The sequence below is a fragment of the Schistocerca serialis genome, chromosome 3 (assembly GCF_023864345.2).
Source record: "Schistocerca serialis cubense isolate TAMUIC-IGC-003099 chromosome 3, iqSchSeri2.2, whole genome shotgun sequence".
Taxonomy (NCBI): Eukaryota; Metazoa; Arthropoda; class Insecta; order Orthoptera; family Acrididae; genus Schistocerca; species Schistocerca serialis.
The window spans coordinates 386,667,374-386,799,564 of NC_064640.1; the positions used below are offsets into that span (position 1 = coordinate 386,667,374).

The window sequence follows — 132,191 nt, forward strand, 5'->3', positions numbered from 1 at the left end:
AATATTTTCTGTTTTACATCTTATACTGACAATACCAGAATGACGGGAACCACGATTTGGTGCCAAGTGTGATCATAAACTTTACGAGGGTTTAGTAATCTAGGGTTAAGTATCTCTGCGCTCAGCAATGAGTTTTACAACTGCTTATTTTTGAGCACGTGCCAGCACGGCAATAGTTGCTGCGGAGCCTTTAGATGTGATCGGTCGCGAACACTCGGTCGGAGGAAGTATTCGAAAGAAAGCCAAGTAGTGTACTGAATTTTACTGTCACGAGTCGGAAGATTACTGAATAGTAATTTGCAAGTTGGGAATGTCGTCCAAGACTGATTTATTCCTGAAAGATAAAATTTTGTCCGAATCCCGTGACATGATTTCGGTACACTTACATGGAAAATAGATAGAAAAGGAAAAAAAACCTAAATTGGAGTGACATGTGATGTGACACATTTGCAGTTTCCTGTATAAAAGGGGACTGCGCCACTCAGTCCTTAAGGTTGAATTCCTAACATTTCCTTTATCATACAGAACACTTATACATTAATATATCACACTAATTTACGCAGTGATTCCATGGAAAGGGGATTCACACACGCAACATAATCTGCGTAGCCATTGTTCAAAAAAAGCGATTAATTAGTGTAATCAAATGTAATGTATGACAATATATAGAACTAAAACTAAAACTAAACTCCCTCAGCCCACAGGTGTCACTTGATGCGGATATGGAGGGTACGTCGTCAGCACACAGCTCTCCCGGCCGTATGTCAGATTGCGAGACCGGAGCCGCTACATCTCATTCAAGTAGCTCCTCAGTTTGCCTCACGAGGGCTGAGTGCACCCCGCTGGCCAACACCGCTCGGCAGACTGGATGTTCACGTATCCAAGTACTAGCCCAGCCCGACAGCGCTTGACCTCGGTGATCCGACGGGAACAGGTGTCACCACTGCGGTAAGGCGGTTGGCATCACAATATGTAGTGTAGAAAACAATACTCTTACTTATTTACGAAGTACTTATACTAGTTATCTGGATGGCAAATAATGATAATTCAATCATGAGGAATGGCAGCACGAATGGATAAAACTTAAAAGTACTGTACAACACGTCTCAGATAAGTGAAGCAACGATATAAAGTATACAAAAACTAACCTTGGTTGAACAGCCGTGTCAGCAAGTCGCTGCGAAGGCAAAGAGAGCTTCATTTCCAATTTAGGCGAAGTCAAAGACTGATAGGCAAACAGAAGCTGAATGACGCGAAAACGGATGTGAGTGGAGAGATGCGAGAAGCGTTCAATGTATTCCAAAGTAAAATTTTATCAAGTGATCTCACTAAAATTTTCAATGTGTTTTGGTCTCATGTAAAGTCAGTAAGTGGATCAAAATCGTCTGTTAGATCGCTCTGTAATCGTAGCGGCACCGAAATAAAAGACGACAGAGAGAACGCCGAAAAACTGAACTCGGTCTTCAAACATTGTTTCATCGTGGAAGTCCGTAATACGGTTCCTCCTTTGAATCATCGTACGAATGCTAATATGACAGGCATTGAGATAAGCGACCACGGAATAGAAAATCAAGTAGAACTGCTCAACATCGGAATGTAAACTGTATTGGATGAGATACCTGTAAGGTTCAATAGAAATCATGCCAAAGTATTTTCTCCCCTTGTAGCAGTAGTTTATCGTATATCACTAGAGCAACGATGAGTACCTAGCAATTGGAAAAAAACACAGGTGATTCCCGTCTTCAGGAAAGGTCGTCAGACAGACGCACATAACTATAGGGTCATATAACTGGAGTCAGTCTGTGTTATAATTGTAGAACATGTTCTATGCTCACACATTGTAACGTTCTTGGAGAACGAAAATCTCCTCTATAACTGTCAACATGGATTCTGCCAACAGAATGTTTGCGAAACTCAGTTCGCTTTGTTTGTCCATGAGACCCGGAACGCCGTAGGAAAAGGCGCTCGGTTTGATGCCATGTTCCTTGATGTCCGGAAGGCATATGACATCTTTCGGCATTGTCGTTTATTGAACAAAATATGAGCTTACCGAGTCAGAGCAGATTTGCGATTGGATACAGGCTTTCCTAGCAGCTACGCTGTCCAACCACATTAATGTGACGACCTGCCGGAAGCCTGAATAACCAACTTCTGCCGTGTGCCCCGTTACAAGACGTGCAGGATGAGAGTCAATGAGGTTCTGGAAGGAACCGAAAGGCATGTGGAGCCACGCCGACTCCAGTACCGTGGCCAGCTGCGCTAGTTTTTTCAGTTAAGAACCCACGGCGAGATAGCCCAACCGAAATGTTCCCACAGATTTTCGATTGGGTTTACATACGGGAAGTCTGGTGGCCAGGGGAGTACAGTACACTGATCCTGTTGCTCTTCAAACCACACACGTATATTGCAAGCTGTATGACACGTTCCATTGTCCTGCTGGTATATGCCATCATGCCAAGAAAAAAATAAACTACATATAGGGGTGGACGTGGTCCACAAGGCTAGATGCATTCTACCTTCCAGGATGACGAGATCACCCATGGAATGCCCTCCGTCCTGGATTCTTCTTCTTGTTGCAGGGTGTTTGTTTTCAGACCTTTCATGCTTTACACGTCAACGTCCATTTGTCCTATGGAGCCACTCAGTGGACGTTCAGCTGTGATATTAAAGTGCAAATTCCACCTTTCGTTACCAACTAGCGGCAATCAGCATGGGTTCATGAACCACGCGTCTACTGCGTAAGGGCCGAGCGGTTCTAGGCGCTTCAGTCTGGAACCGTGCCACCGCTACGGTCGCAGGTTAGAATCCTGCCTCGGGCATGGATGTGTGTCATGTCCTTAGGTTAGTTAGGTTTAAGTAGTTCTACGTTCTAGGGACTGATGACCTCAGAAGTTAAGTCCCATAGTCCCCAGAGCCATTTGAACCATTTTTACTGCGTAGGCCCATATGCGGCAACGTCCACTGAATGGTCGTTGAGGAGACTCTGTTGGTAATCTCCTGGTTCACCCGTCCGGTCAGCTACTCGACAGTTGTGCGTCAGTTCGCCCGTATATATCTCCGCAGCTGTCGTTCACCTCTGTCATCTATGGCTCGTGGCGCACCACAATTGTCTTGGCGCTGGTTTTGCATAGTGCCATTTTGCCGTGTACGATATACTTTAACCACGGCGGCATGCAAACAGATTACAAACTTAGCCATTTTGGAAATGCTTCCACTTTTGGCCCAAAAGCTCATGATCATGCCCTTTTAGACGGTAGATAAATCGCTTGTTGCCGGATTACGACAGCGATTGCACTATTTTCCACGTCCCCCGGACACCCTTTATATACACTATGTGATCAAAAGTATCCGGACATCTGGCTGAAAATGACTTACAAGGTCGCAGCGCCCTCCATCGGTAATGCTGGAAATCAGTATGGTGTTGACCGACCATTAGCCTTGATGACAGCGTCCACTCTCACAGACATACTTTGAATCAGGTGCTGGAAGTTTCTTGGGGAATGGCAGCTTATCTTCACGGAGTGCTGCACTGAGGAGGGGTATCAATGTTGGTCGGAGAGGCCTGGCACGAAGTCGGCGTTCCAAAACATCCCAAAGGTATTCTATAGGATTCAGCTCAGGACTCTGTGCAGGCCAGCCCATTACAGGGACGTTATTGTCGTGTAACCACTCCGACAAAGGCCGCGCATTATGAACAGGTGCTCGATCGTGTTGAAAGATGCACTCGCCATCCCCGAATTGCTCTTTAACAGTGGGAAGCAAGAAGGTGCTTAAAACGACAATGTAGGCCTGTGCTGTGATAGTGCCACGCAAAACAACAAGGGATCCAAGCCCCCTCCATGAAAAACAGGACCACACGGTAACACCACCGCCTCCGAATTTTACTGTTCGCACCACACACGCTGGCAAATGACATTCACCGGGCATTCACCATACCCACTGTTGTGGATTGGCAAGAGAGCCAACCCACTATGAGAGGAAGCCGAAAGGCACGAGTTTTAGCTCACGTAGGCTGGCGTGAGGTCTGGAACAGGTCAAGGAAATGAGACTAGCAAAAAAGGACGTAGCTGTGGAATACTTAACTTTAATCCGTATATGGTGAACATCGCTCTTGACGGTACATGTTTTACAGCATCAATAGTAACTGGTAATGGCGCCTTGCTAGGTCGTAGCAAATGACGTAGCTGAAGGCTATGCTAACTATCGTCTCGGCAAATGAGAGCGTATTTTGTCAGTGAACCATTGCTAGCAAAGTCGGTTGAACAACTGGGGCGAGTACTAGGAAGTCTCTCTAGACCTGCCGTGTGGCGGCGCTCGGTCTGCAATCACTGATAGTGGCGACACGCGGGTCCGACGTATACTAACGGACCGCGGCCGATTTAAAGGCTACCACCTAGCAAGTGTGGTGTCTGGCGGTGACACCACACCCACACCCTGCCATCGGATCGCCACATTGTGTACCGTGATTCGTCACTCCACACAACATTTTTCCACTGTTCAACCGTCCAATGTTTACGCTCCTTACACCAAGCGAGGCGTCGTTTGGCATTTACCGGCGAGATGTGTGGCTTACGAGCAGTCACTCGACCATGAAATCCAAGTTTTCTCAGCTCCCACCTAACTGTCATAGTACTTGCAGTGGATTCTGATACAGTTTTGAATTCCTGTGTGATGGTCTGGATAGATGTCTGCGTATTACACATTACGACCTTCAACTGTCGGCGGTCTCTGTCAGTCAACAGACGAGTTCAGCCTGTATGCTTTTCTGCTATACGTGTCCCTTCACGTTTCCACTTCACATCGGAAACAGTGGACCTAGGGATGTTTAGGAGTTTGGAAATTTCGCTTTCAGACTTATGACACGAGTGACACCCAATCATCTGACCACGCTCGAAGACCCTGAGTTCCGCGGAGCGCCCCATTCTGCTCTCTGACGATGTCTACTGAGGTCGCTCATATGGAGTACCTGGCAGTAGGTGGCACCTAATATGAAAAAGTATGTTTTTTGGGGTATTCGGAAACTTTTGATCAGATAGTGTACCTTCCGCTGCTAGTGCTATCACCTGCGTCTGTCAGTGATTATTGTACTTTGGCGGTGAGCGTAGGCGGTGACCACATTACTGTGACTGGTTCGTTTAGAAGCAACATGTCATTCGCAACAAAATATTTCGGGAGGACCGCAAGGGAGCGTTAAAGGGCCATTACTTTTTGAAATATACACACGTCAAAAAATGTTTTGCAGCACCCTGGTTCCCAGAACTCCTGAAGATAGACGTTGACTGTGGATATTATATCACAGACACAGTTCCCTTGACTGTTGGGAGATGTCACTAAACCCGCCCAAAGATGTAAAGAACCATGTATGAGCAGCGCCTATTATACGGAGAGGGTCCGACAGTCGATCAGTTCTAGTCATTCCACCAGGAAGGTGGTACACGGCTCGTGATGTCTGTAGTTCAACCATGCCTTGACGGTCAATGCCGTGGATCGATCGCGTCCGCATTGTTACTTTGTGCCCCGAAGGTCTTTCAACAAGAGAAGTGTCCAGGCGTCTCGGAGTGAACCAAAGCTATGTTGTTCGGACATGGAGGAGATACAGAAAGACATGAACTGTCTATGACATGCCTCGCTCAGGCCGCCCAAGAGCTACTACTGCAGTGGATGACCACTACCTACGGATTATGGCTAGGAGTAACCCTGACAGCAGCGCCACCATGTTGAATAATGCTTTTCGTGCAGCCACAGAGCGTCGTGTTATCACTCAAAGTGTGCGCAATAGGCTGCATGATGCTCAAATTCACTCCCAACGTCCATGGCAACCATACCATACCATGCAGCGCGTTACAGATGGGTCCAACAACATGCCGAATGGTCCGCTCAGGACTGGCATCACGTTCTCTTCACCGGTGAGTGTCGCATATGCCTTCTATCAGACAATCATCTGAGACGTGTTTGGAGGCAACCCGGTCAGGCTGAACGCCTTAGACACACTGTTCAGTGAGTGTAGCAAGGTGGAGGTTCCTTGCTGTTTTGGGTGGCATTATATGGGGCCGACGTACGCCACTGGTGGTCATGGAAGGCGCAGTAACGGCTGTACGATACGTGAATGCCATCCTCCGATCGATAGTGCAACCATATCGGCAGCATATTGGCGAGGCATTCGTCTTCATGGATGATAGTTCACGCCCCCATCATGCACATCTTGTGAATGACTTCCTTCAGGATAACGACATCGCTGGACTAGAGTGGCCAGACGAAGTGAGCCACCAACCACTCTGAGGGACCTACACCGAATCGCTGTTGAGGAGTGGGACAATTTGGACCAACAGTGCCTTGATGAACTTGTGGATAGTATGCCACAAAGAATACAGCCATACATCAGTGCAAGAGGACGTGCTACGGCGTATTAGAGGTACCGGTGTGTACAGCAGTCTGTACCACCACCTCTGAAGGTCTCACTGTATGGTGGTACAACAGGCAATGTGTGGTTTTCAGGAGCTATAAAAAGGGGGGATGTTTATGTTGATTTCTATTCTAATTTTCTGTACAGGGTCCAGCACTCTCGGAACCAAGGTGATGCAAGTTTTTTTTTTATGTGTGTATATTAGTGATCTAGTCGAATACGTTGGAGGCTCCGTGTGTTTATTGTCTATAGGAAAGTTGCAACGCTAGAAAATTATAACAGAATACGGTAACACATGCAGAGGCTCGATGATTGGTGCAGGGGCTGAATGTTTATTCTGAACGTAAATAAATGTTGCGTTTATTCGATTACACTATTAGAGACAAATCAGCTGAAACAGTAACTGCCGCAAAACACCCACGGGTAATCATCCAGAGCTACATAAATGGGAATCGCCGTGTAAAACAAGTAGTAGGAAAAGCAGATGCCAGATGTAGACTCATTGGAAGAATCTGAAGGAAATGTAATTCATCCAGGAAAGGAGTGGCGTCCAAAACACTTGAAGAGCCTATTTTTGAATACTGTTCGTAGCTCTGGGAACCGTACGATTAATAGACGAGACAGAGAAGATCCTACGACGAGCGGCACTTTTCGTCACGAGATCGTTTACTTGGTAGGAGAGCGTCCCGGACATGTTCAAAAAACTCCTGTGGCAGAGGCTACAAAAGAGGCGTTATCCATCACGGAGAGGCTTACTATTGAAATAGAAAGAGCTTACGTTCCAAGAAGAGTCAGGCAACATATTGCTTGCCTTCCTCCCCCCCCCCCCCCCCCCCAAATACTCGTAAGTCTCTCGAAAGATCAGGACGAGACAGAGCTTTACCGACAATCATTTCCGCCACGAGCCATTTATGAATGGAACAGGAAACAGGCGAAAAGATAGTGCTACCGAAAGTACCCTTCGCCACACACCGTAAGGAGGCTTGCGGAGTAAAGATTTATAGGGTGGTTATAACTAAACTTTCACTACTTGGGCAGGTGTAAACGGAAAATAATTCACCGTGTGGGTATACAGCTTTATAGGAAATGTGTTCAAACAATTTGTATCATTAGTAGTGTTAGTGGCATGACTTGCCGTTAGGCGCCGGTACTGGTACGGTGACTTGGGGTTGAAACACAAGCATCGATGTGCATTAGAGTTCCAGTCAGCATGGGTCTGGAGGAAGTGATCAGGGCTTTACTCGTAAAGCTGTTTTATCAAAACAACAGCAATATAGTGCTGCTGTTCTTCACGAGTATCGATGCATTAAAGGAATGCAGAGAGATCCTCGAAGTACATGATTGGGAAGCTCGAATTAACTGGCGATTTGGAAATTGCGCCTGGGAGAGGCCGACGACCAAATACGCCACAAGTTTTTGAAGAAGTTACTATTGCCATGGCTAAAAATGCTGGAAGCAATGTACTATATACAAGCAATGCCCGAGCTGTCTCACAACAGCTGAACATTCCATAGTTCACGATTAGGAATGTGCTGTGAACAGATGTGAAATTGTATCTCTAATTCGGTTCCAGGCTGTCGTGCATGAAGATGGCCGTCACATTGAGCAACGTTTGTAATTTTATAATATCTTCGAGTAAACAACTAGCTATCAACCTTGCATTTCTACAACTCTCAGATGGAAAAATACGTATTATGATACACATGTAATAGCAAAATATTGAACAGCTATAAAAAGTTGCTGAAAATAATATTACCACCAACAACTACAGATAGCAATAATAGTTTACTCAACGTTGACATATGTCCATCTAAAAAGGTAGAACATGTGCTGATGAATGCAGTAAAGCCGAAATAAGCTTATATACCAGCATAAAATATCAAGCAGCATACTGTTTTACAGTTCTCTGTATTTCTAACTTGGAAAAGAAACATGGTACGCAAATAACGAATGTTTTTCTCCCATGTGGAAATTAAAATGTGGTTTTTCCTTTCAATGACTTATTCGTTATTTCTGTTCCATATGTCCTTACAGATGTTTCCAAAAACTTTCATTGTCCTACGATCACTCGTTTTTCATGGAACCCTCTTAAGTAGCGGAAGTTTAATTACAGCCACACTGTCCGTAAACGTAGTTAATATTTTTGCTAAAAATGAGGTGATAGTCTTGTTGGAGTCATCTCTTAATTACGATTTAAGTGCAGGAATCAGGTTTCTAGTAGCTTGTCCAGGAGTAGTTTTCGTGTTTTTGGTGACTATTTGAGACTTAAAATAACGCCACAGTCCGACATTAGTCATTTTAGCTCGTCCCTCACTGCAACTTGCTATGAATATGACGTTCAACTAAGCCTTCCTTTTCATGATTAATTTATACAAACAGTATTAGACATATTACTTGCCTAAGGTTGTATCCCATCAACCTAATCCTTCTTTTAGTCAAGTTTTTCGTCAGTTCGATTCCGTACCTCAGCATTGGTTATTCTATCTCCAGCAGCATTCTTCTGTAGCATCATATTTCACCACATTTCAAAAGCTTCTATCTCATATCCAAACAGTTTATCATTGACTTCTGTACAAGGCTATACCTCAGGCAAATACCTTCTCAAAAGCCTTCCTAACACTTAAATTTGCATTCAGTGTTAACACAATTTTCTAAAAATGTTTTTCTGGCCATTATGTTGACTTCTTACTTGTCTTAGCTACAAGAATGCGTTCATTATACTTTTCATAGTGGCTTAACTACAATTCTATTTGCCGGCCGGAGTGGAGCCGCGCGACCGCTACGATCGCACGTTCGAATCCTGCCTCGGGCGTGGATGTTTGTACTGTCTTTAGGTTAGTTAGGTTTAGGTAGTTCTAAGTTCTAGGGGACTGATGACCTCAGAAGTTAAGTCCCATAGTGCTCAAAGGCATTTGAACAATTCTATTTTCTTATTCATCAGTAGACCTACTCCTGCATTACACCTGTTACACAGATGTTCTGTTCTTCCTGCCAAAATACTTCACTAACTTCCAATATATCTAACCCCTACCTATCCAGTTTCCTTTCTCAAATTCCCTAAACTATCTACCTGCTTAAGGGATCTAATATTCCACTCTCCGACTCCCCGATTTTGTTTTCCCCGACGACAATATCCTCCATGAGTAGTTGCCGCCTAGAGATTCGAATGAGCGACTGTTTGACCTCTGGAATATTTTACGCAAAATGGTGCTGTCATCATTAAGCCATACAGTAGAGTGCATGCTCTCGGGAAAAATAATGGCTTACTTTCAGCCTTTCACACCACCAACATACTGTAGCAATGTCATGGTGCTTAGTGTTACACGGTCACATCACTCAGTCGTGCACACTGTTGCCACAGAAACTACTGAAAAGACTGCTGCCCTTCTTTAGAAACCACATGTCAGTCGGGCCTCTCTATACAGAGTGGTCAGAAACAGCCTGAAAACTTTGTAAGGTTGTTGCAGGGTAGGTTGTGCTGAGAAATAGATGACAAGAATAAAAGTGGATACGTTGCGCCTTTTCCGAGTTTATTTGCATTGAACTTAGCCAATGAGGCCGTTGCGCGCGAAAATTCAAACGACCTGCCGGAGACTGCCGCTCAGCGTGAACTTCGTTTGGTTTCCTACAACCAAACAAGTGAGCAGTACAAAAATTGGAAGTGGGGCGGTAGTAAGGTTCGAACCCGAGCCAGAGGCTGAGCAGTCTCGAGCGCAATCCTCTATTCTATGAGAATAACTGACACTAATTGTACCTGGCAGGTCACTTGAATCTGCGCACAACGACCTGACTCGTAACTTCAACGCGAATTACCTCGGAAACGGCGTAACGTATCGATTTTTTCCTTAACAATTCCTCCTCAGCACAACAGCTGAGACAAGCTGAAATGGTATGTCGGGAACTGAGAAGCGCTCTAAAGGGCGTACAGGAAAATCGCTGGGTGCGATTCCTAGTTCGCCTGAATGGAAGATCCGTTTCAAGGGGTATTTCACGTCATGATAGATGGTGCTCTGAAGCTATGAATACAGATGTGGCTTAATTATTATATCCCATATCCTCTTTTCCAGCAAATCTAGTGATATTTAAAAAATATTTGGTGTTGCTGAGCAACAGTCAAACAATGCTTTTTAAATGAACACACTGCCATTTGACTGTCTTGTCGTTTATTTATTACGACGTCTGCGGCCCGTTAACGTGTTAACAGTTCTATTAGCGTGCTGTACATAATTTTTCAATTGATTGAGTTTATGTCATTAACATATACTGCAGAATATCAAGCTCAAAATTGGCCATAAATTGAGAAAAATATTCGTTCCCCACTAAACGCCAGATATAAAATCATTGTCTTTTAAAAAGATCAGTAATAGTGGGAGCACGTCATATTTAACAAAAACAGTTTTACTTTGGTATATAAAAGATGAGCACATGTCCTTGAGTCGTAATGATAGTTGATTTCACTATCATTGTTCAGACCTACGGAATGTGATGGCTAAAAACTGTGAGACTGCCGCACAGCGTGCTCAGATGTTACAGCGTTGCCGTGAGAAGCGAAAAATACGGCTTCGAGTGCAGTTACGCTACAGAATTTTAACCTGCCAATAATTTAATCCTGCGCCACCGACCCGCTTTCTTACTACCCAACAAAAACAGGACGAGGCAGGGCGGCAGAGCACCTTCATGTGGGAGTCGCTGGGATGCTCTTCGGGAGAAACACAAACACTGAACAAGAGTGAGATTGAAGGACGTCTGCAACCCGTTAATGTGTTAGCAGTTCTATTAGCGTGCTGTACATAATTTTCCGTTTAGTGTGTAAGCGGTACAGCCTAGTCGTCAGAAGGTAAGTTACCACAGATGGCAGGAGTCCGAAGATTTCTATCTTCATGTTTATCACATAAAAGAATATAAAAAAAAATGAGAGGACACTAAAGGTCAAACTTGATACGATCTTAGAGATTCGCCTGAACATCGCATTCTTTGCTAGGCAAGGTCTCGTCCTCTGAATTGTCAATTGACATTGAACGTTTTACATCCATGTACAATATGCAACAACGAAACGTACTACTATAACAAATAAAATTACAAGTAAGGGACACAAAAAGCTTCGTTTGTCCCTGAATATGTTGCGACTGCACGATGAATCCATCTTACCTCAAATAATGGGCTATGGTACCAGTATTTGCATACACCAGTTGTAACTGGACAAACCTGGTGCTGCAGTGAGAAATCTAGAGCGAAACATTCTCCTGCGGTGCTGTGGAGACATCCCGATAGGGTAGCAGGGCTGAATCTGATGTCAGGACTTTTTCGTTTAACCATGAACGGGATACTGTGGATGACTCTAATAAATTTCATCCTCATACTGAATCATTGCTGGAGCTTTCTGTAGAGTCGTCTGTACCTCTGCTCATTCCCTAGCGTTGTCATCAGCTTAGGGATGGAACTACTGTGCAGGACTGGGCTCTCCAGACACAGTGGCAAGTCCCTGTGCACATCATGCAAATGAGCAAGATATGCTAAGGTCTATCTCCAAGGCATATTCTTCATCAGATCCTCAGCCACATGCTGGAACTTTCTCTACAGTCTTACAATTTCCATTTTGGACAGCCATTGGAATCCTCCAGACGGTATAGAGTGTTAACAGCATGCCTGTACAGGTTGTTAACAGCCAGGTAAATGATGTAACATAAATCGTCAGGTGGCCTGTACTCCTCCTCACTCATTCACAGGTTATTATCCTTGGCATACGTGTGCACACACTGACTAAGTCCCCCACAGCTCCGGCGAGTGAAAAAGAGCAACTTGTCAACATCGGTCACCAGTTCGATATTGACATGTATTTTTTACCATTGCATCCCACGAAAGGCAAAGTGTAGTGTCATGGAAGTTCAAAAGAGGGGTGAAACTGGACTCGCCATTAACTAGCGCAAAAACATGCGAATGCACATGTAGGTGGTGTACACTAGTGTCCAAAATTAAGGCAACAAAAGGAAAATACAAGATTGCATTTGTTTTGCTACAAAACAGTATAAACAGGCGATAGTAAAGTGGAAACAATGTAAAGAATACAGAACCTAATCAATTGCAACATGCATAACGGTACACAAAAATTTTTTCCAACTTAACGGATTTGCACACGCATTCTGACAGCTGGTTAATGTGCTCAGTATGGAATGTGACCACCTCTGGCACCAATATAGGCCTGACAACAACGGTACAGGCTGTAAATGATGTTATCAATCTCATGTTGAGGCAATAACATGCATTCTTCCTGCAAAGCTGCTCACAAGTCTTGGAGAGTGATTATTGGATGCTGACGTGATGCAACCCATCTTTCTAGTGCACCCCAGATATGGTCTATGGGATTTAAATCAAGAGAGCGAGCAGGCCACGCCATGCGTGCAATATCTTCCATTTCCAAATAAAAAACCATATGTGCTCTATGAGTTCTAGCATTATCGTCCATCGACCCACAGCACCTCGCAACAACCACGCATAAGATCCCAAGATCTCCACACGGTACATGACAGCAGTTAAATCTTGTTGATTCACACGTACAGTTTCATGAAAAGGTGTTCGAGTGGTCAACATAATCCCTGCCCACACCCTTGGGGATCCTCCTCGATATCGGTCTCTTACCACAATCTTTGGGTCCCAAAATCGCGTTCCACGTGCCCTCCACATGCGAAACCGTCGAGAATCACTCTCCAGACCAAATCTGGACTCATTTATGAAAAGAAAACTAGCCCTCAGTTCGACCGTCCAGGAGGCATGTTGACAGCTCTACTCTACATGTTCCCTTCTGTGAAGACACGCCAGGAGTAAACAGACAGCAGGTCTCCAACAATAAGGGCTACTCTGCTGAAGCTTTCTGTACACCGTTTGCCTCTATATAACACGTCCAGGCGATGCTGCGAGGTCAGATGTCAGTTGCAGTAGAGTACTATGGCGGTACCGTCGTGCCCTTACAGCCAAATAACAGTCCACTCTTAATGTCACACGGCATCGGCCCTGTACTGGTCTGCAGCATCCAGTTTCGATTTCTATAAAGTGTCACCTCATACGAAAAAGAACAGAAAGATTCACATTAAGCCATCGGACCACATCAGTTAGCGACTCTCTTGCTCCCATTATTCCTATGGCCCCCCACAGCAGAGAGTCTGTAAGCGTCTTCTCTGTGCCATACTGCACCGTCTGTGAATGTGTACACAGCGAGTGTGGATGTGAGACTACGCTGCAAACACTACCCTGTTTGATAGGTGCCCTGACGTTATTGGTGGCGTGGTTGTCCGTTGATCGGAATGTCATCTTCTGAGCAGAACACGATCGTGACGACATCTGTTGACAGTTTGTATGATTATATCGTGAATTAGACACAGGATGGGGAAATAGCAGTTTGTTGCTTTAATTTTGGACCCCAGTGTACATGACTGAGTGCTCTGTCACTGCAGTTCAGAAAAGTGGCGTAGTATGACAATCTTGATAGAAGTTCTGAGCACCCTGCAATTAACTTATCCACGATATCACGCCATTTGTCTCCCCCCCCCCCCCCCCCAAATGTTCTTCTTGTATACATCACTGCCTTCTTTGGGTTGTGGAAGGGGTGCATGACATCGCAGTACAGAACTACTGCCTTGCACCTAATGGTGGGATACTGTTGGTCACTGACGAGTTCAGGGAGCTCCCTTTCCGGGACGACTTTACAGGGGTTGAGGAAAATAGCAGGATCTCGGTAGCCCACATTACAGCTGTTAATGTGAGGTTGCGTGATCCTGTCTCCAGAAACCACCAACCACAGAGAAGTGTAGCGCAGCTGGCCCGATTTACCTGGTGATCCATAGAGAGCGGGTCATAGGGCTACTGCTAGGTACAGACTGACACAACATAGGTGTGGTTTAGGACACAATGGACTGAGCATCATCGTAGACGGTCCCACTCATGGTGAATGCACCATTGTCGGTGGACCCACTCATGGTGAATGCATCATCGTCAACGGACTGGGCTGGAGTAGTAAACGCATCATAGCTGAGTCTGGCTGCAGTGTTGTTGTTGGCGCAAGCCCACCTACGGACGGTACCAGTGCTCCTGCAAAGTAAGTACTGAGACTGACAAGTACACTATGTTTGGCACACACAACAGATATATACATTCGTCAATAACTCCTGATACTTACATTAAGGTTCATCGACGTAGGTATGGCCAGTAGAGGATTTTAACCACTCATTGCCATTATTGTTTGGAATATTATTAATGTATTCTAATATTTTCCTTTTCAGTGCGCCTTTCACGTCCATCACTATATTGTCTTCAAGCATATCTAGAAAAAACGAGAACATACATCATAAGTATTGCATGCAAACATAAATCGTCTGTAGAAGAAGAAAAAGTAATTCTACTATGTATTGGCTCCTGCACAAGCAGGCCAAAACACCACAAACTTTGGGTTGAGAACTGCGATGGGTGAGATGGAATAAATTCATTTTACGTGTTGTTATCCTGTTCACACACAGAAATAATATTACATAGATCACCTAAAACAGGAAACCACCTTATAAGAATGTAAATTATTATTATTAATAGCAATTATTCTGAAAAACAATTATTCATAACACACACATACAGTTATAGGCATAAATATGTACACTTACATCCATCTTCCTGCGAATCAGTCATCATGAAAGAGACAGTTTTGTCAGCAGTGATGACAGTATGCTTGCAACATTGTGGTCACCACCTGACAAACGAGAGTGCTTACTCACTCCATTACGATTAGGACAGTCAGACTGATGGCGCATATTGGTGCAGTAGCCATCAGCGATGATCAGACTGAAGTTGACAGGACCTGTTCAAGCATGGCTTATTTATTTACCGAAAAAGTCGTCAGACAGCTGTATAGTTTTAGAAGTTATTTTTTTTAGACAACCAGTTTCAGCATATCACTTACGCAATCTTCAGGCCTCTATGCACTCCATGTATAAAGAAACAGATAGACCGACACATGCATAACTGGAGGCATCAATACCTGGATTCTGTATTGATAGCTCCATTTATGCATGTACCGATCCATCTGATTCTGTATACATGGAGTGCATAGGAGCCTGAAGACGGTATTAATGAGATGCTGAAACTGGTTGTCTAAATAAAATAATTTCTGGAAATATATTGCTGTTTGGTGACCTTTCTCTGGTAAATATATGACCAGCCGCCGCCCTGTATCCACACTGGATCAAGAGAGACAGGCTTATTAATAGTCAGTGGTGGGTAGATACCAGCATGCCTGTCCCAACTTACAGTTAGAATAATGCTGATGATGCAACCGACAGCTTTGTATATCATCAATGTGTGAGTGTGTGTGTGGGAGGGGGGAAGGGGTAGTGTGTGAGAGAGTGAGTGAAGACATATAATATTTCACCATTGCCACTTGTTTGTCCATGTGATCGGAAGTTGTTTAGGCTCTAGCATATAATAAGCACATACAATAGTACACAGAAATATTACGCATTTTTACACGGGACCAATAGTATGTTGACAGGATTTCCCAGGAAGCCACTAGTGTATGTTACATGCCGCTTCGAAACATGACACGCACTGCAGATGTATGGGTATTGCTTCAGATATCTTATGTCCACTGGAGTGGAAAATCAGTTCATATAATGTACATCTACAGACAAAAAAATTATTACAATTTCATAAAAATTGCATGGTTCATTCAAGAGAAAGAGCTTCACAAATTGAGCAAGTCAATCTACATCTACATCTACATGGATACTCTGCAATTCATATTTAAGTGTCTGGCAGAGGGTTCATCGAACCACCTTTATAATTCTCTATTATTCCAATCCCTTCGCGGAAAGAACGAACACCTATATCTTTCCGTATGAGCTCTGATTTCCCTTATTTTATTGCGGTGATTGTTTCTCCCTATGTAGGCTGGTGTTAACAAAATATTTTCGCATTCGGAGGAGAAAGTTGGTGATTGGAATTTCGTGAGAAGATTCCGTCGCAACGAAAAACGCCTTTCTGTTATTGATGTCCATCCCAAATCCTGTATCATTTCTGTGACACTCTCTCCCATATTTCGCGATAATACAAAACTTGCTACCCTGCTTAGAACTTTTTCGATGTACTCCGTCAGTCCTATCTGGTAAGGATCCCACCCCTCGCAGCAGTATTCTAAAAGAGGACGGACAAGCGTAGTGTAGGCAGCCTCCTTAGTAGGTCTGTTACATTTTCCAAGTGTCCTGCCAATAAAACTCAGTCTTTGGTTACCCTTCTCCACAACATTTTCTATGTGTACCTTCCAATTTAAGTTGTTCGTAATTGTAATACCTAGGTATTTAGTTGAATTTACGGCTTTTAGATTAGACTGAGTTATCGTGTAACTGAAGTTTAACGAATTCCTTTTAGCACTCATGTGGATGACCTCACACTTTTCGTTATTTAGGGTCAACTGCCACTTTTCGCGCCATTCAGATATCTTTTCAAAATCGTTTTGCAATTTGTTTTGAGCTTCCGATGACTTTATTAGTCGATAAACGACAGCGTCATCTGCAAACAACCGAAGACGGCTGCTCAGATTGTCTCCCAAATCGTTTATATAGATAAGGAACAGCAAAGGGCCTATAACACTACCTTGGGGAACACCTGAAACCACTTCTGTTTTACTCGATGACTTTCCGTCGAATACTATGAACTGTGACCTCTCTGACAGGAAATCACAAATCCAGTCACATAACTGAGACGATATTCCATAAGCACACAATTTCACTACAAGCCGCTTGTGTGGTACAGTGTCAAAAGCCTTCCGGAAATCCAGAAATGCGGAATCGATCTGAAATCGCTTGTCAATAGCACTCAGCACTTCATGTGAATAAAGAGCTAGTTGTGTTTCACAGGAACGATGTTTCCTAAACCCATGTTGACTGTGTGTCAATAGACAGTTTTCTTCGAGGTAATTCATAATGTTCAAACACAATATATGTTCTAAAATCCTGCTGCATATCAACGTTAACGATATGGGCCTGTAATTAAGTGGATTACTCCTACTACCTGTCTTGAATATTGGCGTGATCTGTGCTACTTTCCAGTCTTTGGCTACGGATCGTTCGTCGAGCGAACGGTTGTATATGATTGTTAAGTATGGAGCTAATGCATCAGCATTCTCCGAAAGGAATCTAATTGGTATACAGACTGGACCAGAAGATTTGCTTTTATTAAGTTATTTAAGTTGCTTCACTACTCCGAGAATATTTACTTCTACGTTACTCATGTTGGCAGTTGTTCTCGATTCAAATGGTTCGAATGGCTCTGAGCACTATGGGACTTAACTTCTGAGGTCATCAGTGCCCTAGAACGTAGAACTACTTAAACCTAACTAACCTAAGGACATCACATACATCCATGCCCGAGGCAGGACTCGAGCCTGCGACCGTAGCGGTCGCACGGTTCCAGACTGTAGCGCCTAGACCCGCTCGGCCACCCCGGCCGGCGTTCTCGATTGGAATTCTGGAACATTTACTTCGTCTTCTTTTGTAAAGGCATTTCGAAAGGCTGTGTTTAGTAACTCTGCTTTTGCAGCACTGTCTTCGATAGTATCTCCATTGCTATCGCGGAGAGAAAGCAATTATTGTTTCTTGCCGCTAACATACTTCACATATAACCTGAATCTCTTTGGATTTTCTGCCAGGTTTCAAGACAAAGTTTGGTTATGGAAACTGCTATAAGCATCTCGCATTGAAGTCCGCGCTAAATTTCGAGCTTCTCTAAAAGATCACCAATCTTGGGGATTTTGCGTCTGTTTAAATTTGGCATGTTTTTTTCGTTGTTTCTGCAACAGTGCTCTAATCCGTGTTCTGAACCAAGGAGGATCAGCTCCGTCGTTTGTTAATTTATTTGGTATAAATCTCTCAACTGTGTCGGTACTATTTCTTTGAATTCAAGCCACATCTGGTCTACACTTATATTGTTAATTCGGAATGAATGGAGATTGTCTCTCAGGAAGGCATCAAGTGAATTTTTATCTACTTTTTTGAATAGGTATATTTTTCGTTTATTTTTGGAGGATTTGGGGATTACTATATTCAGCGTCTCTACGACAACCCTGTGTTCACTAATCCCTGTATCAGTTTTGTTGCTCGTTATTAACTCTGGATTATTTTTTGCTAAGAGGTCAAGTTTGTTTTCACAAACGTTTACTATTCGCGTGGGCTCATGAACTAAATGCTCGAATAATTTTCAGAGAATGCGTTTAGCACATTTTCGGATGATATTTTATGCGTACCTCCAGCATTAAAGATGTATTTTCGCCAACATATCGAGGGTAAATTGAAGTCACCACCAACTATAATCGTATGAGTCGGGTACGTGTTTGAAATCAAACTCAAGTTTTCTTTGAACCTTTCAGCAACTGTATCATCTGAATTGGGAGGTCGGTAAAAGGATCCAATTATTATTTTATTCAGGTGGCCAACAATGACCTCTGCCCATACTAAATACCATATTGGTCCACCTCTGACCCTTATGTAAGCAGTTATTCGGCTTGGCATTCATTGGTAGAGTTGTTGGATGTTATCTTGAGGGATATCGTGCCAAATTCTATCCAAAGGGCGCGTTAGATCGTCAAAATCCCGAACCACTTTAAGGCCATTCCCATAATGCTCAAAACTTTCTCAGTCGGGGAGAGATTCGGCGACCCTGCTGGCCAAGGTACGGTTTGGCAAGGATGAAGATAAGCAGTAGAAACTCTCGCTATGTGCGAGACACCCCAGAGAGTGGTGGCCACCATACTGGCTGACAGCTGGGAGTGACGGTCTGGAGTGTCATTTCTTTTCATAGTAGTATCCTTTGGTTGTTATCTGTGGCACCATCAGCACAGTGGTACGTCGACGGTCCTGCTATAAAATGAAATGGTCGCCCAAGGCCATCATTCTTCGTGGTCGGGCTTGGTGGTCGGGCTTGGTGGTCGGGGTGTATGTCAAGCAACAGTCAGGTCGGTATCATACTGCTGACACTGGACATCTCCAAACATGTCTCCGCTGGTCATCGGAGCTTAGTTCGAAGCAGGAGTCTAAAGACAGTTCTTCTGCAATCAATAATATTCTAGTATGAAGACGTATTTGGAGACGCCTTGTATAGTGGTGGGATATCTACCAAGCTGACTGTCGCCCGCCATACGACCCAACAACCAGGAGAGATCCAGTAATACAATACCAATAGCCGTTATTTAGGTTTTATTATTAGGCTACCAGTTTCGACTTTACATTATGTCATCTTCAGGCCTATACATTGAAGGTTATAACTGAGCAAGTCTAAAAAAATCAAGTGTTACATACTAATTTACATAATTAAAAGAAAAAAGTCTTAATTAGAATGTAAATGATACAACGTAATATGTACTATCATAAATTAATTAGTTATTCACGCATATTGTAAAACAATCAGCAACCTAATGAAAGTATTCATGCACCATAAGTATCAAAGTAATGCAACCATCAGTCCAGTATATTCATTGTTGCATACTTCACTGTGTAGGCCTGAAGATGACTTAATGTAAAGCCGAAACTGGAAGCCTAAAAATAAAACCTAAATAACGGCTGTTCGTATTGTATTACTGGAAATTGACCAGCCGAAGTCCCACACACCAGACAGAGGATGGGGTAACATTCACCAGGATTGATGGTCTCGGGTGGCATTTCATTTCAAAGAAGGGCCTCTTTGGTTGTCATCCGCCGCACCCTACAGCACAGCGGTATGTCTACGATATTCTACGCCCAGTTCTGTTGCCCTTCATTGCAAATCATTCTGAGTTTACTTTTCAGCAAGATAATGCCCACCTGCACACGGCGAGAGTTTCTACCGCTTTTCTTCGTGCTTGCCACATCTTACCTTAACGAGCAAGGTCACTGGATGTTTCCCCAATTGAGAAAACCTGAAGCATTATGGTCACGGCCCTCCAATCAGCTTGGGATTTTGACGATCTAACACGCCAATTGGACAGAACTTGGCAACCACGAAACTGGCCCCAACAATTCGCCCAGTTCGAATTCACTCAGTTCCTACATACTGCTCTGACCACTGTTCAAACCACGACTGGCATTTGGAATGTACTGAGGACATTGCACAAGTGCCGGTTGTGGTAAAACACAACAGCACAACCTGCAGGCTTGGCCAGAATCAGCATTTGTGTTCAAGCGTGCATTTCTCAGGGTGTTTCCATATTTTTATCCAGCCCCTGTGTTTTACGAATAACTGCCTATAAAGAATAAGATTTATCAGGACACTTAAACAATAGTCCAATACAGTCTTATTAGGACATCCCACACATCGTTCGCTAATTTACGTAAATATTTATTGGGACATAAAAATTTTGAAGAGATAAACGTGGGGATAAGAACCGAGAGTTTTGGATGCGATTTACTAGACTATCTTCTCAAGTCTCCAAGTCAGCAGAGACGTTGCGAAATGACTTTCTAGTATGTAAAAGTGAGAGTGATGAATTTTATTTCAGCGATGAAATCAACAGCAAAAAATCAATGGTCATTTGCATAATGAAAGTATGGGTATCTCACACTGTCTACATGACTTATATTAGCAGCTTACACTACTGCTCAACATTTGCCTAATTTTATGTCATTTATCACAAATTTAACCTTTTCCTTCTCTGAAAATACAAATGACCGTTGTTCATTATACACTGATCAGCCAGAATATTATGACCACTACTTACTGTCTATATAAACCCATCCAGGCGATAGCAGCGGCACCTGGCGAGGAATGACTGCTAGTCAGACACCAGCATGGTGCGTTTAGTATCAGTGAACAAGCATACTGTCCATGCATCCAATGTGGAAGGTGTGCGATCTATCTGAGATTGACTAAGGACAGATTGTGATGGCCTGGAGGCTTCGCATGAGCATTTCAGGAACTGCATGACTTTTTGGGTGTTCGAGGAGTGCTGTGGTGAGTGTCTTCAACACGTGGTGAAATACATGGTGAAACGACATCCAGATATCGTGGGGTTGGGCGACCACCCCTCACTAAAGATGTCGGACATCGTAGGCTTGGCAGACTGGTAAAACAGGACAGGCGGCGAACTGTGGCGTAACTAACATCAGACTTTAATGCTGGGTAGAGTACAAGTTTGTCTGAAAACACAGTGCACCAAACACACCTAACAATGGGCCTCCACACCCAAAATGCCATGTATGTGCCAATGTTACCGCCACAATACCGGGAACCACGACTTAAATGGGCACGAGACCATCGGCACTGGATGTTGGCGCAGTGGCAGAGCGTTGTATGGTCTGATGAATCCCGAGACCTTCTTCATCATGCCGATGGGTGGGGTAGGGTGGTGTAGGGGCGAATCATCTTCCAGGGGAACAGCTCTTTGACACCTGTACTACGAGACAGAGACAAGTTGGCAACGACTCCATTATGTTCTGGAGAACATACACATGGGCATCCATGGGTCCAGTGGAGCTCACGCTAGGCACCATGACGGCGTAGGAGTATAGTACATGGGTTGCAGACTACGTACACTCCATGTCGATCATGTTTCCCGGTGGCAGTGGCGTTTTCAACAAGATTAAGTGTCATGCCAGAAAGCCAAGAGTGTGATAGAGTGGTTCGAAGAACACAGTGTCGAGATCCAATTGCTGTGCTGGCCCCCCAGCTCGCCAGATGTGAACCCAATGAAACACATCTGCGATGTGGTTTAACGTGGCGTCAGAGCTCATCGCCCCCTTCCCCGGAATTGACGGGAATTGGATGACTTGTGTGTACAGATGTGGTGCCAACTCCCTCCAACGACCCTACCAAGGCCTCATTGTTTCCATGCCACGATGTGTCGCCGCTGTTATCCATGGCAAACGTGGACATACCAGCTATTAGGTAGATGGCCATAATTTTCTGGCGAATCAGTGTAAATTGACTTATTTTGGAGAAGATTGATTGCACATTGGGGAGACGGTAAATATGTGGTCAGCGTGAATACCACCCATATCACATCGACGCTGTTTGGAAGATGACCGCTGCCACCGCTGAATAGATAAGCCTACCCAATAATGCTATCGTCATACGATTTAACATTATTACAGCGTTGCATTATTTAAAAGCCGCGCGGTCAGGGGCGCCTTGCCACAATTAACGCAGCTCCCCCCGTCAGAGGTTCGAGTGCTCCCTCGGGCATGGGTGTGTGTGTTGTCCTTACCGTAAGTTAGTTTAAGTTAGATTAAGTAGTGTGTAGGCCCAGGGACCGATGACCTCGGCAGTTTGGTCCCGTAGGAACTTACCACCACCATTATTTAAACGAAACAAATACGCTATTAATAAAATGGACCTGGCTGACGTTAAGCATTTGTTTTAGTACAGTGATGAATATCGATACTGGTTCAAATGGCTCTGAGCACTATGGGACTTAACATCTGTGGTCATCAGTCTCCTAGAACTTAGAACTACTTAAACCTAACTAACCTAAGGACATCACACACATCCATGCCCAAGGCAGGATTCGAACCTGCGACCGTAGCAGTCGCACGGTTCCAGACTGAAGCGCCTAGAACCGCTCGGCCACACCGGCCGGCCTCACCTTGCAGAGAGGATGTTGAATAACAGACAGGTACAACAAAAAGACTGCTAGACAAATAAACTTTCAGTCAAAAGGCCTTCTTCTGAATTAGACAACCTGCACACACACACATTCATCCAAATCCATGCACTCAACTACACTCCTGGAAATGGAAAAAAGAACACATTGACGCCGGTGTGTCAGACCCACCATACTTGCTCCGGACACTGCGAGAGGGCTGTACAAGCAATGATCACACGCACGGCACAGCGGACACACCAGGAACCGCGGTGTTGGCCGTCGAATGGCGCTAGCTGCGCAGCATTTGTGCACCGCCGCCGTCAGTGTCAGCCAGTTTGCCGTGGCATACGGAGCTCCATCGCAGTCTTTAACACTGGTAGCATGCCGCGACAGCGTGGACGTGAACCGTATGTGCAGTTGACGGACTTTGAGCGAGGGCGTATAGTGGGCATGCGGGAGGCCGGGTGGACGTACCGCCGAATTGCTCAACACGTGGGGCGTGAGGTCTCCACAGTACATCGATGTTGTCGCCAGTGGTCGGCGGAAGGTGCACGTGCCCGTCGACCTGGGACCGGACCGCAGCGACGCACGGATGCACGCCAAGACCGTAGGATCCTACGCAGTGCCGTAGGGGATCGCACCGCCACTTCCCAGCAAATTAGGGACACTGTTGCTCCTGGGGTATCGGCGAGGACCATTCGCAACCGTCTCCATGAAGCTGGGCTACGGTCCCGCACACCGTTAGGCCGTCTTCCGCTCACGCCCCAACATCGTGCAGCCCGCCTCCAGTGGTGTCGCGACAGGCGTGAATGGAGGGACGAATGGAGACGTGTCGTCTTCAGCGATGAGAGTCGCTTCTGCCTTGGTGCCAATGATGGTCGTATGTGTGTTTGGCGCCGTGCAGGTGAGCGCCACAATCAGGACTGCATACGACCGAGGCACACAGGGCCAACACCCGGCATCATGGTGTGGGGAGCGATCTCCTACACTGGCCGTACACCACTGGTGATCGTCGAGGGGACACTGAACAGTGCACGGTACATCCAAACCGTCATCGAACCCATCGTTCTACCATTCCTAGACCGGCAAGGGAACTTGCTGTTCCAACAGGACAATGCACGTCCGCATGTATCCCGTGCCACCCAACGTGCTCTAGAAGGTGTAAGTCAACTACCCTGGCCAGCAAGATCTCCGGATCTGTCCCCCATTGAGCATGTTTGGGACTGGATGAAGCGTCGTCTCACGCGGTCTGCACGTCCAGCACGAACGCTGGTCCAACTGAGGCGCCAGGTGGAAATTGCATGGCAAGCCGTTCCACAGGACTACATCCAGCATCTCTACGATCGTCTCCATGGGAGAATAGCAGCCTGCATTGCTGCGAAAGGTGGATATACACTGTACTAGTGCCGACATCGTGCATGCTCTGTTGCCTGTGTCTATGTGCCTGTGGTTCTGTCAGTGTGATCATGTGATGTATCTGACCCCAGGAATGTGTCAATAAAGTTTCCCCTTCCTGGGACAATGAATTCACGGTGTTCTTATTTCAATTTCCAGGAGTGTATTTCATACCAGTGCCGTCAACAGTACTGGTTAAAGTTACTGAAAAAATACAATGGTTGAGAAATCTCTTGCCAACGTGTGACATTCTCAGTGTAGGAGAAACGGGGTGTCCATCACTTCACCCTCTCCGTATAATAGTGGACTTCAGCAAATATCACCTGATGACGGTACAACTTAATGTTCTTACTGCAGAAATGGTGGACCGGTTCCTTGAAAGAATGTGTCTGGGGACATCTGGTACTTGATATGGATACCACTCTCCATGTCTGCTGCTCTTCAACACTTAACTGCAAACCTCCTGCATTGACTTCTATTGCTGTATGCTTCCCCCTGTGCATTGTCTATTTTGAGATATAAATGTAGTAACCGTCGAGGTGTTTGCAGCATGGTATTGTAACTAACATTCCACAGTGATAAATCTGCAGATATAAATTCATAGTACTAGTTATTGCTCTATTAAAATGAGTGTTATATCATGTGAACTTTTTTGACTGCACAGTGACAATGTCGTAAACTATCACACTGAGAGTTCTGTAGGTGTTGACTCACAGTATTAGTCACTACTCTATGACAATGGGTGCTACAGGATGCAAAAAAATGGTTCAAATGGCTCTGAGCACTATGGGACTTAACTGCTGTGGTCATCAGTCCCCTAGAACTTAGAACTACTTCAACCTAACTAACCTAAGGACATCACACACATCCATGCCCTAGGCAGGATTCGAACCTGCGACCGTAGTGGTCGTGCGGTTACAGATTGTAGCGCCTAGAACCACTCGGCCACTCCGGCCGGCCAGGATGCAAACATTTATCATTATGCAGTGACTGTTGTCACAGAATTGTTGCCCATTTATTACTTCTAGGGTGTGCAACGATGTAATAAACTATATTTTATGCTACAGTAATCCAACTTTTGTGTTTTTCATCGAACCTTAACCAACTTCACATATGGCGTATTTCTTTTTGGTTCAATACACTGAGGTGTACGTGCAGTCATGGGACAGTGGTTCCTTTATCTTTTTTGGAGCGTCACCTGCGACCAGCTTTGCGAAAGAAGCGGCGACTCTTTCTGCACAACCCACCCATCATTTTGCACAACAATGCGCGGGCGCATACAGCTCAAGATGCGGCTGCTCTGTTCGGTCGATGGCACTGGGAAGTAATGTACCATCCACCATACTCCCCGGAATTAAGTCCTTGTGACTTTGTTTTCATTCCGTAGATGTAGGAACCACTTCATGGCATTCGCTTCAGAACTGTTCCAGAGATTCGACAGGCAGTAGACCGCACCATTCGCACCATCAACAGAACAGGCTCTGCTATCGGTATACTACGCCTTCCACATCGCTGGCAACGGGTTCTACACAACGCTGGTGACTACTCTGAAGGACGGTAACAGGTGCAAACATGTAACTCTTTTGTGTCGGTTGTGAATAAATAGTTGCCACTATTTAAGTTCCAACCTACGTACATATGGTGGTAGTATCGCTTGCACGAGGTATGAAAGCGCAGTGCATTGGCGGAGCTGTCATTTGTTCTCAGGTGATTCATGTGAAAGGGTTTTCGACATGATTTTGGTCATACAACGAAAAGCAACAGACTTTGAATGCGGGATGGTAGTTGGAGCTAGACACATAGGACATTCCATTTCGGAAATCGTTAGGGAATTCAATATTTCGAAATCCATAGTGCCAAGAGTACCAGATTTCAGGCATTACCTCCCACCACAGACAACATTGTGGATGATGGTTTTCACTTAATGACTGAGAAAAGCACTGTATACTTAGAGTTGTCAGTGCTAACAGAAAAGCAACACTGCAATGGACCTTACCTCCGGGGGGGTTCTGGCAGAGGCTCTCTCCTTCTTTCGCTTAGGGTCAGACAAACGGGCGCCAATTCGCAAAACATTTCACCTCGGCCAGGTGGCAGTCTCAAAAATGGTTCAAATGGCTCTGAGCACTATTGGACCCAACATCTGAGGTCATCGGTCCCCTAGAACTTAGAACTATTTAAACCTAACTAACCTAAGGACATCACACACATCCATGCCCGAGGCAGGATTCGAACCTGCGACCGTAGCAGTCGCGCGGTTCCAGACTGAAGAGCTTAGAACCGCTCGGCCACACCGGCCGGCGGTGGCAGTTGTTGCGAAGGTGGCCAGATGCCTGAAAGTATGTGGAGGAAGCCATTTAAGAGAGACTGCTGTATGTTCAAATGTGTGTGAAATCTTATGGGACTTAACTGCTAAGGTCATCAGTCCCTAAGCTTACACACTACGTAACCTAAATTATCCTAAGGACAAACACACACACTCATGCCCGATGGAGGACTCGAACCTCCGCCGGGACCAGCCGCACAGGAGACTGCTGTAAACTGAGCTTTCGTGCAAACAGTGGGAAGCTCATAAAACTCTGTGCATTCTCATGTTAGAAACTGGGACAATACGGCCACAGCAGCTGGTGTACATGTTTAGTGGAGGCAGGACTGTAACCCCTCCCTATGACGCACGAAGTCGCCAGGATCTTTCAGTGGGCAGCAAAAACTTATTTCATGGACACGACTGTCTAGGAGGCTTAACAATCTTCATTCAGAAACTGGAAATGGTCAGCTTGGAAAGATTAGATCACTCCATAAATGAGAATCTGTGGGCCCATCTAGGTAGATGTTTTTTGCTAAAACATGGCCATGCGTACCATGTGAACGATGCCTGCGTAAACTGAAATCTTTTTTCAGACAAAAGAGATTTGGAGTAGCTGATTGGCTCCTCTCAGGATATGCAAAGTGGTCCCATCTAGGTAGATGGTTGTTGCTAAAACATGGCCATGCTTACCATGAGAACGACGCCTCCTTCGTCTGAAATCTTCTTTTTTCAGACAAAAGAGGTTTGGAGTCCCTGATTGGCTCCTCTCAGGATATACATAGTAGAGGCTTGGTTCTCCAGCGTGGGAACCCCAGTGCTGTGTCTGGATTAGCTACCAGGCCAACAGAACAGTGAAGATGGGAGATTCAATGAGTAGAGGATGGACCAATTGGTTTGTGCAATGTGGGGGCGGTTTGGTTTTTGCTAATTCGACTCCCATACCAAGGCTTGGTGGATGGTGGTTGTTCTTTGGCTTCTTCATCTTCTGGTCCTCTCCTGGTGGAGAACTTCAGGTCTTTCCCTAGTGGGTGAGACTTGTGGTCTGTATCTTGTGGTCGACTAAGAGCCAGACCGAGCGGGGTGGCGCAGTGGTTAGACACTGGACTCACATTCGGGAGGACGACGGTTCAATCCCGCGTCCGGCCATCCTGATTTAGGTTTTCCGTGATTTCCCTAAATCACTCCAGGAAAATGCCGGGATGGTTCCTCTGAAAGGGCACGGCCGACTTCCTTCCCAATCCTCCCCTAATCCGATGAGACCGATGACCACGCTGTCTGGTCTCCTTCCCCAAACCAACCAACCAACCAACTAAGAGCCAGTGGCAGTTTCCAACTGTACTGGCAGTAGAACTGCATATCACCTCAGACATATCATGTGTCTGAAGGATGAACTTGTTTGTCCTGAGTCGGCCATCTGACGTTTGACAATTCCAGCACGCACCATTGTGACAGTGAGTCAAACTGGTTTGGCCAGACCACCGAACAGGTACAACTCACACTGAAATCTGCATGGGATTTCAGGGCTCTGATAGGGAAGTTTCCCGTGTTCTGAGAATGAAAATGTCAGGCTGCGAAGTTTGCATATTTTCGTGGATGCATCAGAATACACAGCTGCTGCAGCACACTGTTCCTCGCACACAGCACGCCATTTTCTACTGCCGTCTGAATCAAGACGAAAGGATAAAGTTATGCTGTACCAGTGTAGGGCTCTTAAATGATATTCACAGCTCCCTGTTCTCAGGTGAACCATAGTTTGTGGCATATCTAAGCGTAGTTGATTCCATTTGAACTGAGTTAGACCTCACAGTGGATTCATGTAAACAAAGTCAGATTGAGTTGTAATAGGGATTAATTCAGGGGAAAATTAGTATAACTTTCACCCCAGCGTATGCTTTGCCTATGAAACACCATTCCTTAACTGATTTATATTTGTCATTTTTGCATAAGATTTGTCAGCTGGTTCTCCAGAAAGTTGTAGTTACTAAAGGTTTAATAAAACTTGTCATCATTTGTAAACTAAAATACGCCATTGTTCTCATTCATACTCCCTCTAGTATTCAGTGTTTCTACTTTATTGTGGTGGTACATGGGTACACAGCCATTTAAGGTTCAGGCTTATTAAATTAGTTAATTTGATTATTAATTTGAGTTCTGAAAGTGATTACAGGCATGAGTAAATACACTAACTCACGTATAAAAGTTAAAGGTGTAGCACACGATTGAACGTTATCACCAAGATGATATTTTTCTTCATGTGAAGATAATTACATTTAGTTTCACTCAGACATAAATTCATGATTAAAGCAAGTGACGTTTGCAACATCACCTACAGCGCCTCACCTTGGCTGGTAGTCATATCCGTTGGATCCTAGACGACTGGAAAACTGTGACCTGGTCAGATGACTCCCGATTTCAGTTAGTAAAAGCTAATGATAGGGTTCGAGTGTGGCGCAGATTCCAGGACTCAAGTGGTCAACAAGGCCCTGTGCGAGCTGGTGGTGGCTCCGCAATGGTGTGGGCTGTGTTTACGTGGACTGTACTGTGTCCTCTGTTCCAACTGGTTGACTGGAAATGATTATGTTTGGCTACTTGGAGACCATTTGCTGCCATTCATGGACTTCATGTTCCCAAAAAAGCAATTAATTAAATTTTTATGCATGGTAATGCGCCTTGTCACTGGGCCATTATTGTTCGTGATGGGTTTGAAGAACATTGTAGACAGTTGGACCGAATGGTTTGGCCACCGAGATCACCCAACATGAATCCCATCGAACATTTATGAGACATAATCGAAAGATCAGTTCGTGCACAAAATCCTCCACCGGCAATACTTCCGCAATTATGGACGGCTATAGAGGCAACATGGCTCAACCTTTTTTGCAGGAGACTTCCAACGACTTGTTGAGTCCATGCCATGACGAGTGATTTGTTGCACTATGCCGAACAAAAGGCCGTTAGGGGGTATCCCATGCCTTTTGTCACCTCAGTGCATTTTATCTACAAGATAGGTTTATAGATAGTTAGTTAGTTAGCTTTTTGTAATTCATGACAATAAAATAAGTCAGTAACATTTTGTGACTGGTTGTCTTTTATAATATACGTTCTTGTATTTGTTCCTTGAATTCAAAACCTGAAATATTTCAGCTGACCAGTTTGGTGTGTAACTTTTATCAAATACTGCTTTATACTTTCTGATTCTCACAAAATCACCCACCTTAAATTTATTTTTGGGGTTATCTACAGTCTGTATTTTATTATATACAGTCGATAATAGGCTATTATCACAAGGTCACATCTTAATAGTGAACTGCTTGACCGCGAACAAGTCCTTCCAAGACATCTACGTAGGTAGTGGTGCGGATCACGCTATTTTTTACGATAAGTAATTTACCTATCCTACCAGTTTGCTTATTTCACAGCGTGTCTACCAATTTCCTGCAAATCTGCCGATTCCCTACCAATTTTTACAGCCAGTCTGACAAGTTTGCCAGTTTTCTGGATTTGGCTCCACACAAGTAGCTACCACTTTACCAATTTTTGTGGTCAGTTGACTAGTTTTACCCAATTCCCGATTTGGTGTAATACAATTGGCTACCAATCTGTCAATTTCCTACCAATTTTAACAGCTAAAGTGTCAATTTTACCAATTTCGAGATTCGGCATCTCACGGTTGGCTACCAATTTGCCAATTCCCTATCAGCTTTACCGCAAATTCTCTGAATTTACCAATTTTCAAATTTGATGCTGATGATAAGTCAGTGTCAAAAGACAGCATGTGCCAAGATTTTGTCAGTGCAAGTGGTCCTCTAGGGTCCTTAGACTACCCAGGGATGATATGTTATTCACAATCCGTAAGGACTATAAAGATGCCTAGAAATTATAGTCCAGTTGGTATGGCGCTAGATTATAAATCAGAAATATAGGTTGGTTGGTTGATTTGGGTGTGGGGACCAAATAGAATAGCGAGGTCATCGGTCCCATCGGATTAGGGAAGATGGGGAAGGAAGTCGTCCGTGCGCTTTCGAGAGAACAATTCCGGCATTTGCCTTAAGCGATTTAGGGAAATCACGGAAAACCTATATCAGGATGCCCGGACGCGGATTCCCCTACACGTGGCTCATACTGCTTCAGCAATATGCATTTCGGAAAAAAAGTATCAGGTAACCGCTGGAAGCTGTTTAGAGGAAATATAAACACCCTATGGCTACATCATATAAAGCGGAGTTGACCAGCGTTAAAATCCATTTTCTAATCGATCAAGTATCTGGTCTATTGTATCAGATTTGTCGATATAATGCAAGAGTTGAATGAGATATTTTAACAAAATGGAACTGTGTGACCACTTAACATCAAACCATGACTTCTGTGTGCGAGAGGGAGTGTTAATGTTATTCATAATTCACATTATACCTATAAAACCGGATGAGATTGTTAACATGGGCGATACAAGTATTACACATAAGCTATGCTCTGTATTTTTTCAAAATACCTAGCAGTTTTTGCAATACATACACTGCTATAAGATTCTATTGTGCCGTAAACTAGTAGGCTCTAAGCACTGTGGAACTTAACATCTGAGGTCATTAGTCCCCTAGACTTCGAACTACTTACACCTAACTAACCTAAGGACATCACTCACATCCATGCCCGAGGCAGGATTCGAAACAGCGACCGTAGCAGCAATGCGGTTCCGGAATGAAGTGCCTAAAACCTCTCGGCCACAGAAACTAGTAGGCATCCAAAGTTTGCTGAAGTGCTAGATCTACACATACGATTATAGAAAGAAAAAAGTCGCTGAGATGTCTTAAGTCCTCTTACACCGAGTCGTTTTATTAATAATGTTAGATTAGTGGAGAGAGATTTGTAAAATACTCTTTATTTGGATTCTGAATGCTGTGATTTTCTCTTCCTCTCTCCCATTTATTAAGCTCCACAGATACTTGCTGGAATAGTAGTTGTGGAGCCATGCAAGAAAGTATATAGTCAAGAATAGTAACGGCATCTCCATGATATTCAGACGACGTGTGTGTGTGTGTGTGTGTGTGTGTGTGTGTGTGTGTGTGTGTGTGTGTGTGTGGTTGCTCTGCATGTTACTTGAGATGTCTGCTGATAGCTGTCCTTTTAAAAACCTAGTGCAAGCACGTGGTGTATGGAGAGGTGTGAAAATTTAAAACGCTGCTGTCTGGAGACTGCACTTCAAGAATATCATGCAAACTCATACTATCTTCAGAAAGCAAGTGACCACTTATTTTGCGCTCATGGTTAACTGACAAGATGGTACAAAGACTATACAGTTTACTGGATATCATCACTGAACTAAAATGCATTATTTGCACTTTCAAACACTACAGATCCATTTTGCGGTGTTGTTACTGCAGAATCTATTGACATGGAGAGTCGACAATACAATGAAGTCTAGTACAGTATCAAAAAATTCTCTTTCTTACACTGTAAGATAAAATTATTGAAACATACTTTTGTTTAATGCAACTCATACAGCATAAAGTGTCTTGTTAATAGCACTCATTACTTCACATGAATCAAAGTCATGAGAACGACATTTCTGAATCCGTTCTGAGTATGTGTCGTTTTCTTCGAGGTATTGGATTGTGCTGGAGACAGTATAACTTCCGAAATCTTACTGCAGATTAATGTCAGTGATATGGATGTCCTTTCTCGTGTACTGGTGTCGGCAGGACAACTCCCCAGTCTTTCGGTAGGCCTTTAGATCTTCCACTGAGCTAGCAGTTGTGTACTATGAAATGTATTCGTAAATTCCAAATACGGTACAACAACAGTTATACAATTTACTAGAAACAAATGAAAATTTGTGCCGGAATGGGACTCGAACGCGGATTTCCCGCTTTACACGAGCAGTCGCCTTAACCATTTCGGTTATCCAAGCACGCTTCAAGGACAGTCTCAGACTTCTATATATCACAGTGTCTGCTTTCCATAGAACTTGCACAGTTATGTGATTATGAGGAAGTTGTAGCTGATGTATCTTCGATTTTGGAAGGCAGTTCGGTCCTGATCCCCACCGGGGATACTTCAGTCCTAGAAAAACCGCATGTGTACGCCACATATACTCCGCTCTCCTAGTAGCCACTTTCTGCGTCCAATGCACAGCTGACATATTAAGGGGAACCATACAGTTCTCCACCCGACAGCGGAGGTCGCGAAATTCTCATCCGGCACACTCACAGAATCGTTTGAGCCTCTGGTTTAGACTTTCCACTCTGCTCCATACCAGAGAATTGCGATCGGCCCTGGATAAATGGCTGCTAATAATGAACTTAGCCTGTACCCCACATGCGATGCTAGTTGCCTTCATCAAATCAGCCATCCGCCAAACGGAACCGACGATGACCTCAGAACCCAAGCGGCGTCTGCGGCTATTTGCAGCCGGTTGCGCTGAGTGCCCTCCGTAACCACCACCTCCACGTCTCAGACAAGACCTCCTGCGAAACAAACAGAGTGTACAATTGTATTCTATCCTGCCCTTCTTGCTATTTCCCTGAAGGGTACCAGTATCTATCAAGCGTTGGGGCTCCCAGTCACTAGCATACCCGCCTACTGCAGTTTTCCAGGCTCGTCAGAAAAATCCGTCCCTGGCCCAACTGTAGTTGCGTCCTGAGCTCGTTACGAAGTATCTTCAACAATGGGTAGCACTTCTACCTGGTCTCTCTTTCTACTTCCACCCAGTGACACGCGAACCCACTACTGAATTAAAAATTTCTCAGATTTCCAGCCAGATCAGTTGATTAAAATTGCACGAGCACTCCTTGACCATTGTCAATTATTACGATCAGACGGCCGGCGTGCAATGGGTACCCCGTTAGCTCTAGCTGTTGCAAGCCTTTTCATGGAGAATATTCAGGACATTGCCTTAGACAAGGCGCTGTTAAACCCAAGTTGTTTCTTTCGAAACGTTGATGACACGTTCAACATTTGGCCCCACGTACGTGAGGAACTTGGCGAGCTCTTGGAACACGTCAACGGCATTAACAGTAACATCCAGTTTACCATGGAGATAGAAACAAACGATGTATTGCCCTTCCTCAACGTCCTCGTCCGCCGCAAACGAAACGACTGCCTTGGCAGCAGCGTCTATAGAAAACCCACCCACATCGATCTGTACTTCCACGCCATAAGCCATTACCACCCGGTACACAAATGCAATGTTTTACAAACAATGGTGCATTGTGCAAGAATGATACGATATGCTGATAAGCTGCCCCATAAGCTGAGCCACCAAGGCAAGGCGTTCCGGACCATTGGTTATAACGTCCATGAATTAACTGAAGTGATTTCCAGCAAGACTCATAATAACACCACCGACGGGTGAGACCAGTTAAAGACGCAGCAGGCCTCAGAATACCTGGGGTCTACAAGATACCTCGCGACTGCGGCCTGCCTTACGTCGGAGAAACAGTATGCACTGTGGAAAACACAGGAAGGAGCATAAGATATCTAATTTAACTAAGTATGCCTTAGAAAACGGACACTGGATAAAATTTGACGAAACATACGTCGTGTCTCGCACTAACGGCCTCTGGGATTGTGTAATTAAAGAAGCCATTGAAATAAAAATCACCAATAACACCCTAAATAGAGACGGTGGCCAGCAACTCAGCGCGGCTTGGGATCCACCGATGGCGCGGCTGAACTGGACACATCGAACGCCGAGTCCACATATGCCCATGCATGGCGATGTCGCAGATCCAGCGACGTCACGTATAAGGGACCCACGAGCAGCCCACTGACAGTGCGTGTAATTTTAATCACTTGATGCGGCTCGGAACCCGAGAATTTCTACTTAATAATACCGCCGCACTCGATGTGGTTGGAAACCCAGGAACTTTTTACTCAATGATACCGTCGCGAGACTCTGCATTCTTACAGAACTCACCACTGTCGGTCACTCACTCTTGAGTGAAGTCCGACTAGTCAGATGTAGTGTATAGGAAGCTACAGAGGCGGATACAGAAAAACCTCAAGGAGGGCGTGCTAAAGATATCTTGAGCTACCTCTACTTTTACCGTAATAAAAAATAACCAAGTCACACGCAAAGTTTAAGAAAGTTTCATTTAAACTGATTATACGCATATACAAGAAATTGCCACCTTATGATATAACGCATCGAGATCACTAGAATGGCCGCGACTTTTCTCGTAGGTATGTGTTACCTACCTATGTACCAGGCAGAAACATATAAAATACGATGACGCGGACGCTCGTGCTACATAGGAAAGTGCAACAACTCGAAACTCGACTCAGTCGAGTCGACCGACGAAAGAAACGAACGAACAGCGTGCCGGCTGACTGATGTGTGTGGGGGGGGGGGGGGGGGGGGGGGGCGTGTCGCAGGCTTCGTCGCTTGCGCCCAAATGTCGCCGCAGCGTTGAGTAGCAGCCAGAAGCCTGTCGACTGTGGACAACGCAGCTTCCATTTGTTTACGGACAGCCCTTTCTCCTTATGTCCACTCACAAACAGCGCAGCCCCTATCCATTTCTTATTGCGTAAAAAACTGAATACGATTTGAAAAAATATAAACAAGACAATCAGGTGTAAACGAGAAAGTACCAACAGACTCTTGCAAAAGAGAAAATTACCCAACTGTAGCGTTACTGAGGTTGGAATGTGCACAAAATATCGACAAGGAGAATAAACAAACACTAGACTCTGCTCTGCGGAGTTCTCACCATATCCTAACATCGCAAAATCCGCAAGCTCTTAAAACAGAAATAATTTTCTCTGTCAACAGTTACTTTTTACTTAAAACTCTGCTTACACAGCTAAAACTACAATACTCACCAAAAATATAAACGAGAAAACAAAAACTAGCTTTGGTGTCTTCTAGACAGCTCTGAAAGCGATACTAATAGACAAAGTCACAAAACGAAAAGCGCAAGCTGCTATATAAACTCAAGCTCACTGCTCAGATGTGGACGTCACACAGCACTCAAGCACACAGCTGGGCTGGCATTCTGTAATGTACGAGTATTTGTTCGTAATGCGGCACTGAGGAACTGAATCGAAAGCCTTCCAGCATGCAAGAAGAATGGCATCAACCTGGGTCCCGGTATCTAATGTATTCTACGGCTCATGGACGAACAGAATGGGCTGTGTTTCATATGTTTTCGGAAACCATGTTGATTCCTACGCAGGAGATGTTTGATCTCCAGAAATGTCACAATATGGGAACTTAAGATTTGCTCTGACATTCTGCAACAGACCGACGTTAGAGATACAGGCCTATAATTTTGTGCGCCTGTTCGACGATCCTTCTTGAAAACTGGAATCGCCTGCGCTTTTTTCCAATCACTAGAGACACTTCGCTCCACTAGTGGCCTGCGGTACACTGGTGCTGCAAGAGGGGAAAGTTCTTTCGCGTACTCTTCATAGAATCGTAATTCGGCCTTCTTTGTGTCATCCTCTGTTTGGATGCCATTATGGCCACAGAGTGTCCGGACAGGTGGCTTCGATCGGTTTACTAACCTAACTTCTTAGGATTTTCTGTCAGGTCGGTAAACACAAATTTCTTTTCGAATTCGTTGAACGCTTCACGCATGACTCTCCTAGCGCTAAATATGGTTTCGTTCAGTCTTTGGTTGACTGTAAAGCTTTGGCTACGTTTTAATTTGCAGAGAACCTCTCTTTGCTTTCGTAACAGCTTTCTAAAATGTCTGTCGAAGCGCGATGGGTCTTTTCCATCTCTCACAACTTTGCTCGGCACATACCTTTCTAAGGTGTACTGAACAAAAATCTTGAACATTTTCCTTTGGTACTCAACATTTTCGGTCCTGGAGATGAATTTTTCGGATTGACCACTCAGGTGATATGAAATCTGTCCTGTCGTTCCTGCTAAGCAGAAATATCTTCCCGCCTTTCTTTACATTCTTGTTTACAGCCATATTCAATGATGCTGTAACGACCTTGTGATCAATAATTCCCTTTATACGCTCAGTCGAAAAATTCGGGCATGTTGGTAACCATAAGATCTAAATGTTACATTCATGACTCGGTTCTCCGATTAACGGCTCAAGGTAACTTTCGGATAAGGCATTTAGAGCTATATCACATGATTCCTTGTCCTTACTACCCGCCTTAATCACTTGTGTTTCCCAGACTATAGCTGGTAAGCTGTAATCTTCACCTAATACAGTACTGCAAATGACCAGAAGATCTACTAGAAATTTCTCTAAATTTCCGCATGTCCAGCCACTACTGCTACTGAGGCAGACGTCTACAAAAGCATCATACGACCAAGTTCTATCCATATTTAACACTTCAGCCAGACTGTTTCGTATTTGAGATCTGAACTTATAACACTATCGTATATCACTCTTCCCTAACAATCGAACCTTTGGTCCTGTCACGGGAAAAGCCACATATAACACTCTAACGTGCCGTGAAACACACAAATGTTACCCTCTGCGAGGATTTAAAAGTTTGACCGTGCGTGTGTCTAATGGACAAGGGTATCGCACTATAATTTCGATTTTGGTGGAATAACAGAAAAACCAAACGGACTTTAATCTTTGGAGTCAACGAAAGTGGTAAAATCATAAATGAATGAGAAAAAATGAACGGTCGCCAGCCCTATTAGGCACATTAGTTTGGAAATATATATTTGAGAAAATTGGATATTGGTTATTGAAGTTGTTTTTGTTATGATTTCCCTTTGAACAGCAGACAGGATACAAACTGACACAGTGCACTCTGCACTGGGTGGAGCAGCAGTTACCAATAACACACACACCAGTAAATTACGCGGAGTAAATTTGCACCAAGCTCGTACTAATGACAGCCACACTCAAGAACATTACGTAATCAAATACTGAAATGTCACAGCATGAAGAACTAAATTTGGACATGAGGGGCTTCTATCTTGACTGACATGAAAAACGCGAATAAAGGTGAATAACATCATAAATACACTGTTTAAGCTCATCTACATATATCAGTTTTCCTTAGAAATAGTAATAGTTCACATTTTTCCTAATAGGTGGATAATATGATGGGGACCTATAAACTAGTATAGTTTCACTAGTCAACACTTTTTGATTATTACAAGAGTAAAGGCTAACTCTAAAAGCTAATCATTCACTTCACTTGGAGGAAAAGCTAATCATTCGCTTCACTTGGAGCAGTTCATAAATTATTCTGCAGCTGGTGGCCTCGCGGTCTAGTTCTCGCTTCCCGAGCACGGGGTCCTGGGTTCGATTCCCGGTGGGGTTGAGGATTTTCACCTGCCTTGAGGCGACTGGGTGTTGTCTTCATCCTTTCATCATCATTCATGAAAGAGGCGTGATTGGACTGAGCGAAAATTTGAAGTTCGTACGGGCGCTGATAACCGCGCAGTTGAGCGCTCCACAAACTAAACATCATCATCATCATTTGTTCATAAATTACTTTGCCAGACAATAAAATAAAACACTGGGTTTAATTAACATAAAAAAGGAACCTTTCATGATGGGTACCAAAAATACACCTTCATTAAAATTAAGAATACTATCGTAAATCTGTTCACTAAAGATTTACAAGAACTTGAACTTCAATTACCTGCGAAGCAGGTATTCTTTGCAATAATATTTACACAATCTTGCTTTGTAATCCTACAAAACGATATTTTATACTAAACTAAGGATTCATTAGCAAAACCCTACCCAACTTCACTTTTGTGGTTGTAGCATTAACTTTTACTACTCCTTTTAGTTTGGACAAAAAAATCACTTTTAAACACATGAATGCAACAATTATTCATTTAAATCAAGATACTCGGTTTTAGTAGCACTTACGTGAGGACGCTGCATTGGCCCGTGATCAGGATTGAAAATATGGTTCTGGACACGAATTTAGGTTTTATACGATTATTATTGAAACAACACACAAATTAAATGGTCCATGCACATATAGATTACTTAACTGAATGTATGAAGTTTGTAAAGGAGTGGCGAAGATTGGTGGCAGGGGACATGGCGGCTGCGAGCTAACATCTCAGAGGTGTTCGGGCTCACATGCGGTTCCCCTTCGTCGAAATGTCTTGGCTCAAACCCGTCTAGGGGTTGAACAGCACGTGTCGCGTTACACGCCCTAAATTAGACAATTGTAACCCTTTGGTTACGTTGTCTGGCTGATGGCAAGTTTGCGAAATACAAAGTTAATATAAAATATAATAACAGTAATAATAATATCGGGAACTAAATTAACGATCCATAAATGATGTAGGCCTCACAGTTACGATTTGGTTAGAAAAATGTTTATTCAGAAAGCAAATTAATAGCGAAAGTGGTTGTATTTAGAGTTACTGTTGCACTCGAGCGCATATTCATTTGACACAGTTCGATCATTCACAATCTCATCGCGAAATGCAAGTCCAATACTCCACCTCGATAGTTACACGAAAAGTTATAGTTCACACCAGGCGCACGCCTGCTCACCGCTCAGAGACTTAAATCCCACGATACCACACAACGCGAAATTTTCTAAGTCGTTACACTTCCTAGCTGCCTAAAGACCGACCTATCGCTTTCGCGTCTCAATCCGAACTCCACCTTTTTTGGTGTCTGCAGCTGAAATGTACGCTTTCGCCTTTGCACCAGCACTGTCCCCTTCGGTGTCTCGACCAGAACTGCCCTCTGCCCGTCCCCGTCCGCGTTTCCCGCGCCCCGAACACCTTCGCTCAACTGACTTGGGCAGTTCCCTTTCCTGAAGCCGCTCATCTGATTTGCTACAGATTATTCTACATTATTTTACATTTTAACATATTTAAATAATCAAAGCTTGACCACTTTCACCTTCTAAATAAAGTAACAATAATATCCATTATATAATAAAAGTTAAATTCTTTTACATAAAACCAATACAATTTCCTTCTTAGCTTTGAAAGCCACGGCCAGTAGCCTTGCACCAATGTGCTTTCTGATAAATAAATAAAGAACAAAAGCAACTATTATGAACTAAACTTTACAACAAATATTCTATTTTTGCTGATGATTCAATAAGATGTCATGCTGTCATCGTTTAATGTGTTTTTTGTGGAGGAAATGATGATCTGATACTTAATTGTAAGTACTGATAATTTAAATTCACTACATCTTTTAAACAAATAAAGTTACACAGTTGATATTTACAACATTTGTCATTTTAATGATGCGCTTCTATATGAAATGTCGATCGTTAAGATCGACTAAAGCGTTCAGATTTTAGCATTCAGTTCTTTGTTACAAAGCTTGTGAATTTCACTTTAACAGTAAATCCTGAACTATTATTAATATGATAAATATTCAAGTTTTATTGGGATCAACATGAAAATTTATGGAGGATGGCAGATTAAAATTACTGTGGCTTCATTGCCTGCATTACTACAGAATTAAATAATTTTCATAAATGTTTCCCTTTATGGCTGATCTTAGGTCCGCCATATTTAACACTGCTACGTCTCCTTGAGCACAGACGGCTTCTATTGGGTTTCCCTCTGACGTAGGTTCTCGTCTGTCTCACTCGCACACTACAGCGCTCAGGCTTCAACAGACAATAGACGCCTGTGAGTTTCCCCATCTCGTGGTGAATCTACATCCTTTGTGGCACGTGGTCCTGGGCGACAGGGTTCGTTTCACAATTCCTGTAGGCTGACTCTTTCGGCTATATACACTCCTGGAAATTGAAATAAGAACACCGTGAATTCATTGTCCCAGGAAGGGGAAACTTTATTGACACATTCCTGGGATCAGATACATCACATGATCACACTGACAGAACCACAGGCACATAGACACAGGCAACAGAGCATGCACAATGTCGGCACTAGTACAGTGTATATCCACCTTTCGCAGCAATGCAGGCTGCTATTCTCCCATGGAGACGATCGTAGAGATGCTGGATGTAGTCCTGTGGAACGGCTTGCCATGCCATTTCCACCTGGCGCCTCAGTTGGACCAGCGTTCGTGCTGGACGTGCAGACCGCGTGAGACGACGCTTCATCCAGTCCCAAACATGCTCAATGGGGGACAGATCCGGAGATCTTGCTGGCCAGGGTAGTTGACTTACACTTTCTAGAGCACGTTGGGTGGCACGGGATACATGCGGACGTGCATTGTCCTGCTGGAACAGCAAGTTCCCTTGCCGGTCTAGGAATGGTAGAACGATGGGTTCGATGACGGTTTGGATGTACCGTGCACTATTCAGTGTCCCCTCGACGATCACCAGTGGTGTACGGCCAGTGTAGGAGATCGCTCCCCACACCATGATGCCGGGTGTTGGCCCTGTGTGCCTCGGTCGTATGCAGTCCTGATTGTGGCGCTCACCTGCACGGCGCCAAACACGCATACGACCATCATTGGCACCAAGGCAGAAGCGATTCTCATCGCTGAAGACGACACGTCTCCATTCGTCCCTCCATTCACGCCTGTCGCGACACCACTGGAGGCGGGCTGCACGATGTTGGGGCGTGAGCGGAAGACGGCCTAACGGTGTTCGGGACCGTAGCCCAGCTTCATGGAGACGGTTGCGAATGGTCCTCGCTGATACCCCAGGAGCAACAGTGTCCCTAATTTGCTGGGAAGTGGCGGTGCGGTCCCCTACGGCACTGCGTAGGATCCTACGGTCTTGGCGTGCATCCGTGCGTCGCTGCGGTCAGGTCCCAGGTCGACGGGCACGTGCACCTTCCGCCGACCACTGGCGACAACATCGATGTACTGTGGAGACCTCACGCCCCACGTGTTGAGCAATTCGGCGGTACGTCCACCCGGCCTCCCGCATGCCCACTATACGCCCTCGCTCAAAGTCCGTCAACTGCACATACGGTTCACGTCCACGCTGTCGCGGCATGCTACCAGTGTTAAAGACTGCGATGGAGCTCCGTATGCCACGGCAAACTGGCTGACACTGACGGCGGCGGTGCACAAATGCTGCGCAGCTAGCGCCATTCGACGGCCAACACCGCGGTTCCTGGTGTGTCCGCTGTGCCGTGCGTGTGATCATTGCTTGTACAGCCCTCTCGCAGTGTCCGGAGCAAGTATGGTGGGTTGACACACCGGTGTCAATGTGTTCTTTTTTCCATTTCCAGGAGTGTATTTAAATGAGAGGGCAATGATCGTTAACTCACAAAGCTCAACCCCTGTTTTGCATTTTCTGGAATTTTATACCCTTTTTAAAATGTCTGTACAGTCTCCCATTACTCAAGAAGTGTTTGTGAGCTGTGCTGGAAATAGTCTATTAAATTTCTGGCCTGCAGCCGCGCAAATAAAATTTCTTCCATTGATATTTCGGCCACGTATCGTCCGGTCATCTTCAGAGTAAATCGCAAGACTCTGAAGATGGCCGAACGATACGCGGCCGAAATATCAGTGGAAGAAATTTCATCTGCGCGGCTGCATGCCCGAAATTTAATAGACTGTTCATTAGGCCGCAAAAAGTTGAAAATGTGCTATAAATACTTGTTAGCAATTATTCGCCCATCTCTATTACTTTTTTATTGTTATGTGTGTATGTAGTAATACTTAGAGCTTTGTTATTATTACAGTGCTGACAGAACTACTATTGTCTTAACCACAACAGCAGCCTTCAACCTCGAGATTATTTGGACTACCCAGCAGTCAGGAATAACATCATATGACAATGAGTGCTTATTACTATAATTCTCGGTTGTAAACATGTATGACCTATAAAAATTGTTTCATTTTAAACCCTATCGACCCTCATACATACCAAGTACACACACGCAGTGTCATGGTTTTGAATTTTTGAAGATAAATGGATAGAATACACACATAATCGTTGTTGCTGTAGCCGATGTACGTATATTAATCTATGAAACTAGAATCGATGTGATGTACCTCTCCAATGCAAGACAGCCTCCATGAGAATATTGAGAACGCTGAATGTTTGTGTGTAAAGATACTGGAGATGCTCTGATTAGTCTAGTTTTTGAGATGTGAGTGCTCCTACATCCACAGTGTCTAAACATGAATGGCTGACTTTTAACATTTAACTCCAGTGCAATATCATATCATCACAATGTCATACATACTCCATATATAAACCACAATTACGTGGCACATGAAACAATTATACCACAATTACGTCACACATACGCTGAAATTATGCCACAAAGCAAGCTGCATATACATCACAGTTACACAGTACATATATTGTACGTATGTCACAATTATGTGTGATATGTCGTTATCACACAGTACAAATGCCATACATATGCTGAACATAAATCACACTGCACACCATGTGGACACATTGCTCCCTACTTTGCCTTAAAGGACACAGAGTCTGTTGCTAGGTGTCTGGCAGCCACCCACTGAACCATACCTACAGTTCAAACTATTATGGTATTAAACGCGTCTGTGTAAGTATGAGGTTTGATCATTACTTACATGTGGCATATGAAAGTCCACGATTTAGTGATGCCAAAGTCACGTTATCCCTTGATGAATGGGTCCTTATTATCACTGCAAAGAGCACAATATCAATTTAAAACACACTGTAGTTGCCGGCATGTAACACGGACTATTTTTACTTCGAAAACAGGCCCTAAAACAGGGTGCATTTTATACACCGGTAGCAAGTTAACCCTCGTGCGGATACGCCTATGTATAAACTGCTCCATCCATAAATAAAATTGTCTTGCGTCTACGTGGTGGTTCAATGGAGAATTCTGCTTTGTTCCATGGTAACACAATCTCACCATTGGTGATACTGGATGCTCAAACAGTCATTGCAGGTGCATCCCATGAACAGTTAAAATGTTTAACGACAGAAAGTGCACACATCTACAGAAGCACACTTCCAAATCTCGCGTGCTCACTAGCTGCGCAACTGAGCATGATCTGGACTGTCAACTAAGCTAGCAACCATACTTCTATCACTTCTCTGAGTAACTGTGAAGTCATCCTGTAGAAGTGGCACGCAAAACTTATCGGTCATCAGAAGAAATTATTATTCAACTCTACAATTCACGCTGTATGTTAATATAAGCGGAAATAAGTGAAGCAACTGTGCCAGATATAGGCACAAAACTCCAGTTTTACTTAATTATTATCATACATCCTGCTATACATAAGAGTTTATAAATAAAAAGGTCCAAGAGCTATACACATGTTACTTATCCCGATATAAAACCTATACACTAACATGAATGAACAGTCATCACCATGACCAAGTGGATCAAACAACGTTGTCACAAGGGTCTTGGAAATTGGAAATTTCTGGTAAGTTCCTATGGGACCAAACTGCTAAGGTAATCGGTCCCTAGGCTTACACACTACAGGGGTATTACAAATGATTGAAGCGATTTCACAGCTCTACAATAACTTTATTATTTGAGATATTTTCACAATGCTTTGCACACACATACAAAAACTCAAAAAGTTTTTTTAGGCATTCACAAATGTTCGATATGTGCCCCTTTAGTGATTCGGCAGACATCAAGCCGAAAATCAAGTTCCTCCCACACTCGGCGCAGCATGTCCCCATCAATGAGTTCGAAAGCATCGTTCATGCAAGCTCGCAGTTCTGGCACATTTCTTGGTAGAGGAGGTTTAAACATTGAATCTTTCACATAACCCCACAGAAAGAAATCGCATGGGGTTAAGTCGGGAGAGCGTGGAGGCCATGACATGAATTGCTGATCATGATATCCACCACGACCGATCCATCGGTTTTCCAAGCTCCTGTTTAAGAAATGCCAAACATCATGATGGAAGTGCGGTGGAACACCATCCTGTTGAAAGATGAAGTCGGCGCTGTCTGTCTCCAGTTGTGGCATGAGCCAATTTTCCAGCATGTCGAGATACACGTGTCCGGTAAGGTTTTTTTCGCAGAAGAAAAAGGGGCCGTAAACTTTAAACCGTGAGATTGCACAAAACGTTAACTTTTGGTGAATTTCGAATTTACTGCACGAATGCGTGAGGATTCTCTACCGCCCAGATTCGCACATTGTGTCTGTTCACTTCACCATTAAGAAAAAATGTTGCTTCATCACTGAAAACAAGTTTCGCACTGAACGCATCCTCTTCCATGAGCTGTTGCAACCGCGCCGAAAATTCAAATCGTTTGACTTTGTCATCGGGTGTCAGGGCTTGTAGCAATTGTAAACGGTAAGGCTTCTGCTTTAGCCTTTTCCGTAAGATTTTCCAAACCGTCGGCTGTGGTACGTTTAGCTCCCCGCTTGCTTTATTCGTCGACTTCCGCGGGCTACGCGTGAAACTTGCCCGCACGCGTTCAACCGTTTCTTCGCTCACTGCAAGCCGACCCGTTGATTTCCCTTTACAGAGCCATCCAGAAGCTTTAAACTGCGCATACCATCGCCGAATGGAGTTAGCAGTTGGTGGATCTTTGTTGAACTTCGTCCTGAAGTGTCGTTGCACTGTTATGACTGACTGATGTGAGTGCATTTCAAGCACGACATACGCTTTCTCGGCTCCTGTCGCCATTTTGTCTCACTGCGCTCTCGAGCGCTCTGGCGGCAGAAACCTGAAGTGCTGCTTCAGCCGAACAAAACTTTATGAGTTTTTCTACGTATCTGTAGTGTGTCGTGACCATATGTCAATGAATGGAGCTACAGTGAATTTATGAAATCGCTTCAATCATTTGTAATAGCCCTGTACTTAATCTAACTTAAACTAACTTACACTAAGGACGACACACACACCCATGCCCGAGGGAGGACTCGAACCACCGAGGGGGGGGGGGGGGACGAGGGGAGGGCGGGAGCCGCGCGAACCGTGGGATGGCGCCTGAGACGGCACGGCTACCCCGCGCGGCTACAAGGGTCTTGTAGTAAGCGCATGGTCCTGCAATGATACTGGAAACTGGGAGAAGAGGAGGAATAGTACGCTACCTCAGGATAACATATCTACTTTGATTGTCAGGGCATCTGATTTTGGGAAATCTAATCTTATTCTGTTGCTGTTAACACATTCTCAGGGGATTCACTTCGATAATGCATATATATTTCCAAATCCTTTCTTCTGGCCAAATATCAACTATTACAGGAAATTTTGCATGGCGTTGATGGAGTAAACTATCACACATTCAGGGAAAACTGGGATATTCCACCACCCGATAAAGTAAAATCAAAAAGTGTGTTCATATTTGACAACATCGTAGTGGAAAACCATGATCCGATATGCAAATATTTTTGTTTCGGCAGTCATATGACAGCCAATGTCTTTTATTTGAACCAGACGAATTCCCAAGCAGATGGTAGGGGATAATGCAGTCCTTATTATCGCTGCGAAGAGGACAATATCAATTTAAACCATACTACAGTTGCCGGCATATAACACGGACTTTTCTTCCTTCGGAAACAGGCCCTAAAACAGTGTGCATTTTATACGCCGGTAGCGAGTTAACCCTCGTGCGGATACGCCTATGTATAAACTGCTCCATCCATAAATAAAATTGTTTTGCATCGTTCCACTATTGTTTCACAATTCCGAACCCATACCTATTCCTTTATTATTGCTTCATCTAACACAGTGACAAATTCTATTGCCGTATGTCCAAGTGAGCAACAGTTACTAGAAAATAAACAGTGAGCTAAGTAGGAAAAAAATTACGATCCGCGCAATAAAATGACCCAGATTTTGAGCTAATAGCACAGTCCCAATATGATGCAGTTGTCTACGAGATAGCAGTAATCGAATAAGTGACTGGCTAGGATCTGATGCAGCTGTGCTGTTTAATGCTTCCTCTATCTCTGTCCGAACAGGCCTCAGAAGACCCAACGATTCTGACCGACCGTCATGTCATCCACAGCTGATAGACGTCACTGGATGCAGATACAGAAGGGCATGTGACCGGAACGCTACTTCTCAATCAAGCAGCTCATCAACTGGTCCCACAAGGGGTGAGTGCACCCCACTTGCAAACAGTGCTCGGCAGACCCGAATGATTACCCATCCAAGTCCTAGCGCTTAACCTCGGTGATCTGATGGGAACCTGTGTTATTACCACGGCAAGGCCTTTGCCATTTAATGCTTCGAATGGGTCATTTATGTGGTGTAACACCTGTTCATGGCAAAAGAGTGATATAATGGAAGTTTATGTCATTATCGTTTAATTAAACAGTGTTTTAGCTCATATTATGTAAGTTTATTTTATCCTTATTTAATTAAACTAAGATTATGTGAGCTTAATCATACGCATATACCTTGGTAACATAAAGACAGTCTTTCTTTACATGTGTACGAAATCGCGCTTCTGCTCGTGTTATGAAAAACGGCGTACCTGCTCGAGGATTAAGGTAGATACCAATAAGCTCCATGTCTTCAGTATTTCTGTGTTTCTTCTTGAAGAAATTCACTGTTAAGTTCATTGCGAATTTTGAGCATTCCAGTTGTATATATTTCAGTGGAGACACATGTGCCATGATTAACGGTTTTTATACTGTTTGTTCCAGCTTCATTTATCGTTGCCTTTAGTGTGGAGATCCACTTGTGTTGCAACTATATTTTCAGTTTTATTTGCAAACTGTGGCAAGAAAATGACATTGCTATACTGCTGCATTTAAGCTGCAAGTGACTGCATATTCTAAAGAGCATGGAAAAAATGCTGCAGAAAGGCATTCTGGGCCTCTTCCGATTGAAGAAATGATAAGAACTTGGTGAAATCAGAAACATGTTTCAAAGAAAGAATCTTGCAGTAGACAACTGAAACTGTTAAATGACCAAAATTTGAAGCAGAGCTCAATACTTGTATTTTAGAGAACAGACAAGCGGGAATTTCAGTTTCCACGAAAATAATTATTCATGCAGCGACAGCAATATCCGCTAACAAAGAGATCGCCGGCTTTACTGGATCACCATTATGGTATGCAAGCTTTATGAAGAGGTATCAGCTTTTTATGTGAACCAAGACAAAAATATCACAGATGATGCCAGCCGAGTATGAAGAACATATTGTTGAATTTCATCGATTTGTCGTTGACACAGAGAAAAGAGAAAAGTTTGAACTTTTACAAACTGGGAACATGAACGACACTCTGCTAACCGTTGACGTGCCTTCTTATAGAATTGCGGATTTCAAAGGCACGAAAGGTTTATTGTAAAAACTTCAGGGCACGAATAGTCTCATTACGCAGTCGTTTTATCCTGCTATGTTGATGGGGAAAAATTGTCACCACTTTTGATCTTTTAAAGAAAAACACTTACTACGTAACAAATGCCGAAAGGAGTATTTTTCCATGTACACAATAAAAACTGGATGGAATAGGGAGGAATGAGGCTGTGAATAGATAAAATTTGGCGTAGGCGACCTGGAGGCTTACTGAAGAAGTCTCTCCTGTTAGTATAAGATCAGTTTCGTTCTCATAGACTGAATTCATTGAAGACTCTGTTAGTTGTAATTCCAGGAAGGATAACTAGTTTACTTCAACCGTTAGAAGCATATATCAATAGACGATTTAAGGCACTTATGAAGGAATAGAGGAACAGATGGATGCAATCTACAGATTTTGAAACTACAGCGTCAGGAAGGAGGAAGAGATCCCTAGCATTTCTCAAGTTTGTGAGTGGGTCAAAGCTTCATGGGACTCTATAAAAACTGAAACATTGTTTTGATCGTTTAAGAAGTGTGGAATCAGTAATACATTGGATGGTACAGAAGCTAATTTATTGTATGAGGATTCAGATCCTGGCATGGTGGCTTCAGGTATTTGTTCTTTCAGCTCTGAGGATGAATTTTGCGGATCTTAGGACGAAATTAACAGGTAAGCACTTTTTCTATTATAGTGCCTATAAATTTTATGTATGTGCACGTAAGTGCTGTGATTGTTTTGCAGTAGTGTATTAAGCGAGAAATTTTTCCCTAGGAAAAGCCTTAAAAAGTGGGGTGTGTCTTTTAAGCTGGTGCGTCTTATATGCCAGCAAATACTGTATTTACAAAGGACATGTAGGACCCCACATGACTTTCAATGAATTTATTAGCGTATGCGCTGATTGCTGGAATCACACGAAGTGAGCTTTCTGGTTATTGACAGAACAAGGAAAATTAATGATGGTCGATATAAACGAAACTTCCAGAAGTTTCTATTGAGAAGGTAGTGTATCAATACGCAACTGTATCAATGTACTATATGTAGACCCTGGACAAATTTACACGTGTGCCATACACTCATTCCGAGGTGCGCAGCACATACGTCTACATGTAGACAGAAAAATCGAAACAATTAGCGCAGAATTAATGGAACTGGAAACTCTTATTGAGGCAGTAACTGCAAAAAGTGAGATGTTGAATGACAGAGTTGAAGAAACCAACTCAGTACTAACGAATGTTCTCAGTTTTATCAGAACAAAAGAGTTTCAAAGTATACAGGGTGAGGCATCTAGAACAGGCAACCCCAAACATATCCACAATCAATAAATATATCGAGGTGTGGTTTTCGCGAAGTTATAGCAGACAATATGGCGAGTTTTCTGACGTTCACTAGTCATTTTTATCGTAGTTATAGTGGACAATATGGCGAATTTCCTGACCTTCACAAGTAATTTTTGTCGTTTATAGTTGCCGATTTCCGACACTGACTTCATTTTTTTTTTTTTTTTTGTGTAGCGGAACTATATACTTTTTTCTGTGGCATTTGAAAGAAGCTTCTACAAGAACTTTAACGACATGTATAAGACCTGACCAAATAGTGTAAAGATAACAGCGCCACAAACCGCTCTCCTACAGTCAGGAGAAGAATTTCCACAAACATCTGTCCCAATATGCCAAATCTAAACAAATACGTAACACAGGAATGGTCCTTGTGTTTACCTCGTGCTTGAAGCCCATCACACTTTGTTCTGATGTTGCAGCAGTCAGATAACTTACTCATAAGGCTACTGAGACATTCACAATGTATATGACTATAGAAAAAGTAAATTACATTTATGGCGAATGTACCCAAACTATTAGAACAGCTGTGCAGTTGTACGCTGAAGAGTATCCATGTCATGCCAAGCAAGCACAATCCGTCTTTGCAAACATTGCGAAGGAAAAACAGGATAAATTGATGAAAGAAATGAAACTGACTTTCTAGCTGTAGTAACACAAAATGCAAATGTCACAAAGAGGCATCTCGGAAATATGAGAAGGATCAACCAAACAAATGTTCTGCAAACACCACATTCCACCAATTTTCATCCTCTTCACATTTCGCTACATCTTCAGTTTCGCGGCAATGACTTTCAAAATTGGTTTCAATTCTCCGAATGTTGCCTAAGAAAAGTGAAAAGTGATGCGGCTTTCCATGCAAACATTTTATTCAGGCGAGAATCATCGGTTACAAAGCACGGACAAATCAATCTGCGCAACGTGCATCATTGGTCCCTGTTTAATTGATGGGAATCAAAGTACAGCCAAATATCTCTAGTTCGTAAGATATGGTGCTGCCGCAGTTATTGGAAGACGTCCCAGTGGACATAAGACAGCAAGTGTTGTACCAACATGATTGATAGCCTTCACATTCCACACATGTAATGACAGACGTTCTTAAGAGAATATTTGAAGAGCATTTGAACGGTCGATCAGAAAACGCAAAACAGTCTGCACACTCACCAAACTTAACACAAGAGGTCTATCAGGAAATACCAACGACTTCCGAAGGCATGAAATTCTTTATAACAGAGAAGATCCAATAAAGGGTAGTGCATTTCGTCACGAGGTTGTTTCACCGGCGCGAGAGCGTTACAGAACTGCTCAACGAACTCCAGTAGGACACGCTACTCTGTGCATCACGGAGAGGTTTACTATCGCAATTTCGAGAGTACTTTTCAGAAAGACTCGGACAGTATATTACTCCCTTCCACATGCATCTTACGAAATGACAACAACGAGAAAATTCGGGAAATTAGAGCCAATAGACGGGCTTACCAACAATAATTCTTCCCGCGCGCCATTCACAAGGGGAATGGGAAAGGAGGATCAGTTAGTCATGTCAGAAGTACCCTCCGCCACTCACCGTCAGGTGGCTTGCAGAGCTTTATGTAGAGAACTAGCTTTCGTTACTGCAGCAACACGTCAGAGAACACCGTTTTCGCCTGTGTGTTTGCAGTATTTCTCATAAGAGGCGACCTATTTTAAATTTGCTCTGTGCCTTTTACACTGAGGTGAAAAATGTCATGGGGTACCACCTAATATTGTGTCGGACCTCCATTTGCCCGGCGTAGTGCAAAAACTCAACTTCGCACGGACTCAACAAGTTGGAGAAAGTACTCTGCAGAAATATTGAGATATGCTGCCTCTATAGCAGTCCATAATTTCGAAAGTGTTGCCGGTGCAGGGTTTTGTGCACGAACTGATCTCTCGATTATGTCCCACAATTGTTCAATGAGATCCATGTCGGACGATCTGTGTAGCCAAATCATTCACTCGAATTGTCTATAATGTTCTTCAAACCAATCACGAACAACTATAGCACGGTGACATGGCGCATTGTCATCCACAAAAATTCCATCATTGTTTGGGAACATGAAGTCCATGAATGGCTGCAGAATGTCTCCACGTAGCTGAACATAACAATTTACAGTCAATGATCGGTTCAATTGAACCAGAGGACCCAGTTCATTCCACGTAAACACAGCCCAAACCATTATGGAGCCACCACCAGCTCACACAGTGCCTTGTTGACAATTTGGGTGAATGGTTTCCTGGGGTCTGCGCCACACTCGAACCCTACCATTAGCTCTTACCAACTGAAATAGGGACTCATCTGACCAGGCCACAGTTTTCCAGTCATCTAGGATCCAACCGATATGTTCACGAGCCCAGGAGAGGCGCTGCAGTCGGTGTCGAGCTATTGGCAAAGGCACTCGCGTCAGTCATCTGCTGCCACAGCCCATTAACGCCAAATTTTGACGCATTGTCCTAATTGATGTGTTCGTCGTACGTACCACATTGCTTTCTGCGGTTATATTACGCACTGTTGCTTGTCTATTAGGAGTGACAACTCTAGACAATCGCCGCTGCTCACGATCGTTAAGTGGAGGCCGTCGGCCACTGCGTTGTCCGAGGTGAGAGGTTATCTCTAAAATTTGGTATTCTCGACACACTCTTGACGTCGTGAATTTCGGGAAATTGCTTTCCCTAACGATTTTCGAAATGGAATGTCCCATTTGTCTGGTTCCAACTGCCATTTCGCATTAGAAGTCTGTTAATTCCCGTCGTGCGGCCGTAAACTCGTCGGAAACATTATCACATGACTTATCTGAGTACAAATGACAGCTGGGCCAGTGCACTGCCCTTTTATGCCTTTTAAACGCGATACTACTGCCATCTGTATATGTGCATATCGCTATCCCATGACTTTCGTCACCTCAGTGTAGTTTAAACTCGTTAATTTCGTGTATGTTTGTTTACTTATCAGGCACAGTTCTGCTTTTATTAACTGTCTGGAGTACATATTCGCCATCTTTAGTATAGATAGGAGCTGTGATTGCTGTGTTCAGATGCGACCTGAGTTGGTGACCCTTTACTTACAGTTCCAGGAGGTGTTGGCTTCGGGCACACAGCTTGAAGCTGCTGCCAACAGCCATCACTATGAGGGACCGGGCGTGCAGATCCCAAGTGTACCCTGCTCGTTCCACTCTGTGGTCGTCTCCCTTACTTCCTGCATTGAGGTTTATCCCTCACCTGTGGTCGAGTGAGAGGTCTATCCAAAGTGTGGCAGGCAGCGAAAGACTTTCTGAGGGGCCTATAGGAGGGCCTCCCCGGTTCGCCTGACGAACAGGTTTCGGACGTTATCTCTGGCCGACGAAGTCCATGTGTCAGATACAGTTCCTCGCCCTGTTCGAGAGGAAGCCTCCCGACTCACAAGGCCTTGGCATCCAAGAACGGTGGGTTTGCTGGCAGTTGGGAGCAACAACGTTAGGCGTGTAATGAGCCCTCTGAGGGATGTATCTACAAAGGAGGGGAAGGAATCCAGTGTGCACTCCGTGTCAATACTGGGAGGAGTCATTCCTGATGTCGAAATTGTGCTTCCAAATGCCATGCAGAGCACACCGTGCAGCCAACAGCAGGTGGTGGATCATGTCGGAACTACCGATGTGCGTCGCTTTGGATCGGAAGAGATTCTGTCTGGTTTCAGGCTACTAGCTAAAGTGGTAAATCCTGTCAGTCTGTCGACCGTTGTGACCGAGCGGTTCTAGGCGCTTCAGTCCAAAACCGCGCTGCTGCTACGGTTGCAGGTTCGAATCTTGCCTCGGGCATGGATGTGTGTGATGTCCTTAGGTTAGTTAGGTTTAAGTAGTTCTAGGCTCTAGGGGACTGATGACCTCAGATGTTAAGTCCCATAGTGCTCAGAGTCATTTGAACCATTTCAACCTGCCAGTCTTGCTTGCGAGACGAAGGAAGACTTCACCATCTGTAGCGTCGTCGACAGAACTGACAGCGGTCCTTTTATATAGAGCCGCGTGGAGGGTCTGAATCAGAGGCTCAGACGATTCTGTGACTGTGTAAGCTGCAGATTCCTCGACTTGCGCAGCCAGGTGGTGAGTTTCCGGGACCCGCTTAATAGATCAGGAGTCCATTAAGCACAGGAAGCGGCTACACAGGTAGCGGGGTGCGTGTGGAGGGGACTGGGCAGTTTTTTATGTAATATGGTCTCGGGAAACTATAGAAAGGGCGTCAGTCTAACATGGTACAGGAAAATATAGGAACGTGGAGTTAGCAATAATTGGTATTGTGGTTTAAATTGTCGTAGTTGTGTTAGGAAAGAACCAGAGCTCCAAACGTTAACAGAAAGCACTGAAGCTCAAATCGTTATAGGTACGGAAATCTGGCTAAAGCCGGAAAAAACTTCAGCCGAAATTTTTACAAAGGAAAATTAGAGTCTTATTTCAGTTGGTTGTGATCTCAATTTACCCTCGATATGTTGGTAAAAATACATGTTTAAAGCCAGTGGCAGGTATAAAACGACGTCTGAAATTGTACTTAATGCTTTCTCAGAAAATTATTTTGAAAAATTAGTTCAGGAGCCCATTCGAAGTGAAAATGGTTGCGAAAACATACTTTACCTCTTAGCAACAAATAATCCTGAGCAAATAGGGAGTATCGTGACGGATACAGGGATTAGTGACCACAAGGTTATTTTAGCGAGACTGAATACCGTAACATCCAAACCCACCAAAAATAAACGCAACATTTGCATTGAAAAGGCAGATAAACCTTAGTTTGATGCCTTTCTAAGAGACAGTCTCCACTTCTTCTGACCTGACTGTGTAAGAGTAGACCAAATGTGGTTTGAATTCAAAGAAGTATATTTGTGGCAGTTAAGAGATATTCACCAAATAAATTAATAAGCGGTGGTACTGATCCTCCGTGGTATACAAAACGTGTGCAGAAGCAACGATAAAAGCGTGACAGATTTAAAAGAACGCAAAATCCACAAGGGAAACTCGAAATTTAGCACGAACTTCAATGAGCAATGCTTTTAATAGTTTGCACAGCGAAACTCTTTGATTCTGGTCACCAGCGGCAAGACGCAATCAATATCTGCACTGCACGATAACAGCGGTGAAGTCACTGATAACGATGACACTAAAACATTGCTACTAAACCCGGTTTGCCGAAACTCCTTCACCAAAGATTCTGAATTAAATATTCCAGGACTCGAATCAAGAACGACTGCCACATGAAAGACTTAGAAGCAGGTTAGGTTAGGTACCGAAGCAGCTTAAATCACTTAATAAAGGCAATTAAGATATTGTACACCACTTAGATTGGTTCAAATGGCTCTGAGCACTATGGGACTTAACTTCTGAGGTCATCAGTCCCCTAGAATTTAGAACTACTTGAACCTAACTGACCTAAGGAATCACACACATCCATGCCCGAGGCAGGATACGAACCTGCGACCGTAGCGGTCGCGCGGTTCCAGACTGTAGCGCCTAGAACTGCCATTTAGATTCCTTTCAGAGTATGCTGATAGAATAGTTCCATACTCAACAGTCAAGTACAATCGCTCGTCGAAATATCCATACCTGAAGACAAATAGCCATCACGGATTCAGAAAGAAGCGTTATTGTGGAACACAACTAGCTCTTTATTCTCAAGAAGTAATGAGTGCTATTGACAAGAGATGTCATACTGATTAATTTTTTTTTAGATTTCCGAAAGGTTTTGACACCGTGACTTCTAATCAAATAGTGTGCCTATGGAGTATCGTCTCAGTTGTGCGACTGGAGTCGTGATTTCCTGTCGGAAAGGTCACAGTTCCTAGTAATTAACGACACGCCATCGAGTAAAACACAAGCAATATCTGGCGTTCCCCAAGGGAGTGTTGGAGGCCCTCTGCTGTCCCTGATCTACATAAGCGATTTAGGAAACAATCTGAGCGTTCCTCTTAGATTTTTTGCAGATGATGCAGTCATTTACCATCTAGTAGGGTCATCAGATACTCAAAACCCACTGCAAAATAATTTGGAGAAGATATCTATATGATGCAAAAAGTGGGAATTGACTCTAAATAATGAATAGTGTGCAGTCAGCCATATGACTACTAACAGAAATCCGCTGACTTTCAGTTACACGATAAATCACAGAAAGCTAAAGGCTGTGAATTCGACTAAATATTTATGGATTAAAATTGCGAACAACTTAAATTTGAGCGATGGCATAGATAATTTTGTGGAGAATGCGAACTAAAATCTGCTATTTATTGACAGAACACTTATGAAATGCAAGAGGTCTTCTAAACAGACTGCTTACACTACGCTTCTGAAGTACTGCTGCGCAGTGTGGGATCCGTATCAGATGGGATTGACGGAGGACATCGCAAAACTTCAAAGAAGAGCAGCTCATTTTCTATAATTGTGAAATAGGGTGGCAATCATTAAAACATAGGCGTTTTTCCATGCGGAAGGGTCTACCCATGAAATTTCAACCCCAGTTTTCTCATTTGAATGCCAAAATATTTTGTTGGTGTCCAGCTACATAGCGAAAAATGATCATAACAATAAAATAAGAGAAATGAGAACTCTCACGGAAACATTCAAGTGTTCGTTTTTCCTGTGCTCTTTTCAAGAGTGGAACGGTAGAGAAATAGCTTGAAGGTGGTTAAATGACCCCTCTGCCAGGCAGTTAATTTGTTAATTGCAGAGTAAGTATGTAGATGCAGAATGCTCTTGGCTAGAAGATTTGCAGAAAGGAACGGAACTAATTGTTAAAGCCATAAAACATATATGCTACAGGAAAAAAATTAGCTATGTCCTGGAATTCGGTAACACATCTTGTTTGTACTTGTCATTATTCTGGCTGGAGAAAGAATTAGAAGACTGAAATGTAGATCTTAACTTATACGTTAGAAATTATGCTGGATGTTATAAAATCTACACCAAACAAACGTAAAGAAACGGTTGTTTTATGTGTGTAAATGCACATGTAGAATTTAATAAAGGTTTTTTACAAGAATATTTGATTTCGTGTTCTCTACCCTGCCAAAACTTCTAATAATTTTCCTGTTTGCGTTGATTTACACAGGTGGGAAACGGGTAGTTTCGTGACTTTGAAAAGTAGCTGAAACTAGGTACCTGGAAGTACAGTAACCCCGTTTCTTTCCTATATGACGATGTTGACGCATCGTGACGCTGATGCGATGTCGCTGTGACGCCATCATAACGCCAGTGTTATGCTGGCACTACGATGGTGATACGCTGGTGTTACGCTACATATGCTGCACGTACGCTGGTGTGACACCATCGGATCATTTGGATACTTCAGTGCACAGGTCCTCTCACTGGATCTGATGCCACTCAGCTAACATTTTTCGGACTATGCTATGTTATCATTATTTTATACTGTCTGCTTCTCACTAATGGACTAATAAAAAAAAAGTTATAACAAATACCCGAGCACTTAGCTGGGGAGCATATTGCTCGAAAGCAATGGGAGCCCCTTCATCTTCGAAGTACAGACACCGAGCAAATGATGGGCGCTCACACAGTCGAACTGCAAGAACTACAATTTCTCTGATGGTGGGAAGCTGAACTTCTACATCACTGGCCAAAATGTCAATGCTTTGGGGCACGGACGCAATGTTCTGAGAGCATGATGACGTCAACGCACGTATGTGATACCACTGGCAATGGTGAGGGAGGAGGGAAAGGTGATGAGGACAGGTCTGGAATTCTGGGGATTCTGATACTGTCATCGAGTCAAAGAATGCCGTTGCTGATGTCAGCAACTCTTGGCCCTCATCCCGAATGGATCCTGTACTAACACTATCACATTTATCTAAGACAACGGTAACACAACAAAACATAGAAGGGAGCTATGAGTTTGAATTACCTCTTTATTTTGGATTAATATACTTTGAGAATATTTCTGGTTCAGTTTCAAGAAAACCTCGTACAAAAATTCGTTGAAATACATGGCAGTGATTGCAACTGTCTACGTTTACATCTACATAATCTACATACATATTCCACAAGCCACCGAATAGAGCAAGGCGGGGGTACGCTCTACCACTACTAGTCATTTCCAGTCCTGTTCCACTATTACATGCCTCCCTAGTATGAGCCCTCATTTCTCGTGTCTTATTTTCGTGGTCCTTGCGTAAAATATACAGTGGTTGTAGAATCGTTATGCAGTCAGGGGCCTAGAGAAAGTATTCAGAGTCAGCCTGGGAACATGCAAAAAGAATGCGTGTTATGGAACATACCTGAACCGCCTCTGTTTTGCTGATGAAACGGTCTCTGGAGCAGATAAGCTTTAACAACGAGCAGAAGGCAACCGCCAGGCAACAGTTGTCCCTATGACGCAAGCCAGACACCAAGGGAACACCAATGCCGGGTAAAAGCGGAAATGAGCTCCGGAAGCGAACAGAAATTCACTGGCAGCACTCGCAGCAGCGGCTTCATTGCGGTTTATCTTATCTCGCTTCCTGCGTGTACTCTTAGCCCCTTCTATTTGTAGCGGAGGGGCCTCACTGGGCGCAATAGGTCTCCAAGAGAACTCAAGCGTTCAGAGTGTATTTACTCTTTTTTACATCTACATTTACATTAATGCTCTGCAAACCACTACGACAGGGTACGGCCCATTAAACCCGTTATTAGCGCTTCTTCCCAATTCAATCACGTATTGAGTGCAGAGTGAATCATTGTTTAAATGTCTCTGTGTGTGCTGTAATTAATCTAGCCTTGTCCTCCCTATCCCTTTGTGAGTAATAAGTACGGGGCCGTAATGTGTTCCTAGAATAATGATTTAAAACCTGTCCTTGAAACTTTTTAAGTAGGCTTTCTCGGGATAGTTTACGCGTATCTTTAAGAGCCTGCCAGTTCAGTTTCTTCAGCATCTCTGTGAAACTCTCCCACGGGTCGTAGGAAACCCGTAATCATTCGCACTGCCCTTATCTGTATACCTTCAATATCTCCTGTTAGTCCTATTTGGTATGGGTCCCACAACTTACGCAATATTCTAGAATGGGTCGCACGAGTTATTTGTAAGCAATCTCCTTTGTAGACTTATTGCACTTCCGCAATATTGTACCAATAAACCGAAGTCTACCACCTGCTTTACCCACAACTGAGCATTTATGATCATTCCATTTAATGTCCTTACAACGTGTTACAGCCAGGTAATTGTATGAGTTGGCCGATTCTGACTGTGAGTCACTGATATTCTTCATAGGATGCTACGTTTTTTTCGTTTTGTGAAGTGCACAATTTTACGTTTCTGAACATTTAAAGCAAGTTGCCAATATTTGAACCACTTCGAAATCTTATCAAGATATGACCAAATATTTATACTACTTCTTTCAGACATTACTTCACTATAGATAACTGCGTCATCTGCAAAAAGCCAGAAGTTACTATTGATATTGTCCCCAAGATCATTAACGTACAACATGAACAGCAAGAGTCCCAACACATTTGCCTGGGGCACCCCCAAAGTTACTTCTGCATCTGACGATTACTCTCCATCCGAGATAACATGGTGCGTCTTCCCTACCAAAATGTCGTCAAGCCAATCACAAATGTAGTTTGATGTCTCATGTGATCGTTCTTCTGACGCTAAGTACGTTGCGGTTTTTTTTTTTTTTTTTTCAAGCGAAGGAATATCGTTAGGTTTTTATTTATTTAGTATCATTGGGATCTTAGAGAACCATAATCACTCTTTATAATGAAATGTTTCCTCTTTTGATGTAAATCAAATGACCAAAAGACAGAGGAAGGATTGTTCCATGCGAAGATGTGCCGTCTATGACCCCCGAATGTTGCGTCTGGGCCGGCCGGGGTGGCCGAGCGGTTCTAGGCGATACAGTCTGGAACCGCGCGACCGCTACGGTCGTAGGTTCGAATCCTGCCTCGGGCATGGATGTGTGTGATGTCCTTAGGTTAGTTAGGTTTAAGTAGTTCTAAGTTCTAGGGGACTGATGACCTCAGAAGTTAAGTCCCATAGTGCTCAGAGCCGTTTGAACCATTTTGTTGCGTCTGGATGCTGCGTATGGCGAGAGTAAAGACAAAATATATGAGCAGTCTGTTACAGACAGATGTGTAGTGAAAATGGCAGTACGTCGTGAGTTAACCGACTTTAAACATGGATGATAACTGGTACAAGACGAATGGGGTAATACATAGCATACCGGATATTGGTTTCCGATGTCGACAGTGTCTAGGGTAAATAATAAATACCGCAGAAACGATGCTTTATTGCAAGTAAACTGCCACATGGGAAGAACCACAAGTGTTTGATGAACGGATTTCACGTCAACTCGTCAGAGCCTAAGGGTGCGATCGACCATCTATTCAAAGAAGTCAAAGTTACACTATGTGATCAAAAGTATCCGGACACCTGGCTGAAAATGACTTAGAAGTTCGTGGCGCTTTCCATCAGCAATGCTGGAATTCTGTATGGTGTTGGCCCGCCCTTAGCCTTGATGACAGCGTCCATACTCGCAGGCATACGTTCAATCAGGTGCTGGAAGTTTCTTGCGGAATGGCAGCCCATTCTTCACGGAGTGCTGCACTGAGGAGGGGTATCGACGTCTGTCGGTGAGGACTGGCACGAAGTCGGCGTTCCAAAACATCCAAAAGGTGTTCTATAGGATTCAGGCCAGGACTCTGTGCAGGCCAGTCCATTACAGGGATGTTATTGTCTTGTAACCACTCCGCCACAATCCGTACATTATGAACAGGTGCTCGATCGTGTTGAAAGATGCAATCGCCATCCCCGAATTGCTCTTCAACAGTAGGAAGCAAGAAGTTGTGTAAAACATCAATGTAGACCTGTGCTGTGATAGTTTCACGCAAAACAACAAGGGGAGCAACTCCCTTCATGAAAAACAGGACCACACCATCACACCGCAGCCTCCGAATTTTACTGTTGGCACTACACACGCTGGCAGATGGCGTTCACCGGGCATTCGCCATACCAACACGGTCGGCAATGATTATATAAGACAAATGTGTGGAGCAGTTGTTAGTTCGGTCACTGCTGCTACAATTGGAGGTTACAAAGATTTGAGTGAGTCTGAACGTGGTGTTATAGTAGGCTCACGAGCGATGGGCACAGCATCTCCGAGATAGCGATGAAATGGGGATTTTCCCGTACGACCAAGTCACGAGTGTACCGTGAATATCAGGAATCCGGTAAAACATCAACTCTCCAACGCTGCGGCCGGAAAAAGATCCTACAAGTACTGGACCAATGACGACTGAAGAGAATAGTTCAGCGTGAAAGAAGTACAACCCTTCCACAAATCGCTGCAGATTTCAATACTGGGACATCAACAAGTGTCAGCGTGCGAACCATTCAACGAAACATCATCGAAATGGGCTTTCGGGGCCGAAGGCCCACTCATGTACCCTTGATGACTGCACGACACAAAGCCTTACGCCTCGCCTCGGCCCATCATCACCGACATTGGACTGTTGATGAGTGGAAACATGTAGCCTAGTCGGACTAGTCTCGTTTCAAATTGTATCGAGCGGATGGACGTTACGGGTATGGAGACAATCACGTGAATCCATGGATACAGCATGTCCGCAGAGGACTGTTCAAGATGGTGGAGGCTCTGTAATGGTGTGGGGCGTGTGCAGTTGGAGTGATATGGGATCCTTGATACACCTCTGACAGGTGACACGTCCGTAAGCACCCTGTCTAATCACCTGCACCCATTCATGCCCATTGTGCATTCCGACGGACTTGGGCAACTCCAGCTGGACAATGCGATACCCCACACGTCCAGAATTGCTACAGAGTGGCTCCAGGAACATTCTTTTGAGTTTAAACACTTCCGCTGGGCGCCAAACTCCCCTGATGTGAACATTATGGAGCATATCCGGGATGCCTTGCAACGTGCTGTTCAGAAGAGATCTCCACCCTCTCGTACATATTTAAGGACAGCCCTGCCGGATTCATGGTGTCAATTCCATTGAGCACTACTTAAGACATTAGTCGAGTCCATGCCACGTCGAGCTGCGGCCTACCTGCGTGCTCACGGGGGCCCTACACGATATCAAGCAGGTGAACCAGTTTCTTTAGCTCTCAAGTGTATTTTTACATATATTTTCTAAATTCATTCTAGTGTATGCTGTGTTATACATTAAGTACATTATGTGTAATTGATTTATTTTGTAAAATGGCAAAAATAATGTTACATATAGTTATGACTTGCTACAGTTTTCTAGCGAGCGGATAAATGTATTGCAGCAGAAAATAAATAAAAAAAATAAAATAAATATCAACCCTATCTGGTGCGGATCCCAGACCGCCGAGCAACATTGAAGGATTGGTCGAGAGAGAGTTTTATAAGCTACCTCCTTTGTCAATGGACTCCATTTCCTGAGGATTCTCCGAATGAATCTCAGTGTGTCGTCTGCCTTGCCCGCGATTAATTTTATGTGGTCGTTCCAATTTAAATCACTCCGTACGGATACTCCTAGATATTTTATGGAAATAAGTACTTACAATGATTGTTATGCAGTCGCGTAAGCGTACATTAATGGGTACGTCTGTATATGTATATGCAATATGTTCCTTTTTTATTATATTAAGGGAAAATTGCCACTCACTGCACCAACCGTCGACCCTCTTCTGGTCTTCTTGCGTTTCGCTGCAACTCTTAGAACAGTCATCTGGCTCCTGTACAAGTTCTACATAATCTTCTGCACCCTTTGCTTTATCCTTGACTACTTCAAAATTCCAGAGAGTGTATTCAAGTCACTATTGTCAAAAGCTTTTTCTAAATCTACAACTATTACCAATGTATGCTTGCCTTTCTTCAATCTATCTTGTAAGGTAAGTCATCCAAATTAATTTTCGCCTGGATCAGATTCTGCGAGTTGTTGCATGCTATTATTATTATTTTAAGCCGCGCGGGATAAGCCGAGCGGTCTGCGGCGCTGCAGTCATGACTGTGCGGCTGGTCCCAGCGGATGTTCGAGTCCTCCCTCGGGCATGAGTGTGTGTGTTTGTCCTCAGGATAATTTAGGTTAAGTAGTGTGTAAGCTTAGGGACTGATGACCTTAGCAGTTAAGTCCCATAAGATTTCACTCACATTTGAACATTTTTTATTATTTTAAAATGTCTTGTGTAAAGGTGTGAAATGGTAAAATCACAACACTAATAAGAACAATGAGACATATTTCTGATGTATGTTCGAAGTGACAATTACTAGAGTGAGAGCTATTAGTGTTTTGGAAAAGTTAGTTCAGAGAATGTTTCCTCAAAAATCCACTCTTTTTCCCTGTACTAAAACCAATCCATGAAGAAAGTCTACATCTACAGCTACATGATTACTCTGCAATTCACAATTAGGTACGTAGCAGAGAGTTCATCGAACCACCTTCAACCTGTTTCTCTTCCGTTCCACTCTTGAACTGTCTGCGAGAAAAACGAATACTTAAATTTTTCGTGTGAGCTCTCATTTCTCTTATTTTATTATGATGATCATTACGCACTATGTAGGTGGACGCGAAAAAAATATCTTCACACTCTGAGAAGAAAGTTTATGACTGAAATTTCATGAGAAGATCCTGCGGCATGAAAAAACGCCTTAGTTTTAATAATTGCTACCCCAATTCGCGTATCATATCCATGGCAGTCTCTCCCCTATTTCGTGACAATATGAAACGAGCTGCCTTCTTTGAACTTTCTCGATGTCTTCCGTCAAATCTATCTCATACAGATCCGATACCGCACGGCAGTACGCCAGAAGATGGCGGACAAGCGCAGTGTCAGCATTCTCTGTAGTAGAGCTGCTGCGTTTTCTAAGTGTTCTGCCAGTGCATCGCAGTCTTTGGTTTGCTTTTCTCACGACATTATCTATGTGATCGTTCCAATTTAAGTTATTCGCAATTGCAGTCGCGAAGCATTTAGCTGAATTTACTGCCTTCAGAAACGTTAAGTTTTAATTTTTTGAATAGGACATTATTAGTTCTTAGGAAAACTGTTGGTTCTTCATTAATGAAAAATATAATCGATGTGGTCACTGTATTGTAGGAGCCAGCTTCAGGTACAATTATAGTAATTCTCTTGGAACAAACTTCCTCTGCACAGACAGTCCAACACGCAAATAAAATGAGTAAAAATTAACCACACTTATTGGACACAAACTTGAGTTCCACAATTCCACAATGTATCACATTTTCTCTGATGTTTGTGGACACAAGATCATTGTTAATATTTCAAAGCTGCTCTTTTCAAGTGTATATCGGTATCTGTTAACACGTCAGACAAACAATGACGAGCCTGAACATAGTGACTAATGCCAGTCGTGACACTGAATGCCGCCTGCTGACGTTGTGGGCGTGTGACGAACTGGAAATCATTGTAGCAACGATACGGGTCGCAAATGGGGAAATCCAGTGACATAAGCAAAGTTCACATAGGGAAGATTGTTAAGGTATGACATATGGGAACGGCATCTCGGTAAGGGCGAAGGTGGTTGGCTGTTCGCTTGATAGTGTCATGAGCATCTGTGGAAATTGCTTAAAAGATGGTGAAATCACGAACAGTTGATAAAGTGAAACTTCCTGGCAGTTTAAAACTGTGTGCCGGACCGAGACTCGAACACGTTTCATCACAGAACGCACGCTCTTTTAAGCAGCATAGGCTGCCATCTGTGGCAGATCTGACAACAGTATAATGCTGTGTTACGGAGCACACTATTCAATGTGCGTTGTTGAACATGAGGTTAGACAGCAGACGACCTTTACGTGTTTCCACATTCACCTAACAACATTCGTGAATTATGATTGCAGTGGGAAAGAAATCATCCAGATTGGACCATGGATCAATGGAAACGTGTCAGTTGGTTGGATGAACAACGTTTCTTACTGCACCAGATCGATGGTCGTGTCCAGATACGCTATCATCCAGGTGATTATTTACTTAAAATTTACACCGTATCACGGACGCAGGACGGTTGGGAACAAAAAAATGGTTCAAATAGCTCTGAGCACTATGGAACTTCACTTCTGAGGTCATCAGTCCCCTATAACTTAAAACTACTTAAACCTAACTAACCTAAGGACATCACACAACCGCGCGACCGGTACGGTCGGTCGCGCGGTTCCAGACTGTAGCGCCTAGAACCGCTCGGTCACCCCGGCCGGAGGTTCGGAACAGTATTATGTAGTGGGGGACATCCACTTTGACACCCATGGTACCTGTGAGAGTTACTGAAGGCACCTTGGCACCTGTGGACCACGTTGACGTTATTGTGGTCCGTCTGCATCCATTCACGCTTGATGTCTTCCCCAACGGTGAAAGCGTCGTTCAGCAGATAACTATCCTTGTCACAAGGCTACGGTCGTTTGGGAGCATGATAGTAAAGTTTCGTGGATGTCTTGGCCACCAAATCCACCTCACCTGAATCCGACTGAACACATCTGGGACGCTATCGGGCGCCATCTCTGAGCCCGAAGATCACCGAGCCGTAATTTACGGGAATTGCGTGACCTATGCATTGTTATCTGGTGCCACAAATCTGCAGAAATCTACTAAGGACTTGTTTCATCCACGCTACGCATAATCACTGCTGTATTGCGTTCCAAAGTGCTCGAACATGCAATGAAGCATGTGCTCATAATGTTTTGGCTCATCAGTGTACAATTTAAAGTACAGCATTGCGTCAGCAAAGCTGCCTTGTCTTGAAAACGTGATGTGTCTGGCATCACTGCACACTGTCTATTCAGATCCCACCACCAGTTCCAGTAACGAATCACTACAAAAACTTCTGCACTCCTACATTCAGCAGTCATGTATATCTCCTGTGGTCAGTTCTCACATTTCATTTGAACAGGCTCCTCTTTTACGTCGGGCAGGAATCTCACTGCTAAATGCAGCCATTCATAGAGGAGACTGATACCTAACGGTACTACACCCACTGCATTGTGTAAAATTTGGAAATTTGTGGTAAGGACTTATAGGACCAAACTGATGAGGTCATCGGTCCCTAAGCTTACACACTATTTAATCTAAGTTAAACTAGCTTAGGCTAAAGAAGACACACACACTCATGCCCGAGGGAGGACTCGAACCTCCGACGGGGGAAGCCGCGCGGACCGTGACAAGATGCCCAGACCGCGCGGCTACCCCGCGCGGTCACTGAATTATGTATTGATGTATTTAACATTCTGCAACATGAAATATGATTACAATGTCTTACATAAAAATATATTCAGTGAACTTCCGTGAATAATGTTTTGTTGATCATCAATGGTTCAAGTGGCTCTGAGCACTATGCGACTTAACTTCTGAGGTCATCAGTCGCCTAGAACTTAGAACTAATTAAACCTAACTAACCTAAGGATATCACACACGTCCATGCCCGAGGCAGGATTCGAACCTGCGACCGTAGCGGTCAAGCGGTTCCAGACTGAAGCGCCTAGAATCGCACGCCCACACCGGCCGGCTGTTGATCATCAATTTACAGAACATGCTCACTCACGTGGTAGTTACATTTTGTTGTTGTTGACGTCATTGTTGTTTTTTCTTTCATACTATGCATCATTGTATTAGTTGATAAGTTATGTAATGCCTATGTGCTGAAAATTTAATTCTGTTCCATATCTAAATTAGAAACACCCGAAGAAATGATTGGATACACATCTCGAACTTCAAAATTCGTCAAGGGAAAACGTAAACACTTAATGGTGCAGGTTGGTTGAAGACTGGTGACAAGTTAAGAGCATTATATTTCGTAAAAGGAAGAGTCTGGCACGTAGTAGTACATGGTGCACTTCCTTAAACATCTTTTATTGCACATTATAATTAAGTTGATTAATTTGTCAAAACTGTGTTTCTTGAAGCTAGCTGTCCTCAGCAAAGCAGCCAGCCGCCTCTAGGAACCGACGGTAGTCTCTGAACCCAGGCGGCAAGTGTCGTTTCCTATCGACATGAGCCACGATTTACAGTCAGGTGCATATCGTTGACGACAAAGCTTCCTCCACATCTCAGACGTAACGCCCTCGCACCCCCCCCCCCCCCCTCCCTCCTCCCCTACTCAGCAGGCAAAGCGAACACTGACCTCCCTTCCGCCCTTTATTTCACTATGGGGCTGCATAAACTGACTATGGTTGGAGCTCTCAAAGACGAACAATCCCACACGCTGTGCGTGTCCGAGCCTGTTAGGATGATCGGCCTCAGTTCCAACAGAGGAGGTGTCCCATGCTGACTCAGATATACTTTCAGCAGTGAATAATACCTCAAACAGGTTTTTAAAGCGTAAGGGGACAGCAACCACTTAGAAATCTCGCCACCGTTCGCCATTCATCGTTAGGTGGGTATCGACCGTACAAGACGAGCGAATCGGACGGCGCTGCGACTTCGGGTATACCAGGCGATGCGCTTCCCAAGCATTCGTCTTAGGTTCTTTAACACCAACTAAATATTGTGTATATACATAAACTGCTGCTAATTCTGGTGCGTCCGCTCGGAGCCCAAAGCTGCAGCTGCGCTGGCAATTAAAATATCCTAGTGGCTCCTAGGCTACTGATTCAAATGTTTGCAGTTGAATCACCAGTCAGTTTTGGAAGGTTTCTCTGTCAATTATCGCTTCTTTCATCTCTTTAAATGATTGACTAATGTGAAAAATGTCAAATAGCACCGTGATTCAATGTCCGCCTCGAACTGTATGCGTTCGATAACTGGCTGGGTAACTCAATTAAAAGATTAGAGGAAGACAAGGGCGTGCTGCCTCGCGTAGTCTCGTAAAGCACTTCCGTCTTGAAACTAAGCTTCACATTTAGGACTACTTTATTTTACTAGTAGTAAAGTCACAGGTGGCAAGCTTAACTTCTCTAAAGTATCTGAACTATAACACTCACATGGAGCGTAACACTAAAGTAAGATTACAGCTTAATGTGTAATGAAAAAATAACTCAACGGTAAGGCGCGACGGAACGAAGACATTGGTTGTTGCCTCTTTGTCGTCGCCTCTGGTTAAGCTCTTTTTCGCAGTGGGCACTGACCAACTCATAGAGATCTAAAACGAACGATTTGCACAGCTTTGTGGAGTGCCGTCGCTGGATGGAAGATCCATAAAATGGTATACAAGATTATTTATTTGTCAAATAAATATAATGGTTTGCTGTCTTTTCGTTATAGATGTGCTTTGCTACTTAACTTTCCAGTACATCTAATATTTAGGCAATTCATGGTCTACCCTATGTTCAAAATGGTTCAAATGGCTCTGAGCACTATGGGACTTAACATCTATGGTCATCAGTCCCCTAGAACTTAGAACTACTTAAACCTAACTAACCTAAGGACATCACACACATCCATGCCCGAGGCAGGATTCGAACCTGCGACCGTAGCAGTCGCGCGGCTCCGTACTGAGCGCCTAGAACCGCTAGACCACCGCGGCCGGCCTATCTTATGTCAATGCTAATTTAGCACTACAATCACCTACGGATTAACCTCATCCTGCAACAGAACTGAGTATTAATCTTGGCTACGGAGGATATTGTGGCCAGTATAAAACCTCCAGATGTACTGTGCAGCAACAGTCCAGAGAAAGTAACCTGGCCGGCTGAGAAATGGTAGAGCTTCGCCCCGGCAGAGTACAGCATTCTTCTTTTGAATAACTCTGCCTCAGCTAGTCGGAAACCACGGTTCTCCTCTCAAAGTAATTTGCTTATACAGGCTGTTAAAAGTATTCCATACTCTGAGAAGTGGCAATCTGGAACAAATCAAGAAAAAATGTCGAGTCAACATGAGCTCTAAAATGCGTACCTTAAGAGCTATGAGAACTTTTTCGTCTTCGTTTTTGCTAAACACATCTCTTCCACTGCAAACTCTTAACTATTACGATAGATTCACTGAACACAGTAAACAAGTGAGTAAACAAATGAGAACACATTATTCTGTTACTGTGAAATAACAGAGGTACTAAAGTAATCTGCTGTCTATTACATACTATCTGCGCTTGTGAGCTATCGCTTAAGGAGGTGCTCAATATGATATCAATTCACAGTAAAGCACGCTTCTATCCGACGTCTTAGCGTATCACACACTCTCTGAAAAACTCCAGGTTCACATGGATGCGCTGGTAGCAACTGATGAAGCGTTCCTGTAGTGTTTGTACATCATTAACGGAGCTCGTATACACCAAAGATACCAAGTGTCCCCACAATGAAAAATACAAGGGATTAAGATTGGGACTAGCTGGCCAACGTAGGGCCTACTGAACCTCACCGATCTATCTATTGCCCATTACACGTCTGTGTGAGGTGTTCTCGGACATTTCGATGAAAATGCACTGGTCCTATAATATGCATGAACCACATCTCAAGCCTCGAGCAGGACAGGTAGGTCGTTTGATATGAACTGAAGACACCTTGCACTAGTCAGCTTATCTGATTGTATGTAACGCCTGTTAGTCTATCGCCAATAATTCCTGCCCATCCGATAAATGAACATCGGCGCTGATGCCTTGCTTCTTCAACTGTGTGTGGACTTTCATGAGCCCAAGATTGTTGTTCATGAAAACTGACAATACCCTCTCGCGTGTAACCTGCCTCGTCTGTGAACAGTAAGTTTGTTTTGAAAACTGGATCTTCACCACATTTTTGCCACAGTCACAGGCTGATCTTAAGGCCGAAAGGCTTGGACACGCAGTACATGATACAGCTGTAGCAATTGTTCATGTAGGATCGCCCGCCGCGCGGGATTAGCCGAGCGGTCTGAGGCGCTGCAGTCATGGACTGTGCGGCTGGTCCCGCCGGAGGTTCGAGTCCTCCCTCGGGCATGGGTGTGTGTGTTTGTCCTTAGGATAATTTAGTTTAAGTAGTGTGTAAGCTTAGGGACTGAAGACCTTAGCAGTTAAGTGCCATAAGATTTCACTCACATATAAACATCATCTACGATCGCCCAAACCAGAGGATGACTAACAGTGATGCACACTGAAATTTTACGTAGACTACTTCGACGATCTTCTGCCACTCCATGCAGTACTCGCTTCTCCACTTTCGGAGTACGAATGGTGCGAGGGCTGTTACGATCTGCTACTGTTGAAGCCAAAGTCTGCTAGTCGCTGGAAAAGACAGCTGAATAACTATGCAGACGGTACCCTGCGTTTTGGATATTTTTTAGCACACAGTACACGGGCTCGACGGCTGCTTCCATTTGCCAAACCGCAACAGACGATTATGCTTGCCATTTCCCGCGTGAAACAATAGGTTTCCATCATGCTGGTAAGTGTAAAGATAAAACTACACTGTAAAAACATTTCACAAAGTTCTCAAAACAGAAACTGGTTCGATTAAAACTAATGTATCGGCTACATTTACACAGAGCTATGAATATGGTTTACAGTAACAACACTAATAGATGTTTACTGAATTTTGTATCCATGGACAATAACAGAGGAATGTGTCCTCACTTGTTTACTGCATTATGTAGGTCATTCGTAACAGCAAATAGCTTGAAATAGAAGACAGTTGTTTAACAGTAGCGAAGATGAGCAAGTACACACAGCTCTTTAGATATGCATTTTTACTGGATTTTTTGTCTTGTTTTGGTCCATACTGCCGCCTCTCAAAATATGAAATACTTTATTTAACAACCCGTATTTCTTATTCGGTACTTTCTACAACTAATGCTTTGATAGCGTGTCCTACAGAGCGTCTGTGAAGAGGTTGAAGAAATTAATATAAACCATACTGTGGATTAGTCTATTAATTCGCATATACCAAATGCTTGGGTGGCTTTTATGTTTTTTTGGAAAGTGTTGTATTTCTTTATTGGGCTACCTTCCAGTTTGGTTCTGTTAAATGTAAAAATGAGCTGCGTTAAATTTGGGTACATTAGGATAAGAGGAAAGAGTGTCTTTGAGCCTTAAAATGCGGAAAACAAGAAAAAAGTACTTCACGGAGTACTACTTATACTTGGTGTAAGCAGGTTTTTTTACTTAAGTCTCATTAACATATAGCGTTCTCATTTCGCAGATTGCATAGTTTTCAGGATGTGATGAACCAGTTACCCCCATTCAGGCAGTGAAAGAGAATAAATGTGCCTGAAAAAGAGTAAAAGAATAATCACACTTTTATCCATTACGGATTTCTGGAAACGTTTAAAAGAATAGTCTGCTACTCATCCAATGTTGGTACATTTACACATATTTCGGTCGTTTAACTCGCTATCGTTCAGATTTTCTTATCGCTTTTTCACGGATCGGCAGGAAGAATTTGATTCAGAGTTACTTGATAAGGAGGAAATTCCAGGAACATCACCTGATAACTCTGTCTCAAAAGTTCCATCGTCACAAGCAAAACAGAGAAGTGGACGTCAAGCAATAATGACTCTTACGTGTGTTCTTATAATTTGCATAAATATAGGTTCAACGAAAGGGAAGCAGTTAACATCCTGATAGATACTATCAAAGAATTAGGTCAAAATATCAAAGATTTTACAGTTGACAGGAATTCTATTCACAATTCTCTAGAAAAACTAAAATAAAAATAATAATACACTTCAGGCTGCTATCGTGAATTACAGTGGCAAATTGCTCCCAGCATAAACATAGGCAGACGGTCTGTACATGACTGCTTCCAACTGTGCTCCTAAGGAACTTCTCTGAGTTCCAGCACTGAGCAGGGTAACAACTGACTATGAAACTCCCACTTAATCGGGTCATCAGTCCTGTGTTAGTTGTTAACACAACAACATCAATTCAGACAATTTCAGAGATGCGTGAAAACTTTTTGGAAAAAGATTTCTTACTTTTATCTCGCAGGCTTCACATACGGCGTGGTCAGAAACAGTCTGAAAAGCTTGTAAGGACGTTTCAGGGTAGATTGTGCTGAGAAATAACTGTTAAGAAAAAAGTTAGGTAGGTTGCGCCGTTTCTGAATTAATTAGCTTTGAAGTTAGTTAATCAGGGTGTCGCCAAACGTGCACTTCGTTTGGTTTCCTAAGTAAATTCATGGCCCTCGCTGAGGGAGTGATGATATTATTCGAGAAATTTAATAAACCCCCGTAGGTACACAAATCTCAAAATCTTAACCTCTAACGCTAATGGCGTAAAAACGGAAAAACAAGTGCTGGAAGAATTTCTAGACCGGCATGCAATCGATATTGTGTGTCTGACGCAAACTCATCTTCATCCCAAGGACAACTTTTCCATATGAAACTAAACGCTGCAATGAGTTGACCGTGTAGGTCGCGAAAGGGGCAGAGTAGCGATCCTCGCAAAAGGCAGAAGGTGTTTCCGCACAATAGACTTATCGCACACACACGGTATCGGGGTAGACGGTGTGAGACCAAAATTTTGCAAGTTGCTCAGGAGACGCTAGATGATGTCAACAACGAGCAACACAAAAATTGTACATGGGACGACAGTAAAGATCGAAACCCAGCTAAAGTCTGAGCAGTCACGCGCGCTATCGCCTACGCTATGAGAACAATTGGCAGTAATTGAGTCTGGCGAGCCGCTTGCGCGTGCAACGACCTGACTGGCTAACTTCAACGCTAATTAACTCGGAAACGGTGCAACGATTGGAATTTTTTCTTCATAATATTTCTCAGCACAACCTACTCTGCAACTCCTTTACTAGCTTTTCAGACTGTTTCTAACAACTCTGCATACGGAATCATTTTAAGAAGCGTTTTTGAGGAAAATATGGGTTGTAGAAGCACGTCTACATCTATACCAATCTAAAAATTCAGAACCTTGGTCTCGAATCAGTATTAATAACCACCAAACTTGAATTCAGAACGGAATTAATAAGATGTGCCTCTAAATCCTCGGTTTTGCTTAATATACGTTGAAAGAACAGCAAATTAAGAAGGTTTATAGAGTAGCTTTAGAATTAACTGCCATCTTTCTTAGCGAAGCACCACCTCACCTAAAATCTTACTGTGTTTCAGGGCTATCCGTCTTAAAAGGTGGATAGTGGAAGCCACTTATTACTTGAAAATGTGATGAATTTGAATTATAGCCACAAGAAGAGAAAGACATTTGTGATATCTCTAAGAGGTGTGTTTTAGAAGTAATGTTAAGTATAAAAATGGATCAGAGGGTTTGTTTTAAAATTTACTGTAGTAACAGAATAAAGTGCAACATTGTTTCAGAAGTGTTATATCTCGATTTCTGTGAGTCTGCAATGAGAAAAAAAATCATTTCGAAGAAGGCCGTGAACACACTGAAAGCGGTGAGCGCCCTGAGCGCCCGGGCACATCATCAAATGATGAAATAGTGGGAAAAGCGAAGGAAATTATCACAATCAGAGAATCGCTGATAACCTGGCATATCAGTTGGCTCATGCTATGGAAATTTTTGGGTGTTTTAGTTAGAAACGTGTGACAGTAAAATTTATTCCAAAATTGTTGAATTTCGAATATAAACGGCGACGAATGCAAGCTGCTCAGGAGACGCTAGATGATGTCAACAACGATGCAGCACTACTGAAACGTGACGTAACAGGTAATTAAATATGGGATTACCGAAAGTACATCGAAACAATTAATTAAAATGTAAATATCACGCAGATAATGTTGTGCGAGAGGCAAACCAAGGACTTCGTTTTATTGGCAGAACACGTAGAAGATGCAACAAGTCTACTTAAGAGACTGCCTACACTACGTTTGTCCGTCCTCTGCTGACCGGGAGAGGTGGCGCAGTGGTTAGCACACTGGACTCGCATTCTGGAGGACGACGGTTCAATCCCGCGTCCGGCCATCCTGATTTGGGTTTTTCGTGATTTCCCTAAATCACTCCAGGCAAATGCTGGGATGGTTCCATTGAAAGGGCACGGCCGACTTCCTTTCACATCCTTCCCTAATCCGATGAGACGGATGACCTCGTTGTTTGGTCTCTTCCCCCCAAAACAACCCAACCCAACGTCCTCTGCTAGAGTACTGTTGTGTGGTCTGATATCCTTCCCACATAGACTGACGGAGGATATCGAAAAAGTCCAAAGAAGGGCAGCTCGTTTTATATTAACACGAAAGAGGTGACAGAGTGTCACGGATATGATAAGCGATTTGGGGTAACAATCATTAAAACAAAGACTTTTCCGTTGCGGCGATATCTTTTCGCGAAATTTCAATCACCGACTTCCTCCTCCGAATATGAAAATATTTTACTGTTGTCAACATACATATGGAAAAATTATCATCGTAAAAAAATAAGGGAAATTAGAGCTCGTACAGAAAGATTTAAGTGATCATTTTTCCTAGGCGCTGTTAGAGAATGGATCGGCAGAGAAATAATCTGAAGGCGACTCGAAGAACCCTCTGTCAGGCATTTAGGTGTGAAATGCAGAGTGATCACGTTAACGCAGATGTAATCATCCCAGTGAAAGCATTCGTAATCGCCAAGACCAGAAAAAGGCCAACAAGTGCCGTCAAATGTGATGGTTATTGCACTGTGTTCTTTCATTTTAACGGTATAGTGAACTATGAGTTCTTGTTATAAGGTCGTGAGACCAATAAGAAGTACTGCTTTCCAAGTTCAACGCCGTTTGCGTGAAACAGTCTGAGAAAAAAAAATCCGCCGCGAAACAGTTCATGGCTTTTGCACCACAATAATGCACCTACTCACACTTCGTAGCTTGTTCGTGACTTTTTGGCCAAAAACAATACTGTAAAGTTGCACAAGTCCCCATAATCATCATAAATGGCCCCGTGTGCTTTTTCTGTTGCCCAAAATAAAGACAACTTTAAAGGACCGTTGTTTTAGAAGAATAAATGAGATTAAAAGCTCATCGTTGAGAGGGCTAAGAGCTGTCCCAAAGGACGAGTTCCAGAAGCGTTTCAGGGACTGAAAAAAACACTGTCATAAGTGTATACTATACAATGGGGATTAGTTTGTAGGGGATAACATTTTTGTAGACGAATAAAAAAAATTATTTCTAAAATTACAAGATTTCTTTTTTGAACACTTCTAGTATATTCCTCGTAGGTGAGTATGTCGAAACAATTTCTCATGCCCCTTCTACAGCTGAAGCACCATGTTTGGATGCCAACAGTCTTTCAAATCTTTGTAAATTTCAGGAGTGGCTGCATAAAAACGAAAAAAGCCTTTAAGGTACCTCTATTCCCCACAGTTATATTTAGGATCAAAGTTTTCATTTAGCTTTCAGGAAACGGAATCGACGGCGCTTCAGTCTGGAACCGCGCGACCGCTGTGGTCGCAGGTTCGAATCCTGCCTCGGGCATGGATGTGTGTGATGTCCTTAGTTTAGTTAGGTTTAAGTAGTTCTGAGTTCTAGGGGACTGATGACCTCAGCAGTTAAGTCCCATAGTGATCAGAGCCATTTGAACCATCTTCCTTGGCAGCAAGCAACACTTTCCGCAATAGTCCACCAATGAGAGCATTGCAGTCTGCTCATAAGAGTGATTAACTGAAAGGTCGCAACTTTTAAAACTTTTCCTGGGAGTTTTGAGGACCTCGCGAAATCGAGGAGTCAGTTAGCAGCCCTGGACGACTGGAAACGAGTGATTTGGAGTGATGGTTCACGCTGTACCCTGTGGCAACCCGATTGAATCTTTTAGTTTGTGGAATGCGTGGATGACGTTACCTACCATATGTTTAGTGCCAACAGAAGAGTGCTGCACAGAGGAAGCGATGTTACAGTTTGGGGGTATTTCTCGATACCAGTGTGTAGTTCCCTTGTGCTTAAGAAAACGCTAAATATGCAAGTATGTAAAGTCATTTTACAGCATTGTATGCTGAGAACAGTAGAGAAACAGTTCAAAGGCGATAACTGTTTGCATCAGAATGGCAATGCACCCTCTCATAAAGTAGCATCTGTCAAGCGATGGTTTGTGGACAGTAAAATTCCTGAAAAGGATTAGCTTGCTCAGAGTCCCAGCCTGGACCCAAATGGAACACCTTCGGAAAGAGTTAGAACGTCGACTTCGCTCAAGACCCCAGCATCCAATATCACTACCTTTTCTAGTTTCGGCTGCTGAGAAAAAATAGGATCCCATTCCTCCACAGATGTTGAAATATCTCACTGAAAGTGTTCCCAGCGGAGTTCAAGCTGTCACAAAGGTAAAAGGTGGACACACCCTATGCTAGTGTCCGCTAACAGTTCTCCAGATACTTTTGATCACATAGTGAAGCAAATTTCTTAAGTCGGCAGTTATTGATCCCATATCATCAAAAAAGTTATTTTTTCAACACAAAAATCTTACAAGACTTCGAAAGCGCTTTCCTCTGCGCGGGCGTCGACTTGATGTGTAGTCGTTTTCTGGTTTTCTAGACGAACTTAGTGAGTGCGCGCATGCTCAATAGGACCATTCCTCTTGTGTGTGTCTTTTGAATTATTGACCTTGAACGGTTATCCTGTTGTATCTTTGTGAAGAAGTTGCTAGGGAACAGCCGGAGGCAGTGTATTGACAGTTGTCGGAGTTAGTTTTCCAGAACGGTGGACGAATCTCAGAATCTTGCTGAATGCTGTTAGATAGCTACAGGGCATTAATAATTGGTTTTGGAGTTTCTTAGGAGTAACAATTTTAGCCGTGTCTCGCGGGTCAGAGCGAGACACGCAGCCTTCATTTAGACTGGTTCAAAAATTGTTCAAATGGCTCCAAACACTATGGGACTTAACATCTGAGGTCATCAGTCCCCTAGACTTAGAACTACTTAAACTTAACTAACCTAAGGATATCACACACATCCATGCCCGAGGCAGGATTCGAACCTGCGACCGTAGCAGCAGCGCGGTTCCGGACTGAAGCGCCTAGAACCGCTCGGCCACAGAGACCGGCATTTAGACGGGTTCCACTAGTGTGACAATATACAAAATTAATTTGCGCCTTCCAATAACGTTTTCCTAGTAAATCTTGGGATTAACACATCGTGTAATTTTCTCGCATGCCACACATTGCTGCTAACTTGGGTAGAAACCTGTGACAAACTTCCTAGAGTACGGCTCCTGGTTCTCTATGCTCACACGTTTATACGCACCTCAAGAAAGTGGCTTTTCGCCGTGGCCACGAGTGGGTGTTGGCGCGATGCCATGATCTCTCCCAGGACGATATGAAAGGAACATTTCAGATAATCCACAATGGACACATATGGTGATATGAGATTTGTATTAGTGAATTGCAGAAACGCGTAAATTGCAATAGCGTACAACTGAAATAAGACACTATAAGCGTAACAAGACGTTCTCTTTAACAAATTAAAAAACTTAACGGCAAACTTTTAAGAAAGCGCACCATCTGTACTCTTTCCGTAATAACCTGTCGGGTGAGCTGTCAGTGGTCTGAATCATTGTTCTGCTACAATAAGAAGAAAACAATCTAAATGGAAAATGACTTACTGAAGAGAAATTCCACCTTATTCAAGACACCGTTTGTAAATTTTTGCTTTATCCAAACAAGTTTCAGCACTTTCTGTGCTATCTTTAGCGTTTTTTTTGGTTTATTGTTCCGCTGTACATGAGGATAGCAGTTTTTTGTGCTGGTACCATACATTCAGCAGTTTTCCTTGTTTGGCTTACCGTTGTTTTATATGTTAAAATACATTCTTCGCTATTTATCAGTTACACGCACGTTGTATTTTTTTTTTTTTTTTGTCACAAAAACTCAAGGTACATGCCGTCAGCCCCCGTGTTATTGTAGCGATATACTAGTGAAACATTTCTAGGTAAAGCAAAAATAAACAAACTATGTCTTTTATAAGACGGAAAGTTCTCCCCAATTGTTATTTGTAATCATGGTAAGTAAAAAGAGTTAAAACATCCGAAGGAGAAAAATTACTTGCAGGTGCTGATCATTTATATGTAACTCATAAACTTCAGAGTTTTGGACGATTACGTTAATCAAAGAGCTCGTGGTTTCCTACATAACTGTTGCCTTTCCTCTTACTGTCAAGGAAGAAGGGGCTTCACCAATTTAGAAATGTCGTATTCATCTTCCATATCTTATTCATGGTTATGGGGAGTACCTACCTGATAGCATGTCGTTCCTGTTATTTGCTAAGCTTTATCGTTATCGGCTTTCATATTTTATCGGTCCCCAACACTACACTGGCCAGACGGAGCGACAAGACTTGCGCCAGACATACGAGGCACTGCTGTTTGAAAGTTATTCTGGCAACGGCTGAGAACCTGCAGCTCTCACTTTTTTTCGTTGTCGATATTGTCTAGTTTACAGAGTAGATAATTCATACATATAAAACTGTAACAAAATACGAAGTTACGCGCAATGACGTAAAGCAACCTTTGTTCTTGAGACAACGTATGAAATTAACTATTTATTTTTTATATATGCACGCTTTAGATGATGTCATTCACGATATTAAATTTTATGCAGACGAAGCTGTCTCCCGGCCGTCATATATATACATACAACCATGTTTGTCCACATTGCACCACTGTAAATGAGTGATTACAGAAACCAGAGACAAGAAATTTACCTTACAAGTAATAGTGTCACGAATAAATCAATTAAACTTCAGACCTGCACAATCATGTTATTAAACCAAAATTAGAGTTTTCTTCCAAGCAGCTGAAAACTGCAACAAGAGTTTCTGCACACTTTGGAGACAAACATGTTGGCGACGTTTTTTGGGTATAGCGCCGGCCAGGGTGGCCGAGCGGTTCTAGGCGCTACAGTCTGGAACCGCGCGACCGCTACGGTCGCAGGCTTGAATCCTGCCTCGGGCATGGGTGTGTGTGATGTCCTTAGGTTAGTTAGGTTTAAGTAGTTCTAAGTTCTATGGGACTGATAACCTCAGAAGTTAAATTCCATTGTGCTCAGAGCCATTTGAGCCATTTGGGTATAGCTTGCTCGATTAATTCATAACCTACAGTCGGTGAACGCTGAAGTGACCATGTCGTGTACACATATAACCTACGATACATCTAAGGAATCTCTAAGCCAGAGAAGAAGCAATATCTGTACGATCAACTGCAATTTAATGACTGTTCTGAAATAAAGACACAACTTCAGACTGCGTAGTTTACTTGATGTTGCGATAGATATTGAGAATATCCACAGCTCTCATTAGGTGAGGTTGCATACCACAGCTGTTTTTTCTTTTTTAACTATAAGGTGCACGGCAGAGGGTACGTTTTCTTGACATCATGCAAAAGTCTTCTTCCCTTTATGCAGGGTGTAATAAAAGCTACGGCCAAACTTTCGGAACATATTGCTCACAAGACGAAGAAAGTATATTACGAAGCATGGACCGCGAAATGCTTGATTTCTATGTCAGAACATATACTCCAAAGCTCTTCATCGCGCATTAATCATTGGAAGTAAGCAAGAAAAGAAAGCAGCAAAATACTAAAGGAAACTCTGTCTTGTGTGAAATGGTCAAAATATTCTCCGTTAGCGTTGATGTGTGCACCAGCCCGTCATCGCACTGTTTCCCAGATGCACTGATGTATCTCTGGAATATTGCGTGTAGCTTCGCAGCCATGCATATTTACCTCTTCTTTCTTGAAGAAGAAAATGTAGTGTCTAGCTTTGTGATAAAAAAATGTAGTATAATACAGTCATAAATAATGTCACCGTGTGTTCCGAAATTTGCAGGTTTCAGTGTCTTTCTTTCTTTTTCTACTGCCTTTATCCCGCAGTATGCGCAGAGTCGGCAGGATTAAGTACGGATTTGGGATGCTTAATTTTAGGGGGTGGCCAGATGCCCTTCCTGCCGCCACCCCATACCCCCCGGGATAGAATTAGTGTACCCCAGCTGTCTGTGTCTAGTGTAAATCGTGTGAAAGTGTTTCAAATGTCTTCGAGTCATGTAACTGAGGCGGGACGTGGGGATCATGCCAGTATTCACCTAGTAGGATGTGGAAAACCACCTAAAAACCACATCCAGGCTGGCCGGCACACCGGCCGTCGTCGTTAAACCTCAGGGCGGATTCGATCCGGTGCCGACGCGCCTACCCAAGTCCAGGAAGCAGCGCGTTAGCGCTCTCAGCTATCCTGAAGGGTCGTTGCGGGTTACAGTGTATCCTGGTATTATTTTCAGGATGAAGAAATTCAAAAATGAAGGAAACTGTCTTCCTTTCCAGAAGATATTTTGTAAAATCTTTTACACAAATATATATTGTTGTCTGACAGACAAGCAGTATCTCCACCCGGAATCACGGGCGGGAAGAGACAGATACTTGAAGGGGGGAAAATTTGATATCGGCTTAAGGACACATTAGAATACAGATATGTGTTCATCTTTCTTTTCGTTGATTTTTTTTGGCGCTGGCATGTTTATATTGCGTCTTTGCCGCGCACAGTGTTCCGATACATATTAAATGACATATGTTTTACAGCTAAACCAAAATAAGGTCTATCACAACGTGCAGGTAACGGGTTATAGTTTGTTCATCACGAATTCAGCTGCAATTTAAACCAATACCAGTTCATTACACTCAGTACAGCTACACCAGGTGTTGTGACCATTAGAAATAAACGCTATTTACGCATTAATTATTTCGTTGCTGTTCTGGCATGAAAGACACAACGAGGCACGCTAAAACATTCAAAGTCTTTACTATTTTTGTCAGTCACTGTGTTAAATTTTTAACTCGTATAGCTCTTGTTTCAAAATTCCTGCACAGTCGCTTTCTCTATTCGACAGTCGTTTCCAAGTAGACTTGCTGTTCCTACGCGCTGTGAAAAGGTGTGAAAGTTGCTTCATGTTCTGTAGTGAGACATAGGCATGTAAAACCCAAAACAGCAAGAAAGAGATTGTACTTAACGTCTTCAGGTTATTTATAGAAGAAAAGTCTTTAGAAAAAAATCCGTCCCTAGCGATATAGCAAATTTCAGAAATAACAGCTGAGTTTACCGGAGTTTCTGACGGTTGTATTAGGTGTGCGGAAAGAAAAGTAAAAGACTGGTAAGTATTTTGTTGCAAAATGTGGAAGTGTTGTGCAGTCAATGTGCATGTATTGGAATTGGATGGCTTCATGGATGCTGTTGTTGATCGGTTCCTGATCAATACAGCAGATACAGCAGTCTTTGTCTACAGATAAACGATTAACTGCTGTCACGATTCCGTTGTGCAGCAGGAGGCACCCTTCTGAGGACATGGAGGACAGATGATGAGCACCTACAGGTATACTGCTGCCATGTTTATGATGCGCTGGGAATCCTTGCGCCTGAGTGCTGGACCACTACCTTCCTGCATGTCAACAACGGCTGTGTCAGAATTGAGTGATAAAAGACTGGAGATACAATTGAAGTACTGTTCTGTTTGAAAATACTATTATTGCGTAAGTCACAGTCGTGCTCATTAGATTTGCACTTCAGTGGATTCACCGACAGTCGTTGCTGTAAATATATGAGAATTTCGTCACAAATTCCGGGAGATTCCTATGGCTTCAACAGGACCACAATGCAGATCTATGCAAGAACGAAAAAGCTCAAGGATCAATAAGAGGGGCAAAAATTTTCAGTTTCTGGCAGCTCCTGCGATACCTTTTTTATTCAACAATGTCTCCATCCATTCCTAAACAGATTTGTCAAGTAGCTTATTTCAATTTAATTTATATGTTTACGGTTTGATTTGCCACAAACCAGCATCAAAATTAGGATTCATGTAATTCTGTGATGAAGTGACAACATATCAAGATCCCCAAGAAATTTGTGCCTTTTAGTAAAATACAACAAAACAAGAGTGCTATCCACAAAATGTGCTGCAATGTACAGTGGTGCCTTTACAGGGCAACAGAGGAATTGGAAAATAGCCATGACATTAATGGAACTTGTTCTAAATGAAAAGAATAACACTGAAATCATGGACACAAAGTACATGAAAAGTGACTATTCATATCTCCCCAATTATGGTGATTTTCCTTCAGTAGCAAACTGCAGTCACAGTAAATGGTACAATATTATTGCCAAATGTAGGGAAAAAAATTTCTTTATATAACTATAATGACAATGGCTCCTTCTCTGTGGAAATCTTGCTGCAGTCAGTCAACCAAAAGAAAGCTGATACTTAAAAAATCCATTGTCATGACTATAGATGCAGTGGATTCAGTACCAAAAGAGTGAACGACTCACAATCTGTTTGCAGGAAAATATTTCAGTGGATATGAAATTTTACAAATCGGACTTCAGCCAGGGATCTAAAACTGGATGCTAAGGTTCTATGACTCACATACCTCAGCTGTACACAGGACAATAGGCTGTTACAAAAGAGAAGAAACAGAACATGGGAGACCCTTTGCCCCTCATCTCCCCCATTTATCACCTCTACTTTCAAAGCTTTCTTCCTTCTGACAATGCTGAAGACATTGGGGCTCTGCATGGAAATTGTAGTATTGATTATAGTTAGCAAAGTTTATGTAAAATTGAGGTGTTGGTGACTGCCATGTATATTTTTGTAGTAAATAAAATCCTTTACATGTTTGTACCACAAGTGGCCTAACTTCATTTGAGCCCTCAGATCAAGTCTGTGAATACATAAAATTTATTGAAGTTGGTAATTTCGAGCAGAATAAAGCCATTCAGATATCATATATTGTAAAAAAGTAATTTAAAAGTGCTGCTGACATATGTATAATAATCCTCAAAATCCATTAAACATCTCAAAACAAGAATAATGTGAGTTACATCACTTGGGATTTAAGAGGCTCACTTATAAACAGAACTGACAGCATTGTTAGTGCCTCATTCAAGGTCAGTTCACACTAGACTTCAACAGAATGAGACTAAACGTCAGGCAACTTAAATGTCAATGGTGAAGTGTTCAAATTAGATGTAATATCACTATAAGATCAATCTCATAGCCTACTATTCAACAGTGAAAGTGAGGTTATAACACAGAATTAAGGACCTAAGAAAGACAAAGTTTATTGATGGCAAAAGCAACTTCATAATGGATGTTCTTGAGCAATTTTGTATGGTAAACTGCGTAGATGTGAAATGACATTTCAAAATATCACCATTTATTTGCTAGTGAAAATATACACAACTCATACAATCACTTCAAACAGTATTTACAAGGGAATACATATAGTCTGTTTACCTTATCCATTGTGTTTTCATCGTCTATGTAACAAATAACATCCAAAACAACTGTATTTCTCTCCATCAATAGAGGTAACTTTTTCAATTAAAAAATGTTTTAATGAAAATAGTTTTATCAATTTATGTTCTTGTTTCTACACTGTATAGCGCTCAGCTCTGTTAAGTAGCTGTAAAATATAAATAATTTATCATTTTTAGACATCTGGGCTCTCTTCTGGAACAACACACAATGTAAAAAATATTCAAGTCAACACTATAATACACCGTCCAGTCACATAACTAAAAAAGCATGCCAAATTTAAAAGAACGCTAAATCTGCAAGATTGGCAAAGTTTTACAGAAGTTCGAAATATGGCGCGTACTTCAATGTGAGATGCTTTTAATAATTTCCACAACGAAATTCTGTCTCGAAATCTGGCAGAAAACCCAAAGAGATTCTGGTCATACATAAAGCACGCCAGTGGCAAGACCCAATCAATACCTTCACTGAGCGGTAATAACGGTGAAGTCACTGATGACAGTGCCACTAAAGCAGTTTTTAAACACGGATTTCCTAAACTCCTTCACCAAAGAAAACAAAGTAAATATTCCTGAATTCCAATCAGAAACAACTGCCAAGTGGAGAAACATAGAAGTAGATACCCTCGGAGTAACGAATCAGCTTAAATCACTTAATAAAGGCAAGGCCTCCGGTCCAGATTGTATACCAGTCAGGTTCCTCTCAGAGTATGCTGATAAAATAGCTCCATATTTAGCAATTATACACAACCAGTGGCTCAAAGAAAGATCTGTAGCTATATACTGGAAAATTGCTCAAGTCACACCAATACAAAAAAGGAACGTAGGAGTAATCCGCTGAATTACGGGCCTATATCACTAACGTGGATTTGCAGTAGGGTTTTGGAACATATACTGTATTCGAACATAATGAAGTACCTCGAAGAAAATGATTTATTGACACATAGTCAGCACGGTTTCAGAAAATATCGTTCTTGTGAAACACAACTAGCTCTTTATATTCATGAAGTAATAAGTGCTATCGGCAAGGGATGTCAAACTGATTCCATATTTTTAGATTTCCAGCAGGTTTTTGATACCGTTCCTCACAGGCGTCTTCTAACCAAACTGCATGCCTATGGAGTATCGCCTGAGTGATTTCGTGTCAGGAAGGTCACAGTTCGTAGTAATAGATGGAAAGTCATCGAGTAAAACAGATGTAATGTCCGGCGTTCCCCAAAGAAGTGTTATAGGCAATCTACTGTTCCTCGTCTATATTAACGACATAGGAGACGATCTGAGTAACCGTCTTAGATTGTTTGCAGATGATGCTGTCATTTACCGTCTATTAAAGTCATCAGATGATCAACACGACTTGCAAAATGATTTAGATAAGATATCTGCATGGTGCGAAAAGTGGCAATTGACCCTAAATAAGGAAAAGTGCGAAGTTATTCACATGAGTACTAAAAGAAATCAGCTAAATTTCGATTACGCGATAAGTCACACAAATCTGAAGGCTGTAAATTCAACTAAATACTTAGGGATTACAATTACAAATAACCTAAATTGGAACGAACATATAGGTAATATTGTGGGTAGAACTAACCAAAGACTGCGATTCATTGGCAGAACACTTACAAGATGCAACAGGTCTACTAAAGAGACTGCTTGCACCGCGCTTGTCCGCCCTATTCTGAAGTATTGCTGTGTGGTGTGGGATCCGCATCAGGTGGGACTGACAGATGACATTGAAAAAGTACAAAGAAGGGCAGCTCGTTTTTTGCATTATCTCGAAATAAAGGGAGATAGTGTCACAGACATGATATATGAATTGGAGTGGCAATCATTAGAACAAAGGCATTTTTCGATGCGACGGGATCTTCTCATGAAATTTCAATCACCAGTTTTCTCGTCCGATTGCGAAAACATTCTGTTGGCACCCACCTACATAGGGAGAAATGATCTTCACGATAAAATAAGAGAAATCAGGGCTAGCACAGAAAAATTTAAGTGCTCGTTTTTCTGGCGTGCTGTCCGAGAGTGGAATGGTAGAGAGACAGCTTGAAGGTGGTTCATTGGACCCTCTACCCGGCACTTGTGAATAGCAGAGTAATCACATAGATGTAGATGTAGACCACTGCCTATGTTCGACGTAACAGCCACTCGCAGACGGCAGATTGCAGCACTAGCAGTGGAGAGGATGTAAAAAGTGTCCGAAGGATCAGGAAAACAGTGCAGTTATTGTTGTAATGCAGAAACAGAGCCATTTATCTGCCATCAGAAAGATCATAATCATTCGCTTTTAGGCCAAGGGTGGAAGCATTTCGGAAATGGCAGAATATGTAAACTGATTGCATGCCACTGTTGTTAAAGTATACTGTGCATGGCAAAACAGCGCTATCCAAAATGGGCCTCGAGGCAACTGTGGTGCACCATGGGCCATAGATAACAGGGATGAACAACTGCTGTGGAGATGTATACGAGCGAATATACATGCAGCTGATGAGGAACTGACCAGCCAGATGAACCAAGGGGCTACCAACAGTGTCTCCACAACCACCATTCAGTGAAAGTTACTCCCCTTATGCTGACTGTTGCTCATCGGTGACGAAAGCTGGACTTTGCAAGCCACTATCGCAACTGGACGTCTGTCGAGTGGTGACAGATGGCCTTTTCAAATGAAGCTCATTGTATGCTCCATCTGACAGATGATCTTCGGTGTGTACAGCCCAGCAACAACCACTGGAAGGCTGGAGGAGGGAGCGTTATGGTCTGGGAAATCATGAATTCTGGAAGGCACACTGGATCAACAGAAGTTTTTATATACCCTCTGGGACTATGTCCTTCCCTTCATACAGTTTGTTTTCTCTCTGCAAGGTGACATCTACCAACAGGACAGTGGAACATGCCACACAGCTCTCAGTGTACCTGCGTGGTTTGAAGAGCACCATGATGAGTTTACCATACTCCTTTGGCCATCAAATCGCCCTCCTATTAGGTTACACCCAATCGAGAATCTGTGTGACCAGCTCACTCAGGCTGCTTGCACCATGGCTCATTAAGTGTGAAACCTAGCACAGTTGGCCAAGGCCCCGGAACCGCCGTGGCTCCACGCCCCTGTCGATACCTTTCAGAATGTCACTGACTCCCTTTCTGCACGTTTTCGCTGCAGGAGGTGATTATCCATGCCTTTGAGATGTAGTCACATTAACGTGACTGGACAGTGTAAAAATAAAGACTTAGAAGACGCAAAGGCACAATGTCCACTACTAAAACATAAGTGAGCACAGCTGAAATAGGTAGACTTCCGATGACTGCAGACGATGACGCCTTTTTCATACACGAATGTAAATGGCTAAATTTTCTTCTTGAGAATCCTCGACCTTGACATTCCTTTCTGTGCAGTCCCATTACGTTCCATTGATGTCATCTAAGAGTGCCTCCATTTAAAATGCATTGTGGGATGTTTTCATATTCGGTGCCGATCCTTTAAGTGTGAATCAACCTTCACACTTAATGGGATGAAAAGGGACCGAACGGATTGTTAAAACATTTCCCAGTGGATGTATAACAGCGGCAGTCTCGCAGGGCGTCAAAGGAAGGGGACATCAAAGACAAAGTCTCTCGAGAATAAAATCTGCTAACATCGGAAGTAAACGTATTTTGGCTCACTCGCTCTTGCTGTAGTAGTGGTTTTGCGTTCTCTTAGTCTTTATTTTATTATTTTGCGGTGTTTTAGCAACCTATTGCAAGTGTTTCATAACGACTTGAAATTTTTTTTATATTTGATGTTGTGCAATAAGAGATGCTAAATGTTTAAAAGTGATAAATTATTTATAATATTTAGATCTACTGAAGGAACAAAATGTACTTATTTCCAACGTTGTTTGTGACATAGGAAAAAAAAGATAATAGCTAAGTTTATCATTCTCCATGTATTCCTTTGTAAATATTGTTTTATGTAATTGTGTGTAGTGTACCACATATATTTTCGCTAGTAAATAAATGTCGATGTTTTTAAATGTCGTTTCACTCGGCAGCAGCCCATACAAAATTAATCAAGAACGTCTGTGACGAAGTTTGCTTTGACCATTAATAAATTTTATTGTCGTTAGTCCCTTAATTCTGATACTATATTCTGACGTTTTATCACGAATGTTATCTCGTAATCACTCCTCCACCGTAAGCTACTGGCCTAACTGAACTGACATCGTTTTTACGGTCCGCCTAGTGTGAACACTCCACCATGTGACTATGATGTTTCGTCCCATTCCGTTGACGTCTGTTTTGGATCGGCCTCGAATCGACCTGTATCTCATACATTTACAGTCGTTCATCACTGTACACTTTGTGAATCGACACATCATATCGCACCGCTAGAAATGCCATGCAACATATTTCAGCCAGAATTGTACTGATTCATTTATAAAAGACGTTATTTATCCATAATAGTAGATGTTGTAGGGTAGTTTGAATGATTTGTTTCCTGTGCTCTGTTTAGTACGTACATTATATAATGGAGTTTAGGGGAATCCCCGTTATGTATCAACAAAGAGTCATTGAGCAACGCACTCATAGCGTCTCTGGATTCAGTTAAGGAGGAAAAGGAAAGGGAGTCAGTCAGCCACAAGCTCAGCCGGCGTGAGGATGGTGTTCGTGCGATGTGTTGTGTTGTATTCTCTTGTGGGAATGCTGTTGTTGTTCGGTAGATTTACCGAACAGCTAAGGTGAGATAATCGTCAATACATATTTACGTTATTCTGGTTTTGGTTCTCCTCTTTAGCGCAGAAAATAACAGGTAAATTTGTGCTATGTTTATCTTTCAAAAGTACCTAAATTAATTAATCCCAGTACAATAACTTATTCATGTAATATTTTACAACCCCTTGGCATACCGTTGGTATGTTGCCTGTAGACCAATTTACCTTAATTAGCCTACAGGTTTTACTTACAGCCGGTTGATTTGGGGGGGGGGGGGGGGGGGAGTAAGAAAGAGTGTACAGATTGTAGGCTGTAACTTCACACCAAGCTGCTGTACACTGAAATCTAAATGAGGTTTCAAAAATCACTTCTCAGCTAAGACCTGGAGACTGCCATCAATATGGGATACTTTTGCATACATAGTTGAATAATAAATAAACATAAATAATACTAACATGTAGGAGTGGGATAACAGAAGTCCTGGAGCTTAGAGTTCACTGATTGAATACAAACACTTATTTAGTAAGAAAGCTTTTAACTCACTGTGGGACAGCTTTACTTTGCAATTTTCAAAGGTATGTCACAAGTTTGTGAGCCATATCTGCCATCAAGGACTTTCATCTGTTATTTTTAATTTTGACCTCAGCCTGAAGTAGTTACCTATACTTCTGGTGTTGTAATTATATGTGTCACTGTCCTCACTTACTGTGTTTTTGCTGTTCATAAACATGTATCAGTTTATACAAATATAAGGAATATATAGTTAAATATTTATGTTGGGCAAAGGATCCACAACAGGACTCACTAGTACTTGGACCATGCATTTATCTAATTGCTCTTTTCTGTATCCCAATACCAATAATCTGTGCAGGTGTAGATCTGCCATGCCATAGAGCCCCACAATTCAGTACCATAATTAAGAAATGTGTAAGTTGTTCCATAGTAGATTACAGAGTAATATTATTGCTCTTACATAACATGGAATAAATAATAATTTTCTTTCTAGCATACCTCTCAAGAGGATGAAATCACCCCTACACATGATGATGGAAGTTGGGACTGATTTTGAACAAGTTGAAGAGCTAGAGAGAGCAATGTGGAACAAGCCACCAAAGCCCAAATATAATGATTCTGTTGCCTTGTTTAAATACCTTGATGTAAGTGTTTCGTAAGTGTATTTGTCACATTAACAATTTGTGTTGCATGGTATGTTGTGTGGTATTGCTCAGAACTGCCACAAGATTTACAAACGGTGTTAATAATGCCACTTCAAGTTGCAGTTGGAACTTAAGTTGAGTTTCTACTTTGAAAACTTGAAATGCACACCTCCACCACAAAAATTCTTACTGACATTATGTTGGACACTCTGTCAAGACAATAGAACAAATATTAAAGGATGTTTCACGGTCTGGTATCATGTCATTTCCCTCATCACTGTCGAGGAACTATTACTGCTGTCAGTTAGTACTGTCAGGTGGAAATTCATTCATTCTCCTTCCACATGTTCATATGCACAGTGCTTGATTTATTTAAGTCTGCTTAAGTAGGTTGTGTTAGGACTAGGGAGTGGCTTCATCTGTAACTACATGTTATGTTATGAGTGTCTTTGGAATTAGTGGAGAGAGTTTTATGGCAATAGATATTCAAAGAAGATAGAATTACAAGAGAATGTAAGGAAATTTTTTTAAAGACTGAACATAAGACCTCAGTCTCTGTCCTATTATATGTTTACTGCCCCTATGTCATCTACATTAAATGTGTATGATACAGAACTGAATACAGTAATTCTAATGTCAAAATGTACAGTTATTTAGTTGTGTGAGTGATAGGTGGCTCATTCTAGAATTTGACAATTCCTTTTTCATAATGTATTAGTTTTAATGAAACATCATTTGCTATACCCCCCTTACTAAGCTCTGTATGGGCTTACAAATGACAATGTGATTGTAAAGCTGTACCAGTTTTTTTTAAAAGCACTGTGAATTCAGCACAATAACTGTGGCTATTTAATATAAATGTTATAATGAAGTATCAATAACATATTTAATTTTTCTCTGAGTTTGGCTTCACAGTCACTTGAATGCACATTTTCATTTGTACACCAAACATTGAAAGGGATTCAAATTGTTTCTCCTTCATTCAACAATGATTTGCAAGCTACATTTTGTCAAATTGTATATAATTCTTTAATTTATGTATACATTTACCCTTGGTAGTTTCTGTTAGAAGTTCTCTCTGTGTCCATTTCAGTTTTATTAACACTACTCAAAATTGTGGAGCTATAATCAGCAATACTTCCACTGATGTGTGTCCATGAAATGTCGGAACAGTAGTTGGTGTTTAAAGCTGTTGGTGGGGATTGTGAATGTGCAGGACTTCAGTGCATTTGGAAATCCAACTTCATTCTTGTTTCAGCAGTCTCAAAGTGGAAGTATATTCCTAAATACTAAAATATTCTTGGGAATAATACAGATCACATACTGCCAGTGTTTCCCTATAAAAGTGTTTCTCCTTGCAATAAGAAACCTTTCTTCAGAGGACATCACATCCCATTTCCTTGTTCCACAAATGACAGTATTATGTACCACCTTGCTTGTGTTGTTAGCTGTTGTATACTTGAATATAAACAGATGACAGATATTCATAAGCCTGAGAAGTGCCTTTTTTTTTTTTTTTTTTTCCCCCCAAAATTAGGGAAAAACCTGTGCCTAGGAGATGGTACATACCAAGTGAAATGCCAAAAGTTCAGTTTGTGCCTTCAGTTTAAAAGCCTGAAATACATTATAAAAACTCGACTTAGTAAAAGACAACTATTTATCACTTGGTTCTGAAGTATTCTTCACTATTCTTTTGAGATATATTTGATACAAAATAACAATAGATTCCATAACAATTCAGACACTTCTTTTCATTTCTATTTCCTTTATTTATTTCATTGTGATTCTTACTACCTACTGAGATCAAAGGTGTGATCTATATGCCTTGTGTAGCAAGAATAGAAGAAAATGCTGAATTTTTTAACCACTGTTCAGATATTAACAACCACTTTTTCATCTCCAGACTGTCATATTAATCACCAAACCATTAGATCAGTTGCATTAAGTTTTTATTAGCATTTTAGGTTTTTACTCAGTAGACTGCAGATTATGAACTGTCAGAAAACACTTGAATTGTGTATCATTTCTGGAGCAGTTATAGTAATATCTTGTGTCATTTTCATTTGAGGTTTTCACTTATTTTTTAGCCCAGTAGTGCCAGGGATGTTGCACAAGCATGTAACGACTCACCATCCTAGCATTTTCTTCATGAGCATTTTTGACACCTCTCGCCAGTAGTTCATAATTTCTTTGACTGCACACAGGTGATTAATAATTTGCTATTAATTCTTCAATGGAATGTAACTGTGATTTCATGAACCGTGTTTTCCATGAAATCTGCGAAACATTCCCCTCTGTGAAGTCACCAACCTCGTAGTGCTGTGCAGTGATAAGCCATCGACTGTTTTCTGGAACGACTGTGGTTCCAATCTCCCTTCAAGATTTAGGTGTGTCCCATGATTCCCTAAATGAATTAAGGCAAATTCTGGGATGGTTCTGCAAGGGTCCAGCCAATTTCTTTCCACAGTTGGAGCTTGTGCTCTATTTCTGATGATGTCTTCATTGATGGGACATTAAACACTATCTACCTTCATTACATAATACCTCAGCCCCATGCTTGCTATAACACATGTCAAAAAACATTTTTCTTCTTTTCTTTACTTTGTCTTTCAGCTGAAGTTTGATATTCATTTTACATTCATTGGTCGTTTAGTGTAGTCTTCACCCTAGAGATTGGTTTAAATTCAATAACAATTTTGCTGTGTGTGGTCATGAACCTCATAACAATGCATGTACACTTGCTAACTGTGCAGCTCATGGACTACTTGAAAGCCACCCCAGAACTAAACCTGTTTCTTCTTCTTTAAATTAAATAAATGCTAACCCTTTCTTCCATCATAGTTTTCAGACTAAACAGCCTCAAAAATTTTCGTACTATTGTAGTTGGAATTAAAGTAGATTAAGGAAACACCTATGCTTAAAGAATTTGGATGTGACACACTGATACAAAATTTCTGTGAGCTCAGCCCCCCCCCAAAAAAAAAAAAAATCCTGGATTTGAGTCTGGTACACACTTATCCATAAACATACATCTATACAGCTACAGTGTCCTGCCTAATTACTTTTTACGGGCACTGTAGCTCAACTTCGTGGTCAGTGTAGTGAACCAGGACACTCTCTCTCTCTCTCTCTCTCTCTCTCTCTCTCTCTCTCTCTCTCTCTCTCTCTCTGTGTGTGTGTGTGTGTGTGTGTGTGTGTGTGTGTGTGTGTGTGTGTGTGTGTGTGTGTGTGTGTGTACTTGTGGTATATAGAACATTTTGGGAATGTATGAATGAAAAGTAAGAATGATTTCTATTCTTGTTTTTCACAAGATTAAGGACTGAACAAGTAAATCATTTATGTACACTAACCCATGTGCAAAAGTTGAACGATATTTGATTTCTATGAAAAATCATTGTGACACTGTGTAGGAAGTGGGAAACAGATAAGAAATACACCAGTATAAGACCACATAACTGTTCCTGTGTGCAGAGGTCTTGTATTAGTTATAATTGCATGTTACTGGAAGTTAGCAAGTAGTATTTGAATTACAGGGAATATGATGTTATATGTGACTGGATAATTGGCAGATTAAAGGCCAGCCATCCACAGTAACCACAAGGTGGACTGAGTTGAATGTTACCTGTGGCACCATTTCAAGATTGTGGAGATGATTCCAACGAAAAGGGAACACTAAGTGGCCCTACGGGCAAGGACTGCCGCATAGTAAAGCCCAGTATTAGACTCGTTATGCTTACTTAACTGCCCAAGGATGTCCAGTTAGTACAGCAGATGTCCTGCCTGTAGACCTAACTGCAAATTCTGCGTCATTTATGTACCTTCAGATTGTGTTTCATCAGCTTGAAGAGGCTGCACAGTGACCCACCAGATTCATTCTCCTTGTAGAAAGATACTGTGCACCTCACCATTAAGCTATCCAAGCTCAACTCACGGCCAGACCCAAATTTCCATATGTCGACAACCATGTGTCTACATCCTGTATTCGTTCGTTCATTATGTGTCACATCCCCCCATATGGGGGAAATATTTTACTTGAAAGTTCCTTGCTCGGCTTTGGCACATAAATAAAATATTGCAGGCTCTGTATTATTTTGAATTACAATGTAAAGTTCCTTCTCTCTGTACTTTAATTCCTACTCCAAATTTTCCTTTTTTTTCCTTTACTGCTTGGTAACTGTACAGATTGATTAACATCAGGGATTAGGCTATGACCCTGTCTTTATCCCTTCTCAACCACTGTTTCCATTTCAAGCCCTTCAACCCAGTTTCTGTACAACCTGTAAACAGTTTTTTGCTTCCTATATTTTATCCCTGAAACCTTCAGAATTTCAAAGACTTACTTTCTGTAAGTCTACAAATGTTATAAACATATATTTTCCTTTCCTTAACCCATCTTGTAAGATAAGTCATAGGGTCAGTATTGCCTTGCATCTTCCTACATTTTTCCGTAATCCAAACTGGGATAGGCTACGCCATCCCATGTGGGGTTTCTGGACCCCCTCAGGCACCTCCCCAACACTGATATTAGAATATAAGGAAAACTCTGTTCTGAACTTCAAATAGAAGTCACTACATCTGCAGCTACATACATACTCTGCAACCCACCACATGGTGCATGGCAGAGGGTACATTGTACCACTACTAGACATTCCTTTCCCTGTTCCACTCACAAATGGAATGAGGGGCAAACTACTACCTATACACTGCCATATGATTTCTAATTTGTCTTGTCTTGTGGTCTTTACGCAAAACGTGTGCTTGTGGCAATAGAATCTTACCATAGTCAGCCACAAATGCCAGTTCTCTGAATTTTCTCTATATTGTTTCATGAAAAGAACATAGTCTTCTCCCCACAGATCCTCATTTGAGATCACAAAGCATCTTTGTAATATTCACATGTTGATTGAAAATACTGGTAACAATTCTAGCAGCTCACATTCGAATTGTTTTGCCACCTTCCTTTAATCTGAGTTGGTGCAGCTCCCAAACACTTGGGCTGTCCACAAGGAAGGTCCTACTAGTGTTCTACATGCCATCTGCTCTGTGGATGAACTGCATGTTCCTCAAATTCTCCCAATAAACCTAAATTAACCATTCACTTTCCCTATTCCCAACCTTACATGCTTATTCCTTCTCATATTTAATTGACATGACTGTGTCAAGCAGCATTCCACTAATACTGTATTTGACCATAAAGGTTTGTTTTTCCTACTCATCCATGTTAATTACCATTTTTCTACATTTAGAGTAAGCTGTCATTTCGCATACCAAATAGAGATTTGAAATTGATTGCATATGCAAAAGATCGGGAATAAATAACTGGCAAGAGGCAGCACAAGACAGGAGCATCTGGAGGAATCATGTGAGATCGGCATGGGAGCTTCGAGTCCCTTTGAAGCCTACTACTACCACTACTACTGCTGCTGCTACTAATACTACTAATAGATATTTTGTGTAAGTGATCCTGTACCCTAAAGTCACTCACTGACATCACTTTCTCATACACTATAGCATCATCAGCAAAGAGTTGTAGATTGCTGCTCACCCTACCCATCAGATTGTCGATGCATACGTAGAACAACCAGTCCTATCACACTTCCATGGGGCACTCCTGATGATACTCTAGTCTTTTATGAATGTGCACTGTCAAGGACAACATACTGGGTTCAATTACTTAAGAAGTCTTCATGCCATTCATATATCTGCGAATCTATTTCATATGTTCAGACCTTCGTTAACTGTTTGGAGTGGGGCACAGATTCTGCCTGTTGCCCTCTATGCTAGTTCACAGGACATTGTGTGAGAAAAGAACGAGCTGAATTTTGCAGGAACAATGCTTTCTAAATCAATGCTGATTAGCAGACAGAAGCATTTCTATCTGGAGGGCTACATGTTAGCTAAAGATGCTAATATAAAATCAGGTATTACATATTACTGGGGAGCCAAATGTATTTATTCCAGTCTGTTTCAATCAGTGAGGAACTGACAATGCCGAAGTTGCAAATCTGGGAAAATGAACACTATTACTTCACATGTGGCATTCCCTGTATGCCTTAATAGTAGGGACGAGACACTGTATGTTACTGATAAGATGTGTGAGCCAGGATGAACTGCTTCTTCTGTTTAGAATGGGACCAGTGTCCCTACAAGATGTGAGAAGGCATGAAAGGGAGAAGGTGTTGTTAATTATAGGGAGCACCATCATTGTCCATTAAACAACTTGGTGCAATGGCTAAGGTGCTGGACTCTTTATTTGGGAGGACTGTAGGCTCAAATCCAAATCTCACCATACAAATTTAAGCTTTCCAAGGTTTCCTTAAATCACTGAAGTTGACTTCTGGAATGATTTCTTTGAAAAGGACATAGCCAGTTTATTTTCTGAAATCTGAGCCAGTGTTTTGCTTCCAGTGATAATCATTGATGGAATGCTAAACTGGAACCTTCCTTCATGAGCGAGGTAATGAAGCCACATAAAATAGCTACTGTCCTGTAAATTCAGCATATGTGTAGTATGTTTGCTGAGTGGTTTTGCACAAGATATTAATAGAATTTAGCAGCATTTCACTGACTATACCTTTCACCTCAATTCAGAGACTATCCTCAGCCACTTCTGAAATATGTTCAAAGTTATGACTGCCACTAATCTTGCTTGTATCATGAAAGCAAGAATCATAATTTGCAGCATTGTTCGCAGGGCTTATCATGGTCTTATATTTTGGAATGGGATGGGCCCCCTAAACCAGAGGCTCTGTCAACCGTGTGACAACTTTGGTTTAGCTTTCTGTAACTGCAGTATTTGGACGGAGAGCTACAAGGCTCCCCTGACTAGGTCAAGCATACATTACTCTCGTAAGAAATTGCATGCAGCACTCATATGATCAGAGTTATACTAAGTTTGACACATTGAGCACCGACTTGTAGACTCTCCCAGGGCAGTAAACTGATCTTCTCATTCATCATGGCAGAGGAGGAAAATACTTCCTTATAGGCCAGTCATAGAAAATAGACCTTATTGACTCAACACAGCTGTCAAGCATCCAAGCTTAAGTTCAAGCATTATTCACAAGAACAGTATTAATTTACACATAGTGCTGCAAACAGAAATCTAGCTACAACCAGATGTATGCTATAGTGAAATTCTTCTGTTGTGAATAGAACATAGGTAAGCTATATAGGCAAACTGGCTGCCAGTGTAGATTGTATGTTAACTACCGTCAAACCTCTGTTAAATTAGTTTTATATATGATCAAAAATGTTAAGTGGATGGCTCTGTTGCCTCAACTGTCAAAAGTGGTGGAATGCATCAAAGAAAATCTGAAGGTTATTGCATGTATAGTTCTTTTTTGTGCCATAGTAATGGGAGGTAATTTCAGTCTCTCAAAGGCTGATAGGAATGCACACATTTAGTATATAAAAATTGCAATACAAAGCAAAAATTGTAACTAAGTTAGGTGAGGAACAAAAAGATTCTTTTTTCAAGCTCTTGGTGGTCAGACAGTTTTAAAACATTTGAGATGCTAATGCTCTGGACGTCCTGGCAATGAACAGGCCTGAACTAATGCGTTTCATTTGTGTAGAGGAAGGAGTAAACACCTGCAAGGCTATTATAGCATCAGTCTAGATGAAAAAAGCATTTACATTTATACTCCACAAGCCACCCAACGGTGTGTGGCGGAGGGCACTTTACGTGCCACTGTCATTACCTCCCTCTCCTGCTCCAGTCGCATATGGTTGGCGGGAAGAACGACTGCCGGAAAGCCTCCGTGCGCACTCGAATCTCTCTAATTTTACATTTGTGATCTCCTCGGGAGGTATAAGTAGGGGGAAGCAATATACTCGATACCTCATCCAGAAACGCACCCTCTCGAAATCTGGACAGCAAGCTACACCGCGATGCAGAGTGCCTCTCTTGCAGAGTCTACCACTTGAGTTTACTAAACATCTCCGTAACGCTATCACGCTTACCAAATAACCCTGTGACAAAACGCGCCACTCTTCTTTGGATCTTCTCTATCTCCTCTGTCAACCCGACCTGGTACGGATCCCACACTGATGAGCAGTACTCAAGTATAGGTCGAACGAGTGTTTTGTAAGCCACCTCCTTTGTTGATGGACTACATTTTCTAAGGACTCTCCCAATGAATCTCAACCTGGTACCCGCCTTACCAACAATTAATTTTATATGATCAATCTACTTCACATCATTCTGTACACATACTCCCAGATATTTTACAGAAGTAACTGCTACCAGTGTTTGTTCCACTATCATATAATCGTACAATACAGGAACCTTCTCTCTATGTATTCGCAATACATTAAGTTTGTCTATGTTATGGGTCAGTTGCCACTCCCTGCACCAAGTGCCTATCCACTGCAGATCTTCCTGCATTTCGCTGCAATTTTCTAATGCTGCAGCTTCTCTGTATACTACAGCACAATCCGCGAAAAGCTGCATGGAACTTCCGACACTATCTACATTAAGAGAGACAGGGAAGTAATATTGACAATAAATTACAGGATGGAACTGTGTGCTAATTTCTGTTGCTGTCAACAGCATACTTTCAGTTATGGGGTGGAAATATGAATGATGTATGGCAAGAATTGAAGTATACTGTAGGAACTGCACTAGAGAAGTACAGTAAAACTCCAGTTAACCTAACTCAGGTCAACTGAAACCTGCATCACGCAAAATGCCTCCAAAAATGACAAAACCAAAAATCAATATTGTACTGCACGGAAATAATTTGAGGATGAGAATGTTATGGAGGGGTGGGCGCCCGACCTTGAGTTGCTTCCCCAGCCACTAACTCACCAGTCTAAGTATAGCTACACTGCTAACAATGATGAATTCAAGTGGTTGTTTACTTCTGTTGCATGTGTATTTTTATGCTATGGCAACTAAGCGGAAGTGTTTTGCGATTACTTTCACTGATAAATTAGTTGCTATCAAAGAAGTTGGGAAAGAAAGTTTACTGAAAACTGTCGTGGATAATCACAGAGTTGGTGTTTCTATTGCTTTGGAGTGGGGGAAGTCTAAGTTTCTAGAGCAAGCTGTGATAAATCTTTGCAAAAAACACTGAAAATGTCTGACTCTGAAAAAGTAGGCGGAGCTCTTTATATTTGGTTCGCCCAAAAACAAGAAAAAGGCATGCCTGTCAGTGGCCAGATAATGCAATAAAAAGCTAAAATGTTTACTAACTTGTTTTCAAGCTCTCCGTGGTTAGACGGGTTTACAAACAGAGCATTCAGCAATGTATTGTATGTGGAGGAAAGTTATTAGCAGACCCAGATGGAGTTGACATGGTGAAAACAGAATTTTAAGATTACAGTCGATGTTAGACTAAGGGCTATATTTACAGTGCTAATAAAATGGTTGTTAACTTTAAGATATTAACTGCAGCACCACTAGCTTTCTTGAAAGGAAGGTCTACCTCAGGACACAAAATGAAAAAAAGAATGGAAAACAGATCTTTTGGCATCAGACATTTATGGCACACATAGACTGCCTCCAATATGTTATCAGGAAGTTAAAAAACCTCGAGCATTGAAAGATGTTCCCAAAATACAGTATCAGATTTTTATAGAGCCCAGAAAACTTCTTGGGCATCTAGTGAACTCTTTGTCGAATGTTTCAGCAATCAGTTGTACCGAAAGTTGAAAAGTTTTTAACTGAAAAAGGCTTCTCTAGAGTACTGAAATTAAAAAGTGTGAATTTGTTGTGTTTTTTCTTCCCCAAAAAATAGCAGTATAATTCAGCCAGTGGATCAGGGCTTAATAGCAGCACTTAAATGCCACTGCTGTGGGCTATTTGTGAAAACCATCCTGCCAGGTAGTGACACACGAAACAAAAATATGAATTAAATGATGAATTGATTGTCGTGGATCATTCACAAAAAGTCATGAACCAAGAAATTGTAGAAACAACCTTCCAAAAATACGTACTAATTACGAAACAAACTACTGCAGTACTTATTAGATATTCATAGCTTAACCAAAAAAATTGATATCTGAAATGGCTTACCCCCTTTAGTTTGGTTAACCAGGGTTGTACTGTGATAGTGGACGGCAGGAAAAGTTGACCATGATTTGGCATAAGTAGGTCTCCATATATTCAGCAATCAAATAAAAGCATTGTTGGAACAGTATGCTGGTGATACTCTTCCTGAATGAGTTCTTATCGTTTCTGACTGAGCAAGGCAATCTGTTATAAAGTATGCTTTCTATATCCCTCTGTCTCCATCTTTTCAGATGAATGTTAGTAGTCCCAGAAGTACACTCCGCCACACATCATTAGGTGACTTGTGGAGTATAATGTAGATGTACCACTAGTGCAAGCATAGTGATTGTGTACATCCTTTTTTTCCTCCATATCACTGTAGTTTTTATTCAGAAATGAAAGTTACTAAGACATATATAGGCAGTATTCCCTGTTCTGTGGAATTTAAAGAATGTTGGTTCTACATATGCTGTACAATTATTTGATGGGCAGAACATCATACGAGCTGTTTTATCCTTATTGAGCAAGAAATTGTTATCATAGAGCCATTGCAAGGATCTGTCACTGCTGCCAGCTACGTTAACTCCCACCTGCTCTGGAGAAATGTTGAGAGAGTGGAGGCTCGTATCATTGGTGATTAATATGCGTGCTGTTCATGAATATGGGTACTGTTGCTTGTAGGTTTTCTGGGAGCTCATTAATAAGAATAAAGAGGATTGATCATAGGGTTTGAGCTTTTTGGGACACCTGAAGTGACTGATATTATCTCTGAACGAGTTGTTCTTTTGTCCTGTGATGTTACTGCTACTGGCTGTCCACTTTTTGATAGGTATGACTGAAACTACTCATTGCAGACTCTTCAAATGCCTTTCAAGGTGAATGAAAAGCCAAGAAGTATCACATGTTTCATTAAGTGTATATACACTATGTGATCAAAAGTATCCGGACACCTGACTGAAAATGACTTAGAAGTTCGTGGCGCCCTCCATCGGTAATGCTGGAATTCAATATGCCACTCTCGCAGGCATATGTTCAATCAGGAGCTGGAAGGTTTCTTAGGGAATGGCAGCCCATTCTTCATGGATTGCTGCACTGAGGAGAATTATTGATGTCGGTCGGTGAGGACTGTCACAAAGGCAGCATTCCAAAACATCCCAAAGGTGATCTGTAGGATTCAGGTGAGGACTCTGTGCAGGCCAGTCCATTACAGGGATATTATTGTTGTGTAACCACTCTGCCACAGGCCGTGCATTATGAACAGGTGCTCGATTGTGTTGAAAGATGCATTTGCCATCCCTTAATTGCTCTTCAACAGTGGGAAACAAGAAGCTGCTTAAAACATCAATGTAGACCTGTGCCGTGGTAGTACCATGGAAAAAAACAAGGGGTGCAAGCCCCCCTCCATGAAAAACATGACCACACCATAACACCACCGCCTCCGAATTTTACTGCTGGCACTACATACACTGGCAGATGACGTTCACCGGGCATTCGCCATACCAACACCCTGCCATTGGTTCGCCACATTGTGTACCGTGATTCGTCACTCCACACAAAATTTTTCCAGTGTTCATTTGTCCAATGTTTATGCTCCTTACACCAAGCAAGGCGTCATTTGGCATTTACCGGTGTGATGTGTGACGTGTGAGCAGCGGCTCGACCATGAAATCCAAGTTTTCTCACCTCCTGCCTTGCTGTTGTAGTACTTACAGTTGATTCTGATGCAGTTTGGAATTCCTGCGTGATGGTCTGGATAGATGTCTGCCTAATACTCGTTACAACCCCCTTCAACTGTCGGCGGTCTCTGTCAGTCAACAGATGAGGTTGGCCTGCACGCTTTTGTGCTTTACTTGCCACTTCACTGTCACATTGGAACCAGTGGACCTAGAGATGTTTATGAGTGTGGAAATCTCACATACAGACATATGACGCAAGTGTCACCCAATCACCTGACCACATTCGAAGTCCATGAGTTCTGTGGAGTGCCCCATTCTGCTCTCTCACGATGTCTAATGACTACTGAGGTCGCTGATATGGAGTACCTGGCTGTGGGTGGCAGCACAATGCATCTAAAATGAAAAACATATGTTTTTCAGGGGTGTCTGGATACTTTTGATCACTTAGGGTACTATCAGGTCAATTTCATGAAAAGTGGGCTTCATATATGGCTTTATTTCTCCAAAAGCCAAACAGCTGTGCTGTTAGTGAGGAGTTACTTTCAAGAAGGTTCATTACTTGCCAAGGGAACTATGAGAGAAACAGCCAGTGGATGTGAAACCAAATGTCTCTCTATAATATTGTTAAAACGGGTTTTGAGAGAGAAAGAGAGATTTAAGTGTCATTTAAAATTCAATTATGTGACTGAAACCAACTGCACAGCAGTTCTCGAAGGTACAGGTACAGGTACCGGTACCAAATAGGATAATGATGTAATGAAAGCTGTTAATCTGAATCATAGATGCACAGATAAGTGACTGCAGACTTCATGAGTAGTCACTCAGTAATGGTAAGAGTGGTGGACCAGCTGGTATACCTATTAGATGCTGTATAAGTGACACAGCATAATTAATCTCTCTTCTAGCAGCTCCTTATTGGAAGTTCCCATTATTAAACTGCCAGCATAGATTCTCAGATCTGCACTTATGCAAAACTCATCTTGCCCTTTTCATTCACGAGACTGGAAAAGCCATAGACCCAGGCTCCAGGTTAACACTAAATTTCTTGACTTCTGGATATCTTTAAATAAAGTTTCACAATGTTACTGTATAAACAAAGTATGTGGTTACAAAATATCAAAATGCTCATGCACCTATACTTCATAAGCTCGTAGCAGATAGAACTGTATTTCCTGACCTCAATGAAGAGAAATCAATAGAAGTAGCACTGTGTTTATTTCAGGATAGTGTAAAAGAGTGTTAATGCTCATGAAACATATAAACAACTTAATGTTAGCTGTTTGTGACTGTTCATGGGTGAAATTTATATGTATTGGAAATTTGTATCAGCAGAAAATAGTTGCAAGATGCAGAAAAGTAGACAGTACTATCAGTAGTTAGTTCAAAGATTGGCTTGCTACAAGAACATGTTAATTTCAATAAGTGTGAACAGATGACAAGTTCCTGTATTATTGAGTTATACATTGTTCGTCATTAATGTCAGCTAAATGGGCAATTATTTTCCATCTACATTACTGAAGATGGAAAATTACATAAATCTAATTCCGAGAAAAGCAGATGTTGGGCAGTTTCATTGGAGTAATCTGATAAAATAGAACTTATCTGTGATTGCAGCTTCTGGCAAAACTCTGTATTCAGATCAGTTATTGTGCACAGTTTACCTGTCTGGGATTCTTACAAAAAATGGTAAATAGCAGGGAAGGAGCAGGAGATGAACAGACAGAGAGAGAGAGAGAGAGAGAGAGAGAGAGAGAGAGAAAGAAAGGGGGGAGGGGGAGAGAGAGAGAGAGAGAGAGAGAGAGATATGTTTGATTAGTGTGTTCCTGTTACCCTTATGGCTTGTGTAGTTTGTGGATGCAATGTTACTTCTATTCTTGCTGAGTTTGTTGTTGCCAAAGGAACTGAATAAACACATGACCCATTGTAGTATGTCAGTGACATGGAGTGCATGAAAACTGTGCAACGAAATTTTCTCTCTTTTTGGAAGATTACTTTATTAGTTTAAAATATGCAACATACGTCAACTCCCGCTTGATATTCTATATCATATAAACAGACAATAAGTACATTAATTTTATTTTTTAGTCCTGTAACATTTCGATTTGTCGTAATAACCTTATTTGAATAAGTTTCGGGAAGAATTCAGTATGTGTCAAAAAAAAAAAAAAATAATAATGCATAGTAATTCTTGTAATCCCATGAGACATATTGATGGATGATGCCATATTATCGATACGTCTCGCTACACTTACTTCCAGAAGGGTCATTGTAAGTGGTGAGTAGGTTGGCAGGTCACATGGGCCCATCAGCCAGTCTTTTTAAGGCCAAATGAGCACAGGCCCATTCCCACTTTTGTTCGGTAGCAAATGTGTTCCTCTCTGTGACCAACTGAAATATCAATGATGACTGCACTACAGTCATTATACCTGGATATTATATTTGGACTGATTGTGTTATTTTTTCATGACAACTGGACCTGCTTGGGATCTGAGTATAATGATATCTCCGTCTGTGTAGTACTATTAAGTTCTACTTTGTCAGACTGTGATATTGTTTTAACCAAGTGATTGGTTTGAGCTTCACTTCAGAGTGGTTTCCATCACAATAATCCATGTTGTATTAATTGAGATTGTTTTCAGTTGTAGTCATGGAAAATTCTTAGGATCAATAACTCCTATGAACTATACATCATTTATTTTGTGTTACAGCATGTTCAGAAAAGTGTTAATTTATTTATTTTGTGATACAAACTAGGACTACAAAATCAGTTCCTAAAAGATACAAACCTGTTCTTACACTTAAGCACTTTCTGGAACTACCACATTTATAGTGCTTGAAGTAGTCTTGTCAGATCACACAGAAATTTGAAGCCATCTGTAAATTTAGTGAATTTGATTGAACCTCACTGATCTTTAACTACAGTTTTTCTGGAAGTTTTGTTTACTTTTGGTGTTGTTTCTTACTCTTCAGAAGTGTGCCCTTTCATATTATGCGGAAGGCTGTGTTTGTCTTAAACATAAATTGTGTTCCAATATTAATTGTATTTTTGTAGCTTGATGAATCAATGACTGGCTTAAAATATGTGGTGACCAAAAACAGCAGAATGTACACCTCTGATTTAACCAAGTAAATTACTTAAAATCAAAAATGCCATCTACAACAAGTGATGAGTCTGATTACAGTTCGTAAGTTGAACTGGAAATAGTAGTATGAAATTATGCAGCTAGCACAATAAATAACCAATTTATTATGTACATTATAACATGACTGGTTGCAATCCCCTTTCTACCCATCCTGTTTTACATGTCTCTTAATTCTCTTTGTTAAGCCTATTTCTGTATCTGTTTGAACATTTGTTATAATAGTGAAATAAGAAATTATGTATCCTCCCACATACAGATTCATGGATTTCCCTCTCCCCCCCCCCCCCCCCCCCCCCCCCCTCTCTCTCTCTCTCTCTCTCTCTCTCTCTCTCTCTCTCTCTCTCTCTCTCTCACACACACACACACACACACACACACACACACACACACACACACACACACACACACACACATGCGTGCAGAGAGAGAGTTTTACTGGATATATGTACATGTGTCATGTGTTGTTCTTCTTTGCAGAATGAATTTTATGGTGAAATTGGCCTTGGACACCCTGCTCAAAAAGTCAAAATGATCTTCGACACAGCTTGGGCAAATACATATGTGGCCTCAGAAAAATGCTCTTATTTTAATATTGCTTGCAGTAAGTAACTGGTGTTCTATATTTTATAACACAATACTTAAACAATTTGAATTAATATCAGACTGTGTAATTTATTTGCTTTAGGGCTACACAACAGATATGACGCAAAAAAGTCTACAACCTACGTGAAAGATGGAACGCCTTTTAATGTTGACTTGGGTTCAAGTAATCTTACAGGTTTTCTGTCAACTGACAGGTTGAATGTAAGTTATTACTCAAATTATGAAATTATGTAAATAAGAAGACTGAACTTGTTCACAATGTGAAATATTATGACAAGCATTTAGATGTAAGCTGATTTCAAAACTGTAACAGGTGGTGAAATGTAATACCATCTTTGAATTATTACAAGGTTTTTTCGTTAGTGTGCATACTTTTTTTTTTTTTTTTATTTTTTTATTTTTTTTTTTTTTTTTTTTTTTTTTTTTTTTAAGAATGGTAGCTTATATTGGTAGAGCAGAGAAAAACAATTAAGGCCACATTTATAATTAGTATAGAGGTAGAGACACCAGTTGAAAACTCCTTACATCTGCATCCAATTTAAACTAGAAAATTAATCATCTTGGAAATAAATAAAAAATTAAAGGCAATTTGCAGATGAAGTTAATTTGTAATAACATTTTTTACTGAAGGAGGAAGGGCAAGTATTACTCTTAATAGTTTTTACAATTCACCAAACCCCTCTTCCGGGGGCTCACCACTCTTCGGTGAGTTCATGCTTGGCTACTGCGGGGCCCCAGCCTTTGCAGCACCCCTTCCTTTCTCATTCTGCATGTCTATTCTCCTGCTATTCTTTTTTCCTCCCTTGGGGAACATGTCTTGGATAGTTTCGGTAATGCATTCCCAAGTTTCGATAGTCTGCCATCAGGATAGGCCCTCATCTGTTTTTTCTTCCTTTCTTCATTCTCCATCTCCTCCTCTTCCTCCACTTCAGCATTTGAGGTTTCTCTTTGTTTCTTTTTCCTCCCTGTGCTCTCACGAAGGCCAGCCCATGCATTTGACACATAATAGGTGACTCGGTAATGCTTAAATCCCAGCTCCAGGTCAACAAGTATGGTTTGCACTTACCCCCTGGTATAGGCCAGGCCCAGGGAGGGTTGATTTCCTGAGCTTTTATCATCCTAATTGCCACTTGTGTCCCTCTGTCAGGAATTAAGGAGGTTTGACATGAGGTGTCACCTTAGGCGAGTGAGCCCCCAGTTGGAAGGAGCATACCATTGGAGTTGCTGGCAGTCCTAGGGGATTTTTTTTGCAATGAGCCAATCACAATCTCAGTCTACATCTACTAAACATAAATGGAATGAGGCTTAAGATTCAAAGACTCTTCCAGCTGTACCTCGATTCCTCAGTGGTATCACATACCAAAGAAGGTCAGTCCTGCTACAATCAATCCATTTGTTATTCAGAAAGATCTTGATGCAGTTGCAGGCTCTGTGAAATCCTGCTCTCATTTACGTAATAGGACTTTGCTTCTGGAGACCAATTGCACTTTCCGAGCCCAATAACTGCTTACAGCTTCACTTCTCCACACCTGACCTGTTCATGTCAAGACCCATCGTACACTGAATTGTTCATGTGGTGTTATTTACACTCAGCTGCCTGATGGTCTGACTGAGGGAGAAATCCAAACTTCTCTCTCTGATTGGGGTGTCACTGTGATCCATCGAGTTGATGCAAACTTGGTCCCTACACACACTCGTTTTCTCACATTTGATCAAGAAGTGCTTTCATCGAAGATTAAGGCAGACTATGAAATCATCATGGTCTGACTGTACAATCCAAACCTGATGCGTTGCTACCAGTGTCAATGTTATAATCACACTCACGTCTCCTGTCAAAAAATGGCCAAATGTGTCACTTGTGGTAGAGGTGCTCATGAGGGTGATTGCCTGCCTCCTCCCTGCAGTATTAATATTAATGATGACCGTGCCACCTCGTCCTGTGTATCTTGATGAGGGGGCTATCCAGAAGATATGTATGAAGGAAAAAGTACCCTACCCTGTGACTCATAAGTTTTCGGCTAGTCAAAATCCCTGCATTGTACCATCTGGCATGTGTAGTGTTCTTGCTACACCTCACTCCAAGAAGGACATGGCCATGCAGGCTTTTGACCTCTAATTCAGTCGTGCAGTTGTGAAATCACCCAGTATCACAGTAGCACTCCCATCTCCTTTTCTTACATCTGTGCAACAAGCCACCAAATCTTCATCGCTGGTGGCAAAATCACCTGCTACACAACCAGCAGGCTGGAAAGGACAAAAGGAATACTCCCACAAAGACTTTTTATGTCACTCCAGCCAACAAACATCAGTCTTTGTCTGCCAACCATAAACACTCTAAGAAATCAAACAAAGCCAAATGGTCTTCTCCTTCCCTGACTCGAAGATCCTCTTCAGCGGTGTCGTCGCCTGATACCCTCACCTGGCCAACCTCAATTTCGTCAGTGCACACTGCGTACCATTTTTCTGCCCTGGAATCCCCAGGCCATCCCAGGGAAATGTTGACTTCTCTATAGATCTCTTCAGACAGAATCCTCGGGCCCTGCGCCCTATAGCAGTAAGTTTTCAAAGGCTGTCACTCGGCACCCACCACAGTGACTGCCCTTCATTTGTTCCCTCCTCCCCATTCCCCATTATGACTCTTCTTCGATGGAACATTTCTGGCTTTAGACCCAACAAGGTGGAATAACAGCCGCTATTGTAATTGCAGCGTTCACTTGTTTTCTCCCTCCAGGAAATGAAATTGTGTCCTCATGACCATTTTGACCTCTCGCGTTTTCTTCTGGTGCTCTTTGATCCCACCTCCCTCCCCAAGGATGGCATTCCATCTCATAAGAGAGTCATGCTGCTCATCCAGCTCGATGTTCATAGCCAGGCCATCTCATTGAACACCTGGCTGCAAGCTTTTGAAGTCCACATATTCCTTCCTTGTTTCACCTTTTTTCTTTGCAAAGTCTACATCCCTTTGTCATTCTCTGTCTCCAGGGAAGACTTACTCCAGCTTATTGGTCTGCTCCCTCACCCCTTTTTTGCTGCTTGGCAACTTTTATCACCCATCATCCCCTTTGGGGCTCTTTGAGACCCTTCCTAAAGGTTCCCTTTTGACTAACCTTTTGAATCAGCTCCATCTCATCTGCCTTAACACTGGAGCACCCATGTTCCTTTCAGACTGCATGCACACCTATTCCCATTTGGTCCTCTTGTACTGCCCAGCTTGCCCATTATCTCAAGTGGTCCATTCTTTCTGACACATACTCTAGTGACCATTTCCACTGTGCTATCCATTTGCTGACCCTTACTCGACCTAAGTGGTCTTGCTGATGGTCAGCCTACCCAATTGGCAGCTTTCTAAGGCCGACTGGAGGCTTAATTCCTTCCTGGCAGCCTTTGATGAACAGCATTTCTGCAGTTGTGATGACCAGGTAGAGTATCTTTCAGATGTTATCATTATCGCCACAGAATGTTCCATACCTCACATTTTATCTTTACTGTGCCATGTCCAGTCTCGTGGTGGACTCAAGCATGCCATGACGTAATTCGCGCACTGAGTCATGCACTCCACATTTTTTACCGCCAATCCTACAATGGCAAACTGTAGTCATTGTAAACCGTTGCATGCACAGTGTCATTGCATTCTTCCCAAAAAAGATAGCTGGATTTCATTTACTAGTTCTTTGAATAGTTTCACTCCCTCTTCTTTCATGTGGGGCGAGCTCCGTTGGCTCTCTGGGACCAAGGTACATTCCCCGATTTCCGGTCTGACCATTGTGGAGCCTGTTGCTATCTCCAACACCTTGAGTCACTATTTTGCGGGGATTTTGAGCTCCACCCCCTATCACCCTTCCATCTCCCCTCACAAATGAGTGGAAGAGGCTCGGGTAATATCCTTCCCATCTCAGAATCATGACTGTTACAATGCTGCCTTTACTATGAGGCAGCTAGACCATGCTCTCACTTCAACCTGATCTTCCACCCCAGGGCTGGGCAATGTTCACATTCAGATGTTGCAGCACCTCTGTCTTGCAGCTAAGTACGTTCTCTCTGGTACATGCAATTGCATTTGGGCACTGGTGTGAAACCACTGTCATACCTGTACCCAAGCTCAGTGAGGACAAACAGCTTTCTTCTAGCCACTGCCTCATTCCTCTCACCAGATGTGTTTGCATGCTGATAGAACATATGATTCGTGGCTGGCTGGTATGATGGCTCGAGTCTCACTACCTACTAGTCGCTGCACAGTGTGGATTTCGAACGCGCCGTTCTGTGGTCGCTTTGTCAACCCATGTCATGAATGGTTTTGTGCAGAAATGCCAGCTAGAGGATTGTATCCTCCATATTCTAAACATGTGCGGCTTCTGAGGCCGCCTGCCTCATTTCCTTCGGGAATTTTTTAACAGATGGAGTTTTCAATGTATCTATGGGTTTTGCCTTCTCGGACCACTTTATTCACGTGAATGGGGTGCCTCAAGGCTCCGTCCTGAGCACCATCCTCTTTGCTATAGCCATTAACCCTATTATGGACTGTCCCCCGCCAGGCATCTGTGGCTGCTATTTTGTCGACGACTTCATCATCTGTTGTGCTTCTCCATGGACTTGTCTCCTTGAGAGGTGTCTTCAGTGATGTCTCGATCATCTTTACTCATGGAGTGTCAACAATGGCTTGAGCTTTTCCACAGAAAAAAACTGTTTGTATGAATTTATAGTGATGCAATGGGTTTCTTCCACAGTCTTTACATCTTGGGCCTGTTGCTCTTCTATTTGCTGAAACTATAATATTCCTGGGGCACATGCTGACTGGAGACTTTCTTGGTCCTCCCACATGTGTTACCTGTCCGCATGCTATACCTGATCCCTCAATGTCCTGTGTGTCACTTCATGGGGAGTGGATCAAACCACCCTCCTCCATTTGTAGTGATTTCTTGTCTGTTCAAAACTGGACTATGGATGTTTCATTTATTCCTCTGCATGCACGTCCATCTCACACCATCTGAACACAATCAACCACCATGGAATATCCAGAATGAGATTTTCACTCTGCAGCAGAGTGTGCGCTGATATGAAACTTCCTGGCAGATTAAAACTGTGTGCCAGGCTGAGACTCGAACTCGGGACCTATGCCTTTCGCGGGCAAGTGCTCTACCAACTGAGGTACCCAAGCATGACTCACGCCTCGTCCTCACAGCTTCACTTCTGCCAGTACCTTGTCTCCTACCTTCCAAACTTTACAGCACTTGCCCACGAAAGGCATAGGTCCCGAGTTCGAGTCTCGGCCCGGCACACAGTTTTAATCTGCCAGGAAGTTTCACCATGGAATATGTTTGGCCACTGGTGCCATGTACACTAGCCTGGTTGAGAGACTCTAAGCAGAAGCTGCCGAACTACCACTGTCATACCGGTGTGATGTCCTCCTCAACAGACGTGTATGCCATTTGTCTGCCATGCCCAGCCACCCATCCTATGCCCACTTTTTTGATGACTCCCTTGACTTCTAGGATGGGGTGCACCTTTCTTCTATGTTACCTTCTGAAGTTTGTTTTTGTCTACTGCTCCAGCAGCTTAACTTCACACTACCTGCCACATTCCCGATGGTCGTGAACCATTCACCGCCTTGACTTGGTGTGGCGGCCCACATTCATCTTGGACTTCATTTGCTTCCCAAGGACACTACTCCAAATTTAATCTATTGCTGTAAGTTTCTTGACCTTCATACAATAGCGCTTTTGTGTACACTGATGGCTCTAAGACTGACTGTGGTTTTAGGTGTGTCTTCAACATTGGTACTGACCATTTTCAGTATCGGCTTCTAGAACACTGCTCGATTTTTAAAGCAGAGCTTTTCGCCATCTATCAGGCTACGCAATACATCCGGTGACACAAGCTTTCTAATTGTGTTGTATTCTCTGATTCTCTCAGTGCCCTTCAGAGCCTCTGTGTGTTGTACACAGACCACCCCTTATTGCAATGGGTCCAAGGAAGGTTCAGCTTGTTTACTGTTTTGGAGCCATTGTGATGTTCGTATGGGTTCTGAGTCACATCGATGTGATGGGGAATAAGGCTGCTGACGCTGCTGCCAAGGTTGCAGTCTTCCTACCTCAGCCTGCTAGCTCTTTCATTCCTTCGGATGATCTCCATGTTGCTGGCTATCAGCAGATGGTGTCACTTTGGGATCACCACTGGTCTTCCCTGCATGGAAACAAGCTCCGGAGAATTGAATCTGTGCCAGCAGCTTGGCCAACCTCCTCTCAGCTCTCTTGTTGCAAGATCTTTTTATCTAGATTGTGTATTGGACACTGTCATTTTAGCCAGCGCCATTTGTTAAGTGGTGACCCCCATCACCTCATGCCCATTGATAGTTTCTGTAACTGTTTACATTTCAGTGTGTGTTTGCCGTCTCAGTTATCGGCCATTTTAGCGAATGACGCGCGAGCTGTAAACCACGCTGTGCCTGTGGCATATTTTGTGGTCCTTTCTCCAAGGGGAAATCCATGTTTTTAGCTCTCGTTCCTCCCATTGATTGGGATTAACATTTAGTTACTTTTAACTTCTTGTACTTATTAGTGTTCTAAGGTTATGACATGAGTGATTAAGACCACAGTTGTTCAGTTGTTTTTGCGCTATGAACCCCCACCCCCACCCCCAAAGAAAAAGATGAAGAAATTATCAAAAGAACAAATATTGTGGAAGTCAGTAGAAACTATGTTATTAAGACATAAAGTACTAAAATTTTCAGGAACTGAAAATGCCTTGTAATAAAATTGTTTATTGTGGAAACCAAAAGGTAAATAGACTAATTATTCACATTAGAAGTGATAAGTCGAAGAAAATATAGGTATATTAATAGCAAGAGAGCCTCAACTTTCTTTCATTAAAACAGTGAAAAACATTCAGTATTTTTTGTGACACAGTGGTGAATAAATGCAGTGGAACTAGTTGATATTTTTATAAGTTGTCTATTTATTAAAATTTGATAAGGGTTTCAAAATAAGTTCAATTAGGAATGGGTGACCCATTTCATTCAAAGATATGATGTGCCCTTATAAGACAAATCATACTGCCAATTTTTCAGCTGAAAATTTGAAATCAGGGTGCAAGACCATGCTTTGAATTGGCATCTGTCACCCCCCCCCCCCCCCCCCGCCTCTCCTGCCTCTTCATTGTTTTCGTGTTTATAAGTATCATCTTCCCAGTACCATTTTAATTCATTCATTATTAGTTACAGTTGGCACCCAGTAGTTAGCAGTAATTTTCTGAGAAAAGCATCATAAACTAATCATTTGCTTAATTTTGAGAATAAGTTATAACTATGTCTTCCTTTCTTGGCATCATCTCTGCAGTCTTACCAAATAAAAGATCTAGTTCTTTACTTCTTTATGTGTATGACATTTGTGTGACGTTCTGGGCTAATAAGGAGAGATCCCCAGCAGTGGTATCGACATTTTGAAACAATCTATGTGCTGATGTAGATAAGGTCCAAGGAATTACACCCTGCAGCCTTGATCCTGATGGGCCCTCATTGTAAGTAATCGCTATTGTTATGCAATGAATTGGTTTACACACAATTTCTTTTATTTGTATTCCTTGGTCACATCATTTTAATCAACATTATAACTTCTTCGATGGCTCTTATTATTTCTTGCTATCATTCTTTTTCCTCTTGCAATCTTCGTGCATGTGAATGTTTAAACGTCTAAAAGTACCAATCTGTCAGTAAAAAAGAAAGAAAGATGAAATAATCTTTTATATTGACTGTACATTGGTGTCAAGAATGTATTTGTTGTTAAAAGGTGTATGTCTTTTTGAGTGGCAATCATCATGCAAACATTTAAAGCGTAAATTCTTATTGCACTATGCACAAAATAAAATGGATAATGATTTAAATAAAAGCAGGGAAATGATATTCAAGCAGAATGAGAAATAGAAATAATGAATGCAAAAACATGGATGCCAAAAATGTAAGATGATGTAATATAAGCAATTAAGTCAAAGTTAGTACATAACAATAATGAAAATCACGCGAAGAAGGGTTCCCAGTGGACAAAGACTGAATAGGAAGAAAAATGAGAGCAGACGATTAATTTTATTCAGTGACTAATATGACGTGACAAAGGAATGGAAAAAAATTACATTTAAACCAATTAATTGAATTAAAATAGTCATTGAAGTCATTTTGATAAAGATTTAAAATATAATTCAAAGCACCTGGCAAGATTCAAACCCTCAGCCTTTTGCCTGACAAGGGCCCACCAGGATGAATGGCTGCGGAGTATGGTTTCTTGGGTCTTAACCTACAACACCATATACAGTGAAACCCTGCTTTTACACTTTTCAAGGAACTTCAAACAAAAAGGTGTAAAATGTGGGAAACAACGTTTTAAGCTGTAGAAGTTATGTATAGGATACCCCCTTGCATTTTCGCACTTTATGTATGTGCACATTATAGGCATCAAAATACTCATGCCAGGGACTTGTTTATTACCTAATAATGGTCTGTTATCTAATAAAACTGCTGATATAATGGGATCTGACTATTGGGAAGCAGAAACGTTTGACTCAGTTTCATACGTCATTATCGATGTTTTTGGAACGCCAGAGCTGTCATTCATTATTTAAATAATGAAACATTGCATCAGTTACATATTTTTTATGCTTAGCACAGTGCGTTTTGCGAACTTTTTATCGATATCAAGTGCAAATATTTACAGAAGTATTTTGTGTGGTGTTTGCATATGTGTTGTTCTGCGTCTCTTGAACTGTAGGCATCTTTCTGAGGTTATCTGGTACTATGCTTCCTCAGTTATGTAGAAAACCACACACACACAAACTATCATTCATATTGCTTTTCTGCGTAACATCACAAAAAATACGTAGGTAAATATTGCACTTAACATCAAGAATAAATCCATGAAACACATTTTGCTCAGAATGGGAATATACGTAATTCACACCGTGCTTAAACCAAAAAAATTTGAGTAATGCAAACTGAATGAAGGTGTCAGCTAGCGCTACAAGTGGCCAAAAGATGAAAACATTAAATATGGTTTGACACAGGTGTGACAACAATTACAACAATCACAAAATTGTGCATGCACTGTAGAGAGAGTTTGCAAATGGTTGCGATTGATCATGATACCTTTATTCGTGTGAACCTAGTTACTTCTGTCATCCACCATGCAGAGTAGAGTTTGGCAGTGGCAGGAGATATGGCACGAATTGTTCCAACTTTAACATGTTTACTGGTTTATATCTGCTAATTAGAGCACCCTGGTGTCAAGAAACTTGACCACATGATGTTTGTAAACACTACTTGATGGTCAACATCATGCCAGTGTCATTTTACGTCAGTTTTTATTCCATGAACATTTTTTCATGAAGTGTAAATCACAGGAAAATTATAAATATGATGAAGCAAAATTGGATGTGAATTAACATTGTGGACATAGGAAATTTGATGGGAGTGATAAAAAATGTCGTAAACAGCAGGAAAATGTTAATTTTGTGATCGTAGATTGTTTCAAAAAGTCGATCCCACCACTGGGGACCTCGTCTTGTAAGTAACGCTATCTCTTCTTCATCCAGTACATAGCTGCTTCCTTACACCTTTTAGGGCAAGTGGTCATTCCCAGAAAATCACCTGAAGTGTATCTGCTGGTATGGTACAAAACAGTCGAGAAAATTTTAGGAAGACTCTGTTGCACTCTGTTCATTGCTTATACCTGCATTACAAGTAGCAGCTCAAAATTCCACACACTTAGTACTTCAACTTACACTATTGGGTACTATGATGTTGAGTGTTCGCACATCACTTTGAAGAACCAGTCCTAGGGTGTCAATTTACTAATTGGCTCATGTTGTTAAAACTTGAAACTGGAAGGACAATAGTCGTTCACTGCACTCAAAAAAGTGCTTTGTTCTCAGTTTTGTATACATTTCTCTTGCTTGTACAGAAAGTATTTGAAGGAATGCAACTGTATAGACTTCCACTACAAGCTGTTCTACTAATTTTGGAAAAAAAAACATGATATCATAATGTATTTTGCAAACTTCTGATGAAAAAATTGTCAAATAGTCTTCGATGTAATTCTTGAGGTAAGTTCTCAAAACGTTTTTATACTCTGTCGCAACAAATATTTCAAATGATTTTCTGACAAAAGCAAAATTTACATAAAAATAGGTATGATGTATTGTAGTTGGAGTGACAGTTTAGGCTGCAAAAATAATGATTTATTGTACAATTTCTATCCGCAGTTGTTTAGATGTAACTTTTGAAGACATGAAATGACAGTTCATTCCTACACTAGTAGGATTTCATCATTGCTTCTGGCACTGCAAAGCTAGTCAGCAGTCTGAAATTTTAACTTCTCTTACTTCACCTATTACTTTTACAAGTCTAGTAAAACACAATATTTCTAGGTCCAGAGCTTCACCTACACCCCCTAGAATATTAAGAAGTTTTTGGGTCCAGTGACAGCTGGCAGGCAGCAAATATAAAGGGACACATGTAATTGGTACTCTGGGGGTATGCAACTAGTCACACTCACAAAAGTTCTTGGCTCTAAGCTTTATATTTATTTTTAGTGGATACTCTAGAACAGGGATCAGGATTTCTAGAAGTTCTCAATTCTGACTCTGTCATCTCTGTACATGTACCCCCTCATAGTATTTGTGGTTAATAATATGGACTTGTTCAAGGGAAACTGCAGCAGTCACTGTGCGAATACTGGACCCAAAAACAACTTGTATGTGAGTAACCTGTTTGTAATGATTGTGAAGAAAAGTGTGCACCATTCTACAGGTTCAGTTTTCAGGAAACTTCCAACAGAAATGATAAGTGAATGATAAACCTCAGGTTTTCAGATCTGAACTACAGGAATTCCTTTGACACTTTCCTTCTATCCTTTACAGAAATTCCTAAATTCCTCACAGCAGCTTAGACATCCTCGTGTACACACACACACACACACACACACACACACACACACACACACACACTGTTTATAAAACGTCAGTGTCTGAAACTACTCCAGATAGTCTAACTGAATCATACTCATCAACTTTTTCACTCAGGTAATGGTGAAAGAAATATATGTACTTTGTTTTGCTTTTGTGGAGCTGATGCACAGACTATGCAACCATTGTTAGCGTTACAATCTTTCTACTGTAGTGGCACCACCGTTTAGGATAGAGAAAGTTAGTTTTGTGCAATATTCTGAGCACAAGTTACAGCCAGGGGCAGGCGAGATTGCAGTGAGTTACGCATACCAACAGTTGCAAACTAGAATAGAGGCCACAGGGCCATCAAATTGCTGGAAGAGTATACGTAGCGGTGTGGCATGTTACAAATCACAGGAAGAAGGAGCCCACTGGCCAACCTAGCGTGTTATGAGTACGTGACGCGAAGCGGCGCATATGGCAAAACAGAGGTGCACAGCTGCATATAAATAGGTGCAGGTTTCTAACAAGATTCATTCAAGTTTGGCAGCTCTCCTGGACGGCAGGGTGTGTCACACCACCAGCTACACGCAGCAGCAGATGGGGTGCCAGCATTCCAGTCCATGGCAGGTTGCTGGTTCGACCCTCTGAGGCCAACGCGGGGTCCGTAGCCAGCCAGTGGTGGGCCACTCCACAGCTCACTACCGCGGGCAGTCATCCTGGCTTCCAACACACGCCGGAGGCATCCCGAGGCGAGGGCTGCAGATTCGGACACCGGATTGTGGGCGCTTGTTGTCGCCGCGATCTCATTCACGCCAGTGAAAAGCATGCAGCTGGCCGCCTGCGGCTCACACCAAGTGGCACTGAGTCGGCAGGGACGCCTACCGCTGAGTCAATTGCCAGCGTCCTGATGATGCCGCAACTACGCTGGCATACAAGGCCGACACACAGTGCGTGCACGGGTTGCTGGGGCAGCCATTGCGCGTCAAGCCGTTTCGCAGACAGCGAAGTGGTGTCCTTCAGCATTGCGGGACCCAGTGACGCAGATCGAGAGGAATGGGGGCACTGTAGTTGAAAACAATAAATCACTTGGAAAGTTCGGATGAGTCTTAATACGATGCCTTCTACCTCTTCCCACTATATTTGGTCATCCTGATACATTCAGTGGCAGAAGCTCCCACTATACAACATCTGATATATGATGCCTGTTCAAATTTCACACCAGTGGCATAAGAGTGGCACTAGTAGCACCACTATGAAGATGGAAATAGGATTTACTTTAAATACATACTATAATGGTCATGAGCATTTCCCACCTTTGAGGTTGGAGGTGGTGAGTTGATGTAAGTCAAGAATGCCTTTAAGGTAAAAAAAAAATAAAAATAAAAAAAACTATTATCAGCAGCTCATTTCTGCAGTACTGGAGACAGACTTGGCAAGAATGTAGCCACTGTACATGATTGTTGGCAGCAGTGGTCATGAGAATGTAATGATGCAAGAAGACGCATTCCTGATGGCTATGTGGCAGTACGGAGAAGGAAGACCATTGTGTTCTGGGTATGGCTCTGGCTGCACTGTACTGCACCTGCAGTAGCAATTTGAGCCGCATTTGGTAACACAGTGACACAACAAACTGTTAAAAATTTGTTACTTCAAGGACAGCTCCAAGCCAGACACCCTGTAGTGTGCATTACACTGATCCCAACCAAACGCCATATGTGACTTCAGTGGTGTCAAGCGAGAGTTCATTAGACGGTATGGTGGAAGTCTGTTGTTTTCTAATGGAAACTAGTTCTGTCTTGGTGCCAGTGATGGCTGTTATGTTGGTTAGGAGGAGGCCAAAGGGCCTGCAACCAACCTGTCTGCTGGTTAGCACACTGGACTCGCATTCGGGAGGATGACGGTTCAATCCCGCGTCCGGCCATCCTGATTTAGGTTTTCCGTGATTTCCCTAAATCGCTCCAGGCAAATGCCGGGATGGTTCCTCTGAAAGGGCACGGCCGACTTCCTTCCCTGTCCTTCCCTAATCCGATGAGACCGATGACCTCGCTGTTTGGTCTCTTTCCCCAAAACCAACCAACCAACCAACCTGTCTGCATGCTAGACACACTGCAGCTACACCTGCGAATTATGGTCTGGGGTACAATTTCATATGACTGCAAGATCGCTCTCAGGATTATCCCATGCACCCTGACTGCAAATTTTGTATGTCAGTCTGGTGATTTGACTTGTTGTGCTGCCATTCATAAACAGCATTCCAGGGAATATTTCCCAACAGGATAATGCTCTCCCACATACCGCTGTTGTAACCCAATGGCCTTTACAGTGTGTCTACATGTTGCCTTGGCATGCTTGATCACCAAATCTCTCTGCAATCAAGCACATGTGGAATATCATCGAACGACAACTCCAGCGTCATCCACAACCAGCAGTAACAACTGTCTCTGTATTGACTGATCAGGTGGAACAGGCATGGAACTGCATCCCACAAATTGACATCTGGCACCTGTACAACAAAATGCATGCACATTTGCATGCTTACATTCAACATTCTGGCAGTTACACTAGTTATTAATATACCAGTGTTTCACATTTGGAGTGGCTTATCTTGCACTTACATTAGCCTGTGATCTTGAAATGTTAATCATTTAAATATGTGACGTAGACAGATGTACTCCCTATATTTCATTACTTTACGTTAAGAAATTTTTGATGTCGCAATTCTTTTTCCATCAGTGTAGTTGGAGCTGTTGTGTTGATTGTTAACATACTACATCATTTAACCAAACTATACATCAACTCCTCCTGGCTACACCATAATTACACAAAACATAAGATTGTTGATTTTAATTCATATGGGGAAGACCCCAAGACCTGAAATCTCACTTTATTCCAGTGATGTAATATTCTGTGTAACCTATATTAGATTGCCTCTTATGTTGTCTCACTTTAACCAGCCATATTTTTAGCAATGTGTCCTTTTATGAGTGGATACCAAGTGTGTAAAAGAGTAATGATCACTAAATCAAGGGAGGGAGACCAGATTAATAGATGATTGCATTCTTTCTGTTTATGTTAGTGTTTTTTTCAAATTACATCTTCATAATTTAAAGTAAATATAAATTAGTATTTCAGCATACATGAAGCAGATGTGATTACTATGAAAGAAAAATTCACTCAAGGGAAAGATTACCAAAGTGGTATAAAATTTATTGAGCAAAGAAATAGTCAGTTTTCCACTAATACTAGCTGTGTCAAAGTGGGATAATAGATTGTTTTGTAGGGCGGGCAACCACAGCCAATCTTCAACATTTTTCCAAAGAAAATTCTACACTGACTGTATGAATGATTTTTATTAAATCTGCGACTGGTTTCGCACCACATTTTTCAGCATCGTATTTTATTTTTATTTTCTAGGTCATTGCCGTTCGCATCATTTAAAAAAGATTTTTAAATTTTAACTACTGATTTCACCAGATGACAGTATATTGGACGTGAATGGTGGGGAGTGGCTACAGGGCAATGTTCAACATTACTATGTTATAAATAGTGTTTGTGAGTACTTTTCTTGTTTCATTCAAAAAAATGGTTGTTTAAAAGTTTAATTTGTACCTCAGAATTGGGGGAATAGTTTATATGAGCTCTTATTATATTATTTTTTGTACAGATTGCCTGAGAATGCACCGATAAGTGGTGCGAAACCGGTCACAGATTTAATAAAAATCATTCATACAGCCAGTTCGGAATTTTCTTTGTAAAAAAGGGATAATAGAGCCTTTGATCATAATTAAAATGAAAAACAGCAATTGCAGAGTTTGTATTTGTATTTAATAAACATTATATAAAAAAGTGGACTAATTTATTCTCTCTAACCACTGGTCATAGAGTTCTTCTATAAATTAATAAGCTCTTTGGGAGTCTGGTGGAATTTACAATCCCATTGGCACCTATCACTTCAGAGTCTGTGTTATGTAATAAAATGAAAGTGAACTTTACAACAGAGTTAATACTGTAGGGCATACTTCTTTGGTATGACTAGTAAATTTGTTTACTGTTATGCGTCACATAAACTTTTGTCACATGAACTCTATTATTCTGTTTCAGATTGGTCATCTTGTAGTTGAAAATCAGACTTTTGCCGAAATTGTGAAGCTGCCGATGATATACTTATTTAGTATTGCAGATGGGGTGGTGGGACTGGCATATGACAGTCTTTCCATAGATAATGTTGTTCCAGTCTTTTACAATATAATGAAACAAAACCTGATCAAAGCCCCTCCAATATTCTCTTTCTATATAAACAGGTAAAATAAAATAGAAAAATTATTCTGCTTTTTAGAATAGGCAGAACTCCAAATAATAGAAATCAATTATCTTTATAGTGTAGACATGTCATTATATAAGATTTTCTTTGTCCCACAGAGACAGGACAACAGACAGAGGTGGCAATCTAATACTAGGAGCTTCAGAGAAAAAACATTACAATGGAAGCTTTACATATCTGCCAGTAACAAAGAAGGAGTATTGGCAGTTCCATATGGATAAGTTAGTGTCAGAGAATTTTTTAATTATCAACTTATTATGAATATAGAAATACAAGACAGTATAATCAGAAAATGTTGAGAAATTTGCGGTTGCAGCACCAGAGGACACCAGTGAAGCATTTCTTCATATGTAAACTGCAGTTTGCATACTGAATTAAGTGCTCCTGCCCAACTTTCCCCACTTATTCCATTTGTCTCTCCTCCCTCCCCCCCCCTCCCCACTCTCTCTCTCTCTCTCTCTCTCTCTCTCTCCCCCCCCCCCCCCCCCCCCCCTCTGTCATATTAGAAATTTTTGTAGCATGTAACAGAATACCATGTATATCTACTTCAGTACATGATATGTTACTGCTTTGTTCCATTATCAACACATTGTTTTTGTCTTACTTTCTGTGCATTAGAATCTTTAAACTACCAAGTAACAAACGTACCATTAATCAGGGATTCAGAATAAAAACTGCAACAGAATAATATAAAGAGCTCATACAATTTCTTTGGTGGAAAGTACAGCTGAAATATCTAATCCCACCCTTTTCGGGTTATAGTGCAGTTTATCATTAATAACATGCAACTCTTGGCCAATCAATGTCAATTTTGTTCACTTATGACAAAGTTGGAATTGAGGCACAAACTAACATGTAACTGTTAAATTTTGTTGTCTAACAGATTTGTTGTTGCTAAGACAATGGAGTTGGTCCAAATATTTATGGAATAGGACTATCATTTTCATACGGGTCAGGCTTCAGTCATTTATGACAAGCACAGAGGCTGTTGCACAAACATTTGTACCTATGACAACAGTGTCAATGTTACCTAAATGGTCAAAGATTTTTAAAAAATTACACTGTAAATGAGAGTGAACTGTATGCTCAGGAGTATGAATTGTCAGCTTTGTCTCTGGAACAACTATTGTCTTTGAATGTGTTTTATGAGCTGGGAGATACATTGTCTATGTGTCTCACGTAACAATGTGGAAGCCATAGTAGAAATGGCACTAAGTTCATGTCAATCTGAGGCATGGATGTAACAATATGAACAAGTGGATAATAAAAAAACAATGTATTCACAACAAGAAAACAATGTCATGCAACATATCAGCCCATTTCACAGTTTTAATCTGTCAGGAAGTTTCATATTAGCCTATTTACTGCAATATACTCTTTATTTCAAGTTCACAGTGTTATTTACCTAGGTACCCACTGCTACTACAACTATATTTCAGACATAGTCAGGTGTTGGATTGTATGAGAGACAAAAATAAAAACAGGATACAGCGTACAGACAAATTTTCCACCAGGAAACCAGCAGGATGGATGATTGTCTCTGAGAGGAAGACTCTTGCAATTGTAGTTTATGACAAACACAGTGGCTAGTGTAGACAAGTGACTATTGTATTAATTTTATGGGACATTACATTACATACAGAAGGTAGCCTGGCCAAAGTAGAGTTAAAGCAACAGATCTTTATGAGAATGCAGTATTGGATAATGATGGTTATCTTCCCTTACTATAAAACATGTTGTTGAAGAATGTTCATTCCAAGAAAGCAAATTGACAGAAAAGATTGAGCAAGGGTAAAGGAAGATAAATGGTTTTATAATGTGTTTGTGACTCCATCTTGAAGTACTGTGAAAATAGTCAACAGATGTGTTAAAAGACATTTAAAAAGAAATGCAGTTTTCAAGAGTAGGTGTTAAAATTCAATTACCATATCTGTAGTGAATTATTTTGCTACTCACATATATCAGTGTCAGACAAATCAGAACTGGGGCCTGCTCAGATAGTTGTTTTTTTCCAAGCTCCAGCTCTGGTAAGATTAGGAATACTTAATACTGGAGTCAGTTACTGTCACATACTATACAGTGTGTATCTAATGGGCTATTAAGGCATGTGTAATGTTTCTCAATAAGACAGCTTTGAAGTTTTGTGCATGTTTCTTCCACCATCACTTTCAGTCATCTAGTAAATGCTTTGTACATTGAATGTTAAGATTTATTTCAGTACATGATGCTATCCAAACATGCTAAGAATTTTGTAGAAAAAAGTAGTAAAAGTTCTTGTTTACTAAATTTCTCTATGATTCTACTTGTTTCTCTTCATTGGAATTGAAGTGTTGGTTTCTCAACTGGAAAGGAAGAGATGTATATCAAAAGAGTGGGTGTATGTCGAGTGGTTAAGAGCAGTGATCATGTTGTTATTTGTCAGGAAGGCACTAGTGTTCACTTGGCATTGTTACATACTCGGTATGCTTTTTCCAACTGCAGAGAGGACAGTGAAAATTGCATATTTATTCCATATGTGGCATTATTAGTCACTTACCAATCTCTGATAAGACGTAGGTACCTGTAAGACGGGTGCTGCATCAGTCAACTGCTGTAAGAAAAGAAATATTAACTGTACTTGACTCTCAGCTTACTCTTCTGGAATTAACAGACACTGATAGAAGATGGTAATGGCAGTCTTTTCTCATAATATTTAAAATTATTCAAAGAAGATAGTTCAAAGGGGGAGTTTTAACATAGAGAGTGTTTCTTGCACCTTCTAAGATTGAAGCACTACTTTGCTTTCTCAAAGATGATTTGAGACGTAGGTGGATAACTGAAATATTGATTCATCACGTAGCATACATTATATTAGAATGCTGAAATTTATAGCAAACTTCTTCATGCCTGTGGATATATTCAACTTGTTGACATAACTGTTCTTTTCATTCATATGTACAGAATAGATGTTGACCTTGGAACAAAACTGATTCCATTTTGTGAAAATGGTTGTGAAGCACTTATTGATACAAGTACCACAACAATAACTGGTCCAGCATCGGAAATTGAAAAAATTCATGAAATATTGCCAGTGTCACCATTTGTCCTGGGACGGTATCGGGTAAGCACGGCTTTTCCTTCCTCATCGTGTAATGATATAAGGAGTGTTGCATTTATTTACTGATGTACATGAGAAATTTGCATGTTAGGACATAGAGTAATTTTGATTAGGACACCACGTTTTGACTACATGTGCTTTTCTGGAGAGTCAGTAATTTGTATTAAAAATTTTTCAAGACATTCACATCCTGAGAGTAACTGTTATGAAAACTGTTTGTAGAAGTTGTCTTCTGACAGTAAACATGATCAAAATTTGCAGGTAAAAGGTGTCCTGATCTTTGTTCTTCTCATGTTTTATGTGCAGGAAGTTACTTATTTGTGTTTCTAAGATTTCCCAAAATTGAAAATGCTGGCAACAAAACAGTCTGGATCAATGCAATAATTGAAGTTTTGCAAGTGATGGGCATGACAAGAGATCCTGCAAAGCAAAACTAAATGCCTTCTCTCAAAACCACTCATCATGAGAATTCATTTAATCTCATAACAAAAAATAGATCTGACATATTTGAGGAATGTTATGTAACTTGAAGGTGGAGGGGGAGGAAAAGGAAAGGAAAGGAAAGGTAAGGTAAGGAATTCATGACATCAGCTGCATTGGGACTTCATGCGCAATCGGTGCAAACGAGTGTCAATTTTGTGCCAGATTAGGATTTGAACCCAGGCTCCTCTGCTTAGTAGGAAGTTATGTTAACCATTGCACCACCCAGACACAGCGTTTATCACAATTGCGTCGACCATCTCAGTATGCCCCTTGGCTGACCAACATCCCCACCAACTGCACCTATCAGGTTTCCCCATCCATGCCCCCCCCTCCCGGTCGCTACTTTGAGATTCTCACAGGAGGTCAAATGTGATTGTGCATATGCTCTGAAGGTGACAGATTCATAGGGCATCGAGGCAAATCAGTTATATTAATGCATGATGTCTTTTCTTTTGGACATGCCCGAACATATTCTGACCTCAAATATAATGAGTTACCTTGAACACAAGGTCTTCTCCATCAAACCCATACGGATTCCAAAAACATTGGCCATGTTAAATGTAGCTTGTGCCTTTTTCACATGACACACTGAAATCCATGTATCAAGGCAGTTGTGTAGCTGCAGTATTTCCTGACTTCTGAAAAGCTTTTTGAGTCTGTACCACATTGACATTAACAAAAGTGCATTCAGATTGGGTTCCAAACTAAATTTGTAGCTGGATTGGGTATTTGTTTGTAAGGAGGACACAACATGTTGTGGATGGCTAATCATCGACTGAAGTAGAAGTAACTTCAGATGTGTCCCAGGGAAATATGTTGGTACTCTGTGTTTTCACCTATACAGTTGGCAGTAGTATCACATACATGAGGTATAAAAGGGCACTGCATTGGCAGAGCTGTCATTTGCACTCATGTAGATCATGTGAAAAGGGTTCCGACATGTTTTTGGCTGCGCAGTGGGAATTAGCAGACTCCGAACACGGAATGACATTTGGATCTAGATGCATGGGACAATCCATTTTGGAAGTCATTATGGAAGTCAGTATTTTGAGATCCACAGTGTCAAGAGTGTGCTGAGAATACCACATTTCAGCTATTATATCTCAGCACAGACAGTGCAGTGGCTGATGGCCTTCGCTTAATGACTGAGAGCAGCAGTGTTTGTGTAGAATTGTCAATGCTGTGTGAAATAACTGCAGAAATCAATGTGGGACAAATGATGAATGTCTCGTCTAAGACAGTGCAGCAGAATTTGACATTAATGAGCTATAGCAGTAGATGACTGCCAAGAGTGCCTTTGCTAACAGCACATCATCAGCTGCAGCACCTCTCCAGGAATTGTGACCATACTAGTTGGATCCTAGATGACAAATGAATTCCAATTTCAGTTGGTAAGTTTTGCTGGTAGGGTTCGAGTGTGCTGCAGACCCCATGAAGCCATGGACCCAAATTGTCAACAAGGCTGTATGCAAGCTAGTGGTGGCTCCATAATGGTGTGAGTTGTATTTACATGGAATGGATTGGGTCCTCTGATCCAGTTGAACGAATCATTGACTGGAAATGGCTATGTTCGGCTGCTTGGAGACCATTTGCAACCACTCATGGACTTCATGTTCCTGAATAATAATGTAAGTTTTATGGATTACGATGAACCATGTTACCGGACCACAATGTTCACGTTTGGTTTGAAGAACATTCTGGACACTTCGACCTAACAGTTTAGCCACCCAGGTTGCCCAACATGTCTATGGGACATAATTCAGGGGTCAGTTTGTGCACACAGTCCTGCATCGGCAACACATTCACAGTTATGGATGGCTGTAGAGGCAGCATAGCTCAGTACTTCTGCAGGGTGTTCCAACGACTTGTTGGGCCCATGCCATGTCAAGTTGCTGCGCTACACCAGGCAAAAGAGGTCCAACATGATATTATAAGTACCCCATGATTTTTGTCACCTCAGTGTATTATTGTATTTTCAAATGTAGTCAAGTTTTATATAAGTCGGCCAAACATTAGCTGTGACCAGTGTATTATTGTATTTTCATATGTAGTCAAGTTTTGTATAAATCTGCAAAACAAACAAACTCTAAATAGTTTTCCATTATTGAACTTATTAATTATGTGTTTATTTATTTATTTATTTATTTATTTATTTATTTTTTTTTTCAAAAAGGTTCCATGTAACAAGGTGATCAAACTCCCTGCTATTCATTTTGTCCTGCAGGGAAAAAATTTTACGCTCAAGGGTCCTGATTATGTACAAGAGGTAAGGTTCAATATGTAATAAATTACTTTTCCATAGTATCTGTATTTAATTAATGTAAAGGTTTGAATAAATGTTACCTTAGTCTGGATTATCTACAGTGGCTCTAATTTCCAAGAACGTTGTGTGAATTTACACTCTATAATTTGTTGCTTCTCTTTCAGATAATATAGCTTTTCTGAAAGTAACTGTGTTATACATTTAGGAGCGCTAAAGGTTCTGAAAATAAGATGCAATATAAGTTCATGTAGAGGGAAAGAAACTGCATGTTGACCATAGTGGAAACTAATATTTTTTAAAGTAAGCTGAAGTTATATGAAGCAACACTGTAGTAATGGAATCAGAAGTCAACTTGCTCACCACACTATCAGCTAAAAACAGCAAAATAATCTCAGCCTCAAGAAATAACAATATTACTTTCAGAGAGTATATTTCAATGTTGTCAGCTTCGTTTTAGTAGCTGTTTATGGTAGGTCACTGTTGCAATACTGAATAGGTCAGACATTGCAATAATAGTACATTCCATGATACCTGAACATAATTAATTACATGTAGATTTCAAAAACAAACAGATAAATAAATGAGTGCCCTCAAGCTGTCTATCCTCTTACAGAAAACCCGAGCTGGTATTTATGGATGCCAAGCACATCATGTTTCATTATTTTCAGTGTGTTGTGACTGCCCGAAGGCTGACAGACACAATTTCAGAATAGGTACCAATTTTATTCAGTTTGTATGAAAGATTCAAACTAAATGAGGAGATGCCTGGGATTTCAGGCTTTCAAATGCAGTGAAGACAATAATATTGAATGTGATACGAAGAGTGGCTGTGACTCAATAAGTTACAGAATAACAACTGGCACTAGCAGAGATATTGATCAGCATGCTGATGTAGCATGCTGTGGACAATGCAAATAAAACTAGCACTCTATATAAATTCCACTCAAGGCAGATGACACTTAAAAGGAATAACCACTGGAAATCCAGACCACATGACATGACCTGTCTCTTTGGCTATTGGGATTAAGATGTGATCTACCTCATGGAAATGAGGAGAATGAGTGTTAAACCATTGTAGATCTAAATTTAAACTGTGATGCCAGTCATATCACATGTAGCGGTAAGTGCAGTACAATGTGTAGGCTCTCACTTTTGCATCTGCATTGAACCTTTAATGGAAGGGTCACAGAGGCTGGTCCTATGGCTGGCAGTAAATTTCCACTTTAATGTCAAAATTGTTATTACCTGGCTAGAAAATGGGACAAGGTATCTGCATTGATGTGGCAGGATGTATGTTTAAAATGAATACAGTGATTTTAATAACACAATAACAATGCCTTAAACTGAAGTCATTCTGCTATGTGATGAGAAATATATCAGTCAACCCCAGAAATCATCAAAAGGGCTTGTGGATGATAACCAACTTGAAAGGAACTCTGTAGGTGGACACCAGGTGGCTCATGTGGTTTTCTCTATTTGAGAAAAGCTCTTTTAAGATGTCTGCTGGTTCTTTCAGGTGTGTGAAACAGAATGTGTACATCAATACTGTAATTGTGCCTGCATCTGGGATGAATCCTGAGATATTAATTAATGTTCCAAATCACAAATTTTAATTTGGCAGTTCTACAAGGTATGGAGACTCAAAGGATGGCATTTAGTTGAGGAGTAATCAGCCATAGCTCCTATTTAATGAGAATATGTTCCAAATACTCTACCTCTGGCTTCAAGAACCTAGCTGTTCTGTCGGTTTCAGTACGGACTTGTCTGCACTAGTGGTGAGAGAATGTTTATATTGCCGATTATTCTATCCACCTGTAGCTCTGATGTCGGCTGCATGGTTTACCTGGTGCTGCTACGACATTCTGTGTCATATAAAGGGGCATTTCAGTTAGGGCATTTTGATCTTGTGTTGCTTGAGTACTTGGAGCAGCATGACAAATAACAGTGATGCTGGTGACTCATATGAGAATGGTGAAATTGAACTGGTGATGATGTAAATGGTATTTTCAGCTGCCTGCATAATTACTGCTGATCAACAATTTTGTGGACTTGTTAGAGTGAAGGACAATTCAGATTCAGCACTTCAACACATGACTTTAGGTCTATCACATTTGGTATAAGACAATGTTATATGAGACACATCATCCTGAGCTTGAGCAGACAAAATGCCAACATCAACTTATGCCTTGTTGCTAAGTCCCTCATTGTGTGCTTAGCACACTGGACTTGTTACTGGGAGGAAAATGGTTCAGATTCATGTCTGACCACCCAGATTTAGGTTTCCTGTAATTTCCCCATATCTCTCCAGACAAATGCCAGGATAGTGCCTATGAAAGAGCATGTTTGTAAAATTCTTGAGACAATCTGAGCTTGTGCTCCGTCTTTAATGACCTCAATAGCAGTGATACATTAAACCCTAATTTTTCTTCCTTCTTTCCTTCCATCCTTCCCATTACACACAAGTGTGGCGCAGTAACAATTCCTACTGAATACACAAAACCTCTCAAGACACTTGATTGTATGAGTTGTACTGCCATAAATGAAAAAGACTCCTCCTGAGGAGAAAACTTGTCCACCAGTGGAGTGAGTTCCTGAGCACACCAGGCTAGAAAGTAACGGCAGTGGCAGTATGTTCACAACTGTTCCTCAGTGAAGATGCAATCTACATAACTTCAATCATAGATGAGTAATAATGTTGTTATGCTCTAAAATCCTTGTAACCAATTTGTTGTATCAATTTTATTCAGGTTCTACCAGAAGTTCAAGCCAAAGAAGTTGTTGCTTGGTATTTCAATTTAACTTAAGAGGGTAATCAAGAATAAAACAGTGAAAATATAGGTTTTGTTTCCAAGTTGGATTTAAAAGGTAAAGAGCAAAAAATGAGGGATGCTGAAATATGATTAGCAATGAAAGCTGATACCCTAATTGGGTGTAATGGATAAGTCCTAGAGTGGCTGTTGGCAGTGGCAAAATTGGGTAGGTGTTATGAAGACAATGTGGATAGAACTGGCACTCGATGTAAATTCACTATGTGCCGATGAGTGCTGGCTTATAATCGTAGTGAAGAGGAATTAACTCTCAGTAATGCAGCCTACACATTGTAATGACCTCCTAAGTTGATAACATCTCACAGTCTGCCAAGGGGCAATGACAATAGAAGTCTGATACTGATGGATTGCTTTCCATTGAAGAATTCTGAAATGTGTAATTTATTCAAAAATGAGGTGGTCTATAGATATTTTTTGTGCAGTTTATACTTTAGTTTAGTTTGAATATGAGGAGACCATACCATTTAAAATTATCAAAAAGGCTGAAAATAAACAAGTGTTATATGATTCACTGTGTCTGCTCCACGTTGTTTGTAAAATGCTTGGTTAATCATACATCTAGGATGCTACAAGAAAGGCACTTTTCCTACAATAACAACCTCATATTAATTTCAAAGTTTATTCTTGTATGAGGGCAATTAGGTGCCCACACCCTCCATCCACGTGTTTGATCCAAGCACCACAGTGAGAGAGTTGAAAAAATTACAATATTTACATTGTAACTCTGATTTTTTTCCCTTGCACATTAGATGTGAATATGAAAAAGAGAAAGGCAAGTGGCACTGTAAAAGTTGCCCACAGCAGCACATTCAAAAGTTGCTTGTGGAGGGGGGGGGGGGGGGGGGATAGTAGTACTAACAAGGACAAGAAGAAAATATTTTGGCCTAATTAAAAGATGGTACTGATATCAGTGAAATAAGCTTTATATTTTTTGGTATATGTTGCATAATAATGGAAGTAGAGAGGCAACTTGAGTTTTGCAAGTCTTTTCAAAGAAGCTCAATTGTGTATGCTATATTTAAATGGGCAAACTGGAACATGGTCCAGTCATAAAATTCTTTTGTCGTGAGTGGCTCATAATTGACATAAATTTATCCAAAACTGGTGGAAGCTTATGTGCAGTTTTCATTTTCAACAGATCAGAAATGGGTGGCTAAATTCAAACATTGCCATACTTTGCTTGAAAATTATCAGCTTGAAGGATGTCACAGAGCTGTAACCATAGGTGAAAACATGGAAAGTACACTTTTCCTTGTAACTGTTGTGTCCTGATACAAAAGTAGTGTGCTTTTCGATATGTTGGAATCCATTTTTTGTAGGCTTCCTGGGAAAATTTCTGTTGAGATACTAGTATAGTGATGGAAGCTAATATTGTTCTTCAAATATGTGTTTATAAAATGTCAGGTATAATGCCACATTTGAATAACCATAGCTTTCAGTATCACGTGCCTACTGGTACGTAAAAGTGAAAGAGGGTATTTTACAATCATATGATAAATGGGCATTATGATACATAAAAGTTTATTTTTCTTTCAGATTACAAAGTGGGGCTTCACTGTCTGCCTATCTGCACTGGTTGGAAATGAAGCAAGTAATATTTGGTCACTAGGAGCATCATTTATTGCACAGTATTACACAGAGTTTGATATGAAGAGTGACCGTATCGGATTTGCAAAAGCTAATATATAGCATAAAGGCAATGATAAATTTGCAGTCTCCTAATTTGTGTTCATTTCAATTATATCACTGTTTTTCTGGCTGAAACAGGCTGCTGTATTGTACAGACTGATTTACTATTCATTTGTTTGATAATTATGTGATTTATTATAAATAAAAATGCCATTTTAAAAAAATCCTCTGCAGCTATAGTCATTATTACAAATGATTGAAGCGATTTCACGTGGTGGCCGTGCGGTTCTAAGCGCTTCAGTCCGGAACCGCGAGACTGCTACGGTCGCAAGTTCGAATCCTGCCTCGGGCATGGATGTGTGTGATGTCCTTAGGTTAGTTAGGTTTAAGTAGCTCTAAGTTCTAGGGGACTGATGACCTCAGATGTTAAGTCCCATAGTGCTCAGAGCCATTTGAACCATTTGAAGCGATTTCACAGCTCTACAATAACTTTATTATTTGAGATATTTTCACAATGCTTTGCACACACATACAAAAACTCAAAAAGTTTTTTTAGGCATTCACAAATGTTCGATATGCGCCCCTTTAGTGATACGGCAGACATCAAGCCGATAATCAAGTTCCTCCCACACTCAGCGCGGCATGTCCCCATCAATGAGTTCGAAAGCATCGTTGATGCGAGCTCGCAGTTTTGGCACGTTTCTTGGTAGAGGAGGTTTAAACACTGAATCTTTCTCATAATGAAATCGAATGAGAGAGCGTGGAGGCCATGACATGAATTGCTGATCATGATCTCCAGCACGACCGATCCATCGGTTTTCCAGTCTCCTGTTTAAGAAATGCCAAACATCATGATGGAAGTGCAGTGGAGCACCATCCTGTTGAAAGAGGAAGTTGGTGCTGTCGGTCTCCAGTTGTGGCATGAGCCAATGTTCCAGCATGTCCAGATACACGTGTCCTGTAACGTTTTTTTCGCAGAAGAAAAAGGGGCCGTAAACTTTAAACCGTGAGATTGCACAAAACACGTTAACTTTTGGTGAATTGCGAATTTGCTGCACGAATGCGTGAGGATTCTCTACCACCCAGATTCGCACATTGTGTCTGTTCACCATTAAGAAAAAATGTTGCTTCATCACTGAAAACAAGTTTCGCACTGAACGCATCCTCTTCCATAACCTGTTGCAACCGCGCCGAAAATTCAAAGCGTTTGGCTTTGTCATCGGGTGTCAGGGGTTGTAGCAATTGTAAACGGTAAGGCTTCTGCTTTAGCCTTTTCCGTAAGATTTTCCAAACCGTCGGCTGTGGTACGTTTAGCTCCCCGCTTGCTTTATTCGTCAACTTCCGCGGGCTACGCGTGAAACTTGCCCGCACGCGTTCAACCGTTTCTTCGCTCACTGCAGGCCGACCCGTTGATTTCCCCTTACAGAGGCATCCAGAAGCTTTAAACTGCGCATACCATCGCCGAATGGAGTTAGCAGTTGGTGGATCTTTGTTGAACTTCGTCCTGAAGTGTCGTTGCACTGTTATGACTGACTGATGTGAGTGCACTTCAAGCACGACATACGCTTTCTCGGCTCCTGTCGCCATTTTGTCTCACTGCGCTCTTGAGCGCTCTGGCGGCAGAAACCTGAAGTGCGGCTTCAGCTGAACAAAACTTTATGAGTTTTTCTACGTATCTGTAGTGCGTCGTGACCATATGTCAATGAATGAAGCTACAGTGAATTTATGAAATCGCTTCAATCATTTGTAATAGCCCTGTGTGTGTGTGTGTATATATATATATAATTTTTTTTCTTCTTTTTTTTCTAATTGTTGTGTATGTTACAACATTGGTATCAGTAAAAGTAACAGCTGACTTTGTAAAGGAATTATTGAGCTGTCAGTTGGTATATACTGTAAAGTCAACATTGTAGCTCAGCTATTAAATCTGAATGGTTCTTTAGACCGTAGCATACAGACATAACACAACTATATTATCACAGCCTTTGAGCTGAAATGAGGTGATAAATCCATCTATTTGATTGATGTGGAAGTGCTGAGGCTTAAGGTAGTGTGAGGATAAGGAAAAGGGATGGACAGCAAGGAAGTAGACATGAACGTGGCGACAGAGGAAACTCATTCACATGCAAACAGGGAGAGTTTCAATTTCTACACGAGGAAATAGGTTGCAAAAGGGTTGGGGGAGGGGGGGGGGGGGTGGTCAGGAGATTGGTGGTTAAAGGAGCAGAGGTAAGTGGAGGATGGGGACTAATGAACTTGTAGCCCAGGAGAATCGAGAGTAGAAAGACTAAGGAACTGTTCCCAGTTGTATAGTTCTGAAAAGTTGGTAGAATGAAATTTTCACTCTACAGTGGAGTGTGCGCTGATATGAAACTTTCTGGCAGATTAAAACTGTGCGCCCGCGAAAGGCAAAGGTCCCGAGTTCGAGTCTCGGTCCGGCACACAGTTTTAATCTGCCAGGAAGTTTCTGAAAAGTTGGTTTTGTGGCATAGTTTAGTAAGATGCCATTGTAATCAACCATTCTGTATTGAGTTGCATGCTCTGCAACCAGTCAGTCAGAATTTGGCAGTGGCTGTTCATACCAGTGGAAGAGTTGCTTGGTGGATATGGTAATATATCAATTCATTACTACTGGTTGTACAGTGAATTGTCCCTGGAATGGGTGTTTGTCATTATTGTAAATGGAGTTGCTTTGAACAAGGTATACACCTTACTAAAATGCAATTTTTGCGTAGCTGATTGTCTTGAAGTTGGCTTCCTTGTCCTCACATAGAAGTACGATAATGGCACAGGCCTACTTTGTATGAATAAAACCGCTGTTGGTAGGATTCTGAAAGCCTTTTGAATCTCTGTTTATGAAACAAAATAAATATTTGTATTTTAACCCTTCAATCATCAGAATAACAAAATGTAACATTCATTTGCTTCTGTGAGCTGTCAGGTCCAACTACAAAGTGTTTGCTTTCTACTGCTTCACAAACACGACATTTCTCCATTACTGGACAACTTTCCACCAAGCATTCCCAAAGAACTAGTAAAAAGATAACATTTAAAGCCAGTAGATTGACATCATTATCAAAGCTGTTAACTGATAACTATTTAGCAAAATTTAGTATATTTAAATTTACAGTTTTTATGTTAAATCTTCTAAACATAGAAGATATAAATAATTTCTGTTATGTTGGAAGTAATAAAGTTTAATGGGTATAGTTGTATATGAACACACAAATTTATAAAAAAAAATTACCAAAACCTCGCATAAAGATATATGGATGAGAATGTGTCAG

The 132,191-nt window shown here is 41.9% G+C and overlaps 1 protein-coding gene and 1 long non-coding RNA gene across 2 annotated transcripts; both read left to right on the plus strand.

Annotated features, from left to right (window-relative positions):
* The first annotated feature begins 703 nt into the window (after positions 1 to 703).
* LOC126470225 (uncharacterized) lies at positions 704 to 46,791 on the plus strand. The gene is made up of 2 exons (XR_007586156.1): positions 704 to 948; positions 46,421 to 46,791. It is a non-coding gene; the product is annotated as an uncharacterized LOC126470225 (long non-coding RNA).
* A 39,854-nt stretch (positions 46,792 to 86,645) lies between these two features.
* Positions 86,646 to 129,128, plus strand: LOC126470222 (lysosomal aspartic protease-like). The gene is made up of 9 exons (XM_050097907.1): positions 86,646 to 86,804; positions 87,785 to 87,935; positions 103,229 to 103,352; positions 103,437 to 103,555; positions 118,385 to 118,584; positions 118,703 to 118,825; positions 121,545 to 121,704; positions 124,358 to 124,450; positions 128,812 to 129,128. Exons 1-9 carry the CDS (start codon positions 86,725 to 86,727, stop codon positions 128,962 to 128,964), a joined length of 1,203 nt encoding a protein of 400 aa, XP_049953864.1. The 5' UTR covers positions 86,646 to 86,724; the 3' UTR covers positions 128,965 to 129,128.
* Positions 129,129 to 132,191: the final 3,063 nt, after the last annotated feature.

Coding starts and splice junctions, on each gene's coding strand:
- LOC126470222 (XM_050097907.1), top strand. CDS start 86,725: ATGGTGTTCGTGCGATGTGTTGTGTTGTATTCTCTTGTGGGAATGCTG. Junction 86,805..87,784: donor AGATTTACCGAACAGCTAAG/GTGAGATAATCG, acceptor TTTTCTTTCTAG/CATACCTCTCAAGAGGATGA. Junction 121,705..124,357: donor TTGTCCTGGGACGGTATCGG/GTAAGCACGGCT, acceptor TTTTTCAAAAAG/GTTCCATGTAACAAGGTGAT.